Consider the following 144,179-nt stretch of genomic DNA (forward strand, 5'->3'; position numbering starts at 1 on the left):
TAATACTACGCAATTCATTTTTCGAAATTGGTAAAGAAACAGCAACGTCTTTACGATGTGCTTGTCGTGCTGCTTCATCGGCAGCTGTGTTTCCAGGAATGTAGCAATGGCCAGGTATCCACTGGAATTTGATCTCATGTTGCGCCTTCTTTGCTTTGGTGAGCTCCTTAAGCGTTTCGTATGTCATACTATCACTTATTACTGTCCAGTTTGTACTGGACAGTGAGCTCAATGCGGCCTGTGAGTCACTGAAAAGTACCCATTTTCTAGCGTCTGCGACAGAGGTTATAAACTTTAGAGCATACAGAATAGCGAAGAGCTCAGATGTAGTAGATGACGTCATGCGACATAATTTAAACGATTCCTGAATATTGAGCTGTGGTATAATAAATGCCGATGTTGAAGACGTTGTAGTACTTGAGCCATCTGTGCAAATGTGTATGTACCCTGGATACCGCATGTGTATCTGGTAAAGCGCTAGTTGTTGAGCAGCTTGGATGAAAATGGCTCTCTTTCTGATAATGCCATCCACTTAGAATTCAATGCTTGGTATTGCAAGCAGCCATGGAGGATAGTCCATTTCAGAGCTCCAAAATTCAATTCTGGGTAATATATGTACATTACTCGGTACATCGTTATGAGCATTGCTTTTTTCTCTTAGCAAAATCTCCAGTGCCAATGGGTGGTCCTTGTGTTGCGTCTGTAAGCGAAAAAAATGGCGGCATGTTTCAATTGTTCTCATGAGTGAAAAGGGTGGTTGTCGAGTCTCTGCTATGACAAGGCTGCTGGAAGTCGCTCGTGGAACACCTATGCAGACGCGCAGTCCCCTAGCTAATAGTCTTTGAAGTCGCTCCTCTGAAGTGCGGGAAAGGCCGTATAAGACTGCTGCAGCATATGCAACGTTTTGTCGTACTAAAGCATTGTGAACAGTGAGCATGGATGATACAGATCCGCCCCATGATGTCACAGCAATTCTGCGGAGTATATTCACTAGCGTATTCACATCGTTTTCGAGTTTCTTTGTGTGAGGTGTCCATGATAGCTGCCTATCAAGTATTACTCCAAGTAACCGATGCTGTGTTACAATCCTTAGTGGTTCTCCTTCTAAATTGAGATTGAAGTTCTTTCACTTCTTACGGGTGAAGGGCAATACAGCTGTTTTCGCGTGCGATAGAATCATTCCTCTTTCTTTTAAAAAGTTGCTGATAATATTTATTCCGTCTTGCAATGCAATCTGGATTAACCGTATGTCCGTGCCAGATGCCCAAATGCACCCATCATCTGCATATAAGGAGTATTTCAACCTGGAAGGCAGTCTTTTAACTAAATCAGCCATAACACAGTTGAAAAGAAAAGGGCTGAGTACGCTTTCTTGTGGCACTCCCTGTCTGACGTCGTGTTCTGCACTTTTTCCTTCGCTAGTAAGAATGAATATTTTGCGACCTGATAAAAATTTAGATACCTACTGCAAAGACCTGCCGGACAGTCCGAGTCCCAACATACCCAGCAGAACATGAGTGTGACTGACTGTGTCAAATGCCCTTTTGATGTCTAAGAACACTGTGACCATCAAACTACCACAGGCGCGTTCATGCTCCACATATGTTACTAAGTCCAGTATTGCATCTATTGTGCATCTGTGTTTCCCAAAACCTGTCAAGTAGTTGAAGAATACACCAGTTCTGTTGCACCACCATTGAAGTCGCGCCTCAATCATTTTTTTCATTACCTTACATAGACAGCTTGTCAGACAGATTGGATGGAAGGATTCAAGGTTCATGGCGTCTTAGCCGGTTTTAAGATCGGAATAATGCCAGCAGACTTCCAAGACTCGGGTAAAATTTCTTGCATCCATAAATTATTGTAAATATTTAAGAGAATAGTTGTGCCTCTGGGCCCGAGGTTCTTTAGCATATTGTACGTAATGCCGTCCGGTCCAGAGGCCGATTTTTGACGACATGATGCTATAGCGCAATGCAGCTCCCTTAACGTAAATACAGGGTCTAATTGAGGATGCTGGGCCCAAAAGCAAGCATTAATTTTTCGGCTGGCTAACGCGACAGAATTATCAAATAAGGCACATTCTGATGCGGCGGGCCTACTGATAAGTTGACAAAATTCATCTGCTACCACAGCTTCCAGTTGGTCCAAGGCTACAGCAAGATCACGAAATGGGAAGCTCTGTGATACAGGGCCACTAAATGCTCGAATTACAAGCCAAATTATTGGAACAGGTGTGTGGGGAGAGAGCGTGCTACAAAAATCACACCAGCGTCGTTTACCTAAATTTTCTAGTCGTCTGCGCATTACACTGTGGATTTTCTGTGCATTTTTGTATGCTTCTAAACTTTCGCTGCCTCAATATGCCCTTTCTCAACGTCGTCTGATGGCTCTTAGATGTTCATACTCTCCATCGACTGCAGCATATTCTTTTGGAATCAGGACTTTCTTTGTACATTTATTCGCATTATCTTGCAGAAATTCAGTAAAGCTTTCAACTGTCGTGAGTTCACAATTTTGGTTTGTTAGGCGGTACCAAAAAGCTTTTCAGGTCGTCAGTTTGCTGTAGCGTCTGATGTCGTCATTTCGCAAGTAGGGGTGATTTATTAGAATGGGAAAATGGTCACTCCCATGTGTTTCTACATCCATTGTCCATACCACACCATTCACTAGATCTTGGGAACGCATGGTTACATCGATGCAATTCGAGTAATTATGCCCTCGGAGAAAAGTTGGAGAGAGGTCATTTAAAATTGTCGTATTGCATTTGTCTGCGGCACACTCAACAATGTTCCCACGTGCATCACATCGATCACTACTCCAGATTATGTTGTGCGCATTAAAGTCTCCACATATAAACGTATATGAATTAGAAATATTGAAGATATTTGTTAGCTCTTCCACCAAAATGCGGCTTGAAGGTTGTAGGTAAAAATTGATCACTGTTACGCACTGCTCACCAAAGGATACTTTGCAAGCGACAAATTCCGGGAAGTCTGAATCACTTGAGTGAACTTGGTGAAAAGGTAGGTCCTTTCTGACGCACAAACGCACTCTGCCAGGACCACTTCGGCGAGATGACTTATATATCACGTAGTTAGAGAGGCGGAAATCATCATTCATTCCTGCCTCTTGGATGCAAAGTATTGGAAAGTTATACTGCAAAAGAAGTTTACGGAAGTCAGCAAACTTACTTCGAAGACTATTGGCATTCCACTGGTATATGGAGACATCTTTGTAGCGCTTATTCATATGTTACTTGTACCAGGTTTGACCCGGATTGTTGACACAATAGTGCTTCCAGAGGCAGCAGGGCTTTTACTTTTGGCAGGTTGTTTGCTTCCGGTAGAGCAGACAGGATTGCTTTAAGTGCTGCGAAAAGCATTGGTAGAATCAATTGCATGAATGATTGGATAAACTTTTATTTGGTCCTCCAAAACACAGATCACTGTGTTGCGGGCCGCTACCACGTGGGGACTGAGATGCCAAGCTCCTCAGCCGCCTCGCGGGCTTGGTGGACAGCCCAGAGCTGATCTGCCAAGGACGAGCTGCGGATTGGCGTCTCCCATCTGGCAGAGGTGATGTTCGATAAATGAGCGATTTCGGTGCACTGCCGGAGCATGTGTTCTAATGAAGCTATTTCCCCACAATGTGGACAAAGACTACTTGGGTATAGGTCAGGGTACATGATGTGTAACATTTTCAAAGTAGGGTACATTCGCGTTTGCAAAAGCCTTAATGTAAGTGCTTAGGGCCGGTTTAGATTTGTGTGAGGTGGAGGAAAAATCCTTCTAGACAGATAGAAGTGTTTAGTGAGCTCGTTATATGTTGTAAGAATTTCCCGGTTATCCCCTTCACCGGTAGAACGCATCCCCGGGGAGGCGCGGTTGGAGAGTTCTTGCGCTGCCTCGTGTGCTGCTTGATTGAGATTGGGAGGGAAATCATCGATTTGCCCAAGGTGAGCTGGGAACCAACTCAGAAGATGATGCCTTATGTTCTTGCCTTGCAGTATTCTCAGCGTTTGTTCAGAGACCGTCCCCTTGGCGAACGCCCGTAGTGCTGCCATGGAATCACTGTAGACGACTTCAATGTTATCCATTTTGAGAGCTAAGGCGATGGCCACCTGTTACGCAATGATTGGGTCTTTTGTCCTGACCGTCGCTTAGTTGACGACATGGCCAGCCCCATCGACCACCACTGCCACAAACGCTTTCCCATTGGCGTAGGAAGCCGCGTCAACAAATACGACCCCCCGTTCCTCGTTAGAGACTTGACGAAGTATAGTCCTGGCCCTCACTACTCTTCTTCCGACGTTGTGTTCTGGATGCATGTTTCTTGGTATAGGAGACACCTTGATATTCTCCCTGATGTTGTCGGGGATATCATTGTAATTGCGTCTGATTGCCATTGGGTGTTGGCCCAGCTCCTGCAGGATCATTCTCCCCGACCTTGTAGTAGATAACCTTGCAAACTGTGCTCTCTCTTGGGCTTCTGCTATTTCTTCGAGCGTGTTGTGAATGCCAAGCTCAAGCAGACGCTCGGTGCTGGTATGTATGGGTAGGCCCAGGACCTTCTTGATAACTTTCCTGAGGAGCACATTCAGTGTCTCGGACTCTGCTCTTGACCAGTTTTGCATTGCTGCCTCGTACGTGAAGTGGCTTAGAACAAACGCATGCATCAACCTGATGAGGTTGTCTTCCTTGATCCCATTTCTTTTGTTGGCCACTCTGCGTATGAGGTGCACCGCACTGTCTGTTTTCCAAGTTAACTTGGCTATAGATTTGCTGTTGGCGCCGGTAGACTCTATCAGCATGCCCAGGACTTTGATGGAGTCGACCCTCTGGATGGCATCCCCTTGATTTGTACGGAGGCGGATGTCTATCTGGTTTAACGGCTTCAATCCCCTGGGCTTCGGTTCCCGGCGCGCAGTCCGATACAGTAAATGTTCTGGCTTACTCGAGGAGTACTTGAGCCCGGAAGGACGAAGGTACTCTTCTACGGTGTCAATCGCCTCTTGCAGAGCGCTCTCAATCTGCCCCTCGCTTCCACCTGTGCAATGGATGGTAATGTCATCTGCGTAGATGCTGTGCTTCAATCTTTCAATGCTCGATAATTTCTTTGACAGTCGAATCATGGCAATATTGAACAGCATTGGTGAAATCCCTGCCCCTTGCAGCGTGCCCCTTGCTTCTAGTTCGATTTCTGTTGTCTCGATATCTCCAATCTTCATCACGGCTTTCTGATCTGTAAGAAAGCATCATACGTAGTCATAGAAGGTTTTCCCCTGACCAAGCTTGGAAATTGCTTCGAGTATGAATGAGTGGTGGATGTTGTCAAACGCTTTTTCCAGATCTAGGCACAGAATGGCTCTCACGTCTCTGGTTTCATTGTCGATGACCTGGTGTTTGATAAGCTTCAATGCATCTTGTGTGGATAGCCCTGCACTGAATCCAACCATATTGTGTGTATATATGTCGTTATCTTCCAAGTACTTGTTTATCCTGTGCAGTATGACATGTTCTGCAACCTTGCCGATACATGATGTCAAGGATACTGGCCTCATGTTGTCCAAGTTAGGGGGCTTTCCTGGCTTAGGAATAAGGATCGTGCTGGCCAGCTTCCACTGCTCTGGCACCCTGCCTTTTTTCCATGCTGCATTGATCATATCCTTCAGGATTTCAATTCAATCCTCATCAAGGTTACGAAGGGCCTTGTTTGATATACCGTCCGGGCCAGGGGCCGACCTGCCGTTGAGATCATGCAAGGCTCTTCTGATCTTCTCGATGTTAAAGTCGCCCTCAAGACCTGAATTGGGCCTGCCCTGGTACTGTCTACTTGGTGGTACCAATCCTCTTTTGATTCGGAGGTACTTATGCACGAGCCGCTGCACAATTTGCTGTTCTGTAGTGCGCCTTATTTCTTTATGCAAAATTTGAGCGATAACATGCTTTTGATTTGTTTTGGTGGTGTTTTCATTGAGGAAATGCTTTAACATATTCCATGTCTTGCCATTGCGCACCTGACCATAGACAGAGTTGCTGATTTCGTCCCATTGCTGCCTGGATAGTGCGCGACAATGTTCCTCGACTGATCTGTTTACCTCAGCTATATTCTTCCTCAGTCTTCGGCTCAGGCGCTGACCCTTCCAACGGCTCAGTAGTGCTTGCTTTGCCTCAAGAAGATGAGAGAGCCGGCTATTCATTCTTTCAACCGGAAAATCTGTGGTAATGGTGGAGGAGACGGATTTGATGTCATCTTTAATCTGTTTGACCCATTGCTCCAAGCCTTGTCTGTGGCCATCTTGTTCCCTTTCCATCCTTATCTTCCTGAACTTATCCCAGTCTGTGAAGTGGAATTCTCTCTGCTTTTTACGCTCCACGGAGAAGGTAGTGGCAAGAATGCAGTGGTCACTCCCTATTTCTACAACAAGGTTCATCCACTGGGCTTTCTTGATGTTCCTTACAAATGTAAGATCCGGAGTGGAATCCCTGCAGCAAGATGTACCAAGCCTTGTTGGTAGGCTGGGGTCTGCGATTAGGGTGAGATCAAGTTCACTGGCACTTTGCCAAACTCGATTTCCTTTCCCAGTGTTGTACTTGTAACCCCATGTATGATAAGGGCAGTTGAAATCACCTGCTATGACGAGTGGAGATTCCCCGGCGATATTAACAGCTTTTTTAGAACCGTCTTGAACCCTTGCTGTTGTTCCTTTGGACTGCTGTATATATTAAGAATGAAAATGCTCTGACGGTTGCTGGTACCTGGCACGATCTCTTCCATGACGTGTTCCGACCGGCCTGCTTCTATCTTGAGGTCGTGGGTTACGTGCGTTAGTTTGTTGCATACGAAGGTGCAGATTCCCCTCCCTTCAGTAACCCTTTTACAGGCCGGAATCCAAGCAACGTTGCTTGCGGTGAAAGGGTCTCTTGTAATAATATAATATGAGGCTTTTCTTGGCTGCTCCTGATATACTGCTGTAGGGTTGCCTTCTTTTTAATGTAACTTCTACAGTTCCATTGTGAGATACAAAATGCTTTACGTAGCGCTGCCATCATGGTTATTACATGGGCGGCCAGAGCCTGATGCTGCACCTGTCGACAGGTTTGGTACCACTAGTATTGGTGGCCGAAGGGGTGAGTTTGGTGCATGAGGAGGCCTTGATGTGTTGTGCAGATATGCTTCGACCTTTGTAATGCGCAAAGTCATATGCTCTTCCAGTGCCGCCACGCTTGATTGTAGCCTACCCATCTGCGCGCTAAGATTGGCTACTACTTTGCTGAGCGTGTCAAACACCTGTTTCATATCTGGCAAGGTCGTTTGGTTGGCTTCCACGTGTTCTGCCATGACTGCCCTCTTTTTTTGTGGTTCTAGAGTCCCCCACGTTTTCAGCCACAGGGACATCAACTGGCTGAGGCATTGGCTGTGAAGACTGCGCGCTGGTTAGCTTAGTGAGAAGAATGTTTATTTCCTTTAACTCAGCTGATAGCCTCTCATTCGATTTTGTAAGTCTCGCGTTTTCTTGCTGTAGCTGTGCAATTCTATCATGCTCTGGCAGCTTACCTGTCATCACCTTTGCCGCGCCGTTGCGCACTCGCTCAGCCCAGCTACCTTTCGATGTAACTGCAGGCGTCCTCCCCGGTTGTGAAGCCGTGATCTCGAACTGAACGCCAGGCAGCTGGCGTGCCACCCAGGCTGATCCCGACCCTAATGGTGACCTTGAGAACTCGAGCGCCTCCGTGATTGGGAGCAGGCCTTGGGTCTAGAATCTCTTCTGGAACGCAACCTCCCCCTGGTGTGGGGCCGCCTTTCCTGTTCTTGTGTAGTCTGGATGCCCTGGGTCCCGTAGGCTGGAATAAGCTGCTTGTCGTTGATGTCTGGACTCGATGGGATTGATGCGTCTCGGACTTCTGCGGCTGCTCGCGATCTTTCCCAACGTCTGCGTCTGACGACTTATGGCACTAAGAACCTGTTCCTGCACTCCTTGTCTGCCGTGGGTTGGTGACCGTCACACTGCCTGCATCTTGTATTGCACTGGTGCAGGCTATCTGGGTTCTTGATCTCGCAGCCTCTGCAGATGGTTTCAGTTGGGTTCGGACAGAAGTCAGACCGATGTCCCAGCTTTCCAGCGGTAAAGGGAGCACTGCAAAAGTGAAGGTCCATATCTCACGAATCTGGGCACATTGTGTCCTTCGAACGCTATGATGATTGTCCCGGTGTCCTTGATTCTCTTGGCCTGCAGCGCGAGCGGGTTGTTCGTGTTCACAATCTTTCGGGTCAAAATGTCCTGAGTATCGCTTACGGGGAATCACTCCTCTACAAGTATCGTGGGGTGCCGTGGCGTACGCGCTAACCTCGAAAACTTTGCCTCCAATGTCAATTTGCTTGACCTTGAGGTATCTTGAAGCTCTGTCTTGGTCCGGAGTGCTTGCCACCATAGTGTTCTGCTGCAAGTTGGAACACATGATGTCCTGCATGGCCTCCTCTTCTTTGACGCCGGCCGCCAGTGCTATCGCGTCTGCCACGGCTCCAGTGCCAATTCTTGAGATATTTAATCCTCCACGTGGTCGTAGCACAATTTCGCTGAAGTCTTTGGGTAGTGGCGGCATGCGTCCAGCTCGCACGATTGTATGCTTGGTATTATACCTACTACGACTGGCTTGAACGTCTCCCGCAACGCCAGCCTTGGTCGAACCATTGGCAGCAGGAACTCTAACCGCGGCTTGCTTATTCCTTGAGCGTCTCGTTTCGGCTTCCTTCCAACCCATGTCTTCCGTGCAATCCTCTGGAGAGATGTCCTCTTCATCTACTTGGTATTCCATTCTCAGTTGCAGGTCCTGGAACGCGCAGAGCGTTGAGTCACGTTGGCGCCGGGTCGGCGCATCGGCGACAATCACCTCCTTGGTTAGGCTTAAATCCGCCGGTGGCGTTGCCATGTAAAAATGTCCCCAAAACGGTTTAAAAGTCCACTCACCAGCACAAAGGTGGTATCTGCTGATTTCTTGAGAACTTAGGCACACGATGGGACTGAAAACTCGGCGACAAAATCGTGAATACCACAGGAAAGCATTCTTGAAAGCAGGAGCTGATCTTCGGGCGTCCACACTGGTCGGCACCTAGAGCGTCTCCTACCACGGTCTCCATTGAATGGTTCATTTTCTGACGCCTGTCGAGAACGACGTGACGTTTCGATGTTGTAGTTGGGGCGAACACTGGCACTGTCGGTTCTGCTACTTTCCGGCTGAGGTCGCGTGGGCCTTCGCAGCTTTGACGCGTAGGTTGGGTTACTTGAAGGTACTTCTCTTATTCCGTTTGGTTAATCGAAACCCCGCCACAAGGACGCGACCTTCGTGCACGTTAGGGCTCCTTCACTCTCCTCAAATAACACCACAACTAATATGCGAATAAAATAAAACTAGAAAAAGTCAAAGAGGCCTGGGCAAGGTCCGCGGCGCACAATTATCTAGACTTAGAGCTACACGTACCGGGCTTTATGTGTGGCAGCTTGGGCTAGTTGGTATGACATGACGATAGTTATAGCGCGAAAACTTAACGACGTCTCTGTGTCGTCCTTCTGTTCGTCATGGGCTTTATGCCATAGGAATGACTTCTATAGAAACACGTCGACTTCCTGTCGCATGTGCGCTGTAAGAAGAAGCGCTTGCTGACTGCAGGTGGTTATACTTACGAGCTCATTCCGGGATTTATTGCAGAAGCAGTCGAAGACATGCTAATGCGATAATACACACCAAGGTGTCGCATGCACGTGTCGCAAGCCCGCCCGCTTCCGAGAGCTACTTCACCGGACCAGGATGAAAGGTTTATGGCAATCCTCGCGTTTTCGTCACGCACGTCGCCAGCATGCAGCTGGGCTGCAGCCGAACCGACGGGAGGAGTCACCGCGCCGCGCTGGGTCTCGGAACAGGACGGCAAATCCGGTCAAATACGCTTCGAATGCGTGCCATCAAAGCAATACTGCGAGCCGGAGCAAATTCGGCGTGACGGCTGACATGCTTCCCCAAGCTTACGGCACACGTAAATGAAAGTAAATAAAAAACTGCCGCGCACCCACATGTTACCGTGGTTCTACAAAGACATTCAATTTCACATTATCCCATATGATCCCTCGACTAGTGCCATTACGTTTTTCATCATGAGGTGTACCCCTCTTACGTTAGTCAACGAAGGCGTCTGCTCAGCATCGTGTTTAATGTCGATGTGATATCAATGCCTTGGTAAGTCGGAAACGCTAGTCAAATGATCAGATTTTACTAATTTGGACGTCTCTTTTATCTGAGATCTTTTGTTGAATAAAACAGCTGGCTCTTTGTTGCAGGCTCAGTGCCTCTTCTACCAACGCAACTTATTTCGGTATCTTTCTTTTTCTGAACCATTCGACGTTTAGGCACAGCCGCACATTCGCAGTATGTGCAATGCTCACGGGATCAACTCCCAGCCACAGTGACTAAAATTTGAAGGCACAATGATATCTGCCCGTTTTGTTAGGTTTAGGTGAATGTGACATGACTCCACTTTGTCAAACCTACCGGGGCCCTCCCCTATGTCTCCTCTCACAATCATATCGTAGCTTTGGGCCACGAAAGCCGAGCAATAAATATTGAGTTTGCTGTACTGCACACAATCTCTAGACGAACGCCATGGTTTGGTGCTTGGAGTGCTTCCTGAAGTCATCCGTGTCTGCATTTTTTTCTTATAAAAAATTTCATGCGGTGATTCAGCGAGAAATCATTACCTACAGAATTCCGGTAGACATGTCCAAGCGTAATATACTTATTTACTGCATGCATGTCAAAGATAAACTTTGACACCATTTTCTGTGAAACTATAGTCATCAGCTTGGCTGTCACAATACCAAGCTTAGACCTGGAAAGCTGGGTCGTGAATTCGTGAAATCTTGCCGTGGCCACATACTGCCGTTGGCCTAGGCAGCAGCGTTGTCCCCTACACCTAATACATGATTTCCAGGTTTCGAATCATGTAATTTTTTGTCCTTGACCATGGGACAGAAGTCATCGATCCAGCTGAATGCAAGAACGAGAAACACTCTGATAATGCGGTACCACCGAGGGGCCAAATTCATGCCGCAGGCTCATTGTAGCTCATTGCAGATAACTCCTCAGTCCTAGTATGGATATTGAGCATACAATTGAAGACAGCAAATAGAAACAACAGTGCAGAAAAAATTGAACACAAGAGCACACAGATGTGAAAACACACCCACACGCACACAAGCATCAAAGACACCATCGCCACGTAAAACAAGATGTTCGAAAGACAATTCATAATGATTCTCACAATATTTGTAGTCATCACTCATTCGAGTCAGCACAACCTTGCTGTGAACACGTCTGGTTATTAAACGAGATAAATCCGCACTTGTGAACATAACAATAGAGACATAATAGGGTTCAGCATGTACACATAACGTGTGTTTTATTATAGTGTATATAACAAGTAAACAAAATACATAGGTAATTTGAGAATAATTCATTTTTTCTTAAAATCTGAAGTTATCTAGTCATCTAAAAGCAGTGTAATGCTTTTAGAGCATATATCTGTAAAAACTTAGTTGGCGACGGACCCAGAAGTTGCTTGATGCTGAATAATGTGTGATCCAATGCCAGTATTTCCAAATTATTAGGTCGTTTTGGTCTGTAATGATCTTGGCAGTTAACAAGTTGGTGGAATACATGTTCATCTACAAATCCACATTCGCATTCAGGAGTTTCGACTCCGTCAATCATCTTTAAAAAATTGTTTGTGTATTCGGTGCCTAGTCTTCACCGGTGTATAAGCGTTTCTATAGCTGTACCTAAAACAAGCGTCATATTGAATTAAATGACCAGATCAATATGGTATCAATAATAGCTCCTTCAACTTTGGTTAAGCCAGATGTCGGCTTGATATTTTTTATAATATTGCAGGTTTTGTTATATGTAATTTCCCGTTTCATCCCCTTGCTACCATCAAGAGTACGAAAAAGCGTACGAAGTCCCTTCCTACTTTGATATTCATTTTGTTCTTAAGACGTTCGAACGCCAGTTACTCTATTACCGGCGATTTTCACCACCTGAATTGCCATGTTAGTTCAAATATGATAGCCGACTAAAAGAAAAACAAAATGAATTCCTTCAATAAGACGTGAAGGAGTGACTGTTTCTTGTGACCATGCTAAATATTTTTCTTATTCCAATTCTTTCGAATTTGTGCTGCTCAGCGAGATGCAACAGGTTTGCTTTGCCACTAATAGAGCTAGGAAGTACTTCGCAAATATTAGTGCACAAATTTCAAGCTTTATCTCTAAATTCATTTGTAATATTGTCCGACTTTTTGCAGATTTATGGCATCTCATCTCGTTGAAAAGGGGCCCATAAACAAAAATGACACTTCGCGGTTGAGATTTTCCCTCCTTCAATAAGGATTAGAGATACCGATTCCCAAGTGTTTCGGCACAATATTCGGTCTGTAATTATTGGCACCCATTTGAAATCGCAGTCTTTTTTTGTGCTCGCTATCGACCATGTGGTACCATTGACCCTATTTGCTCTAAAATGTGACGTCAGCGAAATGTCAGAGTATGAGAAGTTACAAAGTATCGGCTTTATTTTCTCATAAAGTAATAGTGTTATAACAACCTAGAAAAGCAAAAAAGAAAAAAAAATATAACGGAGCAGTTCTTGCGCTCTGAGTTGCATGCTGTGAAGTTACAGCGAGTGATCAGCGTAGTTTCGTTTCCATGTACATCCGGGCTCCTTGACGTGTGTATCCTTGCCTTCCCACTGGTTGCCTTGGCTCGGTCGGTGCTGCCACTACAGCGTACCAGTTTTTTTTTTCTTGTAGCGTCGGGTCATGTTCTACTGTGTGTTCTGCATTCCTTACACCTCGCCATGGCAAACCTGTGCGTTGTCAGCCAGTGTCGCACAACTTATAAAAGCCCAAATAACGTTTGCCTTCATAAGCTGCCCTGCGATCCACAGCGAAGAGCAGTGTGGCTACAAATTGTTAACCGTGATGGTCCCGATGGTATGGGCAAACAGAGAGGACACTCGCGGTCGGGGATTCCGCAAACGGAGGTTGTATCACGTGGCGTGGATACGAGTGCTTCCAGGGCGCAGGCTTTTTCGCCATCGTCGCCGCTGCCACTGTCTTGCTCTGACGATGGCCGACACCGCACTCGCATGGGTGCGTCGGTGTACGTCTCGAAGCCCAAACCCCCAATACGCTCTAGCAGACGACGCTGTAGCTCGGGAAAGTCGGCCATCCTGCGCTGTGTGTGCGTGTCGTCACGATATTTTATAGTGGTGACGGCACCCTGATATAAACAGTATGATGTCACGAACCATGGTCAACTAAGGCACAAAAACATTGCTGCGTCGCCATGTTTTGTCGACGACAGAGGCTTTTCATTGGCTGTCTTAAAGTAACGTCAGCTGCACAGTGGAGGGGAACGTGAGCTGGGAAACCAAAATTGTGCTTTTTTTAGCTATTCAGTGAGCCCAGACAAATAAACGAGTCCAGGCGTAGTATTAAATGGATGGCCAGGATTGTAAGTACTCACGTAGGTAAATTTTTTTGAAAACTTTTCACCACCCCTTTAACCCTTCCATCTCACGACTGATCGTACGTAAAGACGCCAAGATTAAGCATGACGTCATAAATACGATCAAGGTACATTTCCATAGTTGATCGCCTGCCTGCCATGCCATTAGCTCCTTTCGAAGTTTGGATTAAAGTTGAAGCCGTCCATAGTTGTATCTTAAAATATATATATATCCAAGGACCTCACTTTTACCAATTTCCGCATCCGCTGACTAACACATGATTTAATACGAAGTTCGTAAAGTGCACTCCGAAACAAGACTTCTCCGGAGAAAATTTATTCATTCACGTTCAGCCCCGAAGCAAACACGTCATAACTGTAACATTAGCTAATTGACCGGGAGGAGAAGTTTCGTTAGCCTTTATTGTTTGGCGTAAATAATTTTATGGAACTCCTGTGTGACCTAACAAAATGGGCTCTTTTTATGTTAGGGGGGGGGTGGGGTGTTCAACTACTTTGTTTGTGCTCAATTGTGAGCGCATGGATTAACTATATACACATGCTAAATCGAAAAACTTAAGGGGGGGGTGCGATAACCCCTTAAAAGTAAATAACCTGCAAACCCTACTTTTCCCGCTAAGGGAACACTGGTGAAAGGTGCTCCCACATTGCGATGCAATTACACCCTTATTTTTTCAGCAGCTTTGTTAATAGACCTTGCTCAGGTGTTTCCTGATTTTTTTATGTAAGTGCACGTGTGTTTTTGTAACGCTGATTTGGACATTCTCTGTGATCTTGCTTTGGCCTTAACATTAGGCGAAAACGCAGCCTGGGACGGAAGCCCATTTTATGGAGTATTTTAAGCTACGTGGCGGGTGCTAGACGAAAATGCGTAGCTAGTTCTTTCATAAAGTAGGCGGAGAAGCGGTTTCTTTCATTTTTAGCGTCAAACAGTGTCTATTGTTTGCGTTTCGGAACCTTCGCTTCTTGCCCCGCCGAGGTGGTCTAATGGCTAAGGTAATCGGCTGCTCACCCACCACTCTAGGAATCAAATCCAGGCTACACGGCTGCATTTTCGATTGAAGCGAAAATGCTGTTGGCCCGTGTGATGCAGATTTGGGTGCACGTTAAGGAAGCCCCGGTGGTCTAAACTTCAGGAGCCCTCCGCTAAGGCGTCTTGCGTATGCATATGGTAGTTTTGGGGCGTTAAACGCCACATACCAATCAAATCATCAATCAACCCTCATTTCTTTTGCTCGGTGAGCCCGAGTCGCCATCTGTCGTGAGGTATTTCAGTGTGAGAAGACTGGCTGACAATGAACGTGGGCGACAATCGATGACGTCCTTGAAGACGAGACCATCTCTCACTGCGCACTGGAACTCTGACGTCATTCCATTGAAAAACTGCGCACCGTTGCTGGCCTCACCATGTGACGTCACGTCCTAATGGCGAGCAGATGGCCTATTACTTGTGAGGCCTGTTACTCCTGCAAACTGAAAGAAAGAAACAAAGGGTGAACATTGTATTTTTATATATTTGCTCACAAGCGCGTTTGTTTCATTTTAAAAGGTTGCGGCGATCGGGAAAGCAAAACTTGGATTTACACAGGCTCTACATGGCTGAATACCGCGAGTGAACTTGCTCTGCATTCATTTTCATTCTTATGCTTCTGACGTGCTGGTTTTCACTATGTTTTAAAATAGATGCGTATAAGAGGTGATTTCTTCGGCGCTTCGCACGTTTAAAACAACGTCAAACGCGTTGTTTTAAACGTAGTGCCGTCGTTACTTTGCTTAGCTGCTGTCCCAGAAGTTACGCGTTAGAACCTAGCCGCGGAAGTCGCACTTCGACGTAAAAGAAAAGCTATAATTGGCCTGTGTACTTCGGTTTAAGCGTACGTTAGAGAAACCCGTAGTGTCAAAAAATAAATCAGACGGCTCCATTACTAATCATTATACCTTGGTTGTGGCACGTGGAACTTCAATAATAGTTATGACACCATAATGGTGCGAATTCCTTTATGATTCAGTAAGCCAGCGTTAGCAGCTACATATTTCTTTCATGCACCACATCAAGCTAACAATGTATAACTAAAGCCTGCCCAAATATTAATCTTTCCTGGCGTAAGAATTAGCTAACCGAAGCGGGGTTTCTGCTGGCAACAGCTCATTATCGACATTCCTGCAGTTTTCAGCCAAATATCGATTGCCTACAAAAATGAAGTTGAGTAAAACATCATCTCATGTAATTTATTACTAGCGCCAAAAGTTAATTTTCCTTAAAACATGATCGGATATCTACTTCGGTAAACAAACTTCATTAAATTGACTCAGATAAAGTCACAAAATTTATTTCTCACTCCTGGATCACTCAGACAAGTTCCTCGAAATTAGACTCAACCGAAGAGACAAGGAATTATTCTCACCGTATCTTTACTGAGTCGAGTTTATATATACTGCGACAAAGAATCACCAAAATAATGCTTCGCCTGACTCCCTCAAATCTAATTGAACCTGCAGACTTTGCAGTACCATGGCCGCTGAAAAAAAAAAGTCCAGTGGCTGTGGCAGCTAGTACTAAGTACGTAAAGGGAATTTTACAACCCGAATAATAAAAAAAAATGTTGATGCCTATTGTGTAGGTGTTTTGTCTAACGTGTTGCGCTGCTTGGCTCAAGGTCATGTGTTCGATTCCCCTGCCATATTTGAACGTGCTCGAAATAATTAAAAAACACATCATCAGATATTTATATATATAAACACGGGAATAGACCGCAGGTTCTAAAACTCGTAACATCTGTGGCCGTGGTTATACGAATGCTAGGGTGCTACGCCGCTGACCCTAAAGGCACAACTTTTATCAAGGCCTCGGCGGCCTTACTTTGCTGGAGACGAAATGCTAGAGGAATAGCGGGTATAGCGTAGCAGGAATCCAGGGGGTCATAGTTTATGGAGCCTTTCATTATGGCGCGCATCATAATATTGTGGTTGCGACACGTGACATGTCATGACTTGTTATGTTACGTTATCGTGAAACTTATTTATTCTGGAGGAACCCACTCCGGCATGCTTCATGTTTATCTCGTGGGTTAGGGCCCACAGAATACCGGAATTTTATGATCCCTTCATGCCATATATAGGTCTACAGAACATGCAGATAGACATGAAAAGTTGTAAGCGCTATGCACAAAATTCTTATCATGCAACGAAGGTTATATCAAATGCATGTTAAATTTTTCAAGAAATGCAGCCTAACTAGCTTAACGTCAAAATTGCGAATGTTTCTTGTGAACATTAGTGTCTAAAACGGCCACTTGAACGACTCTCGAGACAGTGAGTTTAGAAAGTTTCCTTGGCCTTTTCATTGGCATACTTCACATGGTTGTGCGTAACTAAAGCTCGGTTGCTTTTCTTCCTGTCCTTTACAGATGTTGAAAGCTATACTAAAGACACGCGATGTATCATAACTTGTTTTAGACTGGTAACCTTTTTTTTTCGTAGTTAAAGAAAGCGCCTATGTGGCCATACGGTAAAGAAAAAGGGCACCGTGTGTTTACAAAAGTCGGTAGCTATTTAGAGTATATAGGTACTCTACTGGGGGAAAGCTGCAAGCCGTACCGTGGCCCTCACACTTAAAGATGACTCCGAAGCAGACAAATCGTGTGTTTAGATAATATGGTTAACAATTTAGAGTACTCGGTACTCTACTATGGGAGAGCTGAAAGCCGTCCCTGCACCCAGTATGGTATGCGTGAGGTAATCCATATTCATTGTTTTGCGTCATCAGCAACGTTTAACTAGTTTTTAACGGCATAATTTGATCGCCTCGGCAACATCTGAGACACAAGGTTATTTGGCAACTTTTTAAAACCTGCTTACCTAATCCTCCAATGTTCGGCAACTACGAAAAATTTTGAGACTCATTTTGATGATGGGCACTGAAACTTATAGCAAACTGAATGAACAAGCGAAGTAATTTTAGGCTAACGTCGAATAGTGCTTACGCGAAAGCTAAACATTTGTGCTTGCATAACTCGGTGAGTAGCAACCAAGGCGGTTTAGCCATGCTCGGCGGCAACATTTCTTGGCGCTGTAGGGAAAGCTACGGGGGCGGATCTTTTCTACGCGTAGCACAACGCGTAGTAGTCCATTTTTTCACGCGTCTCGTAACGCTCTAAAAGGTGACGGGTGTGCACCATCAGCGTTTCATGTAGACCAGCAACGTGGCACTATGCAGATGCAGACGTCGCTTAGTGTTTGAGGTACACGTAAAATGGTGGGGATTTAGGGTGGGCTCAAAAATTGCGAAGTCACTTCGGATAAATTACAAGAAACACGGAAAGTCACCGCCCAAGCACCCCGTAACCAGCGAGCGATATTGGCCACCGTGTTTAAAGGGGTCGTGAAACGCTCGCTCTAAAGCGACAATGCGAAGCCACCGGCGTCCACACGCACAAACTAGGTGACGTCATCATAAGTAATTCTTCGTTTATCGAGGAACGAGGAAACTTTTGGTACTTGCGTGCGTGCAACTGAAAAACTCGACAGCGTCTTTGTCACACGCAATCAGCGCTAACTTTAACTCTGACGTCATATTAAGCAGCGTCCTTGTGGGACGCGGATCGCGTATGGCAGACGCCAATGAGCGCCTCTTGCGCGTGCCCGATATGCCATAGAGTTCTGCGTTTCTCGATAGGCAAAGCTTCTATGCAGGTGCACTCGGGATGATGATACAGTTAGCGCATGTGGCTGCCGATGGTGCCGCATTGTCCTTGTAAAGCGACCGTGTCACGACCTCTTTAACAGTGGGTTAAATCCGACGTCGCACTGAACCGTTTCGCACTTACTGGTAACGATTTCGTGCTTCTTAATGAGAGTAGACGCACTTCTCACTCGGGTTTATCACAGTTTAATTAACATGCCATACATTGTGTCTCTATGATCCTGTTCATAGAGAAATGTAATGAGTTGTTAAATGCGTTTCGCAATGCGTTAATCACGGTGGTTGTAATCGAACCATAGGCGGTCACAGACGTTGCAACTGAAGTCAATGTGCCGCTGGAGACGCTTCCGCCGAAGGCAGCGGTCACCCGGTGAAAACACTCCCGCAATCATAATTGGGAGTTTTAGTGCTGGGTACGCATGCTGGGTACGCACGCAAACGCAAGCCGCACCAAGTTCACACGCGCTCGCAGAGCCATAGCATCTTGTCGCGTAAGTATTATTTAAGTCTTTTTATGATTTAAAATGTTAAAGTAAACATACGAAGTGATCAGCAGACTTTTTTTATTGTGTACAGTAAACTGGTATATGCAAAAAAGTGAAAAATACAAGGTTACTGTAACGACAGTGTCGACATCTTGTGACACCTCGTGCAACCGCAGTCATGAATGAGATAGCTTACGCGTAATGTTTTTCAGGTGAAAATGAATAAAAAGGTTACTCATTTGTAATATTGTCGCTGCACAGTTTTTGCACCAGATGTAGAATGCACAATGTTTCTGCAATAACAAAGTTGTGGTTGTCTGTTTTACTATGGCCGCGCTAGATGGCGCCACCTATTCTGCTGGTCGGCGGCTGGCATATGTCTTTCAGTTTCTATGTTCCAGGCCATTCTAGCTTTGGAAATCTGGCTGAAACCGTGTAATCGCTATAAGTGCTTGCACTTTGGCTTATTTTAACTCGACGGCTAGAGTATCCGCCGTGCGGATGCCGTGAGTTCTTGCGAAGGTGGACCGCGCGGACGCATGGCCCCATCGCCCCAGCGATCTTGAGACGCACCTGTTTGGGGTTTCGCGCATGCGCAATACCGCCACCCCAACGTCCTGCGTACGCAAGCCGCTTGGGTACCCAGCACAAAAACTCCCTAATATTAGACACTTTTAGTTGGGCGTACGTAGAAAGAGAGAAACGAGAAAAAAGGAAGGCAGGAAGGTTAACCAGATGCTAGTATCCGGTATGCTACCCTACATTGGGGTTGGGGAATAGGGGGTTGAAAGAGAAAGGGAGAGTTAAAAAATAAATAAAAAAACACCGACACACACTTCTTATGGGCGTACGTAGCGAGCCTACGTACGTGGCACGGTACGTTGCGTACGCTGCATGCGAAGCGCTCAACGACACTTTTGAGTTCACTGTATTGACCATACCAAGATACATTTGGTTTAACTAGAGGCATGTTCCTGGAAATAAAACAGCTTTTGGGTGCTTTTTAGCACCCTGGTGCGGTAGCAGCGCAACATCGTCCCTTAATGTAAACTATACTCGGTTTGGGCCGGCTCTCTCGCTCTCTGCGTTCGACACCGTCGCTGCCATTTGGTATCTGGTTCCTATATCAATAAAAAAATGGCAGCATATCCACGGTGTGAATGATGGAGAGTGAAGCTAAGCATCCGTTCGTCCATTCGTTCTTGCTTCCGTCCGTTCATGCGTCCGTCTGTGTGACTATTCGTGTGCCCATCCGCCCGTCTGTGCGACCGTCCATGCGTCCATCCGCCCGTCCGTGCGTGCGTCCGTTCCTGCGTTCATCCTGCATCTGCCCCTGCATCCGTTCATGCGTCCATTCATGCATCTGTCTGTGTGTCCGTTCGTCCAACACCAGCTAGACTATTGTCTAGGTGGTGTTGGTTCGTCCATCTATTCAACACTCCAAGTACCACCATCTCGCATCTTTTCATCATATATTCCCCATATAGAAACACCGCCATCCAGCGGACATTCCAAGGACTAAACGAGAGGTGGCACACGCACACTTTTTAACAGCTTGCGCTTCGGGTCTACTTCCCACCTTTAACCACCTCGAGTTCATGGTATATACTAGTTCACTGTATTCATGGCACTGCGGCCCAACACTCGCTAAACCGCTCTAAAACCAAGGAGGTTACGCCCAGCGAGTATAACGTAGCAACCTTTTTCTGGCAGATAGAGCTCAATTTACATGCCAATGGCTGCATAGGAAATGAGAGACAGGAGAATTCGGCTTTTACTTTCTTACAGCTTGCACTTCGTACCTACTTCCCACCTTTAGCTACCTCGAGTTCATTCATGGTATATACTAGTTCTCTCTATTCATGGCACTACGGCTCAACGCTCGCTAAACCTTTCTAAAACTAAGGTGGGTACATCCAGCGGGTATAACGTAGCAACCCTTTCCGTTCAGATAGTGCTCAATGTACATGCAATGGCTGCTAATGGGGATCGCAGCGTGCACTTTAACTAAAAGCCAAAAGCTCCTGTCTCTCATACCCCATTATCAGCTATTGGCATATACATTGAGCACTATTTTTTCTTGTTCAACAACGCACGTGATCTCTCACTGGCACCACCTTGGAGGTCAAAATGTTTGCAGCTCAAAGCGTAAGACTGGGTACATACTACGCGGGACGAACGGGTGCCCCTATAAGGAGCTTCACCGCTAAAAGTCGCCCACACAAAGGGTGCCTACACCGGCCTGCCGAGACCTGGACAGTGCTGCCAGCATCAAGGATGTGGATCCAAGCTTGCCGGCGGCTCAGTCTCTACCTCCACAGGACACGTCTTCGGAAGACGGCTTCAGCCTGGGATTGGATAGTAGCATCGGACTATCTAATCTAGCCTTGCCGATTTGGACGTCGAAATGGGAGATCCACGTGAAACAAAGCGAGGGCACACTTCCAGCTCTTGCTCCGATGAACGCAGTGATGCCCGTGGTAAATGCCAACGGTGCAAAAAACGTCGACCCTCTTCTGGAGGGTCGAACAGTGCGTTGTAATTTGGTTGAGCAAGTGTCCCCTGGACACTTTCCAGGACACCGTCTAGAACTATGCGTCCATGTTAGTCTTTACTTTTTATTATGGCTACTACACTGCATATTATTTCATTGAACGTTCAGGGTTTTCGCAGTCCGGCAAAGCAGGCTGAAGTGATTAGTGTCGCCCGCACTGCAAATTGTGATGTTTTGTGCCTTCAGGAAACAAATTTTTTCTCACTATCCGACGTGCTTGCTTTTAAACAAAAGTTCAACCTTGATTGTTATTTCTCTTTTGCTGCATCTCGTTTTACGGGAGTAGGTATTATTATTTTAATCGAGCTCTATTACGGGATCATCATGCTTTTTACGATGGCGTGGGCAGGGTTTTGGCTTTAGACTGTAGCTACTTTTATTTCAGATTAAGGATACTGTGTGTGTATGGGCCGGCGCAAGCTGGACAGTCTAATGACTTTTTTAGAGACCTGGATGTGTTTTTCTTGACGATCATGATGTCATTCTGATTGGAGACTTCAACTGCGTTCTAAATACGCGAACCGATGTACAAGGTTCTGGCTGGGGCCGGTATGCTTGGAATTCACGCGAGCTGCGTCGCCTTGTCCACCACTTTACATTACTAGACACGCACAATGTAGTGCACGGAAATAGCTTTGTTTGGACATGGCGACGTGGACGATCTTCCAGCAGGCTCGACCGGGCTTATATCCCACGAGCATTAGAGGCGTTTGTCTCCGATTTATGCGTTCTGTCTTTCCCACCTTCTCCTGTGTACGTATCTCATCATCGGCCTATTGTCTTGAAGCTCGAAGTTCCATTTTCTTTTTCGGAAAAGCCGTGGCGTCTTGATGTTCGCGTCCTGCAGGAGGCGCGCTCAAGATCAGATTTGTCACGCGCAATACGTGTGTCGCTCACGGCGTCTGGTCCTGAAGATTGGGATGCGCTTAAAACACAGTGGCGCCTGCGCTGCGCAGTAGAGGGGCGTTCGCTTCGTCGACGCGTTTCTCAAGAGCTTGCTAATACTGCGATGAAGTTACGCATTGCTTTGCGCGCCGAGACGTCTTCTCCTCTGATGCGAGCGTGGCAGCGTAAACTGCGCGAACGCTTTCAACGCTTGACTGCTGCTTCGTCCCTTGTGGCAGCAGCATGGCGCTGTAGACACAACCCATGCGCTCATCCCGAGGTGCTGCGCTACGCGAGACATTCGTTTTTTGGGCAATCACCGCCATCTGTCTCTATGACAGCACAAATACCACCTGCGCAGCGGCTTCCTACGCGTGAGCGATCTGTTTTCTTGGCGCATTTTGAAGCAATGTCTTGTTTGGCCATGCGGACTAACTGTGATGAAACACCGCCAATGCTTAGAAGTTTGCCCCGTATTCTTCAAGAAGCTGCGGATTGCCTGTACATCCATCCGTCGGCTGAAGAGGTAAAAGCGGCACTGAAATCTATCAAACGTGGAAAGGCCCCTGGGCCAGACGCTTTTCCTGTTGAGTTTTACTTGACATTTTGGGATGAGATTGGTGCTACCTTGACCACGGTAATCCGGCGGTGCTATGAGGACGGTGTCTTTGCATCAAGTTTTCGAGATGGACGCATTGTGCTTATTCCAAAGGGTGATGCTTCCTCTGTTAATCCTGAAGATTGGAGACCTAGCACGCTCCTCAACGTTGACTATAAGGTATTCGCGGCGGTAGCCGTTCAACGTTTGAGGCGTCTGTTGAACACCCTCGTAGGTCATCACCAGACTTCATCAGTGCTTGGACGAGAAATACACAGCTTGTCATATACCACACAGGATATCATAGCCTATACTCTGTCGCGATCTGCGCGTGGTATCCTTGTGTCTTTGAACCAGGAAAAAGCGTTTGACCGACTGAAGCACGCGTATATTCTTAATGTGCTAACAGCCTTCGGCTTTTCTCATTCGTTTGTGGAAATGATTGAGAATACGTACACTGGTCTGAAAAGCACACTAGTTCTGGATGGCTGGGAAAGTGCCGCCTTTTCCATAACACGTGGGGTCCGTCAGGGATGTCCATTGTCTCCTGTGCTATTTGTCCTCAGCCTTGAGCCATACTTGCGTGCTCTTGACGCGGATTCACGTGTCCGGGGTCTTGCGCTTCCTGGTAGCGGTGTCGTGAAAGTCACAGCTTTCGCTGATGATATAACCTTGTACCTTTCAGATGAAGATATCCTTTCACGCAGCCTGCGTGTATTTCCCCAGTATGGCGAAATTTCAGATGCAGCGTTGAACGTCTCCAAATCCCGGTATTTCTCCATTGGCTCTCCAAAGTGCAGGCTTGGCGCCGGTTTTCCCATTCAGCCGGCCGCGTCCCTTCGCATTTTAGGTATTTTATACAACCACAACGGCATTTGCGAATCTGTTTGGTTAAACGCTCTCTAAGAAGTAAGACTGAAAATTCAGGATGCACGTGATTTTGACTTCCCGCTTTTTGAGCGGAGGTACCTAGCGCAGACTGCATTTTGCGGCCGCATTTGGTGCCTTTCTCACGTCGTGCAACCATCTTTACGTATCGTGCGATCACTGCAGTCTGCTTTGTGTTCCTTTTTTTGGTCAGGCGGCACTGAGTTGGTCTCTCGCGCGGCACTGGGACAGCAGCGTTCTCAAGGAGGCTTTGCTTTCCCTTCAGTGTCCATATGCTGTCGGCTGCGGGCACTGCGCTTCCTTTTGCGCCTAGTGCAGGGGGAGGAATCTACCGCACGAACGCTTGCATATTACTTTCTGGGCACTCACCTTCGGCATTTGATGCCTAATGTGCAGGGGGCCGCAGTCAAAAGATTGCCCGCAGCTTCCCTCGGGGGAACACTGAGGAGGATGCGGAGCATATAATTGGTTAACGGGGTGTTAAAGTGCGACTTACTTGGGTCGATGGCTAAATTGGTTAACGTGGTTGTGAAATGGGGTGTTAAATTGCGACTTACTTGGGTCGATGGCTAAATTGGTTAACGTGGTTGTAGGAGGGGGTGTTAAATGAGTGAACAGGTACACACGTATGCGAAAGGGCGGCGCTGGTCGAAGGGACGTCGATCATTGTGTTTGTGGATTCATTGGAATTCATTTCACCGCGACCTTGGACGTAGACGCGCCGTACAAACCAACCGACGAGCGGCAACTGAGTGAGCGAGCGCCGACCTTGAGTAAATATACAGCGCGACGGCGCATGCACTGTCAGCTGTTGAATGTTCTCGAAGCGCGACGGCGCATGCGCGTCCACTGGAGAATCAGGAGAATTGTAGAATGTTCTTGAAGGGGAGAAGCGCGCGCGGCACAGATGGTGGGTGACGGTGCATGCGCGCGTCAGCTGCCGATGTTCTCGAAGCGCGACGGCGCATGCGCGCGCGTCAGCTGCCGATGTTCTCGAAGCGTGACGGCGCATGCGCGCTACATTATACAGCTAGCGAATGTTCGTGAAGAGGAGAAGCGCACGCGGTGTGTAGAGGAGGAAGGGTGCACAGATGGTGGAGGAGTGAAGCGCCCGCAGTGTGTAGAGGAGGAAGGGATGCACAGATGGTGGAAGAAGGAGGAGGAAGCTTGCGGACGGCGCCGCACTACAAGCCTCCAGTATTAGATGCTCCGCATCTAATAACACTTCCTGCGTTTTATGCAACAACTGTTGCATTTTTTCGCCATGTCAAGTCGAGCTGTCCTGGCATAGATGTTTTGAACAACCACATAGTTGAGACAACTGCTGCTTTGTTGCTTCCGTTGGTCCCGCCAGCCCGCCGTGCTAGCTCTAGACGGGTGTCTTGGAGCACCTTAACGGCTTCTTTTCTGCCTGGACACCTCCGAATCTTCATGTGGCGCCTGGAATGGGGTGTGCTTCTCACTCTCGACCGCCTCGAAAGGTGGAGAATAGTCCAGTCCGCAACATCTCCAAACTGCTTCCTTCGGGAAACAAATCAGATTTTTCTTAGGCATTGTGTCATTGCTCGCGTTTTTTGGAGAGCCGTACATGCCGAATTTCACTGCCTCAGAGTAAATCGCTTCGTTTCTTCTGGGCGTTGTTCGCGAGGCCACTTCGCTTGTCTTCTCATTGTTGCCGGCTGTTTCTGCCTCTGGCGCAACCGCTGCGAGGCGGTTGCAGCGGGCCGCCGCCGTCGCGTGCTCTACCCGATCCTAGAACGATTGTACTCGGAGCTGCTGTCTGTTTTGTCAGAGGAGCTCTTCTTCCTCGGTGAAGAGGAATTTCTTCGGCACTGGTCTTGCCCTTTCGTGTCGGTCTATGACGGACGAGTGAAACTTGTCTTTCAGCCGGCCTGGTATTGTTAGGCTGATCTGTCGATGCGCCGGCAGAAATGGCATGCCAACATGTAAATATGCAAACTGTACATATTTATTTTTTATTTGTTTCTCTTGTTTACCTTGAAGTATTTTTGTGGTGTTTGTGTGAACCATCGGATGTACATGTTCTTTCAACGTCATCTCATATCCTTGTTTATGTAAATGACGTCTGTTTTGTCATCATCGTTAGAGTATGTCTAAGAAGGAAGTGTTCTGTTGAGTGTTGCTGACGTTTGTGACAATAAATTTTTTCTAAACAAAAAATGGAAGATCTCACGTACAGTCGGAATCAATGATATGCGAAGCGCGAATGAGCATTGTTGATATGTCACTTTAAAATCAGCTCAACGTTACGAGATTGAGGTAAATGATGCCCTACATGACTTCCGTGTCTGGATTATCATGTTTGGGTGTGTCGTTTACCATCGTCACCTATTCACGTCACGTCATACCAAATTTAGTATATGTGAAGCTAACGAAACGGCCGCGAGCACTCTATGAGCATGGTGTGTTTTTATGTGCTTACATGACACGCGTGCCAGAATTATCATGTTTGCACCAGTCATATATTTCGTCATCCATTGACGTTAAGTAACACCAAATTTGGTGTATGTGGAGCTAGCAAAATGGTCGCGAGCGCATCTTGAAGGGCCCAATATACTCCAATGTAGCGTTTGCGCGCGCGCACAAAGGGCACAGCGAAGCAACGTTAGCAAAACGCGAGCACTCTATGGTCTGACGCCAGGCGTGACCATCGTCCGTCAGCGCAGCCCGACGGCAACCGGCGCGATATCCGACATGCCTGATTTCCCGCCAGTGCGTTATCCAGACAACACTGCGTCTCCCTCTTTTCGTGACGGAGGGATGCCGGATGAACTGAAACACGCATGCGTCAAAACAACGCAGCGCGGCGTGCGCCTGCGAGTGTATGGCAAGACCGGTGCCTGGCGTGGCAACGCCGGCGTTTCGCGACGAAATGAACACCGGCGAGCACGCGCACCACGTCACGTCGAAACGTATTAGTGCCTTGACTTTGGTATGTAGTCATGTTCTCACATGACACGCATCTCATGATTATCTTGTTTGCACCCCTCACATCCTTTCGTCATCCATTGGCGTCACGTAATACCAAATTAGGCATTTGTGAAGCTAGGGAAACGGCCGCAAGCACATCATGAGTGTAGCACGTAGTCATGTTGTTACATGACACGCATCTCATGATTATCATGTTTGCACCAGTCACATACCTTTGTCGTTAATTCACGTACCGTAATACCTAATCTGGTATATATGACGCTATAGCGAAACGGCCCTGAGCGCATCATGAGCGTGGCATGTAATCATGTTGTTACATGACACGCGTGTCATGATTTTTATGTTGGTGTCGGTCGTGTTCGCCATGCAATCATGCCATACCATACCAGTTTTGAAACATGCCTTGTCAACGAAACCACCGCAAAAGTTGCAGGACCATGAAATGTAAATCACGACATTCTTGACATACGTGTCATAATTTTCATGTTATGAGTAGTCAGATTCGTTCTTCGTACAGTCATAGTATGCCATACCAAGTTTGGTATTGATACCATTATCGAAACGGCCCGGAGGGCTAGAAGTCGTAGGCGGCTATGTAGATAGATGCATAGATAGATAAACACGCTCAAAGTCGCTGAAGTTCGCTAAGAAATGCTTCGCATTTAAAATTGCGGAGTGAGACTTGACCCTTTAACCTCTAAGGCACGGCACAATGCTAGCCCAACACAGTAACCACAACAACACATTGAAAATGTCATAAGTAGAAAATGAGAAAATATCTTCATGTCATAAGTAATGTTTGTGATCTGTCGTCATTTTCTTGTTTAGAAGTGCAGATTTCAGTGTCTTCGAGCTTTTCAAAACCAGCCGCAGTGTAGCTACCGTGTTTTATGTGTTTGTTTTGTGCTTCGTGAGATGAGAACGTAAGTCTATATCCCACACGGTTTTTTTACAGTAGAAAAAAAGAACATTAGCGCAAGTGAATGAATGAACGGCATTTGCCCCTACTGGCTAAATATTTCTTTTTAACATCTTTTATTCCTCTCACCCCTTTCCCCAGCACAGGGTAGCCAGCCGGTCTAAGAACTGGCTAACCTTCCCGTCTTTCCGCTTAAGCTTTCTTTCTCCTCCTCCCCATTTCTGCATACAAAACATCGCGCTTCTGGAATGTACACTAAACAATTCAGTGTTTTTTCACTCCCTTGGACATATTTTCGGTCATTCTTGTTCCCGTTGTTGTTCATGTTCTACGATAAAGACCACAATACTTCACTGTAGTCGAGCCGTACGCATAATAACGTTAGGCTTACGGCAGCATCTCCACTCATGTGCCATGGTCGTAGCGAAAAACGTGAATATTATTATAGGAAGAATGTCATTGCCATTTGCGTAAAGTTTAGATCGTGGCCGATTTAACAAAATATTATTCGCTTATTTCACTACACAGATCTGAAGCTAAAACCCGGATTTAAGAGTTCCAAGTGCTTTCCGGTGCGCTGACATCCAATGTCGCGGACTGGAAATGCTGTTCTTTTTGTTAATCATCTGTAACACCTCAACGAACAAATTCAGTACGTTTTACTGCATATATCGTGGTTATTAAGTAGTGATAATCACTCGCGGTGTGCCGACGTACACAAATGTAATCCATAGCAGCAGTATAACTGTGTTTTACTCTCTTATGCCCAAGGAGTGCATGGGCATTCCACTCTCTCAAAGAGAGGTGGAGTAGAAAGCAGTTTCCCTCTATCATTTCATACAAAGTGAAAATTATTTCACTTTATCAGATTTTTTGCGAGAGTAGAAGAACAATCTGAATAGTAACTTAGCCTTCTTACTCCTAAGATACCCTCCGAAATTTTTAGTTGTCCGTAGCATTAATTCCTTCGCTGTTCTGGCGAAACAACGCACAATAAACGCTCAACTATCTCTGTGAAGGTGTATTTCACTTCCGTGTTATACCGATTCCTAAAAAAAGAGGGATCAGCCGCATTTCTTTTTATTGGAATGTTGTGTTAGAAATCAAAACGCTGTTAGTGCTAAAAGTTTCCTGCTCTAGTGCTTTGGGCACTCACTGGACATTAAAAATAGAAAACAAAACAAAAAACGCCTAATTGAAGTGTGTTGAGAGCTTTTCCACAATGCCTCATTGTGCTAGGGAAGGACCTCTACCGCTCCAATACTTTTTCGTTTATTTTCTGGGATGAATAGAGAATTTACACACGTTCTCTACATGAATTTTCTGCAGCAGGTACTGTGACCGTGTTACAAAATGTCCTGCGAATGTCTCTTTTTTGTTATTAGATATTTTACACGTGTACCACCTCACTCTGTTTTTTCTTAGTTGTGTGTAAAGGTTAACGTTAGCTTTTCAAGACGGAAGAGAACAAAGAGTCGAGTAAAAGCAAGCGCCTTAAGTATTTCAGTATGATACGAAGTTGCTGCGAAGTATAACCAAACCAAGCTCATAGGGAAAAAAATGATCTCGTACTGGCTGTAGCTTTATTAGAAAGGTCACCTGTTTCAATTATTCACTATTTAAGTTCTTTTTGGGCCCGCACACAATGCGGTCTTCTGCAGAAGAGAACTGTAAAAATGCGACTGAAAGTTGGGCGCACAAATAATGATCGCCTGATTTGCCTTATGAGCTATTTGTGAGCGTGGTGCTGAGGTGGTGCTGTCATTTGCAGCTGAGAGAGAGCTGCAGAAATTGCTGCTGAACGTGCCACTTGCGAATTGGGCCACTGGCAAACATGTACTACTTGCACTGCGTGGCCCTCAACTGGAGCAAGAAAAATTGCTCCAGTACCTAAAGAAGAACATTGGTCCTATAGGAGGAGGAAATGACTTTGTTGCGAGTTGGAGGGGCGGGCCAATGGTCCCGCATAGGGTACGGCTAGGAGTCCTTGAAGTCTGGTGGCTTCCTCGGCCCTCTGAACGGCCTACATCTCATCTCAGAGGGCGGGGCTAAGCAGTGCGGTTTCCCAGCGCACGCGAAGGCTGTCAACAAAGGCCTCGTACTCGTTATGGGCACTAGTCTTCCGGCGTTCCCATAACATATGCATGCTCCATAGCTCTGGAGCCGAAACGCTTGCGTTTGCAGAGAAGTGAAATTTTTACTGATTCTCTGATAAAGTATTTTGCTTTAACGCTTAGGCTTACACTGCAAGCACACACACACACACACACACACACACACACACATACATACGTAAGTACATACATACATACATACGCACGCACGCGCGCACGCTCGCATTGTATCTCTAGAGAAATATGCAGCGCGTTTCACGTTGCAAGAACTAAAGCGCTTTGAGAGCATTTAGCAGTGACCAGCCCTGCACGCAACCATTCACAACTGAATTAAACCAACCATACATAACATCCCATGATGTAACGTTAGTTAATGATTTTTGTACGTTGTGCCTAGCTAGTTAGTTAAATGAATTGAATTACGAACACCTTTATTCTTGACGTTAGGAGTTGATTGTGTATAGGGCGTTCTGGAATGTGTCGGGCGTTCTGGAATGTGTACAGGACGTTGTATAGGGCGTTCTGGAATGACAGATCCGAATTTTCGTGCAAACTTACATGACATGCTCCGTGATTGTTTTCTTTGACGTTTAAAGGAGTAATGAACCACCCGTAGGGCTTTGTGAAATATCAAAACATGGGAACAGCAAACAGGGCCGTGAGCGGTTCTGTCGAATTTTCCGGTTGTGTGCGGGACGTAAAGTTTACAAGCGAACCGCATTTTTGCCACTTTCTCAAGCGCCTTGTCCTAATACCGAGCAACAATTGCTCCTCGCTCGGTTAGGAGCTGCTGGCACCTGCGCTCTGACGTACGCGAACAGAAGGGCGCTATTGGATGAAGGTTCATATAATTCAGGAGCAGCATTCGGATCAGTTGTACTTATCGCCCCTGAGGTTTACCACCTGCAGGCGCAGTATTTTAAAATCTTTTAACACTCACTGTATAGCTCGAACCGCGCTTGAGTGAAATGCACCGAGAGAGTGTCAACAATGTTTGTAAAGTGGGTTCAAGGCCATGACGCACGTGTCTATCTTCATCTGTCTCATTTCTGCGCTCATCTGAACCTGTGAAGAGATAATTTTGATAATATTATTATAATATTATCATAATATATTATAATAGTATCAATCAATGAAATACTCAATTATTTATTTATTTCTCGTGCCTAAAGGCTACCGTAAGCTCGTAGTTCAGGGGTACGCAAAAATAAGCCAATAAAAATAACCAATACTACACCAACAGTCTTCACAAATGAAAAAAGAACTCAAATTAAAAGAGCGATAGTACTAAGACAAAAAGATATCAACGCAAATGAGAAGAATACAATCACAAGACGAGAATCATGTATGAGAGTAAAAAATAATGCTGAATGCACAAAACCGGTCGGAATGCTTCCTGGGAGATAGAAGAGGGAAGAATCTGTACATTGTGAAAAACTATGTTAAGACAGTGCAAAGGTCAGATAAAAACAATCACCATGAACTACGAAAAACATCAAGATTAAGAAGGATAACATCATAGATACTTTGTATTCTGTGAGCGATGGGGTGGTAGAAGAAGCTGATAGGTACGTGAAAAAATCGATTCTTTTTGGTTAACCGACGCCTAATTCAAAAGTTCATTCAACTGAGAAGTAAAGGGCAGGACACCATGCATATTGTAAACCACTATAATTGTGAACAAAAAAAAAAAAAACATGCCAGTGCGATTCAATCGGAAGTGAAATGGTGGTAATGATAATTATCTGGCAGTGTTAAAACTAGATGCAGAGTCATTTCTAGCGAAACGATGGTTGTAAATGCTTATGATTTTTTTTCTGGACTGTCTCAGGGGTGTTACTGTCAGTGTCGTTCTACATCACATATGCATTCTCAAGTTGAGGAATACATGTTGCTGTATACAATTTGTGGAAGGCTGTAGGAGAACTGAACTCACGAGAGATTCTACAAACTCAGCCGATATAACGAAAGTTACGCATGTCAGTACGTTTAGTGTGCGTAGAGAAATTTAGCGTGCTACCAAAAAAAAAGAAACACCCAGACCACTGTACTTATAAACCTTACATTACGACACGGTATTGACAAAACTTGGAAGGGACATGATGTTTTGCGCGATAAATTTATTAAATTGGTCTTCGGGGTATTTAGGGAAAGGTTATTGCTGTTACACAATTCGTAGAAAGAACACAAGCCTGACTGCATCATGCGAAGGTCGTTAACTGAACAAATTTCCTGGATATCTTGATAATATCGGCATACAAAAAAATTGATATAGCGAATAGCAAAATAATCATTGCTAACATAAAGTAAAAATAAACGTGGGCCTAATACCGGCCTTTGCGGGACTGCATTAGTGAATTTGTACCTAGAAGACCTTTGGGCATTTGTGGGGACATAGCACGATCTATTAAGCACGAATGTCATCGTTTTTTAGGCGTACATATATCGGGACGGCTTAGTGCTCTTTCATAGTTGAGTACGAAGTACTCGAAATCGTTAAACATTTTTTCTAAACACATAGTCATGCAGGAGATTCACAACAGACGAGTCAACTCCAAAGTTTGCAGAAATAACCAGAATAGGTGAATAGCTGAGCGCGTCAAAAGCCTTGTTCAGGCCATAGTAGACTAGAACTACTAGTCCTCTGTGAAAAATAGGTGGGGAGACTAGTGTCAGGAAACTAGTAATATACGGGGTAGTTGAGCAACCAGCGAGAAAGACGTGTTGATTAGGAATCAATTATTTTTCACGCTGACATATATTATGCTATGAAGAGCCAGTTCAGAGATACTCGATGTCGCACACACCAGAAAAATCGTGCGATAAGTAAATAAAAAGCATCACGTCTGGAGCCTGAGCTGAAAAAAATTAGCGTCGGCTTTAGGAGTTGAAGGTGATAGCGACATCCTACTATCCTGTCCTAGTGCGTATTCCCACCACTTAGCGCATGGAACCTTTTCAAATTCGTTATGCACCCACTCTACTTGGCCTTAAAGGAATAGGCTCGATAGCGTGTGAGCCTTTTGTAGTGGGCTTCCGGTTTCAACCATGGAGCTAATATGATAATAACATAGTCTAACGCCTTTTGTCAATGGACGCTTGTACCACGAATTACTACTTGAATATTTTATGTTGCCTAGTGAAGCGTGTATACATGACACGTGTGTTTGCGGAGCATGAAAGTTATTTCCACTGCTTTTCAAAGCAGAGCGAGTTCTTTTGCTCTGAGGCATGGCCGTGTGGTAGAACATCCCCTTGCCATTCATTGGACCCGGGCTTGATCCTCACGTGGACCCAAATAACCCTGGTTCGGTCCCCACTCTGCTCCATGGTTTTTAATCATATATTTTGCATTATTTTTGTCGTTCTAAATTTTTCGGTCATGCATGAGATGTTGATTTTTCGCTCGGAAACCAACCAAGCCGACGCCGATACCGGCGTTGCTGCGAAACAAGCTCTTTAACGCTGTCGCGTTAACATTGGGAAATCACGAGCGTTCAGGCAGTTCTTAATAAGTATTCTAGTCAGTACTGGGGTGAATATACTATCATAGGCATTTAGCATGGTGAAAGAATTGCCCTCTGGGCAACACGATAAGGAATGGTTTGAAGTGCCTAATCCATCAGCAGATGAGCTTTTCATCCAACGACAGACCACTAGCCGTGCTAACTACCTTATGCTGTTGTCCGATCTGAATGCCTGGCTATATGAGGCCTTTTAAACGGATCAAAAATGCGTGGCAAAACAGTCGGCGACGGTATGCACTCCAGCCCCACCCGAGTCCATGTAATCTGAAGGACCTTTTGCTGGACCGTTTGCGTACATACTCTAAAAACACAGCTGGCCTGTCAGAAGCGTCTTTTTATAATAATTCAGTATATGAACTGCGGTACCATATAAATAAGCGTCTTGAGAGAGTTCGAAAAAAAAAGTCACCGTTTCGCCGCAAGGGCGATAAAACGAATGAAATAGCAAAAACTTGGATGTTATGCTGAGAACGGCTAGTAGAACGTTTCGCAGCCGCCACTGCACAGTTGTGACCACGTCGATCGGCACATTAAATACCTGCCCCTTTTTACCATACTGGCCGCTGGTGTGAGCCAAATTCCTAATGCTCATGAATGGCAGACGTGGAAGTATCCGACCTTTTTCAATGTGGTGGAGAGCAGGCTGATGATGAGGCATGCGAGGATATCGGAACCCATGCGTAACACTCATCAATGCGTTACACTCATCATGGAAGGAGTCCGCACTAGAGATCTATAGAACTTTTAAGCAGGAAATTGCCAAGGAAAGGATCTATGATAATACTTAGGTAGTTCTCTACTAGTTGTAGGTACTACTAGTAGGTAGTTCTCTACTAGTTGAGGCCAGGACGGGAGTATCGCGAACTAAGACATATCTGGCCAAATACGAAGGGGTAGACACGGTATGCAATGCGTGTGGAGAGGAAGAAGAAACTGCCGAACACTTGATAATGTTCTGTAAAGGGCTTCACCCTATAGTTCAGGATGATGGCGCAGTTTTTCAAAGCACTGGGGTTTAGAGTCAGGGAGAGCAAAATAGACATTAGGCGGGTACAATTGACTAGAAGGAGGTTGTCTGATTGGTGGCTGAAGTCAAGGCACGAGTGAAAATTAGACCCTTCACTGCAATGTACGAATCCTCAACCTCACTATTTATTGAAAAAAATAAATCTAGTGTTTGGTTCACTAATTATCACGGCTTGGTGGCGCTAGCCACCGCCCGATCTAAAGGGTACAGCCGTATCCATCCATCCATCCATCCATGTTACACAAGGCGGCGATGCGCTGCGCAGAGACGGGAATCAATCGCGCGCGTGAGCAACATAAAACATTTAAATATATGTTGTTGCTCGTCCATGGCCTCAAATAGCGACCGAGAAAATATATAATTAGCTAATGGAATAACAGGATGCCTACGCGGGTGCGCAACTGAACTGAAATATCCACAGGGTGCCGAAAGTGAGCGCGTAACGTCCCTGAAAGTTTATTGATGTGAAGTGGCAGAAGAGTGGAAGTATGAATTCAGTTTTGAGCCATTTCTTGCAACACCTGCCACGGCGAACCATGATTTCATCAAGCCCTAATCCGTAAATAAAGCCCCGATCCTTCATAACGTCAAACTCAGAGGCGAGAATCACGAACGGTATGAATGAAAACCTTTTATTTTCTGCGCACAAATCATACAACATATTTCAATCTCTGTTTACAATAATGCATTTTTAATAATTGGTCGCATGTCTTTTTTATGAAGCGTGAAAACTTGGGCAAGTTTGTAGGACATAACTGAATGCAGGAACAGCGAGACCTACAAGAAGTTACTTCGTAACTACGGAAGCGCCAGATTCAAAAAGATCTCGACTTGCCTCTCGTTGTGAAGGTGTGTAGGTTGGTTGATGATTTCATTGTATTTATTGATTGTTTGGATACTGTTTTTGAAGTTTTTCTAGATTTGTTAGAGAAGCACTTGCATCCTCTTAAACTTACTCATGAGCTACCATCTAGAAATTCGATTAGGTTCTTCGACCTAACACTCCGTCCTAGTAGTAATCATTTGTGCTGGCTGTTTTCACCGAAAAGTGGTAAAACCCTTTTACCTTTTCACTCAGCTCATTCGAAATTGGTGAAAAGGGGTATCATTAAAGGTTGCCTGGTGAACGCTCTCAAGAGGTCATGCCCGCACTCGATGCAATGCAGTTTAAAAGAACAGGTAAAGCGCCTCTTAAGCGCTGGTTATTTTAGCACCCTGATTTCTGCTGTTGCGAAAAACGGTTGAAGCAAATTAGAAATCAAGGAGAGCGATCTCAACCTCAAAACGTGTCTGTTCCCATGATATGTGTTGCAGTTCCTTATCTGAATAACGTGTCGCGTCGGCTGAAAAAAAAAATCGGTAAACGCGCTGGTATCACTGTTGTGTTTTCCATCCCAGAAAAGCTAGCAAAGCTTTGTAAGCTGGTGAATAATCCAGCTGCTATTCGAGTAAAATGCACTGTGAGACAACGCACGTGTTTTGTATTTTGTGTTATTGGTGTCGTACATCTCATTCCGCTTTCGTGCGGAATGGTATACATAGGGCAAACCGGAATGTGCCTTAATGACCGTTTAAGAGAGCACAATAACAATGTGCACAGCGTTGTTAAAGGACACCTCGGAATTCAATGCCGAGACTGCGGCTGTGTGCCACTTTTTGAGCGTTGCGAGGTATTAAGCAAGCACAACTCGTAGGCCAGGCATGAGATAATTGAAGCTTATCAAATAAACAAGTTTGACGGTAAAAGTGTAAGTTGCCCATCGGTTGCGTTGTTGCAAAAAGAGATTGCATATCTTTTCTTGGAGGAAGAAGAAGTGGATGGAAGAAGCCCGTAGCTTCATTTCGCTCTGTTAATTCAGTTATTATATTGAGTTCAGGATCTTTTTACAGTGTGTGCGGTAGGTGGACTGTCTCCAGAGTGGCAGCTAAACATCGGTGAGTCGGAGTTTCACTACGCATCGCGATCAGAGTTGCCCCTTAGCGGGCCCGTGCCTCATACCTGGCAAAGCCCGGGTATGGGTGACAACGAGATTCCGCTAGCGCCAAGCGGAGCACCACTTATCCACCCCGCTCGACTTCAAGTTGCTGCAGGCTCAGCAACAATATCGACGTCCCATACAGAGAGCAGCGAGGCCTCGCAATGCAAGAAGAGGCGTACAGAGGAGGAAGAGGTTGACAACGATGACGCTACGTCGACGTACTCCCTTAATGACATAACACAGATGGATACAGAAGCACCCAAGGAAGACGAGGGAGCTTAAACGGTGGTCACCCATCACAAGAACCGAGCTACGGGGATACCGGTGGTATTCAGACCAATCGCTGCCGAGGACTCCTTCTGGAAGGTGAATCCCAATCACATAGCATCTGAGATAATCTCTGTTATCAATGAGAAAGTGACATCATCAAGAATCAACAGAGACGAAAGTTTTTGTGTTGGAGTACGGTCTTTGTACTCGGCAAACAAGTTGCTGCTGATCAAGAGTCTGGCTGGATTGCCTGTACATGTGATGATACCTCAGTCTTACATGAAGACCCTAGCAAAGATAAGAGATGTTCCACTCGAATACAGTGATTATGACCTACTGGATTATCTTAAACATGCTGGAGTAATCTCGGTCACACGACAAAAGAGATGGGTAAGAAATGAAGATGGAAGTGCCACAATGCAGCCCATACGTAATGTAATACTCCAGTTTAGACATGACATGCTATTGCCAAAAAGAGTTGCTCTCGGCTTTACGGTTCACACTGTCGAGGAATACGTTGAGCCGGCGGTAAGGTGTTACAACTGCCAGAGATATGGGCATAAGGCTAAGACTTGCAGGGGAACCAAGAGATGCAAGGTATGTGCGGGCGCACATGATTACAAAGATTGCACCTCGAAGCGTCAACCTAAGTGTGCCAACTGTGCTGGACCACATCCGGCGTCGTTCTCAGGCTGCTCTCGAAACCGCTTGGCATCAGCGGCACAAAGAGAGAGAATTGTAAAAGGGTATCATAAGATACAAAGAGGTCCATCACCCAATGCGGATATAGTCCAAGACGTTCCTGCGGCACAAAGAAGTGCAAAACAGTGGCGCCACGACTCTTACTCGGAAGCATTGAAACGCTCAGCACCAAAACATCGCGTTGGCAAAGAAGTCCGTACCCAGGAACATGCTGAAGTGGAACTTTGTGCCGGGCCAGACACAGCCAAGGAGCGACTGACTACCAAACGTAAGGGTCACAGCAGCTTGCTGAGGAAAACTTCTTCAAGAAATGCGATCTCGGCGGAGACATCCGGAAACGAGCAAGTCATTTTGCCTATAATCTTTGCGGCTCTCAAAGCAATTCTACGATCCCTGCCACAAGCAGGTTCTTTACCAGAAGTGAAATTGCTGCTAGATGTTGAGCATCTTCTCTTGTCGTAATCATGGCTACCGGACTATCTAACTGGTACAAAAGAAGTGCAATATTCCAGTGGAACTGCAACGGTTTGCAGAATAAGAGTGGAGATTTTCGGAAATTCGTCGCTCAGCACGGGTTTCCGATTTTGTGTATTTCCGAAGCAAGAGTATCCACTAACTTTCGCTTGTCCAATTATGTGGTGTACCAAGCAGACCGTCCTACTGCAAAAAGTAGAGTGATGTTGTGTGTGATACGCGATATTCCGTCGACACTTGTGGCTACTTCAAAAACAGATGCGCCGGAATTCGCTAGATGCAAAGTGAAGTTTGGTAACGTTACTGTAACTGTAGTTAGTGTTTACGTGCACCCTCAAGCAAACGTTTCATACGCAGAGCTGGCTGCAGTGTGTAGATCTGACCATAATTTCATAATTATATGTGGTGATTTCAACGCGCACCATGAATTGTGGGGTAGTGAGCGTTGTAGTGTAAGGGGATCTGCTATAGTAAAAATATGTGAAGATTATGGTTACACTATACTAAATGATGGTTCTCCAACATTTCTACGGGGGCATAATTACTGCAGCGTACTATACATTACTATGTGCTCCTCTGAATTAGCGGGACTGGACTGCAGACGCTGACACAAGAGGAAGTGACCACTTGCCAGTATTCATATATCACCCAAAGTTGAAGAAAACGAGAAATAACTGTACAACAAGAATTACAAACTCGGCAATCTTTCGAGAACTACAGAGACAAAGTCTTGAACCCTGTTCTCACGCAGAAACGTATGCATCGAAGATAAAAAAATTTCTAACAAAAGCAACTCGTACAGTACCCATTCCGGATGGGTATTCGGGTGTTGACGCTGAGTATGAGAGGCTTCGGGCAATACGACGCCGATCTGAAAGAAGATATCGCAGGTCGGGTAAATTAAAAGATTTCAAGGTTGCACAGAACGTACACACTGCAATGCGTAACCAACTGCAGAAGCTTTCAACCAAAAGGTGGCAAGAATTATGTGCCTCACTTTCTTCATTTACCTCGGCGCCTCAACTGTGGAACATGATACGCGCCCTCCGACAGCCAGTAGTCCACTGGGGACCACTACAGGCTCTAGCGCTGTCTCGAGGAGTTAGCGAACGTGTGATTGCCGAAGAATTTTGCGATCTTATACTGAGAAATGGAGAGACCGCCCAAACTAGCGAATATAAATCCTCAGCAGAATCAGCTTCGGCTGTTGTAACAAAGTCCTCTGCGATCAGTTCATCAGATCTGGATGACAGCTTCACACTAGAGGAGCTCCAATATGTGTTGTCTTCAGTAAAACGAACAAGTTCACCAGGAACAGATGAAGTTACATACGCTGCTCTTGCTAATTTGGGCAAAAAAGGAAAATTACACCTGTTGGACATCTATAATGAAAGTTGGCAAGAAGAAAAAGTTCCGGAAAGTTTGAAGATATCAAAAGTAGTACCGTTGCTAAAGCCAGGGAAGAGCCCTATGCAGTTGGACTCGTTTAGGCCGGTTAGTTTGACAAGTTGTTTTTCAAAAGTGATGGAAAAAATGATCAATGAACGAATTTTATGGTGGCAAGACATGAAAAAACCACTACCAGAAAGCATAGCTGGCTTCAGAAGAGGTAGATGCACAATGGACTGCATTCCGGATTTGGTCACAGATGTGGAAAACCAACGAACGCAAGGAAACATCACTGTCGCTGTATTCCTTGATGTCCACCGAGCATACGACACAGTGAGTCACGTTCACGTTCTGGAAGGCCTGGCGTTACAGGGATTCAAGGGCAAGATACTGCGTTGGATCGCTGACTTCCTGAAGCACCGGAAAATTTTTGTAGTTACGCAGGAGGGCCCAACGTCAGAACATGTCGTCAACCAAGGAGTGCCACAGGGCAGCGTACTAAGCCCTACTCTCTTTAATGCAGTCATGGCGCAGCTCCCGTATAATCTTCCACCCAACATCAGATGTTCAGTATATGCTGATGATATAAGTATATGGACGTCTGGTCCATCGTTTTTGGATATACAACAAACTCTACAAGAAGGATTGGATAATGTAGACCATTTTCTAAAACAAAGAGGTATGGCACTGAGTCTGGCCAAAACAGCCATACTTTCGTTTACATTAAAAAGACCTGGAAATTTCCAGATTATTCTGCAAAATCAGCCTATTAAAATGGTTAAAACTCATAAATTCTTGGGAGTAATTTTAGACCGGAGACTAACATGGTCGCCTCATGTCCAGTCCCTGGAACAAAAAGTGAATCAGGCCATTCGAATCCTCCGGCATCTCTGCGGGGCCAAATGGGGTGGTACTACAGAGTCGTTATTAGCCCTACATGTTGCCTGGATACGCCCCATCGTAACTTACTCACTGCCCCTGCTGCACGGACTCCCAGCCTCCACCGAAAGGAGACTTCACTTATTATTGGCAAGGAGCTTGAGGGTATGTCTGGGTTTACCACGGTCAACTTCCAGTGATTTAGTGTATGCGGAGGCTTGAGAGCCACCTTTGGTAGTACTGCGAACTAAAGAAACATCTCTAAATTTATTTAGAATTTTCACGCAACATGAAAGTCATTTTTTATCTGGTGCACTAACACAAAGAACGGCAACGAGACTACAGGATACTATATCATCATTTCGAGCAATAGTACCAGAATTTAAACAATGGAAACCTTCAAAACCACCTTGGACGCTGCCACTTCTCAACTTTATCCGTGAAATAAACGGCATAGAGAAGAAAGCAGCCATGGCACCTTTAGTAGCGGCACATTTGGTACTTCATCAGCTCCATGTAATGCATAATGAAAAAACGAAGATGTATACAGATGGATCATGCACAGAAGAAGCGTCAGCCTGTGCGGTCTTTATACCCGAAATTCAGGAAAAGAAGATGTACAAATTATCGCACAAATCTTCATCGAAGACAGCAGAATTGGTGGCTATCTTTGAAGCAGTTAAGCTTATCTGCGAGAATCCAGATCCACGAAAATGGGTGATATGCACTGATAGCAAACCTGCTCCTCAGCTAATCAGAAATGTGAGATCACCTTACAGAAACGGTGAAATACCACAATGTATCGCATAAACTGTGGAATATGCCTCATCGCAGGGTCACAACATCGTATTCCAATGGATACCCAGCCACATTGGAATAAAGGGAAATGAAGATGCTGATAGTCTCGCGAAGAAAGCATTGAAGGAAGGACGGGATTGCACAATCCCTATGTCTGGGACGGATATTCGACATTTTATATCGCAAGGAGCTAACCATTGTTCGATGGAGAAGTGGTTCGAGAGCCCTAAATCAAAGGAAACGGTACTTTATGAAGTTGATCCACACAGAAAATTTTCCATGGCGACAGACCTCCCACGACACCTAGAGACATTGATCTTCCGACTTAGATTGGAAGTAGCATACACAAACAGCTTCCTGCACAAGATACATCTATCCAACTGACCGGAATGCCATTGTGGTCATGCAGAAGAAAATGTTCGGCATATTCTTTTGGAGTGCGTTAATTACGCGAAGGAAAGAAAAAAATTAAAGAACAAATTAGCAAGTTTGGACAGACGGCCTCTCACAATAAAGAAACTATTTGTACCATGGCCTGAGATGCATCTTCAGAAAAAGGCAATAATCTTCGTGACAGACTTTTTAGTGGAGACCGGACTGGACAAGCGCCTATGACTGACAGCCAGAGATGGGTATTATGTAAAATGTGGTCATGTATATACTAGCATTAGAGTAGTAAGGTGCGCGTGTAAGTAGTTTATGACTGTGTGAACTGCGTGAAAAAAACTGTGTATTGGCATGTTATTTGAACTGGTTTCAGTGTGCTATTATTTGTTTTTTCCGTATTGTTAATTTTTTGGTACCGTTCTGTATTATTATTGTATTATTATTTTTACTTATATTATATATTGTTACTGTATTATATTATTACTGTATTATTATTTTTCGCTGCAGAACTTTGTGATATGGAGTAGCCGAGGCAATAGGCACCTCAACCTCTCCACAGCAAAACAGTTAAAACAGAACAGAACAGAACAGATTGCATATCTTGATCTTTTTTAAGCTACATGTGTATTTGTTTTCAGCCCATTCAACAAGGGGCAAGAGTTTTGCTGACATTGGATCGCAGTGGTTGTTCATGCACCCTACTACGCATGCCCAATTTTCTCATTTTTCGCCTATATATGTACACCTCTCCAATATTAAATGTTTGTGGAAAGTCGGCGCTCTTTTTTCTGTCCTTGTTTTTTTTTCGCTTCCGTAGTTACGAAGTAACTACTTCTAGGTTGCGCTGTTCCTGCATTCAGTAGTTTTTGTCCCTAAGAAAAAAAAAGTGCCGTTATTTTGACGAGGTGAATGATGATGAGTGGGCGATGCTCCAGAAGTAAACCTGGTAAACGATGAATCCTTCGTACACTTTGCCCACTCGATTTTATTACAATGCTCCCCCTAGCGTACGTCGCCGCACTAAATCGAACGTTTTCCTTCCACCAATGACACTCGCCATATGTGACATAATTCCTATTTTATACCATCTCGCATCTTTCTCATCACCAACTACAAGTAATTCCGTCTAGTTTATAACACCTTGCATCTGTTCATCATGAGCTACAAGTACTGCCACCTAGTGAGAACTAAAGAACTAACCGAGAAGTGACTACGTACAGGGGACGGCACCACTATATACTGATCACTGCAACAACTAAACGAGAGGTGGTTACATACAGGAGACGCACAGCCGATGCCTTAAGGAGCTTGGCCCCTAAATAGCTTTATACTACACAAGCGCTCCATAGAACATTGGGCTGCAAGCCTTGGTGGCGCGTCTGAGTTTCAGGTACTTCCTTTTTTCACGGGAAGATGCTCGCATTCTTGTGCAGTGCGTTTGTGTAAAAATGGAAATGGGTGAGCAGAAAAAACTTGGTCACTTGATTGGTGAGGCTCGGCCCATGTGCGCAGCCCCCGCGTGACATCTTTTATTTTATTTTTCAAGCAGGAAACAAGCTCTTCCAAGCTATCACTGTGAAGATCATTGTCGCTAAACCACCTTGAAAAAGTGATTTCAAAGGCGTCTACAAATGCAACGAGCTTCTCCGAAACGCCTACCCATAGGCGTCCGCACGAGGGGGGCAAAGGGGGCGGGCACCCGCCCCCCTCACAATAGTCACCTGGGAGGGAGGCGCTAAATCTGCTGTATACATTCAGTAGGCAGCGGGGCACTCTTTTAGTCATCTAAAAGGAAGGCTAAAAATCTGCCTCATGTATACACTGATTTCATAGGGAGGAGGCGCCCTGCAATGAACTTTCGTCCCCCCCTCTCCCTGAACGGCAAGCACGCCTTTGGGCTTACCCCTTTCAATGCGGACAATTTCGCCATTCACAGTGTGCTGGAAATGCCGGGAGATGTACCTCTCGTCGAAGTGCAGCTCGCTCACAGCCGAGTTTTCTTGAAGCAGCTTGTCAGAGCGCGGCATCGCTCTCCGCCACTGCGCAAACAGAGCTTCGTCCTCTGGAACGCCAAACAACGCATGCATCTTTTAGAGGCGAAGCTCCTCAAAGCGGCACCCGTTCATCCCTCGTAGTACGTAACATGTCTTACGCTTTGACTTCTAAGGGGGTGCCGGTGGGAGATTTCTCCTGTGCGTTGTTGAACAATAAAAAAATCGCAGCGTTCGCGTTAACTAAAAGCCAAATTCTTCTGTCTCTCATTCCCCATTAGTAGCCATTGGCATGTACATTGAGCACTATCTGACAAGAAAAGGTTGCTACGTTATACTTGCTGGACGTAACCTCCTTTGTTTCAGAAAGATTTAGCGAGCGTTGGGCCGCAGTGCCATGAACACAGTGAACTAGTATATACCATGAACTCGAAGTGGTTAAAGGTGGAAAGTAGACACGAAGCGCCAGCCGTAAGAAAGTGTGCGTGCGCCACCTCTCCTTTAGTCCTTGGAATGTCTTCTGGATGGCCGTGCTTCTATATGCGAAATATATAATGAAAAGATGCGAGATTGTTGTACTTGGAGTGTTGACTAGATGGACGAATGGACACACAGACAGATGCATGGACGGACGCATGGATGGCTGCACGAACGGATGGACGCATGGGCGGACGCAGGGTGGATGCATGGACGGGCGGATGGACGCATGGGTGGACGCATGGGTGGACGCACGGACGGACGGAAGCAAGAACGAATACACGGACGGATGCTTCGCCCCACTCTCCGTCGTCCACCCCGTGGATATGCTGCCTTTTTTTTTAGCTTACTTGTAGCCTGCAGTGCACCCTGGGATGTTTTCACGCCATGAGAGTGCATACAAAAGCATGGGTGTCAGAATGCCACCGCAACATTAATAAAAAAAAATAAACGAGGACGAATGCGCTCGACCAAACTGTCGGAAACGCGGAAGACCAATTCGACGTTTGTAAACACAGGTAGGCCGATGTCTACATTATGGCTAAAATCATAGCGACGTCCAAACGTAACTTCCGCCATAAGTGCTGAAGGCTACGATGTGCGCCAACAAATAAAACTAAGTTGTGAGACGCGACTCACATCCAACCGCGACGCAGCTCATCGGCACACCGTTCTTTTTTTCCTCGTTGCTTGACTGAGAACACCTAATGCAGCATTGAAAACCCAGCAGAAACTGCGGTAGGCAGAGCGTCTTTTGCCTACCAAGACAGCGATACCGCATTTTCGTGACGCAAGTCCAGCGGAATTTGTCTATAAACGACTGCGCGCGTCCCTACGCGGCTCCTCCACAGAAGCTTCACTGCGCGCCGTAGGCGCCTCATGCCGCTCACCACACTTTCCTATTATAGCCACTCTACCGCGGCAAGGAGAACGCATTGCGGCGCCTTCGTGCAGTAGCACGTACGTACGGTGTTACACAATTGGGTCAAATAGCTGCTTCGCATCTTAAAATGATTAATTTTGAGCATTATTTACTCTACTCCTTGATACACAAATGACTGATATTTATACGGACTCTAAATCCGCTGCTAGGGCCTTCGCTTCTGGTTCCGTGTGCAAGGAAGTTTTGAGAATTCTCGCTCACAAGGAACTCACCCACCACACAATTATTTGGTTCCCTGCTCACCTTGGCTTGAGGGTCGGAGGCCTTCCCAATGTCAACGAGCTAGCCCACTCCAAGGCGCGAGGCTTCACTTACCGCGCCGGGACTTGTGCTTCTCAGACAGAGGAGTCAGCCACCAGCGTTCATTTTAGGGACATTTTGGCTACCTTCAACGAGATCACGAAGCATTATCAATTAGGCCGTAGGTCCTTCCCATTGCCACACGAAAAGTTGTCTAGGCCACAGGCAACCTCTCTTCGCATGCTTCAGACGGGAACATACCCTAGCCTCGTAACCTATAGCCATTACTCCGATATTTCAGAACTTTGTCCGGACTGCCAGAATCGCAGTGATTTTAACCACATGCTCTGGAGGTGCCCCCTTTACAAAAAAAATGAAGAATTTTCTGAGAACTCCTTTCATTTAGTGCTCACGAGTCCGGTTCTCATACAACAGCTCAAGTCTGTCCAGAAGGCCCACGATGCGGCGGTGAGGCTGGGCCTCCCCATCCCAACGTGGAACCGGCCCGCGATCCTACCCCTATAAAACGGGGGTGGAATCCTTCAGGACCCCAATAAAATTTTTTCATCCATCCATCCATTTACTCTACTTTGGGAGAGCGCGAAGCTCTTCCCAATAAGCAATGCGCCATGGGAGTACAGCTCTGTTTATAGAGAAGCTTATTTACACGATGTACAGAAAATAATGACTTCATAACATTCCAGTATTATGGGCACATATACTTCGGCACAGTTATGTATCCCAAAAAACATCACTACGTTGCAATGAAGACATCATATCTCTAATATACATGACAACAGGGAGTTTTAGAATACCGTTTGCAAGCGCTGCGGGCGTTGCGGGCATAGGGGCGCCATACGAGTTTTAGAATAGCGTTTGCGCTGCTGCGAACCGCAACGCACAATCGCAGCGACACCGTAGCCTCGAAACCAGCGCTTGCGGGCCACATGCGGGCCACATGCGGGCCGCATCATTCCACACAATTTCTGATTTTTCGCGTGTGGTCTGCGAACGGCGACTCGCGCTACAACGCATGAGCAGTGGCAGCGACCGCACCGCAAGGGCTCGCAGTGCGCTATTCTATAACTTCCTAATGCTGGCATACATGCACACAAGAGCAAATAACGATACAACAGATGCAATGAAACACAATTGGTTACAAAAGAAATCATTATTAACTACTTGAAGGGCGCTGCTAGAAAACCACGTTGGTCGAAAAATGAGTTGTACTTTCTCGTCTTCAACATTGACGACAGGGCACGACCGATGCCGCATAAAGTCGTGCTCGCCGAGGAATAACCACTCCTCAGTGAGGAACGCGAGAATCTCTAAGCTGATTCGCTTCAGTATCGGCCACAAAGCACGCCGGCGGCAATTAGCAGCCATGGCCTCACATCAGTTTCTCCAATGGCTGAACAGTCCCGCAACTATTAAAAGAGCCGAGAGGCGCCCGCGCGAAAATTGGCTGTTGGAAACGAATGTTCGTACTCCCTGTCTACGAAAACCAACATAGACCGTATGCCAAGAAACAATATAAGACCACGCATTCTATCGTGACATGTCAATTTGTATCCACAATGATGCAGTTGGGGCAAGAGGAACCACCTGCCATCGCTGCAACCAATCTCGAGTGGGGAGCCAGACCCAGCCCAACCACCAGACAAAGTCCAGAAGATGCCCTGGAAACACTGCTGCAGTTACAGGTTTCCAAAGGGCGGTTCATTATATATTGACAATTCTGGGGCACCAAGGCCCCAAAGAGGCGGTCATTGTGTCGAGCCTTTTGGATTCGGCCACCTCTATTTCTGGGTGCGTAGCCTCCAAAAGTCGGTGAAATGCCAGAAGGGCTCGATACAAAGATGGTAATTAAGTTGATTGGGGACCTTAGGCAATTTTGCTGCAACCGACAGCGAAGAAGCGTGCATAGTACGATGGTACCGTTCATCCAGCTCCTCTTGTCATGCCTGCATAGGGGGGGAAGGACTGGAATCACGGTGAGCAATGCGTAGCGAAGCATTTTTTAGCGAACTTCATCGACTTTGAGCGATTCTATCTATCTATCTATCTATCTATCTATCTATCTATCTATCTATCTATCTATCTATCTATCTATCTATCTATCTATCTATCTATCTATCTATCTATCTATCTATCTATCTATCTGTCTATCTGTCTGTCTGTCTGTCTGTCTGTCTGTCTGTCTGTCTGTCCTTCTGTCTGTCTGTCTGTCTGTCTGTCTGTCTATCTATCTATCTATCTATCTATCTATCTATCTATCTATCTATCTATCTATCTATCTATCTATCTATCTATCTATCTATCTATCTATCTATCTATCTATCTATCTATCTATCTATCTATCTATCTATCTATCTATCTATCTATCTATCTATCTATCTATCTATCTATCTATCTATCTATCTATCTATCTATCTACGACTTTTAGCTCTCCTGGCCGTTTTTATAACGATATCGTTACCAAAATTGGTGTGGCATAACATGACTGTAGGACGAATATATTGGACTAGTCATTACATGAAAGTTATGACAAATATGTCATGAATGTCATGATTTACTTTTCATGGTCCTGCTGCTCTTGCAGTGGTTTCGTTCACATGACATGTTGCAAAACTGGTATGGTATGCCATGATTGCATGGCGAACGCAAGCGACAGACCCTAACATGAAAATCATGACTTGCGTGTATTGTAACAACATGACTACATGCCACGCTCATGATGCAATCGCGGCTGTTTCGCTAGCTTCACATGTAATAAATACGGCATTACGTGACGCGAACGGACGACATAGGTAAAAGACTCATCCAAACATAATAATTACGACATTCGTGTAATGTAACAAAATGGCTATATATCACACTCATGATGTGCTCGCGGCTGTTTCGCTAGCTTGACACATGCCACATTAGGTACTGCGTGACGTCGATAGATGATGAAGGTATGTGACTAATGCAAACATGATAATAAGATGCGTGTCATGTGAGAACATGACTACATGCCACAGTCAAGGCGCCAACACATTTCGACGTGACCCGGTGCACGTGCGCGCCAGCGTTCATTCCGTCGCGTCACGCCGGCATTGCCCCACCAGGCGCAGGTCCTGCAGCCATATGCTCGCAGGCGCACGCCACGCTGCGTTGCTTTGACGCATGCGCGTTCCAGCGTGTGGCGTCCCTCCGTCCCGACATGAGGCAGGCGCAGTGCTGTCTGGGTAGAGAGAGAGAGTGAAACAACTTTATTTGAGTGAAAGAAAAGTTCACAGAGGAATGACGATCTGGCCATGCCTAGCCGCCACCTCCTCAGCTCGCTGTATGGCCCGGAGCTGTACTTCTAGGCTCGTATATCGGAGTACTCTTTGCCATACCTCGGACGAGGGAGTGGTCAGGAGATCAGGCGGGGGTGGATACTCGCTGTAGTCCCATAATATATGAGAGAGGGAGGTGACGGAGCCACAGTTTAAGCAATGTGGACTGAAGAGATCGGGGTAAATGTATGCGTACACCCGCGGGCACGGAAACGAGTTCGTTTGGAGGCGGCGCCATGTGATTTCTTGTGGTTTTGTGAGTTTGCTGTCTGGGTAACGCATCGGCGTGAAATGCAGCATTTGCTATCGGGCCGTGCCGACGAATGCTGGTTGCGTCCGACGGGTGGACGCACGAACGGGTGGACGGATGGACGGACGCATGAATGTATGGATGCACAGACGGAGAGACAGAGTGATGGACACGTGGACGGAAGGATGGGCGGGCTAATGGACGCACATACGGACGGATGCGCGGGCAGATGGAAGCAAGGATGAGCGGACGGATGGCAGCGCAGACGGACTGACGGATGTTTCGCCCCACTCACCATGCATTCCATGGATATGCTGTGATTTTTTTTACGGCCACGTGATGCACCGGAGGCACGGGGCTTCCGGGGTTGAGGTTAAGTCCGCAGGGGACTTCTGTCTCTGCAGGGGGCAGTCGAATAACTGCTAGATATTCTGTGGTGTTTGGTGTCATGGCTCTTGAGTGAGGATGGAACAAATGCGTCTGAACTGTCTGGCTGACGTCACTGAGGGTAGTGTCTTCATCGATTTGTAGGGGCATATCCCTCGCGGTGCTGCTCGTCTCTTTCTAGATTGGGACCTCGTCGCCTTTGGATGGAGTCTCGTCGATGACGTGTGGACTTCCGCTTGATTCCGCACCTGTAGTATGAGCGGCAGATGTAGAATCTCTTTTCGCGACGAATTCCTCAAAAGGTTCATGGTCGCCCCGCTGCTGTAGTCTAGTGGCTAAGGTACTCGTATGCTGACCAGCAGGTCGCGGGTTCGAATCCCTGCTGCGGCGACTGCATTTCCGATAGAGGCGATCAATAGATGCGGGGCACTGGACAAATCCACAACACCTGGAGGAACAGCCGGCTTCAGGCTGGCCGAGGAGACAGTAGGCATCTGGTGCAGCGTTGCAGTTTTCACTTCTTGGTTTTGTTTTCGCCATCGACCGGGCGTTGATGAACCCTCGCCCTTGTTCTTGGACAATGTTGCCGGCTGAAGTGGCGGGAAGTCCTTGGATGCCACCTCAGATTACGACTGTGGGATGGTTCCGGCGAAGGTGGCATGTCGGTCACCAGAGTGGTGGCACAGCAGTGAACAGCCCTTCCCGACATGACTATAGACGCCACGCTCTCTACAAGAGAGAACTGTGCAGTTCATACGGAAGTGCCCATTGTCACCATATCGGTGGCACACCTATTGTATTCATTTGCAGTCGCAGGTGACATGGTGGCCTGTGACTTTGAGGTAGTTCGGCACATGTGACGAGGCCTTCATTTCCATACGAACGTATCCCGTTTCAGTGGTCATGGTCAGGTGTGACTAAACCAGTCCTCTGCTGATGTGCACCACCTTCCCGTAAGGGGACAGTGCTTGTGCGAGGACTTCGCTGGGGACGGGGCATGGCAGGAACAGGACGGTCTCTTGGGTAAACCCGCCAAGCTAAAACTCCCGGGGATACGATCGCAACGTACTCTCCTCGGATGATGAGGTGCGATGCGTCCACGGTTTGGGTCAGTGCGGCCTCAGTGTGGACGGTAACTTGGTAGTTCTGGCCTCTAAAGTGCTGTATGCAGTATACTTATTAAATTCCTACTACTGAAGACGCCGCGTCAACGACGTCTTCAAGACTAGCCCACTCAGGGATGACAACGTCGAAGGCCAGAACATTCTTTGGTGGCTGGCTTGCCATTGTGGGCGCCCGCCAGCAAAAGGACGCCCTGATACTCTAGCAAAACTCTTTACCGCCGAAGCTCCGAAGTAAGTCGCGGTGCCTGGGTGTCCATGGAGATCTCAGTACTACACGAAGAAACGCTTGACACATAGGTGTTTAGAAAAATAAGTATCCAATCGTGGGACGCAACAAACTCATGGAACCACTGTCTATACCGCAAGCACAATAGCAAACAAATGACAATGCAAAAGATCCGCGGCACCTTTGAACAAAAATGTCCAAGTCCGTACACTGTAAGCAAAAACTATCTGAGTTTGGGGTTTTTGCGGCTCATGACCTCTGAAAACTCTCTCGCGTTTAAAATTACTAGCTCGTGTAGGAGTAAAAGATGGTACATGACATAGTTTTACCACCATCCCTCAGGCAAGTAGTAAAAGGATGTGAAAATCCAGTTTTACCACTTGGGGAGTTTTCGATCACGTGACTTTTAACCTGCGTTTCAGAGTTTATTACCACGTGATTGCAAGGTGCAGGTGCTTCGGCGGCTTTCGCCCCATACACCCCTTGTGACGCTCTCAGTGAATCTTGAAGGTACGCGAGGACCACAGATGTTTTTTTTTGTTTTTTTGGCATCCCCGTGCCTCGTGACTTACTTCGAGTCGAAGTGACTCTTAAAAGAGAAAAGAAGAGAAAAGTGAGCCCCGTTATTGTCTGCTTCAATGAGCGACACCGCCACAGTAGCTCACGAGGGATGGGGGTGAGGAGTGATAAAAGGGATAGGAGTAAAGATGTAGGAAAGCCGAAGAAGAAGAAGAGAAGAAGAGACATGTGGTGGTAAGCCACAGTGAGCGAGGACAAACTGAGGGGATAGAAGAGATAGGAAAGATAGGAGCACGGTCACTGGAGTCCGAGGACGGGGCGCAATGCGAGAGCTCCTTTCGGCGTCGGTGGATGGCGTAGAACAAGTCCAGTAAGTCAGAGCTGCACTGTCGTCGGAGGTGGAAGGTAGTCGGCGGCAGGAGATGACGTAGGGCGAGCCCAGTCGGCCAGAGCCACGCTGACGCCAGAGGTCGCAAGCGCGCGAGCGCACGACCAGTCGGCCCGAAATCCAGCAAGCGAGTCTCCTACTTCGAGTCAACGCACTTTTACTGGAACTGGGCGCAGCATAAGCACAACAAGCGAGAACAGCATTCTGTGAACGAAAAAAAAAAGACGGGGGGGAGGGGGCTCTCAAAAAAGAAAAAAAGAAAACCTGCTATGGAAAGTTGTCCTGCATATTTTCGCAAATTGTTGGCTTTTGCTCGGCGGTGGCCTTGGAGACAGATGGTGCAAGAAGCTCGGTATCTGTGTGTCTGGTTGGGCTGATGGATTTCACGTGCTTCCTACAACATCGAGTGACCGCGCGCTTCAGAGGGCCTCCGAACCTTCACGTCGCGGATATCTCGCTTCCGAGCTGAATCGCGAAGATCTGCCAGTGGTAACAAAATCAATTTGGCATCATCGTCCGTCATTGCCTACTGGAGAAGCAATAAGTGAAATGCTTCACTCTGTCGTCGGAACCGAACCGCGGCCGCCAGTGAGCAGTGGGAGTGTGTCGGCGGGGCAGGTGAAAGAAGCATCGCGTATATTTTTTTCCACAGTAGGCGATGTCTGCATGAGTAAAGTGCTGCCCTAATTGCCCGCCTCATGCACCAACTGTTCTCAAACTTGTAGCACGAAGCCGATAAGAGGCAGACGAAACCATCAACCGGCTGCCGGTGAGCACGAAGAAAACCCGGACGGTGGTCTTTCGTTGGAAGTATGCATACACCGACCCGTCCCCGTAAGATTGCCGTCAAGTGTTCATTTGTGTCTGAAATGACGACGAAATTCGCACAGGATATGTGTTCTGTGATCGCCAGCTGTGTTTCATCAGATCGCCGTGCTCCTCGAAAAGGCCTAGCACGCCGTCGGTAAGCAGCTTGTATGCTGGCGTGGACCGCTCTTCTACGCCCGTTGTTATGAATACGTGCTGCTACTGTGTTTGTGCACCGTGGCTCAGTGCAAATCATTGAGCTACCGTGGTTTGTGCGTACTTAGGTATATTTTATGGACTTGTGCATCAGCAGTGCTAACACGCGTGGGGCCATGAGCCCAGTGCGCCAAGTAATTATTGGATAATCAAAAAGGTGAGATCGGGTAGATTTATAATAAAAGGTCGGTGTGAAATTTAGTTCCCTGCAGCGCACCTTAAGTTTACGCTTGCACCTTCAACCGTTGTTGTTAATCGATGCAAAAAAGAGTTCTCCTACCGGTACTACACGGCCGGTCAAAAGTCGTGCCTATATATACCGGATTGTCGTAGTATAGTCGAGCAACGCGTGCAGTCTGTTCGAGTGTTGTATTATTGTGCGTTTGTATGTGTGTGCGTTTGTCTGTATGTGAATCTATGTGTCACCAATTCTGCCGTTTAATAAATTCAATCAATTCTGCCAATCAATAAATTTGTCGACTCTGGGCGATTGCACCCGTCAATTTTTATTTTTTTTACCTCCGGAAGTAACTCCCAGGAATCACCTCAAAAACCTTGTGAAGGCAGTGAAAATTTACTCTCTCTATACTCGCTCGAAAACCTCACTGGGGTAAATATTTACTACTCTCCCTACGTTCAAAAACTCAGTTAGCACGAGGGTAAATTTTTATCTCGATAGTAGGTGGTAAAAAAAAAACCCGGGAAAGGTAGTGCGCTAGAGGACAAATGGTTTACCCAGTTTTTGAGGTTATTTCAGGTCATTTTCGTTTAGTGTGTATGGTGTCCCTAATACAGGCTACTAATGACTGACATAGATACACTAATCACAATATGGACAATGCACTCTAAGCGCGTGTGACATGAACAATATACATGGCGCGTGTGATTTGAGAATGCGCAAGGAACAAGAGGCCACGAAAAAAGGCGACGTCTACTGAAGAACACTCTCAAGCGGCACCCCTTGCTGAGCGATGCGAAACCGGCCTGCTGAGCAAGGATTTCTAAAACCAGGAGAGGGCCGGTCAGCGGGCCCTGGCCGTCACCGAGGTCCTTGAAATATGTTTCTCGAATTGTGAATCCCTGGCAGCCTAGTCCCTGGCATAACTGTTGGGCCAATAAAGTTTATTCAACTCAACTCAACAGATCACCATGAGCTTAGACGCACTCATGTATACAAGAAATTCATTGAGTGCATTGTGCGCTCATACAGTGTTAAAAAGACGCACTTGTCATTTCCAAAAAAAATAAAATCAAACACTCGACACAACAAAATGTCATGGCTGAGAAGTGCAACAGTGGCAGCAGAGAAAATATTAAACCAGAAGGAAGAATAACTGCAAAAACAGCGAGAGGCGTGTCCTTAGCGCAAGGCTTATATGAGCCACGTAACTCCACTTTTTTCCAAGGTTCGCCTAAGATGGTGCCACCTATACAGACCAGAAGATCAGCGCGTGAGGCGGATAGCGGCTAGAAAGCATGAACAAGTCCTCCGCCACCTATGTTACAGTGCTGGCAAACCTATATGAGTTCCGTTAATAATGTGAAAACCATGGCGGTCGGGACACGTTTTGGGTGCACACATTTGTCTCTAATATAATGAGTAAAAAATGCGATTACACAATTACGCATTTTTTAGTGGTTTCGCTTGGTTATATCGTATATTAGGTGTGAATGCCAGCGCCAGAACAACAGCCAAGAACTAGCCAAGTAGCCGACGTCATTTTCTCGTTGCCGCGGCTGTTTAAAAGTAGCAAATCTGCCGTAAACGATTTAAATCTGGCAAACAAAAGATTGCATGGTTGAGAAAGTGTTACCAATAATAATTGTGTTCTCAGTTTGTAAGCCGCAAATAAAAGTAGATTTGTGATGCGTTGTCTTTTTTTTTGTTATTGGCTGAATTAAGTACGCCCTACTCCCTGTTTCAGATGAAACTCCCCCTAGTGATCCAACGCCCGATATAGACAATGTGCTGCTGCAAAATAAGAACATATATTGAAAAACTACGCGACAATTGTCACCTTAACATTCAGAAAAAAAAGTTCCGAAAGTTTGACAAAACTTCGTGGCCTTAAATTCACTCGGGGTCTCAGGAGGGTTTGTGAGAGATTCCTTAAGAGATGTTGTGCTGAACCCCTGACGTAAATGCTTTCTGCATGCCATTCTTCCTTGCCTGGCAGTGTTTCCAGGTCGGGCGAGGTGGCGTAGCCAAAAGCCAGAGAAGCTGTAGCCTAAATGTAGCCGAATACAAGAAAGAGCAAAACACACGTAGCCGAAAATGGCCATTTTGATTCGCAGTTTTTGAATATTAAACCGCATACGTTCAAACGTGGAAATAATAATATTAAGGTGTTTTGTTATGAAATCGCGCACCGAACTTCAGTTTAGAAAACAAACGAAAAAGCAAGATTCTGCAAGCTGAGTCTCACCATGCAGTACGTTGCTTTTGAAAGTTACGTTCTGATGGGAGGCGCTCCTACTATCACCAATTCTGCAGTATTATATTACTCATGAAGCAGAACAAGGCAAAAATATTTCGGTCTTTGGCTCGACATCGTTTTTGAACATGGCCATCAACCTTTCCTACCCTCCGTGCAGTTCAGCGCCGCTGAATAAAAAAAAAGAAATGTCCACTTAAAGGCGTACGCGTATAATGTGTAAAGCACTTATTGGTGGGCACCCGACGACAGTGGCGTAGCCAGAAAGCTTTCTCAGGGGAGGGGGGCACCCTTATTATATGGTCAGTTTACCTCGCTATGTCATGACAAGAAATATCGAGGGGGGGAGGCACGGGCCTAATATGCCATCTCTTGGCAACCCCACCGCCAGTATTCACACCGGCACCTTCAGCAAGCAGTTGAGAACCATGAACAGTCTTTCAACGCGGTGGGTAATTCGGCAGGCAAAGTACTAAATTATTTCGTGTAAGCTTGCTTCATACAACAAAGACATCATGCAAAGCGTGATCTTTTTATATATGAATGACCACGGTCAAGTGCATGACTCTTCATTTTTTTTGCAACGTATGCTCTCTAACTTGTGTAGGTGCTAAAGCCGACAACACTACAAGCACGTTCCTGTAATATGCATAAATAGAAGATTCACCACAAGAAGAAAATAGGCAAAATGTCAAATGTGTAGACGAAGGCGCTTTTGTACCTATAATAATACACATCCAACAAATTCGTTTTTACTCTGTCAATTGTGGTTTGAAACTACGCAGTACATACGCTATGCTTCAGGTTGAATCTCACTTCTTAAAGAGCGGTGAGGCGCTGTTATCTGCGGCTGCTATACTCCACGTTACCTACCAGCTTCCATTCAAGCTGCACTCATAACACAACGACATAACAGGTGGTTAGGCATCACTACATGTTAGGCATCACTAAAATGTTGGTTCCTGCATATTTTTGAACAAAACAGCTTCGGCAGTGACGGGCTGGGCACTGTACACAAGTTTGATTTTCTCTTTGCAGTGACTTACTCCCGAACTACGATGTACTGCTACCGGATAGATGGGAAAATATCCCGCTGTTGCCGCGGCAGAGATGGTTATATACCACCAGTGCTTGATTTTCCGCTCACTTTGGCGAGGAAGAGCGTGAATTTCTAGAAAATTTCACCATCTTCGGCCCCCCACAAGGCCAATTGTGAATGCGTCTGAATACTTTTTCTGCTCAATGGGAGTCGTCCCTGGAGCGTTAATTATTATGGCGTGACTTATAGCCCAAACAAAGCCAGGTGGCCAATTTTTAGTAGCCTAAACATAGCCACATTGCCAACTCGCTCAAGAGGATGCCAAAAACTTTTTTCTGTTGCCTAATTTGGCTATTTAAAATCGAACCCGGCAGCACTACGACGCTGAGGCTGAGTGCTTAGGTCCAGTGCCTCCTTCGGGACAAGAAAGTAGAGAATGCAATTGCAGCGTGTGAAATCTTTTTGCTGATCCACTCGTACTGGATGGATTCTGAAAATTTTTGCGGGGTTGAAATAATGACGCAATAAGCTTATTCAGTGAAATCCTTCCATGGCTACTTCAAAAAAGATTGAAGAGTCCCATTGATGCAGTGGCAATGAGATATCTTAAATTAATTCCAAGGCATCACGATACCCATTTTAGGTTTCTAGAAACAAGTATTTTTATTTACAGCAACAACCCGGAAATTTTACAAATTCGTGTCAGTACTCCTTTAATTCGTCTCTGCCTCTCACCGATTTGAAAACCAGCGTGTTACAATGCTGTTACGTCTTCTGCATAACACAGGAAGACATTTGCATTGCTCGAAGGTAAAAAAAAAGGTGACCCGAAATCCCAAAAACTAGCAAATGACATTGAATTTCCAATTTTACGTGCCCTTCCCAGCAGCATCTTTCGCTCGTCCGCAAATGCACTGACTAGCTTCGAAATTTACTTTGTTAGAAGTCATCGATCATGAGCAAGTAAAGATGCTTTCGCATATAGCTACCCAGCTCAAGCATTCTGCCCTGTTTTCGGGAGCCTACTGTCTCCACAGGCTTTTCTGCTCTTTAAAAGAAGTACTGCTTTTACAAGGTAGGGACATGCTTTGAACACGGTAGGAGGTCATTCTTGATTTCTACACAATGCTGGTGCGAAATTGCAAGCCAAGTAATACTTAGCTGCGCACACCACTGAACTTAGACAACTTCGAACAATAGTTGTTTTGCTCCTGCTGTCGTGTCCTCTGGCTTTCAAAAGTCGTGTTTTGTTTTGAGGGGGGGGTCCCCACACTACGTTAACATTGGTACTACATAAGGTGCCCGTAGATTCCAGTGTCCTGACGCATGCTAGCACGAGCCCCAGTTTTTTCTAAGCGCATAGAAAACTAGCATATCTTGGCGCCCTTCAATCTTTATATGAGGGTTTTTGTGTCACGAGCAGACTCTCATTCTAAGCCAGCTTTTTAAGTTTCCCTAGCAGTGTATCAAGTAAAAGAAAAAAAAAGATTGTTCACTATGCAATTCGGAACTTAACGCGTAGCTGTAGATGAGGCGAATCATTTTGTCATTAAAAGAAATAAAAACCGAAGAAATGTGCGTCGTTGTTGTTGTTGTTGTTGTTTTAACTGTTTTGCTGTGGAGAGGTTGAGGAGCCTATTGCCTCGGCTACTCCATATCACAGAGTTCTGCAGCGAAAAATAAAATAATAATACAGAACGGTACCCAAAAATTAACAATACGGAAAAGGAGAAAAAAAAAACATAATAGCACACTGAAACCAGTTCAAATAACCTGTCAATACACAGTTTTTTTCACGCAGTTCACTCAGTCATAAACTACTTTCACGCACACCTTAGTACTCTAATGCCAGTATATACATGACAACACTTTACATAATACTCATTTCTGGCTGTCAGTCATAGGCGCTTGTCCAGTCCGGTCTCCACTAAAAAGTCTGTCAGGAAGATTATTGCCTTTTTCTGAAGATGCATCTCAGGCCATGGTCCAAGTAGTTTCTTTATTGTGAGGGGCCGTCTGTCCAAACTTGCTAATCTGTTCTTTAATTTTTCTCTTTCTTTCGCGTATTTAATGCACTCCAAAAGAATATGGCGAACATTTTCTTCTGCATGACCACAATGGCATTCCGGTGAGTTGGATCGATGTATCTTGTGCAGGAAGCTGTTTGTGTATGCTACTTCCAATCTAAGTCGGTGGATCAATGTCTCTAGGTGTCGTGGAAGGTCTGTCGCTATGGAAAATTTTCTGTGTGGATCAACTTCATAAAGTACCGTTTCCTTTGATTTAGGGCTCTCAAACCACTTCTCCATCGAACAATGGTTAGCCCCTTGCGATATAAAATGTCGAATATCCGTCCCAGATATAGGGATTGTGTAATCCCGTCCTTCCTTCAATGCTTTCTTCGCGAGACTATCAGCATCTTCATTTCCCTTTATTCCAATGTGGCTGGGTATCCATTGGAATACGATGTTGTGACCCTGCGATGAGGCATATTCCACAGTTTCTGCGATACATTGTGGTATTTCACCATTTCTGTAAGGTGATCTCACATTTCTGATTAGCTGAAGCGCAGGTTTGCTATCAGTGCATATCACCCATTTTCGTGGATCTGGATTCTCGCAGATAAGCTTAACTGCTTCAAAGATAGCCACCAATTCTGCTGTCGTCGATGAAGATTTGTGCGATAATTTGTACATCTTCTTTTCCTGAATTTCGGGTATAAAGACCGCACAGGCTGACGCTTCTTCTGTGCATGATCCATCTGTATATATCTTCGTTTTTTCATTATGCATTACATGAAGCTGTTGAAGTACCAACTGTGCCGCTACTAGAGGTGCCATGGCTGCTTTCTTCTCTATGCCGTCTATTTCACGGATAACGTTGAGAAGTGGCAGCGTCCAAGGTGGTTTTGAAGGTTTCCATTGTTTAAATTCTGGTACTACTGCTTGAAATGATGATATAGTATCCTGTAGTCTCGTTGCCGTTCTTTGTGTTAGTGCACCAGATAAAAAATGACTTTCATGTTGCGTGAAAATTCTAAATAAATTTCGAGATGTTTCTTTAGTTCGCAGTACTGCCAAAGGTGGCTCTCGAGCCTCCGCATACACTAAATCACTGGAAGTTGACCGTGGTAAACCCAGACATACCCTCAAGCTCCTTGCCAATAACAAGTGAAGTCTCCTTTCGGTGGAGGCTGGGAGTCCGTGCAGCAGGGGCAGTGAGTAAGTTACGATGGGGCGTATCCAGGCAACATGTAGGGCTAATAACGACTCTGTAGTACCACCCCATTTGGCCCCGCAGAGATGCCGGAGGATTCGAATGGCCTGATTCACTTTTTGTTCCAGGGACTGGACATGAGGCGACCATGTTAGTCTCCGGTCTAAAATTACTCCCAAGAATTTATGAGTTTTAACCATTTTAATAGGCTGATTTTGCAGAATAATCTGGAAATTTCCAGGTCTTTTTAATGTAAACGGAAGTATGGCTGTTTTGGCCAGACTCAGTGCCATACCTCTTTGTTTTAGAAAATGGTCTACATTATCCAATCCTTCTTGTAGAGTTTGTTGTATATCCAAAAACGATGGACCAGACGTCCATATACTTATATCATCAGCATATATTGAACATCTGATGTTGGGTGGAAGATTATATGGGAGCTGCGCCATGACTGCATTAAAGAGAGTAGGGCTTAGTACGCTGCCCTGTGGCACTCCTTGGTTGACGACATGTTCTGACGTTGGGCCCTCCTGCGTAACTACAAAAATTTTCCGGTGCTTCAGGAAGTCAGCGATCCAACGCAGTATCTTGCCCTTGAATCCCTGTAACGCCAGGCCTTCCAGAACGTGAACGTGACTCACTGTGTCGTATGCTCGGTGGACATCAAGAAATACAGCGACAGTGATGTTTCCTTGCGTTCGTTGGTTTTCCACATCTGTGACCAAATCCAGAATGCAGTCCATTGTGCATCTACCTCTTCTGAAGCCGGCTATGCTTTCTGGTAGTAGTTTTTTCATGTCTTGCCACCATAAAATTCGTTCATTGATCATTTTTTCCGTCACTTTTGAAAAACAACTCGTCAAACTAACCGGCCTAAACGAGTCCAACTGCATAGGGCTCTTCCCTGGCTTTAGCAACGGTACTACTTTTGATATCTTCCAACTTTCCGGAACTTTTTCTTCTTGCCAAATTTTATTATAGATGTCCAACAGGTGTAATTTTCCTTTTTTGCACAAATTAGCAAGAGCAGCGTATGTAACTCCATCTGTTCCTGGTGAACTTGTTCGTTTTACTGAAGACAACACATATTGGAGCTCCTCTGGTGTGAAGCTGTCATCCAGATCTGATGAACTGATCGCAGAGGACTTTGTTACAACCGCCGAAGCTGATTCTGCTGAGGATTTATATTCGCTCGTTTGGGCGGTCTCTCCATTTGTCAGTATAAGATCGCAAAATTCTTCGGCAATCACCCGTTCGCTAACTCCTCGAGACAGCGCTAGAGCCTGTAGTGGTCTCGAGTGGCTTACTGGCTGTCGGAGGGCGCGTACCATGTTCCACAGTTGAGTCGCCGAGGTAAATGGGGAAAGTGAGGCACATAAATCTTGCCACCTTTTGGTTGAAAGCTTCTGCAGTTGGTTACGCATTGTAGTGTGTACTTTCTGTGCAACCTTGAAGTCTTCTAAATTACCTGACCTGCGATATCTTCTTTCAGATCGGCGTCGTATTGCCCGAAGCCTCTCATACTCAGCGTCAACACCCGAATACCCATCTGAAATGGGTACTGTACGAGTTGCTTTTGTTAGAAACTTTTTTATCTTAGATGCATACGTTTCTGCGTCAGTACAGGGTTCAAGATTTTGTCTCTGTAGTTCTCGAAAGATTGCCCAGTTTGTAATTCTTGTTGTGCGGTTATTTCTTGTTTTCTTCAACTTTGGGTGATATATGAATACTGGCAAGTGGTCACTTCCTCTTGTGTCAGCGTCTGCAGTACAGTCTGCTCCAGCCGCTAATTCAGAGGAGCACACAGTAATGTCTAGTACGCTGCAGTAGTTATGCCCCCGTAGAAACGTTGGAGAACCATCATTTAGTATAGTGTAACCATAATCTTCGCATATTTTTGCTATAGCAGATCCCCTTACACTACAACGCTCACTACCCCACAATTCATGGTGCGCGTTAAAATCACCACATATAATTATGGGATCATGGTCAGATCTACACACTGCAGCCAACTCTGCGTATGAAACGTTTGCTTGAGGGTGCACGTAAACACTAACTACAGTTACAGTAATGTTACCAAACTTCACTTTGCATCTAACAAATTCCGGCGCATCTGTTTTTGAAGTAGCCACAAGTGTCGACGGAATATCGCGTCTCACACACAACATCACTCTGCTTTTTGCAGCAGGACGGTCTGCTTGGTACACCACATAATTGGACAAGCGAAAGTTAGTGGATACTCTTGTTTCGGAAATACACAAAATCGGAAACCCGTGCTGAGCGACGAATTTCCGAAAATCTCCACTCTTATTCTGCAAACCGTTGCAGTTCCACTGGAATATTGCACTTCTTTTGTACCAGTTAGATAGTCCGGTAGCCATGATTACGACAAGAGAAGATGCTCAACATCTAGCAGCAATTTCACTTCTGGTAAAGAACCTGCTTGTGGCAGGGATCGTAGAATTGCTTTGAGAGCCGCAAAGATTATTGGCAAAATGACTTGCTCGCTTCCGGCTGTCTCCGCCGAGATCGCATTTCTCGAAGAAGTTTTGCTCAGCAAGCTGCTGTGACCCTTCTCTTTGGTAGTCAGTGGCTCCTTGGCTGTGTCTGGCCTGGTAGAAAGTTCCACTTCAGCATGTTCCTGGGCCCGGACTTCTTTTCCAACGCGATGTTTTGGTGCTGAGCGCTTCAATACTTCCGAGTAAGAGTCGTGGCGCCGCTGTTTTGCACTTCTTTGTGCCGCAGGAACATCTTCGACTATATCCGCATTGGGTGCTGGACCTTTTTGTATCTTATGGTACCCTTTTACAATTCTCTCTCTTTGTGCCGCTGATGCCAAACGATTTCGAGAGCAGCCTGAGAACGACGCCGGATGTGGTCCAGCACAGTTTGCACACTTAGGTTGACGCTTCGAGGTGCATTCTTTGTAATCATGTGCGCCCGCACATACCTTGCATCTCTTGGTTCCCCTGCAAGTCTTAGCCTTATGCCCATATCTCTGGCAGTTGTAACACCTTACCGCCGGCTCAATGTATTCCTCGACAGTGTGGACCGTAAAGCCGAGAGCAACTCTTTTTGGCAATGGCTTGTCATGTCTAAACTGGAGTATTACATTACGTATGGGCTGCATTGTGGCACTTCCATCTTCATTTCTTACCCATCTCTTTTGTCGTGTGACCGAGATTACTCCAGCATCTTTAAGATAATCCAGTAGGTCATAATCACTGTATTCGAGTGGAACATCTCTTATCTTTGCTAGGGTCTTCATGTAAGACTGAGGTATCATCACTTGTACAGGCAATCCAGCCAGACTCTTGATCAGCAGTAACTTGTTTGCCGAGTACAACGACCGTACTCCAACACAAAAACTTCCGTCTCTGTTGATTCTTGATGATGTCACTTTCTCATTGATAGCAGAGATTATCTCAGACGCTATGCGATTGGGATTCACCTTCCAGAAAGAGTCCTCGGCAGCGATTGGTCTGAATACCACCGGTATCCCCGTAGCTCTGTTCTTGTGATGGGTGACCACCGTGTAAGCTCCCTCGTCTTCCTTGGGTGCTTCTGTATCCATCTGTGTCATGTCATTGAGAGAGTACGTCGATGTAGCGTCATCGTTGTCAACCTCTTCCTCCTCTGTACGCCTCTTCTTGCACTGCGAGGCCTCGCTGCTCTCTGTATGGGACGTTGATATTGTTGCTGAGCCTGCAGCAACTTGAAGTCGAGCGGGATGGATAAGTGGTGCTCCTCTTGGCGCTAGCGGCACCTCGTTGTCCCCCATACCCGGGCTTCGCCAGGTATGAGGCACGGGCCCGCTAAGGGGCAACTCTGATCGCGATGCGTAGTGAAACTCCGACTCACCGATGTTTAGCTGCCACTCTGGAGACAGTCCACCCACCGCACACACTGTAAAAAGATCCTGAACTCAATATAATAACTGAATTAAGAGAGCGAAATGAAGCTACGGGCTTCTTCCATTCACTTCTTCTTCCTCCTCAATGTGCGTCGTAAACCTTCCTGAACGTATTAGGCCCTTTCTGAAGGTATGACCACGAAAATATTCTTCAGGCGGTATTCCATGCATTTCGTCACATTGCTTCAATTAAAGATGTTGCGTTTCAGTATGTTTTAAGGAAAGGTAAGCACAAATTGGGTGGTACAACATTCCTTTTAAGAAATGTAACTTTAACGATGTGCGGAATTCTACAATAAATACGATTTCCGTACCTCTTTGAAGGCGAAGACTACACCAGGAAAAATACAAGGACAAGAACCGTTATCACGAATTTGTAACTTGATTCTCTCAAACCGATAGCCTCCGTAATTCTGCAGGGGCGAAGCTCCTTAAAGCAGCACCCGTTTGTCACTCGTCGTAGTACGTAACCTGTTTTACGCTTTGACCTGCAAGGTGGTGCCAGCGAAAGATTTCTCCTGTGAGTTGTTGAACAATAAAAAATTCGCAGCGTGCGCGTTAACTAAAAGCCGAATTCTCCTGTCTCTCATTCCGCATTAGCAGCCATTGGCATGTACTTTGAGCACTATCTGACAACAAAGGGTTGCTACGTTATACTCACTGGGCGTAACCGCCTTGGTATTAGAAAGGTTTAGCGAGCGTTGGGCCGCAGTGACATAAATACAGTGAATTAGTATATACCATTAACTCGAAGTGGTTAAAGGTGGGAAGTAGACACGAGCGCAAGCCGTAAGAAAGTGTGCGTGTACCATCTCTCGTTTAGTCTTTGGAATGTGCGCTGGATGGCGGTGCTTCTCTATGTGGAATATATGATGAAAAGATGCGAGATGGTGGTACTTGGAGTGTTGACTAGATGGATGAACGGACACACTGACAGATGCATGGACGGACGCATGGATGGCTGCATGGATGGATGGACGCATGGACAGACGCAGGGGCGGATGCATGGACGAATGCAGGGACGGACGCGCGGATGGACGCGTGGACGCACGAACAAACGTACGGACGGTCAGACAGACGGACGCATGGACGGTCGGAAGCAAGAACGAATGGATGGATGGTTGCTTCGCCTATACTCTCCATCATTCGCCCCGTGGATATGCTGCCATTTTTTTGTTCATTTTACAACCAGTCGCACTGTGGTCATGTACAGACTGAGATAAATTTACAATATTCATTAGGGAAGTTACACTGCTGTCTTGCTCAAAACGTTTATTATACTTACAAACAACTGACACTATTATGTCTTGTCACATTCGCTGACTCAATGATATACGTGCGTTGGATCTAGTTTTGCTGAAAATCAAGGAAATGTTTTGAAACCTTCATGTAGGATCACTCACATATTAGGCACATATGACTGCATTGCCACAATTTTTTCTGGGTGCATCTTTTTGGTGACATTTAAGCACCAGGAAGCAAAAAAAAATTCACACTGAGTGACGTTCGGTCACCAGAGGGGATGCAATAGAATGACGTAGTGTCTAGCAGTAACCGCTGTCCGGATCGTGACATACCAAGGCCACCACCACGCAGGCGAAGCTCACTCTACACTTGGCGCGTGCTTTATAGTTTGGTAGGATATCGCTAGGTGGCCGCGCCCATATATATAGCGCTCACTCAGGCGCGATTCTTTTCTCTTTCGCCGGACATCACTCAGTGCTCGCCAATACCGCTACCAACTATGAACACAGAAGAAACCAAGGTAGCAGCACAGAGGGTTCATAATGCAGCTGCAGCGTGAGCTCGCCTTCAAGACCATTCTCGCACTTTCGACTACATCCAATAGATTAAGAACCTCTGGCTTTGTATTTTACGAATCACAAAGCCATTATACAGAAAGGCAAAATGTCTCTTCGAGCTTGTGCGATTCCGTAAATAAGCTTTTGAACAAAATGTATATACTGCATCGGCATGTAAACATTTGTATATAGTACGTTGATATGTAAATATTAAAAATTCTGTATAAAACGTGTATACACAATCACACCACAACAGCTCTCTTGTCACGTTTTTATATTATGATGTAGGAGAATATGTACAGAGTGGTACACGGCTTTCAGTAATTAACCTTTGAAGCAAGCTCCTTCATCATCACTCCGTGGATGTGCGGAAATTTTCTGGTCTGTCGCAACACGCAGTGTTGATTCTTTGCTCAAAAGCTGTATTTATGACGTTTTTTCTGTAGATTTTAACAGAATACATCAAATAGCCCAACAGTTCGTTTCTGTACACAATTTACGTGCCTAGACAGTGGAAGCAAAAGAACAACGAAAAACAGTGCATGAGATGGGTAGCATATGACCGGAAAATAAATATACATAAGTTATTTCATTATTATTCAGAAATTCCTTGCAGGCTTGAAATGAGGCATTGTTAAAGGAAGGAGGCTGTGCGAAAAGTAAACATCCGTTTCACATCACTTATATGACCTGCGTGAAGAACAATGGTATGCACCACATCACCTAATTGTAAAAACTACAGCAATAAACTGAGTATTTAGTTCATTCAGCATTGGTAAAAAAAACAGCGTTATTAAAGATAAGGCATGTGGTACTGGAGTGATCCCACAAGGTATTTTCTATGGACTTTCGTAACGAAAAAAGCTTAGCGCAGAGGCAGTGTCGGATCCAATGAAGTGCCAACTGAGGAGCGACTCTTAGTAGTTGAAATTTGCGTAATGAAAAAAAAAAATGAGCTGTTATACAATTTTACAATTGAAAGGAACGACATGTGGACGATACGGTGCTACAACGGTAAAGTACAGAATACGTTGCAATGAGATAGCGCAAACACTGTCATGGTACAAAGGAACACTTTATTAGTTATGGAGAGCCTCATTGGTTGATTGACGCGCCTTATCTAAGTTCTGAAGTGCAGATTAGCAGTAATTAACATATACATTTGATCGAAGAACGCATTCCCCATGTATACATGTAGGTGTGAGCAGAATGAAAATCGGTACCGGAATTGTTCGCAATTAAATGGAGAATTTCAATTTTGCTTATTCTCTGATATTTGCCCAGTGGTCTATGTGTGACGGGGACTTTTTGTTTTTAGAATAGAGGCTGTTGCGCATGCAATGAGTTACGCTGAAAAGGCACAAAGACTTCAAGTGAAATATCAGGCAGTAGCAAGCGCTGCAGATGCGAACAGTGCAAGTAGCGCCAGTGGTGGCGCGAAGCGGTACTAACCAGTGTTTTCCAAGTGTGGCCCCTATGGCGGGCAGGAACTACAGGTGCCTCGTGGGAATGACGATGAGAAGAAATTAGAATATTTTACTACCGCGTGTGTTTGCTTAAAATCTCGGGCAATGACTTAAAATAATTCCACATTCACCATAAACGAAAAAAACAAAAACTCCAAAGCAGTCGGAAAGAGATAACAATGTCACACAACACCATGGAAATAGAAAGGAGGCGCGGATGTTCTTATTTACCTCCGACAAAACACGTGGTCCTTTACCTATGAATCTCTAGTGGGCTTTTACTGCCATCTGTGGGGGAAAACTGTAAGAACGAAACATTTGGTTTCTGTACAGTTCAGCGGATCGCGGCACCGGAACGTATAACACAGTCTTGCTTCGTGTTTTCTTCCTATTGTCCCATTATTTAAACTCGAGGCCTTCTGTAGGCGAGAAAAAAATAGCCGAAACAGGATATTTCTGCACGCCCTGTGTGAATTCGGCTTCCTTTGTTTCCGGTGAAAGTGATTGCAGAAGGTTATGACTTTACTTCAAAACAGAATCAGGTCGAAGTAACCGTCTCCCTTTTGTGTAAACGGTTGTTTGCTCTGTTTAATTGGAACAATAGGTATTCATCTTCAGTGTAGAGCATGAAATAGTAGAGGAGGGCAAGGAGGAGGGAAGTGGATAATGCATAACCTAGTAATGTGTTGTATACTATAGCAAAAGGTAGAAAAGAGAAGCGGGGAACTGTAGCGTCAGTAAGATGACGAGGGAAACGAGGATAGGGGCAGCCGTGCATGGTATAGTACACCAATGTGGTGGGTAAGAGAATACAGAAAAAGGAGGAGAGAAAAATAGGGCATGGTAAATCTATAGCATGGCCGTGTATAGTATTGCACGTCAAGGAGGCAAAAAAAGGAAGTAATTGTCAGGAGGAGGGACAGTAGGAGTTGGAGGGTAAGGCTCGAGAGTGAGGATAAGAAAGAGAGAAATTATGTTGGAAAAAAGTGTTACTGCGTCACAAATGTTCGCTTGTTCACCATGGAGGTCGCAATAACTGCCCCTTGGGAACGCCAGAGTAGCTGAAGGAAAGACCAATCACTGATTTGTACAACCCGCAGTTTCCGCTTTGAGTGTCACGGCATATTTTTGTTGACAATGACACAGCTTAAGTAACTCATCTGCAAATCTAAAACAGCGTCGCAAATGGCTTTGAACGACGACCAAATTGAACGAACGTGGTTCATAGGCATATGACTCTGAACAATCCACCTTATGTCAATGAACAAACTTAAGCGACTTCTGCTAAATTACAGACAGCTCCAAACAATACTGAAGTTATCATTCATTACTCACGTTTCAGCTATTTGGTTAGACTACCAGTATGGCTTCGCATTTTTAACAATTTTTTTTCATTTTTAGGGCTGCCAAAAACTTGGAAGCAACCTGGTTTGACATGGTCAACACGATTTAAGCAGCACTAAGGAAACAAACGCGATTGCACGGAAACAGAGCTCACACGGCGAGCGCTGGCTTTCAACAGATTTTTTCGTTGACGACGAACCACCAACTCGTCCAAACACTGACATAAATGGTTTGATAGAAACTTATCTTGCCCTTCAAGTTTAAGACTATAGGCCTTTAGGTCACGAATTATGATGCGCTGTCGGAAACGCGTCGTATTCGCCTGGCATAATTATAAGGCACCCAGTATTACATTCCAAGTAAGAAAATGAAGTAAGACATTATTCCCTGAGACCTATGGTAACTAAAGTAATGAGTGTGTAACTAATTATCTAATTATTATGCCACCAGTCCACTTCACTACTTACATAAAAAGAATCCTCTATTAGGCCCGAAATGCATGCACAGTTTGTTTTTTGGTTACATTTGTTTTGAACGAAGAGAAAAAAAATTTTTCACGTTGCCCTTGGAATTCGTCACGTCGAAGAATCGTTGAACATAGTATCGCATCCAGCAAAAGGATCTTTTGCAGCAATACACACCATATTAGAAGTAAATAATCGCCCGCTGTCCACCTATGAGGCCTGCGTGAATGTACACGATAAGTTTCAAGCCATTTGATGAAACACGTGGTGCGTGACGTGCCATTGAAGTTGGCGTCTCCATTTGTTCACACCATGACTGCAAGGGATAGGATGTTAATTACACTTTTTTATAGCTTGTGCACCTAGGTGAGCTTCCCCTAAGTGTGCCCGCTGATGTGTTAATATTTACTTTTATTTGAAGAGAAATTGAGGGGGAAATGGTATGTAAACATTGGTACAATGATAGGGGCTACTGTGAAGACTGCCTACCTACGTTTCTTTTTATTAGGCAGGAAACGTGCTTTAGCGCATTATCATTCGAAAATTGCCCATGCCGCACTCAAGTGCAATCACACTCACGCACGCAAGAGCGCACACTTCATGAGTGATGTTAAAGTGACTATCCTCGACTGAACGCGAGCGTACGTCCTTGCAAGTCTTCAGTCAAAAATAACCGCGTCCTCTGGTGCTTACACTTAGCCGCTATTGTTGTTTAGGAAGAGGAAAGTGAGAAGGGTTAATTTGTCGTGTTTTCTGAACAGCCTGCTGCGCAATACAGCATGCGCACATGCATGAAGGTCACATTGTAAACGATCCACTGTAAAGCGTGTCTTGCATTGTGCGTTGCCGATTCATTGTAAAGTGGTGCACTGATGGCATAAGGCTAGAACCTGGCTCTACAATGCCTGCACTAAATTGGCTTGTTTTTTTCTGCACTTTCAAGGGACTGGAAAACATTGCTGAATAAGGTCGAGATAATGGAAAATAAATTAATTTTTCCTACTCTACGTATCGTCCCGACGGCATGCGCACACACGCACATGGACACACAGATACGCAGAAATCATGTCCACATAATCGTACGGACTCACAAGCACACCCAAAAACAAAGGCTTTCAACAATACCACGTACCAGGCGTTGGAAATCAGACACTGAGAGTGTTGTTTATACGAAAAATTGATGGCGAGTATGGGTCATTTCAAGGTTAAGTGAGTGATATGTTTGGGGCGCACGACATTGTGAGCGTGGGTGTTGGCCGCGATGGCCAATTGATTTTAAAAGAAATCACGCTTCAAAAATGTTTTTCTATTTTATGATAGGTGAGGTGTGGAAATAAATTTTGCATCTCAAGGTTCGGGAAGTTTCCCTACGCTAACAAATACTTGCGCACTCTGTTAGGTGCGTGGCACGAACCCAGCATTCATTGTGATTGGCCTTTTACTACTGCTGTTCTGTTCGGACGCGCTAAAGAAGGGAGACACAATAACTTGTCTAAACATTTTGTCATTATGACGCATCTGTTATGATTACCCTTTTAAAAAAAGCTGCTTCCGTACTTCTCACTGCGGCATGAGCGTACAAATTCATATACTTGCAATATGGCAGCATTACAAACTTCTTCAGGTGAAAATTTGATCGAATATTTTTCTATTTAGCTTGATGCGTAAGAAATTTCTCTTTTTCTGAAGAAGATAACAAAAGGAAAGCACAATTCAGCAATTCCTGACTGTTTATGAACTCACTTAGAAGAAAAATTGCTTTTTTTGTGAAAACCGCGATCATGCTTTTGATAATTGCCTTTTCCTTATTGAACTACAACTTCGCGCTTATCTAGCACTGAAAGAATAAAGTAATGATTATCTGGTTGGTTTGGAACAATAAGCAATGCTACATCTTTTAAAATCTTTCTTGCTTCGGCAGAGAACATTGGTATGAAATTTGACATACTAAAGGCAGAGTGCGAGCAAAACAATCTCATAAGATACATAGAAATATAAATGTGGCCAAAATAAACATTGAATTAGGTAAAACAGGGAGAAATCAGTTAGCACTTATTATGCCGGTGTGCTCTTCTGCTCTGCAGTGTCAGCAAACATGGGTTTTGTGGTAAATTGTTTTAGAGAGGGAGTGTGTTTTATTTCGCCTACTGTAGCTTATCTCTTGCCCAGAGCGACTTTACATAAGACATTTTGACGTTTCTAGAGCATTTGAAAAATTTATGCTTGGGCCTTCGTTAATAGTGGAGTGCGTACGCATCACTATATATTACCCTTGTGCAAGACACAAGAACCATGAAACAATCCAATTGCGTATTTCATTAATCTTTGTATGTCAATTGTATGTCAAAAAAGGCATACACGTAGGCCTGAGCGCAACCAGGAGGTTACAAAAGGACCACTTGTCCCCTCAAACCTCACCTGCACTTGCTTCTAACCAAACAGAATCAGCGCTCTCCTCCTTTCCTAGCCGCAGGGGCGCAGGCAGAATATTTTTTTCCTGGAGGGGGGATGTGATCACATTGATGGGAAATGGGGGCGATACAGGCAGATGTGGTTTAGTGTCTTAGTATGTCAAGGCAAAAAAAAAAAATGTAGGGAGGGCACGAGCCCGGTGTGCTACCGCCCGGCTACGCAAGTAGCCAACCTCAACGCCACACACGTTCGTTAACCCCCAAAAGAAAATCTTGTAGGCACTCACTAACGCAAACCCATAAAAATAAGTACCAAAATAACTCAAATTAATCCGCAACTTAATGTCTGGTTTCAGGACCGAAGCTCCGTGAGGTGTGGGTCGTTTCTTCGTAGTAGTAGGTTTTAGTACTAGCCAGTTATAATTAGTTTTAAGAATTGCTCACTAGATGACGTTGCGTGTATATGTACTAGCACTAAGGTGTAGGGACAGTGAGGGCTAAATAGACTTTAAGTGGGTAGAATTAACTAGAAGGAGTTTATCTGATTGGTGGCTAAAGTCAAGGCACGAGTGAAAATTAAACGCTTCACTGCAAAGTACGAATCCTCAGCCTAACTATTTAAGGGAAAAAAATAAATCTTGTTTTTGGTTCATTAAGTATTACGACTTAGTGGCGCTAGCCAACGCCCGATCTAAAGGGTACAGCCATATCCATCCATCCATCTATCCTAGAAAATATTATCATGAGATGGCGTTAGAGGTTTTCGTATAGTAGGCAAGAGGCCGATTTCTGGGCCGTGACGATGCTTGCCAACTAACCCAGATAAATACCCGTGTTTAGAAGCACACTACCGAGCAATCACTTGTTCAGATACAGTAGGTACACACGTTTTGCTGTAGTTATTACCAGCTGTCACGCCATATCAACTGCCTGGCGGCTGGGTACATCAAAGTGGCCCACACGTTACAAAAAAGCTCAGCCACAATTGTTCGTCATCGTCACCATCATCTTCATTGTCATCATCATCATAATCGTAATGAACAGTGTGCTGTAAGGGGTGTGCGTAATGAACTGTACACAGTCAGTAACGCGTCCTGCTATGTAGATGCGCACGTGTTGTTGTAATTGCCACCAGGGGTCTCGGCATGTCATTTGCTTGACAGGCAGGTAATATAATGTGACGCACGCAATACAAAAGGCTCAGCCACAGTCATTCCTCCTCATCAACATCAACTCAAACTGCGCTTGTATCAGAGGTGCGTCACCTGTATAGCTACGTAGGCGCACACGTGGCATTGCAGCAGCGGTGTACTGCACAAGCAGTCCCGCCAAGCACATAGCCTGGGGGTGGGTGGTTCTTAGGGGCCCGCCCATTTCCCCCGAAATCCAGATTGAATAGAGTGTTGTACTGAATGAATGAATGAAGGAATAAACTTCATTCAAAGTCCGGAAGTTCTACCAGGTGCGGTGGGGGAAGAGGTGATTAACCCCTGTCCCTGCCCACTCTCCGTCGATTATGATGGTGGTGCCTCAGGTGACCGCTTGAAGTCCTTGCACCCGGGCGGAATCTCCAGCTTGCCGGACAGCCCAAATAAATAATAAATATAGGTGTTTTTCAAGGCTGTCAAAATGTGCACCTCTCCCCGAAAAAATTTCCCCGCTATAGGCCTGAGTCATGCCATATAAACTGCATGTCAGGTGCGTGCTCCACAGCTGCCTACCACTGCGAAAAGCTCAGCCACAATAATTGATCTTAGTCACCACTGCTACTACAACAGGAGTCCTGTATTGCGTGAAAAGACACGTGTGCGTTCTCTTAAGTACGCAGGTTGCGTCGCCATTCCGTAAATATTGTACAACGGGCCACACTATATGAATTGAGTAACGTGTAGGCACATTAACATAATATATTTATGGAGTGGGCATATTGTTGCCTCGGTGGCACTGAACAAACTACCATAGTTTCTGACTGCCACGACGTCACCATGACGTCATTTCAAGTCAACGATACTAGTAGTGTTTAATGCTATATTCAACCGGCTTTAGTCACACAACGTGGCTTCGCGAATCACATCTCCGTGTTTTTAGCGGTGATCAATATACGTAGCAGTCGTCTCCCATTATAGGTACTATCACTCTACATGCTAGCTTGTGATTTTTTTTCCTTGCGTGTATTTCAGCACAGCCTGTTCAACAGTGCCGTTTCTAACCTGTGTTTTTAGCTCAATTTTTTTTAATAAAGCGGCGATTAAGAACATCGACCTTGAGAGGTCGTACTATCAGCCTTAATGTATAGTTGGGCTGCGACGTTAATGTGTGTCTTCCAGGTATTATTATTCGGCCGTTCTGAGCCCAACAATGGGATTCCGCGCAAAGCCAGATAATGGAACGCCAGTATTGCAATATTCTTCATGGACGCTCTAAGGTGGGATGACGTTCTAAATTCTTGAAGTGCACGAGCACGAAATAAATGATATATAACACACGCTTGCACTGCGGGTTTGTTACAGCAACCGCTTCACTTGTATTCTGCAGACACAATCAGCAGTATGCTTTTGCTCCCTTATTTCGCAAAACGTGAGGTGAGCCAGCTTATTCAACACAAGAAAAAGAGAAAAAAAATGTGTTGGAGAGTTCTAGAAAACACAATAGAGTAGCCCTGCCTGCGTACAGGAAACTAGGCTTCCAGGCAGCAGCCAGTTGCAATGCGAAGTTTTAGTATAATAGAACAGCGTGGTTTTTTGACATAGATGCATAGCTGTGTTTTTTAGAAGTGCCCTCTGCAATGGCGAAGGTTGTTAGGGTAATTGAAAACGCACATTGATACTCCACGTTTGGCAACAAAGACCAGACAGCTGCGATTCGGCGATGTTTGTTGCCAAGGTAGAGCGCAACAATGGCCATTGCTGCTGAGTGTTGATGCAATATTATTTCACCGATAATATTCGCCCTTACGTCGCCTATATGTGACGTGTGAAGTTCTATCATCCTCTGAGCGCACATATATTTATGGCTTATTCCTCCAAGCATGATTTTGCATTCATCAAAACGTAGCACCATGGGCTTGTTTAACAGAAAGAAGCCCCGGTGAAAGAATCGTTTCTTTAAGTTAGTCAATGCTTGATTTCTATCTTACACTTTTGAATTTTTTCACAATGCTTGAGTGAGGGCAAAGACTGTTTCAGCACTAACAACATTACTGCAGAGTTTTCCTAATCATTGTTTCAAAAATGCACCGTTTTGTTCCAGGATGACGGTCAGCACGCGCGGGAGATACTACAGGCAGTCCATAGAGGCAGCCTGCTGTCGTGTGGTAAAACAGACCCTTGATATTCCTGTTGAAGTTTTTATTCTTGACAAGAGGAAGGGGACCCTAAAACTTCGCCTCTAAGTGTTGAACGCGATGGCGATATCTTGTTCCTTATGCGTACTTCAAACACTTTGTGCACGAAGCCTTTTCGAACCAGCCTTGTACCAACTACGTGGCCTTATGGAAATAGGTGCAATAGCGTGTGTGAATTTCGTAGTTGGTGGCCGAGTTTGAACTGGGAAGTCATTATGATAATCCCATGTTTTCATGCCCGCTGGCAATGGGCGCTTGTAACACGCATTATTACTGAAATATTTCGTGTTGCATTTTGAAGTGTGTATACAGGACGCGTGTGTTTGTAAAGTATGTATTGTACTTTCATTTCCAAGCAGAGGAAGTTCTTTTTAATGTATTCTCAAGCATACATGTGGCCGTGTGGCGGAACATATAGTTGCCCCACAAATAATTCGGTTTCAATCCCCACTCGGAACCAAACGACCCTGTTTTGTTACCCACTCTGACCCAGAATTTTTCATCATTTATTTCATTTTAGTCATTCTCGATTTTTTAGTCAGCCATACGATGATGACTTTTCGCTCACAACAAACGAGGCGGACACTGAGAGCGTCACCAGAACTTTAGCGAAACGAGCTCTTTAATGTTCTCCCGTTGCCCCGCCGCGGTGGTCTAATGGCTAAGGTACTCAGCTGCTGACCCGCAGGTTGCGGGATCGAATTCCAGCTGCGGCAGCTGCATTGCCGATTGAGGCGGAAATGTTGTAGGCCCGCATGCTAAGATTTGGGTGCACGTTAAATAGCCCCAGGTGGTCGAAATTTTCAGAGCCCTTCACCACGGCGTCTCTCATAATCATATGGTGGTTTCGGGACGTTAAACCTCACATATCAATCGATTAATGTTCTCGCGTTAATAAATTTCAGTAATATGTTAGCACGTCTCATGCCTATCGTGTTTTCATATAGGAAGTGTTAAGCCTAACGCTGGTGGATTATAAAATGGTGGCTGACTCGCACCCCCGCATTTTTAGGTGCAGTTCGAAATGGTCGCTATCGGCGGGTTTGTCGGTAAGCCCACATAGTTACTGAAAACAACGAAGAAACCCGGCGCAGAAGAGATAACAGACAGCGCCAGTCATGTGTATTCTCTCCTGTGTTCTTTTCTGCGCTGTTTAAAATATTATAAATGAATCTTTTGTTTCGAGCCATTCAGGTAAGCTTTCTTCTACCTTGTCGTTGCTAGACATTGTTCTTTAATTTCTGCGCATGAAACATATTCACTATTCTCTTCCGAACGTTCAAGTTTTCAACATAAATTTGAGGGTTTGTTTCTTTGATTGACACAACCTTAGTGAAAACTTGCAGATAATTAAACCAAGGATGATACAGAGGGCGTTCATTTTGCTGTTTCAAGAGTATCGTATAAACGTTGATATCGCAAGATATTGCGAGAAATGAAACCTCAAAATTTCTTGTATTTCATTCATTTATATATAGTGCGGGTCTCGTTGCGGCAGATTCGACGTATTCAAGTTGTGCATGAGAACTTATTGGTCAGTTTTGCTTTCACTGAAAGATCACGCGCTACTTGGCGCCGGTTGATTAAAACAAAGAGTGCTCGACACTCGTCGTCATTACTAGAGGCATTGACGAACACTTCCAGGTTTGCTTGATTTGATTGATTGATTTGTTGGGTTTAACGTCCCATTCCCAGGTTTGCATGCATATGAATACCCGCTGTACGGATGAGGGGACGACCACTGCCATAGCTTGGTTGGTTGAGCGATGAGCGCGTAATCCGAAGGTTGGATATTTGCTCCCGGCCGGCGGCAAGTTGTTAGAGTTGAGCATAGGCGAATCGACAAACATCCCCTTCAAAGTTGTTTACAGCTCACACGTGTTTACAAAAAAGAATTGACAGGGACAAAAAGCGCTGCACAAAAATTGACAATAATAATCATAAGTTAAAGATACCTAGATTATTCGTGATTAAAAAAAGTTCTACAACTTCAATTTTCGGACAATGGTTTTTGTGGGTTATGCTCTGGGAAAAACACCAGAGAAAGCTTCGCTGTTAATATCTTCGACAGTAGAGTAGAATGCGATTTGTTAGCACAGAAATATCTATAATACTTAGTCACTGTGAAGTTATTGTAGAATATAGTGTTAGTAGCGTATTATGTTCTAATGCCACACAAAATAAATAGTAAATGAAAGATAAAATTTCAAAACGATGCCAGTCAGAACGATTCTAACACATCTAGGTACACCACGCGTCTTTCTGTGCGTTATTGTACATTCCGATCAGGCCTTGCAAGTAAGCTTTTGGTATAGATAACTAAGCAGATACTGGCTGTAATGTACAGAAGGTTGCTTCAAAATGCTAACCACTGTATTCCAAAACCGTACAAATAAATTCACTAACCTCTACATGAAAATAACGTGTCGCACACGAACCCTGCGCCTTTTTTCGTCTTCATATCAAATTCAATACAACTCTGTTTGGGCCTAGTTGGCGCACTTTCGTAACAGGATCGTAATCACTTCATTTCACTTTTTTCATCCACTCCGGATATTTTTTGCGACTCGACCAAAGAGGCGCTAGGCTATGGTAAAACTTGTCCGCCCCCCCCCCCCTTCCTTGTGAAAAACACTGCGCCCGCCATGAGTTGCACTTTTCCTAATTATAAAAATATTAGTATTGTATAAAAATATTGCTTTTATACATACAGACAGAAACACCCAGTTGTACTTCTACAACTGAACCTGGCAGCATAAAATTCGCTGTGTCACAAAACATCCACTTAAGCTAAAGTTTAATTTAGTCGAATACACTTATGGCAATCCTCCGGTGCCACAAAAAATTCATATAGCAACCGATAATTGCTATAAACGAGCTGGATCTAACAAGGAAAAGTAGGGGGTGTCAGGGTACTGTGTGAAATATATATTATTGAATGGAATATTCGAACAGACCTCAGTGGCAAGGATGACAAAGCTGCTGATTCTTCGGACATGCTTCACATTTTCTACTTTCAAAGGATCACCTAGAGCCAGCCCTACAGCCATACATGACATGTGAAGTTTCAGGCGCCGAAGCTTTTTCAAGTGTTAAATTTTACTCTGCATGTCCGAAAGTGCGTTCACGGAAGCGATCAACGCTCCCACTCCAATGCGGATTTAAATATTCATCTTCGAAGCAGAGCTAAAATACTATGCGGTGAAACATATTGCGAATTCGAAGGGGCGCTGAGAGAGAATGGTTATGGGTGCGGATTCTGCAAATTGGATTTCCTGTTTTCTGCCTTCTTTTTAAATATTTAGCGTTACTTTGCCTCTGAGCTCACGCAACCAATAGCTAGAATTCATTGTTATAACCACTAATGAGGCTAGAGGGCACTGGTTTAAAAACAAAAGTTGACGGGGCAGCAGCTTCTCAGTGCAATAACCGATTTTTCTTTCAAACTGGTATCGCTTGTAAGTGGGTCAGCTGTAGCAACAAAAATTTTGCACTCACTCACAAAAGAACGCACTCGCTGTAAGAACTTGCAGTGAATGATACTGAAAGATGCGTTCTTTCATGATAAAAATATATGACATGACCAACAACAAGCAACCGCAGGGCTGCATGACATGAATACACATTCCTTTTATTTATTATTGCGATAGATATTATATGAAGCGTTTCGGCTGGTTTTTATTGTTGCCATCACTGCCGCCATTCACGGTATATATACATGCATCTATATATATATATATATATATATATATATATATAGGAAAACTCAAGAAAGAAAAAAAAACATCTGCACGCGGCATCCAGCTCGTCGCAGTGCGCTAGCGGGCCCTTATCTCCCACGCGTACTTTTCCCCACGCAAGGGTCGGGAGAGTAAGGTGCTTGTGCGCTCGCACCCATCCTTCAGTGGGGAGGATATTCTGCCTTAGCCTTTCACCGGAATGATTGCGTTAGTTGCCTCGGCCACAAAGGTCAACTTCGCTTGCTGAGCAGGTCCCGTTTGCGAAAAGAGCGTGTTTTTAAAACACGGCGCTGTAATAACTGGAACAATCGTTAGTTCGCACTCATATCTGTACTTGTGATCACGTTTTGTGCGTCGTTTTTGTTTAAACAATGTGCTACCGTCGAGTTGTAAGCATTGTTAGTTAGCTCTCGTCCTGCCTGTGTTGTTTTCGTGCGTCATTTGTGCGTGCGCAGCACGCTGCACGTTTCATCTGCTAGCCTTTCTCAGCGTCACATTCCAAGTTATTGCTATCGCATTCGTTGCTTCACCCTTGCGGCAAAACTGTGACTTTTATGTCTTTTTATTTATCCCTCTCTCATGAGGAAAAGCCAGTTTTGTCGCAAAGACGGTGTAAAGAATCTTTTGTCAGCAAATTGTGAAGTCCCACGAAAAACGATTAGCTTCTGCAGTATATGGGAGCACATTCCCTAGCAGTAAACGGAATTGAAATGCAATAATAATAATATAAAAATCGCGAAGCCTGCACCAAGGGCGTAAGACTTGAAACAGAAAGGCCTGAAGATTTCAAAGTCCAACTGCTTGCTTCCAGGATGTTGTGTGGATTTGGCTTGGTGATGTTAGGTTTGTTATAGCTAGCTTTTAGGCGATATTAAATTTATTGTGGTGTTAACCTTCATATTTAGATAATCAATGGTCAGTGCAAGATTTACCCTATTTCTGTGGAACACTCCTGTCAATGAATGGTATTTTTTGTACTCCCTTAGTACACACCAAAGTTTTTAAGGTTGGCCTTCACAGCTTCGCTGTTACAAACTTTTATAAGAAGAAAATGGCTGGGGTACCAGGTGTGTGGGGTTTCTGATTCGGGCTTCCACTGGCATCAGCAGCCTCCAAAACTTGGTCCCGGAGCACAACATTGCTGTCCAGCCAAGTGTGCAAGTGCTCCGTTCCGAATTTCTACGCCGGAATGTGTGGTGTATTAGCTTAGACTGAGTTAGGACATGGAGTTGTATTGGCATACTGAGTTTGGCATGGACTTCTCTTGCATAAAGTGAGTTCGCGCTCTTACGTAATACCAGCGAGATTGAGCAAGTTTCACACGTTACACTTTTCAGTGCATAGGAATTTTTCTAACAGTTTGCGTAGGTTGATTTAGCAGTGCTTTCAGATCAAAGAAAAAGAAGCTTAATCCTTATATATATCAAGCGTGCTTAGAACATCTGAAGCTTACTTATTGTCAATACTGATGCGATATAGTTGGTCAGATAATGCCAAATGGGCCCATATGCAACCAACACGCCTACGCCTGAACGTATGTCTTGTCGAATATAGAATAGGCTCCATGGTTTGGGAGCTTATTTTTCTTGAAATTCGCAAGACGTTTTTCGTAGTTTATGTTCCAGGAAAAAATTCCGTGTTTTTCGTTTTGTATTTTGCGCAACTCATCTATTCTCCAAACGACCCTGTGGCACTATAAGTCGGTGCAGTGTGTTCTAATTGCTTTCATTTCCCATGAATATGCTTTGCATCGTTGCTGATAATCCTATTTCTCTATTATTTCATTACTTCTGACTTCTTATTCATTTACCCTGTTTACCAGCGGTGCTTTAAGCTCGCCAAATGAATATTTTTGGGGAGGAGGAGAAGGCGGTGAGCTGGAGCGAGTCAAGGTGCTTCTTGGCCTTTTCTCTCAGCTTGTCTTATCATCTTGGAGAAAAATAAAAGATTTGTTACTGATGTTATTCATAATACTCAGATATATCAGATAAAATAAAAAAACACAAAACATGTCACTAAATTAAGTGCATTTTAAACGCACTAACACATATACACAAAAGCAAAAACACTGGAGTTATTGGTTTATAATACTACTTCAAAGGTTACTATATAGACGCAAGCGTACAGTACGGACAAGGTTGCTGCAGCTGGATGAGGGGCGGTTTTTTCGAGTGATGATACCTAGCTCTGACAATGCGCTTTCGAAGTCATGGTTTATAGGATAAATCTTAATTGTTGAAAATTCTACCGGCCAGTATTAGATTTCCTGGGATACGTCCGAGAAATTATACTAGTCAGTATATAATTTTCTCCAATATATCTGAAAACACGGAGCGATAAATATATGTAGATTTTGTTTTTACAGTAGTTGTTGAAAGTGCTAAAACACACCTTCGAAGAAACTTGCATTTGCTAAACTGAACGCACAATTGGAGCTGTCATCGAGTGGAGAAAAAATGAATTATCGCTCCTAGATGACCGCTATTTGTCTGAAATAGCCAGAGCATTGCATACTCTGCGCTGCAGATGGCGCCACATGTCTTAGCTTGCGTACTTGATGTGCGGTTCTTGTTGTATAGTTTAAATGTGTGCTGCGTTGTTCATTCGCCGCTTAACTGCGTTATTTTTTACGTGTATTGTGAGGTTTCTGCAACGAGGTAGCAGAAGCAGCATTTAAGCAAGAGTTGGCTATCCTTAAGTCCGGAGCACTCGAGGAAGCCGGGCTGTAATATGCTGGTTTATGCTTTGATCATAATCTCTAGTCTTCGGTTGGCATAAGGAAGACAAGACCACATTTACGGTAAAATGACAAGCAAGTACCCCCCCCCCCCTCCTCCTTATCGTGAAGGATAATACGACAGACATGAGGGTGTGCGCTTGCATGGTCGCGGAGCAAAATTCAAGATGGCGACCTGATGGCCATTAAAAATAAAAAAAATGCCCATACATGTTTCTAACACCCAATGCTTTATTTATTTACTGTTTTTATTCCCCCCTCGTCGTTGTCAAACTCATTATACAGCTCCTCAGAGTCGGGCGCAAAAGATAAGTTCGCGCGCCCAGCCTGCGGAGACCAGCGGTCTTCCTTTGGTACATCGCAGACACCAGAGAGCCTGTCATGCAGCGTGCGATCCTCCGAACAATCTATAGTGCCTTAGATATGCCACACCCGGGGAATGGTCGAGTCACCGTGTTTACCAAAGCAGCTTCCCAAGCCTAATATACGAAGCATAGGACATCTTGCCGGGACAGTTTCAGGAGGCTTCGGAGGAGGGGAGGGAGCGCTTGATTGGTCATTCGCGTTTAATACAGATATTACATTTGCGTTCATTCTACCCAAAAAAGGAAGGAAGGGGGAGGTGCTTGCTCGGCATTTTACAGTAGTCTAGCCATCTGAAGCGCGCGCTCGTAACAAAGAGAACGTTTTAGCCTTTCGTTCTTCGAGCACCTCGATTTGAATATTAGTTCGAAGCAATTCAAAGCCCGGCCTAACGCAGAAAAGCTCAAAAGAAAAATAAGAAAGATAGGAGGCGAAAACAAGAGAATCGGAAAGGAAGAAAAATTACGCCAACTTGAACCATGAGTTGCATGCAAAGCAGGTCACGGGTCTACTTAAAGTTTCGTTTATCATGGGCACCTTCCTCAGTGTTAGCACTTCCTTGCGAGGGGAGTACACCATAAATTCACTGTAGTTTCTGTTGTTGTTACTCGTCCCGAACTTTTATTGCGATAGCAATTATATGGACAGTCTCGGCTAGTTTTAGATGTGAAGCAGCTCTTTGATTAGCCTATGTAACGCTGTCCCCCAGTCCGCACCACGCTCCCCTGGCCGCAGGTGTTGGGGTGGTGCCAAGTAGGTTACGCCTTACCTCGCAGTGCAAGCGCTTGGACGGCACTCTTTTCCTAGCCTGTTGCCCCTCGCCGCTTGTCGTATCTCTCACTTCCCCTCTCCATCGCTCGCAAAGTTCGATCGCTCCACCTTTTCCACCGCTCGCAACGCTCAAGTTCACTGATCACGTGGGCATCATCTCACCTGTGCCACCTCTGTCGGCGAGAAGCCGCAGGCCGGCGGGTGTGCGCACCTCGAGAATCTCGCATCGCCGACAATGTGGACAGCACGCCGCTGCTTGCCGCGCGATCGCGCAGATGATCACGCGATCTCGGCATGCTTCCCGCTAGTGTGCGCGTACCTTTTCCGGCTGTCGCCGGCGTTGCGAGGGTTTAAGAAGCCGATCGCGTTCGCGAATGGCGACATCAACACCAATGTGGCGCGGGCCAGGGAAACCGGACGCAAGCATCGGCAGTGGAAGAAGAGCCACACCGACTAGGTGCGAGTCAAGAACACCGATTGCGTTCAGGAATACAGACGGTGCGTGGATAACACCCACGAGACGCAAGCCAAGGAAGCCGAGCGCAACCGTATTCAACGTGTCCCGCCTCCCGCAACCTTTCGTTTCAAACAAACGTTTACTCGAGTAAACGCTACGTTATGTTTCACTCCAAACCATTCTTCCAGCACATGCGTCAACGCCCATTTCCACTGGGTCAACGCCGCGCGCATTTTTGCTGCTTCGCATCTCGTCATAGTTCCTTTCGGGGAGATGGTCAATAGTTCTTATATGCGAAGCATTTCTTGGTGAACTTCGGTGACTTTGAGCGTATCTATCTATCTATCTATCTATCTATCTATCTATCTATCTATCTATCTATCTATCTATCTATCTATCTATCTATCTATCTATCTATCTATCTATCTATCTATCTATCTATCTATCTATCTATCTATCTATCTATCTATCTATCTATCTATCCATCTATCTAGCCGCCTACGACTTTAAGCTCTCCTGGCCGTTTGAATAATTATATCGTTGCCAAACTTAGTATGGCATAACATGACTATAATACGAGCATATTTGACAAGTCGTAACATGAAAATCATGATGTTTATGTCATGAATGTCATGATTTACATTTTATGGGCTTGCTGCTCTTGCGGTGGTTTCGTTCACATGACATGATGCAGAACTGGTATGGTATGACATCATTGCATGGAAAACACAGGCGGCAGACCGTAACAAGAAAATCTTGACATGCGTGTCATGTAACAACATGACTACGTGCCATGCTGATGATGCACTCGCGGCCATTTCTCTAGGTTCGCATATATCAAACCTGGTACAACGGGACATGAATGGATGACCAACGTATGTTACTGATGCAAACAAGATAATCATGAGATGCGTGTCAGGTAAAAACATGACTACATACCACGCTCATGATGCAAACGTGGCCATTTTGTTAGCTTCACATGTGCCTAACTTGGTATCACGGGACGTGAATAGATGAAGAAAGTATGAGACTGGTGCAAACATGATGAACATGAGATGCGTGTCATGTAACAACATGACTACATGCTACGCTCATGATGTGCTCACGGCCGTTCCAACAGCTTCACATATACCAAATTCGGTATTACGTAACGTGAACAGACGACACAGGTAAATGACACATCCAAACATAATAATCATGACATGCATGCCATGTAACAACATGACTACATGCCACACTCATAACGCGCTCGCGGCTGTTTCGCTAGCCTCACTGCCAAATTTGGTATTACGTTACGTCAATGGATGACGAAGGTATGTGACTGTTGCAAACATGATAATCCGTAGATGCGTGTCATGTGAGAACATGACTACATGCCACAGTCAAGGCGCCAATACACTTCGACGTGACCAGGCGCACGTGCTCACCGGCGTTCGTTTCGTCGCGTCACGCTGGCGTTGCCATGCTAGGCACCGGTCCTGCCATACAATCGCTGGCACGGACTGCGTTGCTTTGACGCGTGCGCACTTCAGCACGTCCAGCGTCCCCCCGTCTGGAAAAGAGGCAGACGCAGTGCTATCTAAGTAATGCATTGGCGCCAAATGCCGCATGCCGCATTTCGTGCCGGTTGCCGTCGGGCCGTGTCGATGAACGCGGGTCGTGCCAGCCGTGCTTGGTGTCAGACTATAGAGGGCTCGCGTTTTGCTAACGTAGCGTCGCTGTGTTTAGCGAGCGCGCTTCAATGTTACGTTGCAGTATATTGGGCCCTTAATGATGCACTCGAGACCGTTTCGCTAGCTCCAAATATACCAAATTTGGTGTTACGTGCATGACGTCAATAAATGACGAAGGTATAGGACTGGTGGAAATATGATAATCATGCTACACGTGTCATGTAGGAACATGACACCATGCCACGCTCATAGCGTGCTTGCGGTTGTTTTGCTAGGGTCACAAATAATAAATTTGGTATCACGTGACGTGAATAAATGACGAAGGTAAACAACACATCCAAACATGATAATCATGGCACGAAATTAAGTCATGTGCGGCACCATTTACCTCCACCTCGTGACATTGTGCTGATTTTAAAGTAACATATCAACCTTTCTCTTTCGTGCTTCTTATATCTTCGATTCCCACTGTACGTGGGATCTGTAAATTTTTTATCGATGGCAAAACGCCGTTGGTGCATGTGGAAGGTGCACTGCACCGACGAGCCGTCGCAAGCTAACATGCGTACAAGGCAAAGAACACAACCACATTTGATGCTGCTACAGAGACGCTTTAGGCATGGCCTCTGATATTGCGAGCCGGCGCGTAATCCAGGAAGTCAATTTTTCGGTGTCTTTGACGAATCTCTCCCTATTGGCGCTGGAACTTGTCATGCCGTTTTACTCCTTGTCATCACTCACAAACATCAGCAACAGCCGAATCGCCAACAGAGAGCAGTGTGGGAGAGAATGTGTGAGAAATAGAAGGGCGCTTTTGTACGGCGCTTCACTTCTGGCGTGAAAGCTGAGGTGGTGCAGCACCATTCACTACACGTCGCGGGCCAAGGAGTCGGAGGTTCGTTGCCTGGTGCGGGAAGCTTTCCTTACTATTCTCTTCTTGGTTATTTTGTGGCACACATTATATCAGCGTCATATCCGTGACCAAAATACGTCACTGAGTTCCTGGTGGATTATGGCGTAAAATTCTTTTGTGTTCAAACAATGACTGAAAATCGAAGGGATACTGAAATAGAATTTTTGTATCAACTGTCAAGATTTCAATTCCGACCATGTGCTTTTTCGGCTAACATTCCTTACTTTTCTCTTTTGCAGCGTGTGATTACAAAAACCACTTAGTTGGTCAGCCAATATTTTTCAGTGCAGTTCCAATAATATTCGACAGCATGACTTAAAACTGGGACGACGCGTGATACTCGCCTTCTAGAGTAGACTGTGATGATGTAAGCGGTCCCCACGCACATATCTTTCTCAATTGATAGCCAAGCTTCGGCTGTAGGTGTATGCTACAAACGTAGGATCGAGAAAAATAAAACAAAGACAAAAAGAGTGGCAGTTGATGCTCTTTCTGTCGCTTGTTGTTTTTTTCGATGTTAAGTTTGCGCCATGTCTTTCAGGTAATGATGTAACAATATGGCGTACTGTTAAGCATCAATGTTGCCGCAAGGAAACGAGCATCCAGGGGCAAAACATTGCCCGATATAAACTATCCTTGCCTACTAAGGTACGTAATATCGCGGAGTTCTCACTGCACATAATTTTTCCTTTTGCGATTCAGTGATGGACCCACTATGTATACGCGTCCGTTGGGCAACACGCGAACCTACGCCACTGCTTTCTTTCTGATGCTTTTACTCACGAGGAGGATGTTTCTACCCTTCTGTTACTATATATTACATAACTTATAGACTCCTCGCACTACATGGCATTCATATTAAGCTTATCCTAAGCAGCTTTGATCAGTGTCGTAGATGAGGTAGGACACTGCCTGCCGCGCAGAAGGCCTTAGTTCAAGGCTCAGGTTTCAGCGTGTTGGCTGAAACTTCGAGCTAACGCCACCAGCCATGCAGGCTAGGCCTGGAGTAATTGCTGTGTGTTGTGTGCAGGAATCTTATTGGCCGTATACTTCACGCAGAACATCCCAGAGTTGACGAATTTCAGCTTCGAGGTTGTGCACATTTGCGGTCACAATGAAACGTGAAAAGTGTTTGATGGCTGTCTTGTGGTTTTATTGTACAGTGTACGATGAATAGCGGAATTCAATTTGCCTGATAAGTACGCTTCAAGGCGAACATGATGGAGTAAAGCTCGCCGAAAATGCAAGTACACAGAATAACTTGCAGTCCTTAGTATTTTGCTGCGAAATTTCTTGCTGGTGGGTACCAAAACCTGAAAGAAAAAAGAAAAACACACTCAGGCGTGGCATGCCTTTCCTCTCTCTCTCTCTCTCTCTCTCACACACACACACACACACACACAGACACACAAACACACACACACACACACACACACACACACGCACGCACACACTACATATTGTGCATCACGTACGCTTCATAAAACGTCAGTATTTCTGGATAGGGTGATCCATGGTGCTTTATTGTGACGCTGAAGAACGAGCTCTGAAAAAAGGAAAATACAGGGAAAAGGATCGCATGGCCACCTAACTGAATACGTCAAATGAATTGTAGTTCTAGCATACATTAATGTAAGTCATGGCAAAAATCTAATAGGCAGACAATCTGAAATTGGCATTTTGGTCAAGAATATTTCACCATTTTGCGCCCACAAACGAGTAAATAGGCCGCTTGCTACGATTCACACAACATTAACCCGACCACGCTAGAATATTCATGAAGTGATAATTTCATTTTTTAGGTTGGCTGGGTACAAATAGGGCCATTTTAACGCAATAACTACGAGAAAACGTAAAATATACTTTTTGGCATAGAGATATCGCTTCTACTTGGTATTGTTTGTGTCGGAAATTACATTTTGCTACATAAGTCATGCATGGCTTAAAATGTCTCCATGCTTGCAAACTTTGCATATAAAAGCCTGTAAAAAGGTATGAACACCATTAAAACATCATCGGTCTTCAATAGTTCTGAGAAGTTACGCAGAACTCTTCTCGTATACTCGCTTGACATGCTAATAAAACGACTATCAAGTAGTTCAGACTTATCTTATTAGCTAATTTTGTCACGGCTGTCTCTTTGGAAATGCTAGAAATGACTATTTTTTTGAGAGGGGGGGATATCATTATTCTTGTCGTTAGCCGAGTTGTGAACTGAAATGACATACTTACGAAGTGGTGCCACCAGCTGAAGCACTCGAGGTGGGAAAGCTGGAGCTACCACCATAGCTAACACCGTAGCTACCGCCGTAGCCCCCACCGTAGCCACTCCCGTAGCCACTTCTGTAGCCACTCCCGTAGCCACTCCCGTAGCCACTCCCGTAGCCACCCCCGTAGCCATAGGGGTAGTAGTAGTCATAGCCGGGGTATACAGAGCCAAAGCCCTGATCATATCCGCCGTATCCGCTGTATTCACCATATCCACTGTATCCGCCATATGGATTTCCCCAGTTAGGATAACCTACGCCGAAGAAGAAGAAATTAGTTCAACATGCAACATAGGGCCATAAGGTGCTTCCTAATATTTTCGAAAACTGACTTTCATTCAACTGATTGTTTAAAATTTGAAAATCTTGGTTTCGTTTAGTGTTCGCCACTGAAAAAAATTGCTTAGCGAGTTTTATTTTTTGAGGTCACAAAAAATACATAACATCGTAGCCATGTTTACTTCTTACCAACTGCCGAGAGTATCTTGCACATGTTCAGTTCAGATACTTTTCCAGATATTGGCTGTTTGGCTCGAATGCAATGATTTTTTTTCTGGTCGCTACTTTACGAGCGTGCGTTCAGTGCTAAGGTAGATTCTTTGGACTTGTCATTGTGTCTAGGTTTTTTTACTTATATGGTAATAACTGCTTCCTAAAGAGCACACATTGCGACGGTACTTTTGAGTCTGCTCCTTTATTATTTTCTTCATTTTGTTTGCGATTGCGGATGTTTACTTGTGAAACAACAATGAAAACGATGACAGCAACAAGGACAACAGCAATAATAATAATAATAATAATAATATTAATAATAATATATCATACAAGTAGATAATAAAGAAAGAACAGCCCAGACGTGAGTTATCGTGTGGGTCCTAGAGTTTATCTTGCCTGCAACACAGATCAATAGACCCGCAGAGTGACTTGTTGGACGAGTTGGTTCATTTAATTGCGATCGTGCTTTTCCTTATCTGGTGTTTCTTTGCGCCATAAGCTAGTTAACGATTGGCCCAGTGTGTTGTGGTTATGACAAGTTGTCTTGTAAAGCCGATATCAACGAATGAACTAAAGAAGCCTGCAGTTCGTCAAAGATTTGTAGGGATTTCTCTAGTATCAAGAGAATATATAGCTACAGCAACTATTCACTAGCAAATAATAATCACAGGAGGGAAGTAGTTATGGAAGGTAACTGAAGGCTTTTGCCTAGAGAGGTTACAGTAAAAGGAGTAATTTCTTGCATTGCGAACATGGCACAACAAATCATACAAGAAAAGGCACAAGAGATGTTTATATGTCAGACTAGGTAGCACTATCATATGTTGTTTATGAATTACGTTACCTAACGTGGTGGTTGCCTGATTTCTGTAAATAAAAAAGAATAGATTGCCTCCCCCTCCCCAAAAAGCAATAAAAGAGACCCAGCAAAACAAAAGCAGTGTAAATTGAACAACCATTGTTATACAAAGCACAATGTTAGCGTAGGAGTAGATTTTTGAGCACCATACATAAAAAAGACCACGCCGTACTGACGTCTAAAAGATAGAATTGTTTTGGGGTCTCATGACTAAATAACTCTTGCTACCAAGCTCGGCAATATTATTTGAACTCTTAATACCTCTGTATTTCTACACTTATTTCGCTAAAACAAGTGAATAAACTTATTTTGTAATAAATTATTAATCGAAGTATTGGTGACACTTGAATTTGGTGGCATTTTGCAAATAGGCACACGCTTTTTACGGTTATCTACCTGTTTTAACGTCACAACGTCTTTGCAGCTTCCATGAAGTGTCTCCCAAGTTTTTTCTTACCAGCATCAGTGACTGCCCGGAAGACGATATCTTGTCGTATGCGTTCTCATCGCGGGCAGACCCACTGATTTATTCTGTAAAGAGGGGTTGGAGGTGCGGCTCTCGACATCACCTTTCCTTAGTACCTATTAAAAACTCCTGCCACTTCTTTATTAAAAACTCCTGCCACGTCATCGAGTGTAATTTTTGTGCAATGAGCTGCATAGTATGCGCGATCCTGAAAATGTAATTACTCGCATGACAGTGAAACACTCGCTGAAGCTTCACTGGCAAAAAATTTGTTGCGTCTGTGAATGCATTCAAGAAATGACGAGACCTGAACGTAAGAGGTATTTATACCGTTCTACACTATTTTGTTTTACGACAAGAAATAAGAAAAAAGAAACGTTTACGGGTAGAGTATGAAAGCAGAAGGAGGAAGCGAGTTATTTTATTAAAATTGCCATTCTTGGCGTCTCCGATCAAAAAGACAACAGCGCTGCATAGCTATTATGTGATGCCTAGCATTTGTCTTTCGCTGCACGCAGCGTGTTTATAAGGCTTAATGACTTTCCCATATAAATGATGATACGCGTGTAACAAGCGCGTGTGTCAGTGAACCCGGATCCTCATATTTGTAGGGTGAATGCATTATATAGTCAGCAATGTTAACTCACTCTGCGAAAACATATCCTATTTGAGTATTACCATAGCCGTATCTGGTTACACCCACGCCGGCACCTCCACCCAGGTGTGCACCTAGTTCGCCTCCGACTGAGGCGGTGAACCCTGGAAATCCACGTGGACCCACTCTTTCGACGCCGGCATACAGGCGACCGGCTATTCTGCCATTTGCTTCGACGTCACTTCCGAGACGACCACCTCTTGCCGCAGCCGTCAGTGCAGCTGTGAGTAGAACACATACAGTTAATCAGAAAACTATACAGGGTAATTGAGAAAACTAAATATTATGCCTTAATAAGCTATGAAAAGGTCATGCACGATGGAAAAACAAAGGCGTAGAACTAAAGCAGCGCAGCAGAGACACACGATGTTACAGAGCTGACAAAAGAATCTAATCATTGTGAACCTACGCAGCTGCTCACTTTGTTTGTGCTTTTGCTGATGACACTTGCTCCCCGAGTGTGCTCGTGATTGTGTGTACCTTCTTATTTCTCTACAACCTCTTTTCTCCCCTTTATCCCTTCCCCAGTGCAGGGTAGCAAACCGGATGTGCGTCTGGTTAACCTCCCTGCCTTTCCTTGCATCTTTATCTCTCTCTCTTTCTCTTGCTGATGATTTTTAAGTATGTCTAAGTTCATTTTATTGTGTGGGTTTTTAAAACATCCACTCGTTGTTCTGTTCACATATTTTGACATCTGACGGGATTTCCCGCTTCTGCCACGCAATATATGATACGTTAATGAGACACCCACTACATGACATTCCCGTAGTGTTTTTTCTAAAGCAGTTTCAACAGTGTTGCTCCGTGGTAGAGCACCTGCTTTCTAAGCAGACGGCCTTCAATCCTCACTCGTACTCGGAAATTTTCATTATTTATTTTACTTGCATCTCTCTGAAGTTTTCGGTCACGAACAATATGGTGATTTTTCGCTTACAACCAACGATGCTTGCGGCAGAATTTTGGCGAAACAAGATCTTTAACGCTATCTCGTTGATACTTAGCAACTTTCACAAAGAAGCCGCAAAAAAGCGCAAGTTTGCAAATTTTCTCGCACATAAAAAAATGTAATTAAAAAAAAGACACTCGAATGCGAAAAGGAAGTGAATAAGTTGCTTTAACAGTTTTGTACAGCCTATTTAAGATAATACAAACGAAAGCACATATTTACATTGTAACATTAAATTATGAATGATCTTCACTAAGTTGAAAGCACGTGTTCTACTTTCTTTAGGCAACCTCCGTTTTTTATATTCCTCCAGTTTATATTTGACTGGAACACTCAACTACGCGAACTTACTAACAAACACGCAATCAATGAATAATAAACGAGTTATAGAGAGCATGATTAGCCCTAAATACTCACAGAAAGAGAATAACCATAAAGTCGTGCCCAGTGACGGAAAAAAAATCTACAAGCTACTCCATGATGTTTTTAAAAAGAAGCCTGATTCTGCCTATTATCAGCTAAACTGGTAACTTCGTAGCGCAGCTCAAGATGACGCCGATACATTATGAAAAAGAAATGTCGGCAAAAGTACAGAAATGTGTCTATTGGGTTAGACCACGACGTGAAGCGGAGACTACACCAGCTACTCTGAGAAATGAATTATTTGCCTTAATGTCGTTCGCGAAATATGTGCAGAACATCGTTGGCGCAAACTTAAATGACGAAAAAAGAGACTCGGAAAAGTGCGCTTTTCCGAGTCTCTTCTTTCGTCTTTTAAGTGTGCGCCAACGATGTTCTGCACAGTTACACACCAACTAGCCCAACAGCATACGTTACGTCGCGATATATATTTCACAGTGAACACGATTGAGTGTAAGAGAGAACAACGAAAAGAAAAACAACCTTAATCGGTTTGTTTCGTATTTGCATCTTGACCAAAGTTCTTTTTAAAGTAATCTTTCAAATTCATAATACGCGTGTTGGTGAAACAATACAGAATAATGGAAGTGCTCCTAATAATGTACCAACAAAAAAAATTGCCCACAGCTTCCCTCGGGGGAACACTGAGGAGGATGCGGAGCATATAATTGGTTAACGGGGTGTTAAAGTGCGACTTACTTGGGTCGATGGCTAAATTGGTTAACGTGGTTGTGAAATGGGGTGTTAAATTGCGACTTACTTGGGTCGATGGCTAAATTGGTTAACGTGGTTGTAGGAGGGGGTGTTAAATGAGTGAACACGTACACACGTATGCGAAAGGGCGGCGCTGGTCGAAGGGACGTCGATCATTGTGTTTGTGGATTCGTTGGCATTCATTTCACGGCGACTTCGGACGTCGACGCGCCGTACAAACCAACGGACGAGCGGCAATTGAGCGAGCGAGCGCCGACCTTGAGTATACATACAGCGCGACGGCGCATGCGCTGTCAGCTGTCGAATGTTCTCGAAGGAGAAGCGCGCGCGTGGCACAGATGGCGACGGCGCGACGGCGCATGCGCTGTCAGCTGTCGAATGTTCTCGAAGGAGAAGCGCGCGCGGCACAGATGGTGGGCGACGGCGCGACGGCGCATGCGCGCGCGTCAGCTGTCGAATGTTCGAGAAGCGGTGCGGACGGCGCAGACGGCGCACTACAAGGCGCGAGTATAAGATGCTTCCGCATCTAATAAATAGTGCGCTTACCTCGGTAACTGTGCATGCTCCTTGTTTTCACAGATTTATAGATTTTCTGGTGCAGTCCAAAGCTTTCTAATAGCCAATTTGAACTTCGGAAAATTTCATTATGCCACGGCTTTAACAACTGTTTGGACTGCTGCTAGATGTTGCGGCAGTATGCTGATAAGGCTCTACATAAATAAACTAACACAAGGATAGACCACAGGAAATGTTAAGAAACAACAATTGATTCACCCAATAAACATTAATAAAGTGTGTAAATAAATTAACAGGCGAGTCATCTGGCTGTCTATAAACTAGACAAAACATCTCACCGGTTGAAAGAAGGCAAAGAACGACGAAAACTTTCATTTTGCGGCGGTGTTCGGGGAGCTCTTTGAAATGGTTGATCTCCGATCGCAGTTTATTGAGTTTCGAACTTCCTGCTTGCCTTTATTGCAATGAAATGACGACAAACAACTATTCTGATATACTTCATTAAGTCATTGTTCAGTTTTATTGTTACCGAACCACAGCTGGTTATGAAACGTTTCGAAGCTGACAAAGCAAGAACAATGTGGAGCATTATATTGTATGATAAGCGAAAAAAAGACAATTTTTATTAAAAAATTTTGGCAGATCTCACGTACCTGGGAATCGAAGTTATGCGAAGCATTCGGAGGGAAGGTGACCTTGTTGCAATTTTTTATCGAGCGACAGTTTTTTATTTTGTTCCTGATGCTAAATATACGTGCAATTGTTGCACACAGAGAAATACGTTGAAGAGTTGCAGAAATTTATATGAGTGAGGAGAAGCATCCGTCCGTTCATTCATTCTTGCTTCCTTCTGTCCATCCATGCGTGCGTCTGTGTGGTCGTCCATGCGTCAATCCGCCTGTCCGTGCGTGCGTCTGTTCGTGCGTCCACACGTCCATCTATGCGTCCGTCCCTGCGTTCGTCCATGCATTCGCTCTTGCGTCTGTTCATGCGTCCATCCATCCATGCAGCCAACCGTGCGTCCGTCTATGCCTCTGTCTGTGTGTCCGTTCGTTAACCTATTCAACACTCTAAGTACCACCATCTCATTTCTTTTCATCGTATATTCCCCATATAGAAGCACCGCCATCCAGCGGACATTCCAAGGACTGAACGAGAGGAGGCACGCGCACACTTTCTTACGGCTTGCGCTTCGTGTCTATTTCCCCCCTTTAACCACCTCGAGTTCATGGTATATACCAGTTCACTGTATTTAAGGCACTGCGGCCAACGATCGCTAAACCTTTCTAAAACCACGGAGGTTACGCCCAGCGAGTATAACGTAGCAACCCTTTCTTGTCAGATAGTGCTCAATGTACATGCCATTGGCTGCTAAGGGGCAATGAGAGACAGGGGAATTCGGCTTTTAGTTAACGCGTACGCTGCGAATTTTTAGTGCCGGAGCTTCTTAAAGCGGCACCCGTTCATCCCTCGTAGCAGTGCGTAACATGCCAGTTCAGTTAGGTTCAGTTTATTTCCTTAAAGGCCCCGTTTATAGGGGTGTTACATGAGGGGTGGGGACAACACGTAATGGGTAAATCCAAATAAAAATAAAAACCAATAGAACTTTGGAAAAAGAGGAGAAAGTAAAAGAAAGAAATGTTGATACATTGTGGAAACGAGAACACGCGCTAAGTAATTGAGTTGGTAACATTAGAAGAAACAACATGATGTGGCAATATAACGAAATAATCATTGAAAAGTTTGCACAAAAATAACACTGTACAAATAAATACAACAATAACAAATAATTAACACTGTAGAAATAAAGACTCGCGTTAAGTACAATCTATGGCAACTAATTTGGTAAAACAGAAGACACAGTTGCATAGAACATGTGACGGTTATTTGTAGATACAACATGATGCGGAAGGGCATTCCACTATGACGCTGTACGAGAAAAAAGTAAGTAGAAAAGGTAGTAGTGTCTTACGCTTTGACCTGCAAGGTGGTGCCGGTGGGAAATTTCTCTTGTGTGTTGTTGAACAATAAAAAAGTTCGCTGCGTGCGCGTTAACTAAAAGCCGAATTTTCATGTCTCTCATTTCCTATTAGCAGCCATTGGCATGTACATTAAGCACTATCAGACAAGAAAGGGTTGCTACGTTATACTCTATGGACGTAACCTCCTTGGTTTTAGAAAGGTTTAGCGAGCGTTTGGCCGCAGTGCCATGAATACAGTGAACTAGTATATACCGTGAACTCGAGGATGTTAAATGTGGGAAGTAGACACGAAACGCAAGCCGTAAGAAAGTGTGCGTCTGCCACCTCTCCTTTAGTCATTGGAATGTCCGCTGAATGGCGCTGCTTCTACAGGCGGATATATGATGAAGAGATGCGAGATGGTGGTACTAGATGGACGAACGGACACACTGACAGTTTGCATTGACGAACGCACAGATGGCTGCACGGACGGATGGACGCATGGATGGATGCACGTGCTGATGCATGGACGAACGCAGGGGCGAACGCACGGATGGACGTGCGGACTCAAGAACAGACGCACGCACAGACGGGCGGATGGACGCACGGATGGTCACACAGACGGACGCATGGACGGATGGAAGCAAGAGCGAGTGGACGGTCGGATGCTTCACCCCACTCTTCATCATTCACCCCATGGATATGCTGCCATTTTTTTATTGTTCAACAACGCACAGAAGAAATCTCCCACCAGCACCACCTTGGTGGTCAAAATGTAAGACTGGTTACACACTACGACTATTACTACTACTACGAGGGACAAACGGGTGCCGCTTTAAGGAGCTTCGCCCGCAAAAGGTAATTATTCCCAACGCTTCGTTACGACGACATGGTGGTGGCACCTGCCCATCGCTTTGCGTTCTACACTTTATCACCTCCGATACTGGCACGCATGTTTCTCGGTGGGCGCGCATGCTTTCGTTTTTGAAGATAACTGCCAGATGGCGCTCGTGTCTAACGTGCTTCGATGCGCTAGTTCGCCTCTGCTACTTGCTCGCAAAATACCGGGTACTCAACTCGCAAAAACGAGGACAAGCAGTTGTCTCCAAGCAATCTCGCTTCACTTGTGTAATCTAGCGTTTCCGTCGACTAGATCAGGTCGGGAAGTGGGACAGTCTCCAGATGGTTTTGCATTGCGGTGCACAGCACCTTGGTATTCGCACTCCTAAGTTCTCGTGGGTGCGCTTAGTGTCAGAATGTTGTCGTAGTGGAAGCGAGGTCTACGGAGTAGTCCAACGCTGCTCATACCGCAGCTTGCACACGCCCGCCAACATGCAGCTGATGCAGTGTGGTGGAGCAGGAACACCTGGCCGTAGGTGTTATGTGGTCTGGCCGCAAGAGTTAACATGGCGCTTGTTGCCAAGGGAACTTGGACTGGCAACATTGTGTTTTAGCGGGTGGCGGTAAATGATGGGTGAAAGACTTACACCACCCTAAAACACAGAGACGCGTGCACGTTAAGGCTTCCTACATGGGAGCTGGAAACGGCGAGACATCGCCTCGGTAGATTTTCTGCAATTCCTGCGGACATCCACCCTGGTACCCCTCAAACTTGGGTTTATCGTCACCGCCAAGTTCTCCGTATCGCCTAGACAACACCTTCGTCCAGGTGGGTCCAGTTTTTACAACTTGAGGGACATCCTTCACTCCCGGCTACAACGCCGCCTCGCTAAGGGCTCTCAGCCCGGCGATGGCGGCCGCCAACGTGGTTACGGGCTATGATCCTACCTCAAGCCAAGTACTGTCCATGGAGATTTTATCCTCCGTAAACACTATGCCATCAGAAGACGAATACCTCGACGACATGGTGAGACTGGCAACGCAAGCAAGCCAAATCGAAGTCTGCATCTCAACAACAACGAGACGCCACAGCTGGCCGCCATTCCCCAGCCTTGCAAGGAACGCCGGCGCGCCATTCCTAGGGTGGTGTGCCTACCTCTGCTCCGTCCTCGCAGCCAGCGAAGCAACGCAAGTGGCGTCCGCGTCAGACTCGTCGCCTCTCTCGCGACGACTACATCGTAGTAGTGAAACCTCGCGTTCCCTGCGAGCTACGCACATTTGTCCCGGCCGATCGCGCGGGCGACGCCATCCGCAGCTACCTCGGTGACCGGACTACCACGCAAATTCAAGTGGGGCCAATCTGGGAACAAAACATCTTGGTCTGTAGCACCACCATTTTGCCTATGGCACAGTGACTCCTCGGGGACTTCCAGCTGCAAGTGGGTGATCAGCAGCTGCCCGTTCGAGGCCACGCCAAGGCACCAGGGGATACATGCAAGGGCATCATCAACGTAAACCCTGCTGAAAGCCCGGAGAAGATAAAGTCTGAACTGTATTGGCCTCGAGGTACTATCCTTGCGGTCCGCGAACTCGGAGATTCCGCGGCGGCGGTGGTGACTTTCGAGGGCACGAAGTTACCCCGCTTCCTCTTCTAAAAACTGCGTGGCGACGTATATCCGCGCCTACAAGAAAACGGTCCCTGTTTGCACCAAGTGCGGTACCATCGGCCATCGGCCACCTCAGTGTCCTCACCCCGCTCCAACGCAGTGTGCAAAATGTGGAACCCCCGCACCTGCAGGTCTCAATACCCATGACTGCCAACCCAAGTGCCTCCTCTGCCACGGCGCCCATGAGACTCGGACCAGAGGCTGCACGGCAAATTATCGGAAACGCAAGCAGCCCTCAACATCTCCTCGAGGAACCACCTCATATTCGTCACAGCCAGACAGCGGCACCAACCTGCATCAGTCAGCTCAACCACTCCACGCCGACACTCAGGCATTACAACCGTTCGAAGCACCAGCGGCGGTACCTCAGGTGAGCAGTTGGGCAGGGAATGCTGCTTCTAAGCCTCTCTCACCCCCTTCTGTCGATGCTCCTTCTTCCGAACTTGCGGCCCTTCGCCAGCAAGTTGCGGCACTTCAAAAGCAAAATTCTCTTTTGACTAAACAACTCGAACTCTTAAATAAGCGACTTCAACCCCAACAACAGTGTACTGCAAGGCCATCCGGTATTGCCTCCGCTGTCCAGGCGGCTACGCCAGCTACGTCCAAGCTTAGTCATTGCGCTAAGTCCACTTCCATTAAACCACCGGTTCAAGCAGTCATGTGTTCTCCAGCACTCGGAACCGGTGCCGCATCTACTCCAGAAGCTCTTGAGGCTCCTGGGGCACCTCAGGTTCTCATGCCCGCTAACCGAACTCTCCCTAGCGAGGAGCGCGCCCCGCGCATAGAGGAACGTCTTACGCGCGTCGAAGCTTCGATTAATCACCTCCTCACTAGCTTCTCTGTCCAACGCATAGTAATAGAGGTTACCCAGGCTATTCAAGCCTGGGCAGTCACCCAGTTTCAACCCAAGGCATCGCGTTCCCGCTCCTGCTCGGTGAGCAGTGAAAGTGCAGCTCCACGGCGGCGTCGTAAGGTGGCTACCACCAGCCCGCCGTCGGGACAATCCGGCCTCTGTGCTCCTCCCTGCCTCTGAGGACTCCGAGCGAGACATGGAGGGCCAAATATAAAACCGAAGACAATCACGATGGCTACCAATCGTACGTCCCGTTCAAACATTGCGTCTAAATTCGAGATCATACAGTGTAACCCTGGAGGCTTCGGGAACAGGCGAAAGCGTTCACATCTTTCCCTTTTCCTCAGCTCACTTGGCTCTCAGCCGGCCGTCTTGGCGCTCCAAGAATCTGGCCCTGCTCCATCCCTTTCTGGATACTGCTCCTATGTAGGCGGCACCACCACATGCCTCCTCGTGCATAAAGCTTACACGGCGATACAGATTGACCTCGATCTGGATTTTCCTTACGACTACTGCATGATGTCAGTGCTGTCTCAGCGGAGGGGCCAGCCATCAATACATATCTTAAACGTGTACTGTCCCCCTCGCCTTGCGAAGGCTTCGTTTGCGCATCTCTTCCATCGGGCGGTGCGTACAGCGGCCCGACAACCAGTGGTGATTGTCGGGGACTTTAATGCCCCCAGCCCTCACTGGGGTTACCACTACGAGAAGGCCCGGGGCAGAGAGCTCAAGGAGCTCATTTCTTCGCTGAGCCTCACGCTTCTTACCGATCCGGCACAACCCACACGTTCCGGCAACTCGGTCACGCGAGACACATGCCCCGACCTCTCCCTCACCCGTCACATCCGCGATGCTACATGGGAAAATTTAGGCGAAACCCTAGGCAGCGATCACTTTTTACGCCGCATTTCGTTGACACCGTGGCAGAAAATGCGCCAACACTGGGGCCAAGCCCGTCTCACCGATTGGACTCAGTTCAGAATGCAACCATTTCCCGCCGTCCTCTCCTCGACCGAATATGCGTGGGCATCATACGCCCTCCATTTGAAACAAGCGAACACTCGCACCCTTGCAACCTCTAATTTGACTCCTGCAATCGATGGGCCACACCTCCTACATCTTTGGCACGCTCGCCGCGGGCTCGTAAAGCGCTGGAAACGCAACAAACTTAATCGGAAACTTCGCGCTCGCATTGAGGCGCTCACTGCAGAGGCGGCCGCATACTCTGCACAACTTTCCGATGCTAACTGGGCAAACACCTGTTCGAAGGCTGCAAACCAGATGAGCTCTAAGAGTGCGTGGCGACTCTTTAGAAGCCTTCTCGATCACTCCACCACCAGGGGAGAAACGCGACGCCAGCTCCACCGTGCTCTGCATGCCTTTCAGGGCACTACGGATCAACTCCTGCGAGAACTTTGTGACCGCTACATCTGCCGCACAATTGATCACGCGGGCCCAGCATATACGTATTCCGGCGCCCCTAACAACGACCTCGACGCCCCATACACGCTTTCAGATTTACGATTTGCACTCACGAAAATGCGATGGGGCACGGTCCCTGGACGCGACGGAATCACAGTATCGCTCCTGGCAAATCTTCCCGACCAAGCACACCTCTCACTACTCCACCTTATAAATTCGATACGGGACGGCTCTCTGCTGCCAACGCAATGGACCACATCGGTCGTGACATTCACACCCAAATCGGCAAAGTCCATTAGTATCGAGGCACTGAGACCCATCTCACTTACGTCCTGCGCAGGCAAACTCATGGAAACCATGGTTTGCGAACGCCTTTCCGCCTACTTGGAGGCCAGGAGGACCTTTGCCGACACGATGTTTGGCTTTCGCCCGCATCTGTCGGCGCAGGACGTCCTGCTCCAGCTTCAACACTATATGATAGAGCCGACTACTATGCGCCATAACGATAAAGCCGTGCTGGCTCTCGATCTCCGTGGGGCGTTCGACAACGTCAAACACAGCACTATACTCACTAACCTGTCTACCACAAACTGCGGGCAAAAGACTTTCATCCACATTCTCGCCTTTCTACCACATCGCACCACCTTCATTCGCCTTAATTCTACCGAACATGGCCCGTACTTATTAGGCACGCGGGGTACACCTCAAGGGGCAGTCCTGTCTCCTCTGCTTTTTAACCTGGCGATGATGAACCTCCCCTCTCTTCTAAGCGAGGTCGAGGGAATACAACACGCACTATATGTGGACGATATCACAATCTGGACCAACACCGGCTCCTTAGCGCAAATCGAAGAACGCCTGCAAAATGCTGCCCTTCTGGTGGACACCTACGCTGGTTCATGCGGCCTGGAGTGCTCTCCAGCTAAATCGGCTCTTCTTTCAGTCTCTCCGCTACCGCCGCCTAAAATTTTTCTTCCGTCCGGGCCCGTCTCGTCAGTGCAAAATATTCGGGTTCTTGGCTTTCACCTCACATCGTCCTTGGATCGAAAGGGCACAATAGCAGGCCTCAGACGCACCAGCGAGCAGGTGAGCCGCATGATACGGCGAGTGTCTAACAAGCGCGGCGGCCTCCGCAGGTCTCAGTCCCTCCGATTGGCCCACGCGTTTGTGACCAGTCGCATCCTCTACGCCTTGCCTTACCTTCGCCTGCGTCGTCGACACGAGCTCCAGCTGGACGTCCTTCTTCGTTCAGTATACAAACGCGCTCTGGACCTACCTATTGCAACTTCCAACAGCCAATTCGCGGCTCTGGGGGTACACAACACCTTTGCAGAGATGCGCGAAGCTCATCGCTTTATTCAAATCAATCGACTGTCGCAGACGCCTTCAGGGCGGCGTCTTCTACACAGACTTGGACTTAACCCGAAATCTCACCAAGATCCTATGCAGCCGGTACAAGAGCTCTGGCATCAAAAGCTATGGGTGGAACCTCTACCCCGTAATATGAACCCCGACCTCCATCCTGGACTAGCATGCGCCGCGGCCCTTCATACGCGACACTCCGATCGTCCTGGTGTTTTCTACGTGGACGTCTCGGGTCTCTCCCACTCGGGTCACTTCACGGCTGCCGTGATTACAGAGGGCAAACACGTCGATGGCCTCTCCTTTCGAGCAGACACAGTAACGCACGCTGAAGAGGTTGCCATAGCTTTGGCCGCCTCTCACCCTGCCTCATGCACCATCCTGACGGACTCGCACTTGGCCTGTTCTCAGTACGTTCAGGGTTTCATTGCCCCGCTGGCTGCTAGCCTACTACAGGCAGCCTCTTGGCGCTTTAACCCTCATCCCATTCGTATAGTCCGGACCCCAGGCCACTCGGGCCTGCCCGGCAACGAGGCGGCAAATGCCGCCCCGCCGCGGTGGTCTAGTGGCTAAGGTACTCGGCTGCTGACCCGCAGGTCGCGGGTTCGATTCCCGGCTGCGGCGGCTGCATTTCCGATGGAGGCGGAAATGCTGTAGGCCCGTGTACTCAGATTTGGGTGCACGTTAAAGAACCCCAGGTGGTCAAAATTTCCGGAGCCCTCCACTACGGCGTCTCTCATAATCAGAAGTGGTTTTGGGACGTTAAACCCCACAAATCAATCAATCAGGCGGCAAATACCGCTGCCCGCGCTTCTCCTGTCCGGGCCGTGGCCCCTCCATGTCCCGAGACGGAATCTGACAATACCAACCTGACGCGCTTTCGCGAAATTTCGGCTTATTACCGGGCTCCGCGCCGCCTCTACCCGGACCCCGCACGCGGTTTGGAGATAGCGGACGAACGACTGCTACGCCGCCTGCAGACTAACACCTTTATCAGTCCGACGGTCACCAGACACTTTTTGCCGGAAATCAATGGCACGTGCTCGACCTTGCATGTCCTCGCTGACACATATCACGTCGTAGCATCGTGCCCAGTTAATCCCGTCCCTTTCTCATCCCCTTTTCCTATCCCAACTAAAGAGGCTTGGCAGGAGCACCTGCTCGGCTGCTCTACCTTGGCTGCGCAACGCTCCTTGGTGGAGCACGCACGGGCAGCTTCCAGCTCCACTGGCGTCCCGGAATAGGGTCTGGCCACTCTAGCACGCCGATGGGCCACGTCGACACTCTCTAGTAGACTTTTTCTGAAATAAATGTTTTTTACCACCACCACCATCAAACGGCGACGCCTTCGGTGGACCTCGGTTATCGATTGGGCAACCCTTAGAAACGCAATGAGAATCCGTTCTCTGCTTCGACATGTCGTGAGCTACATGGCACGGGTTATCTAAGTACAGACTCCACCGCGGTACTTGCGTGAGAATGCAGCCAATCGCATCGGCACACGTGCAGTAGAGCAGTTTGTTAGAACCGGAAATGCAATAATCCGGCCTGCAAGAGACGCTTATCGGCTTCGATCTTTTGCGCAGGCCACAAGAGCGCGGTACGCGTACCTCAAGAACACTTGTTGAGAAGCACGCGCACAGACAGGAGGAATAAAAAGCTCGTCTCGTGTGTGCTAGGATTTCCTTCTAGCCGTCGCTGGCCCTCTCGTCTATATCAATTGGGCAAAAATATTTTGACCAAAAATGGGCCGTCCAGCAAGTCCGCGATACAGTCGTTAGACTATAGGACTCTCAATCCCAACTTGGGAGCCCTGAGCTCGCTCGCATGCTCCCTGAAAGACATTTATAAATGTTATTCCATTCATCCACCGGTGAATGAGAGAAAAGCGATGACATTATGCTTCCCATTTATGGTTTTCGTTTTAAGGCGCACTTCAAAGCGCACGCATAGGATAAAAATGAGACTGAAAAAATTGGCAGATTCCATGTACAGTGGGAATCGATGATACGCGAAGCACGGATGCGAATGATATGTCACTTCTAAAGTCAGAACAACGTTACGAGGTGGAATTAAATTATCCCGTACATGACTTCCATGTCTTGATTGTCATGCTTGAACATGTCATTTACATGCGTCGCCTATGACGTCACGTGATACGAACTTCGGTATATGTGGAGCTAGCGAAAGGGCCTCGAGCGCATCATGAAAAGCCCAATATACTCTAATGTAGCGTTGACGCGCACGCAGGCTGGGCACAGCGATGCTACGTTATCAAAACGCGAGCACTGTGTAGTGTGACGCCAGGCGTGACCAGCGTCCGTCGGCGCAGCCCGACGGCAACCAGCGCGAAATGCAACGTGCGATACATGACCCAGACAACACTGCGTCTCCCTTTTTTCGTGATGGAGGGACGCCAGACACGCTGAAACGCACATACGTCAGTGTGGCGTGCGCCCGCGAGTATATGGCAGGACCGGCGCCTGGCGTGCCAAAGCCGGCGTGACGTGACGAAATGAACACCAGCGAGCACGCGCACCACTTCACGTCGAAGTGTATTGGAGTCTTGGCGTCTTGATTGTGGCTTGTAGTCATGTTCTCACATGACACGCATCTCATGATTATCATGTTTGCACCGGTCACATATCTTTGTCATCCATTGGCGTCACGTAATACCAGATTTTGCACATGTGACGCTAGCGAAACGGTCGCGAGTGCATCATCAGACATGCCCCGCCGTGGTGTTCTCGTGGCTAAGGTACTCAGCTGCTGACGCGCAGGTCACGGGATCCAATCCCGGCTGTGGCGGCTGCATTTCCGGTGGAGGCGGAATTGTTGTAGGCCCGTGTGCTCAGATTTGGATGCACGTTAAAGAACCCCAAATGGTCGAAATTTCCGGAGCCCTCCACTACGATCTCTCATAATCATATGGTGGTTATGGGACGTTATACCCCACATAAAATCAATCAATTACTTGACACACGTCGTGATTATCATGTTTGGATGTGACATTTAACTATGTCGTCTGTTCGCGTTGTGTAATACCGAGTTTGGTACATGTAAAGCTAGCGAAACGGCCGCGAGCGTATCATGAGCGTAGCATGCAGTTATGTTGCAACATGACTCGCACCTCATGTTTATCGAGTTCGCACCAGTATCATACCTTTGTCATTCATTCACGTCCCTTAATACCAAATTTGGTATAAGTGAAGCTAGCGAAAGGGTTGCCAGTGCATTATGAACGTATCATGTAGTCATGTTGGTGCATGACACGCATCTCACGATTATTATGTTTGCACCAGTCACATAACTTGGTCATCCATTCACGTAACGCAATATAAGTTTGATATATGTGACTCAAGCGAAACGTCCGCGAGCGCATCATGAGCATGGCATGTAGTCATGTTGTTACATGACACGCATGTCATGTTTTTCATGTTAGGGTCAGTCGCTTGCGTTCGGCATGCAGTCATGTCATACCATACCAGCTATGCAACATGCCATGTGAACAAAACCACCGCGAGAGCTCCAGAACCATGATATGTAAATCATGACATTCATGACATACAGGTCATAATTTTCATTTTATGACTAGTCAGATAAGTTCTTCATACCGTCTTGTTATGCCATACCAAGTTTGGTATTGATACCATTATGGAAACAACCAGGAGAGCTAGAAGTAGATAGATAGATAGATAGATAAATAGATAGATAGATTAGATAGATAGATAGATAGATACGCTCAAAGCCACCGAAGTTCACTTAGAAATGCTTCCTATTTAATAACATGGTACCAGATGTAACACAATACACGAAACGAAACAAAAGCAGCATATTTACTTTTTTATGTTTTGTTCGGCTGACACTATTCCTTAGAATAGACCGTGTCTATGCCTTCCGGAAGCCTTGGTCAGTCTTAAATATAAATACATACACTCGTGGCCAAGATTGATGGTTTCTTCAGAAATGTGGACACAACACTTCCTTGGCACCGCAGCCACTCGCAATCTGGGCGCTCACCAACGAACACGAGCTCAACCACAAGCAGCACGCACCACAACTGCGAATAGCCTGATGGCCCACAAGAACGATGCGACATTCGTTGTTTCTCGGCGAAGTGCAGTAATGCTGCAGGGACTGCAACGCTGATGCGAACGCGCCACCGAATGCCGGCGTCGGTTGCGTTGTGTGCCACCACAGCGCACAAAGCGACCAGCGTCGTCCGCCCGTTGATATATGCAGTAGAGCTTCTAGGCCTTGACGAAGTTTCTTCAGGTGGCGGTGGCTCAACGCGCCAAACTCACACACAATTTAACGCACACGCACTGATTGACTACCGCAATGCCCGCGCTATCCAGGAAAGACGCCATCGGCGCGCGCTCGCCTTGCGCACATGACATGAAAAGGCGCAGTGGCGCGGCGAGAAATCCTAGTGGCCATCCGGGTCGTTTGGGACCACCGAGACTGCAGCCACGGCCTGCCAGTCGCGCCACTAGATCATATTTTAGTTCACTATAGAAGAAAGGCATGGAGAGTACCACGCGGGGGTCTGTTGGTGGTTTACGGGCCCTTTATAATGACATATCAACCTTCCTTTTCCGTGCTTCGCTTATCGTCAATTCCCACTGTAAGTGGGATCTGCCAATTTTTAGGGGCGAAGCTCCTTATAGCGGCACCCGTTCATCCCTCGTAGTCGTAGTAGTAGTGTGTAAGCAATCTTACATTTTGACCTCCAAGGTGGTGCCGGTGGGAGATTTCTTCTGTGCGTTGTTGAACAATAAAAAAAATGGCAGCATATCCAAGGAGTGAGTGATAGAGATTGGGGCGAAGCATTTGTCCGTCCATTCATTCTTGCTTCCATCTGTCCATATGTCCATCTGCGTGACCGTCCATGCGTCCATCCGCCCATCCGCACGTGCGTATGTTCTTGCGTCCGTTCCTGCGTTCGTCCTTGTATTCGCCCCTTCGCCCGTTCATGCGTCCATCCATGCATCTGTGTGTGTGTCCGTTCGTCCATCTATTCAACACTCCAAGTATCACCATCTCGCGTTTTTTCATACTATATTCCCCATATAGAAGCACCATCATCCAGCGAGCATTCCAAGGTGGCACACACACACTTTCTTACGGCTTGCGCTTCGAGTCTACTTCCCACCTTTAACCACCTCGAGTTCATGGTTCATTGCATTCATGGCACTGCGGCCCAACGCTCGCTAAACCTTTCTAAAACCAAAGAGGTTACACCCAGCGAGTATTCCGTAGCAACTTTTTCCTGTCAGATAGTGCTCAATGTACATGCCAATGGCTGCTAATGAGAAATGAGAGACAGGAAAATTTGGCTTTTACTTTCTTACGGCTTGCGCTTCGTATCTCCTTCCCACCTTTAACCACCTCGAGTTAATGGTATATACTAGTTCATTGTATTCATAGCACTGCGGCTCAACACTAGCTAAACTTCCTAAATCTAAGGAGGTTACACCCAGATAGTATAACGTAGCAACCCTTTCTTGTCAGATAGTGCTCAATGTACATGCCAATGGCTGCTAATGGGGATAGCAGCGTGTGCGTTGACTAAAAGCCGAATGCTCCTGTCTCTCATTCCCCCTTAGCAGCCATTGGCACGTACATGAGCATTATTTTCTATTGTTCAACAACGCACAGAAATCTCTCACCGGAACCACCCTGGAGGTAAAAAATGTCATACTTGTTACACACTACAACGGCTACGAGGGATGAACGGGTGGTGGTATAAAAAGCTTCGCCCCTAAAATTCGCAGCGTGCGCGTTAACTAAGAGCCGAATTCTCCTGTCTTTCATTCCTCCTTAGCAGTCAGTGGGCACATTGAGCAATACCTGACAAGAAAGGGTTGCTACCGTATACTCGCTGGGCGTAACCTCCTTGGTTTTACAAAGGTTTAGCGAGTGTTAGGCCACAGTGTCATGAGTACAGTGAACTAGTATATACCAAGAACCCGAGGTGGTTAAAGGTGGGAAGTAGCACGAGGCGCCAGCTGTAAGAAAGTGTGCGTGTGCCTCCTCTCGTTCAGTCCTTGGAATGTCCGCTGGATGGCAGTGCTTCAATATAAGGAATATATGATGAAAAGATGTGAGATGGTGGTACTTGGAGTGTTGAATAGGCGGACGAACGGACACAGAGACAGTTGCATGGAAGGACGCACGGATGGCTGCATGGACGGATGGACGCATGGACGGACGCAGGGACGAATGTACAGATGGACGTGCGGACGCACAAACAGATGCACGCACGGACGGGTGAATGGACGCACAGGCGGCCACACAGACGCACGCATGAACAGATGGAAGCAAGAACGAATAGACGGACGAATGCTTCGCCCCACTCTCCATCATTCACTCCGTGGATATGCTGCCATTTTTTTTCTTGAGTCTTTTGTGTGGCTCATTGTATACATCGTGCTAGCACGTGCTACTTTCTGGATTGGCAATTAAAAGTACGTCGTCTATTATCGGGAGGGCGTGAGGATCGGAGAGCGCGCGTAGTTTCATTGTGGCCTGTGGAAACATTTTCAACCCTACAAAATACACTCTGAAAAAGACACACATACAGATAATGTAGTGGTTGAATATTATACAGTGTGAAATAATTGGAAAATGTATTTTGGAGCACCATGACAATATACGCATAAAAGTACTAACAACAAATTTTTAAAGACATTTTTAGCGCGCCCTTCAAAGCTCCGTATGCTTGTTGAGCTCAATACAGACAAAGGTTACTGCTTTACAGTAAAAAATAAAGTACGCGTGCACGTGACGATAAGATTTTGGAACTTAAAATACACCTTGATTTCTTGATCAGACATTGCTAGTTTATCTTTGAACAAGATAAGATTTAGTATCAATATTAGGATGACATTTTGAAAACAAAAATTAATTCAAGCCTACCGAGTTTCTGGCTTTGGGCCAGCGTAAGCACTCCAAGCAACTGAGGCATTCTCCACATAGCACAGAGTCATGTCGAGAATGCCGCGATCAACCAGTCCTGATAAAGTCCTGAGGAATATAAGTTACCAGGGGGGGGGGCATATGTGACACCCTAGCTGCCGCTATAGGGGACGCACGAGTCGGGACAACAGGGTCGCGTTCCGCCAGTTCTTGAGCCTTCTGGACTATCTTTAGCCGGTGGTGGGACTCGGGTATCCTGAGTGCCTCTTCCCAGTTGGACTCTCCGTTGAGAGGTCCCTGAGGAAACGCGTAGCATTGCCAGAGCATGCGAGAAAGTGGACAGTAGACTTCTGTGCAGTGTGGGCATGGTGGATTTATGTGGGAGTTGTAACAAATGGCTGAGTCGGCCACGTGATAGGTATGATCTCGCTTGTAGCATGCGAAAGGCTATCTCTAACACTTTCGGGCTTAGTATGTGGTAAGGGGTATTGCCTTCTACTACTACTCCTACTACTACTACTACTACTACTACTACTACTACTACTACTACTACTAGGATCCAGAGCTTAAGGAGCTTCGCCCTTAAAATGCGAATGCATTGCATAACGTCCATTATGGTGTTTCGCACGTGAAACTGCAGCGCTAGAAGAAAAATGTTTTCTTTTTTTCTTACATTATACAGCAAATAGCGCCATTCACTGCAAGTGGCGTAGGTGTTTCGTGAGAAACGTGGTATGCGTTTTCGTCTATAGTAGGTAGCGTGCATGGTCAAAAAAAATTGGCAGATCCCACGTACAGTGGGAATCGATCATAAGCGAAGCACGAATGAAAAGAGTTGATAAGTCACTTTGAAGTCAGCACAACGCTACGAGGTGGAGGTAAGTGATGCCGTACATACCTTCCATGTCATGATTATCATGTTTGGATGTGACGTTTAGCTCCATCTGCTCAGGTCACCTGATACTGAGCCCCGCCGCGGTGGTCTAGTGGTTAAATACTCGGCTGCTGACCCGCAGGTTGCGGGATCGAATCCCGGCTACGGCGGCTGCATTTCCGATGGAGGCGGAAATGTTGTAGACCCGTGTGCTCAGATTTGGGCGCACGTTAAAGAACCCCAGGTGGTCTAAATTTCCGGAGCCCTCCACTACGGCGTCTCTCATAATCATATGGTGGTTCTGGGACGTTAAACGCCAAATATGAATGAATGAACCTGATACTGAATTTAGTTTATGTGGAGCTAGCAAAACTGCCCTGAGCACGCTATGAGCATAGTATGTTGTGATGTTCTTACATGACACGCGTTTCAGGATTATCAAGTTTGCATCAGTCATATATTCCTTCATCCATTGACGTCACGTAACATCAAATTCGGTATATGTAGAGCTAGCAAAACGGCCACGAGCGCATCATGAAGGGCCCAGTATACCCTAAGGTTGCATCGACGCGCGCGCACGCTGGGCGCAATGACGCTACGTTAGCAAAACGCGAGCCCTATATATATAGTCTGACGCCAGGCGCGACCAGCGTCCGACGGCGTGGCCCGATGGCAACCGGCGCGAAATGCGACATGCTGCATTTCGCGCCGATGCGTTATCAAGACAAGACTGCGTCTCCCTTTTTTCGTGACCGAGAGACGCCAGACGCACTGAAATGCGCATGCATCAACACAACGCAGCGCGGCACGCGCCTGCGAGTATATTGCAGGACCGGCACCTGGCATGGCAACGCCTACGGGACGCTACAAAATGAACGCCAGCGAGCACGCGCTCCGTGTCACGTCAAAGTGTATTGGCGCCTTGACTGTGGCGTGTAGTCATTTTTTCACATGGCACGCATCCCCTGATTATCATGTTTGCAGCAGTCACATGCCTTTGTCATCCATTGGAGTCGCGTACGTAATACCAACTTTCGCATATGAGAACCTTGCCAAACGGCCGCGAGCACTTCATCAATGTGGCATGTAGTCAGGTTGTTACATGACACGTATGTCGTGATTATCATGTTTTGATGTGTCATTTACGTATGTAGTTCATTCGCGTCGCGTAATACCGAGTTTGGTACATTGGAAGCTAGCAAAACGGCCGCGATCGCATCATGAGCGTAGCATGTAGCCATGTTGCTACATGACACGCATCTCATGTTTATCATGTTTTCACCAGTATCCTACCTTCGTCATCCATTCGCGTCCCGTAAAACCAAATTTGGTATATGTCACGCTAGCGAAATGGCCGCGAGCGCATCATGAGCGTGGCACATAGTCATGTTGTTACATGACACGCATGTTATAATTTTCATGTTATGGTCTGTCGCTTGCGTTCGCCATACAATCATTCCATACCATACCAGTTTTGCAACATGACATGTAAAGAAACCACTCAAGACCCGCAGGGCCATGAAATGTAAGTCATGACATTAATGACATGCATTTCATGACTTTCATGTCATGACGAGTCAAATATGTTATTCATACAGTCATGTTATGCCATACCAAGTTTGGTATCGATACCATTATCGAAACGGCCAGGAGAGCTAAAAGCCGTAGGTGGCTAGATAGATAGATTCGCTCAAAGTCGCCAAAGTTCGCTAAGAAATACTGTGAAGTGAACAAAACATACACTGTTTGTTCTCGGCTCGGCGTTGGCGTATCACAGCGGCGGCACACATTTCCGGATGTTCTGTAGAGGCGTCCAGCCATCGAGAGGGCGAGAGTGAGGCCAACGCCGACTAAATTTCAAGGCCGAAAGGCTGCCGCAGTGACGTAAGAGGGTGGAGGCCGCAGAGACGTCAGAGGGTGACGTCAGAGGGTGGGGATTACGCCGCGAACGCGGCGGAAAGCCTGTGTTTCGTTCACGTTTTAGGAGAACCAACGATCTCACAGCTGCTGCGGCTAGATTGGGCCGAATAAAAGATGTGAAAAAAAAAAAAAACTCCCAAGCATTTCCCTGAGGGTGAACATGGTTAAGTGTGAATGCACGGGGTGATGCTATGAGGGGTATTTATTAATTCGCACTATTATATTTATTATTCACACTATGGTGCCTTTATGGTGTAATGGTTTCTGGGAATCGCAATTTGATCACACGGGGGAGTTTACGTTAACTCACTGGCGATTGCCAACGGATTTTAACTTTACTCCCGAGCGAAGGGGGAGGGGGACGCGCGCAGCGGCGTTAAAGATATAAGGCGTGTTACTGACACCGATATCAGCGTCGCGTCCGTGGCTTATTCAGTAGAGCGTCGCGCTGCGGCCCGCCAAGTCCTCTTTCTTTTAAAGATAGAGAGAAGACTGCGGACGCCGCCGACGGCGGTGGATGGTTTGGGGTCGCTTATAAAGTGTATTCACACTTAAAAAAAGTCTTACTGAGCATGCTCAGTTGGGAAACTGGGCCCCCAACCTCAGACGTCACTGCGACAGCCTTTCGGCCTTGAAATTTAGTCGGCGTTACGCGCGAACGGACGAGAAAGGGCGCAATAGGAGAGACCGAACGGCGAGGGACGGCGAAGCACTGATTTTACCGTCTCCTACACTCTCTCGCATTACATGCTCTGGTTGCTAGGGGAGAGGATAACCATTTGCCCGCAGCTGTTGCTATGAGAGAGGGAGTGAGAGGGAAGTGCGAGAGTGGCGCCGTAAACAACGGCAGAAGCGTGACATAACGCGACTGAAAAATGCATTCGCATTTAAAGGGACTCTGAAATTCTTTTTCAAGCAACCATGGAATGAATTCAATAAAAAAATGCCTCCACTTCTCTGAAGAAAATCGTGAGGATATACGAATGCATTGCGTGGTGTCCATAACGGTTTTTCCACGTGAGAACCTCTCGCTCGGTGGATTGCGTGTCGAACGGTTGTGCCCCCGCGATCTCCGACTACAGCGCAGTTCTGGCTGACCAACTCACCCTCCGCCACCTCCTGATGCCGTGATGATCTCGCTGAGTGGTACCCCATCTTCGGTCATTTTCGACCGTGTCCCCATCCTTCTCTGCCTTATTTTTGCTGCCGAGATTCGACTGGACATTGAAGGCGATGCGAAAATTACCGTAACCTTCGTCGAGTTGGTACAGAATCGATGCAGCACAACCACCTGGAGAACAGATGCGCACCCACTGGACACGTAGCGTCTCGCAAGTGTCTCTCATTGTTTGATTTTTTATTGTTTGCTCACTGATTACCAGCACAAACAAGACGCTGGAAACTGTCGTTGGCTAAATGACACCTCTAGGGAGCCTACATGAACGGCCGTTCATGTAGGCTCCCTAGACACCTCTCGCTTACAGCGCTGCTGTAAGGGATCGAGTTTAGTGGCTCACACGTACGGCTGGCCCGTAGCGAGGCGTAAAACTCGGTCGGTGTTGGATGTAACTTCCTTTCCACCGTCACGGTACCAGTGCACTGCAGCCGAAGATGTCATAAGAAATGCAATCGCATTTAAAATTATTAACGATCAGCTCGGCATCCCAGTCCCCACGTGGGAGCTGCCCGCAATAGAGTGATCTGTGCTTTGGAGGACCAAATAAAAGTTTATCCAATCCAATCCCCGAAGGGAACGCTGATGGAATGCGAAGCAGCAGCGATGCGCACAGCATTGACTCAGTTCAAATGGTCGTCAACGCGTGTGCTGGAAGAACGGTTTGAAGCAAAACTTGGTGTTTGTTTGAAACGCGAACATGGGAGGTGGGTAGGGTTTCCTGTAACTTTCTTCTCGGAAAGACTGTTCACTCGATGTGCGCTCGAACGTTGCGAGTGGTGGAGAGAGTAAAGTGAGAGAGATGACACACGGCGAGTGGCGACAGGCTAGGTATAGTGATGTCAAGGAACGTGCATGCGCACTGCAAAGGAAGACGTGAGCTCCCCCCCCCCCCCTAACACGTGTGGCCAGGGGAGCGTAGTTCGGATAAAGGGACAGCGTTACACAGGCTAGTCAAAGAGCTACTTCGCATATAAAAAAATTAGTGGCTCACGAATTAAACGCCACAATAATTTCAAGAATTTCGCCAGTACTAGCGAAGTTACGAAGAATTGTCGCACGCTGCAAACGCAATCTCTCTTCTTTCGTCCCGACGACAGCTCTGGAAGCTAAGCAGGGAGAAATACCATGGGCAAAAAAATTACGTCACACGCACCTCGGGACCATGAGCACTGCTTTGTTTTTTTTTCTGCGAATAAGTGGCTTTTTTAGTTTGATCGCCTGCCCACGCGTGGACAAGTCGCGGCCTTCCGCGGTGACTACTGTTACGACCAAGGGCGCCATGTTCTAATCACCCAAAGTATAATATATGCCTTCTACGTGTGACGTTTGAGTGTCTTCCCTCATTTGTCGTGAGAAAAAGAGCAATTTTTAGCTGACTTTGATAATTCATTGTGAATCTCAGAGCCTGTGCTGCGCTATAACATCTTGAACGCGTGTTCTCGGGAGCCCCTACTACCTACCGGCAGCTTTTTCTGACCATGCCTTGCTCAAAACGTGCGGCAGGGCACCTTTAAAAGGAAACACTTAAAGGAAGCACTTCGCAATGCAATGAGAAATAAAGAATAAAGAAAAAAGAAAAAGAAAGGATAGACCAGAAAAGAAAGAAATTGAGAAAGGGGGAGCGGAATAAAGAAATAAAAAGGCGGAAATAAAGAAAAGTTGGAGGTCTTGCACGCACACGCCAAGCTCCTCTTTTGCCCATTCTCCGGATAGGGCAAGAACTTTTAATGGTTTTTTAGGGCAACGAGAACCCAGTGTAATAGTACATTAACATTGTATATTGCATGCGCATTTACGTACGTGTGAATATCAAACATAAATCCAAATTATCTCTTGGTGCACCCCTGAACATCTTTATTCAATATATTTGCATTCTTTTAGGAATACCACTTTATACCCATACAATGCAGGCATGTCCATGCTGTGCAAAATATCAGTAGAAGGCTTAACAATATAAACTTCATGGGGTTTGTTTCCTAGTTTTAATGAACTAACGCAGTTTTCTTCATGTCATCGCTTCCTATAGAGCTAATGTGGTTGTGAACAAATTGGTGTTCATCTTGCTCATTTGGGTAACCATCGCCACCTTCGAAAATGGCTAGAAAGTGGGGGCACTTTTCTCAGACTTGAATCGAGTAGACAGCCGAAATATAATTCCTACGCAGATGCGCCACCACTTGTAGAACTGGCACTGGTGTAACCGGAGCTACCACCATTGCTGGCACCGGAGCCTTGGGGACGGGTTGAGTAGCCACTGGGTTGGCCGTATACACCGTAGTAGCCATAGCCGGGGTAACCAGAGCCATATCCCCCATCATATCCTCCGTATCCTCCATATCCGCCGTATCCTCCATATCCGCCGTATCCTCCATATCCGCCATATCCACCGTATCCACCGTATCCGCCATATCCACCATACCCGCCATATCCACCGTATCCGCCATATGGATAGCCAAATGGTTCGTAACCTTCGTTAAGGAAGAAACAGAGAAAAAAAAAGTCACAGCTTTGCAGCAAAGGCGAACCAATGAGCATGACAGCAACAAATTCGAAGGTCACGTGAGGAAATACGAGCAGATTAAAACCTTCCCCACGTTTCTCATGCACAAATAACGCACGAAACATACTCACAGGTACATATAAACGCGAATAAGCGTTCTCGTTGCTTATTCGCTCTGTTAGAAAAGCGTGCCCTTTTTTTGCAAACGCAGACTGTATACATCTGGTGCAGTGACTTTGTGAGCCTGGTAACTACAACCATAAAGTTTTCTAATATATACTAGAGGAAACTCTGGCGCTACTGTCTATGGGACACAGATTTATCTAATTCTCATACTTTTGAACTGCTTCTGGATCCAGTCTGCAGTTCATGCATCATAATATACGGATTGATAAGAAAATGCGTAGTGCAATTTTTTTAAAATTATTTTTTTCAAAATTGAGATGGCCATAGTACGTAGCACTTATATATGCAGGTATGTGGTGGAAGCTAGTAATGTGTAAATATGCCCTTGCGTAACGGAACCGAAAGCGCTGCGTCAAGAATGTGTTACAATTTGTGCCTAGTGTTAGTGTCAAGCGGCACGTAAGATATACAGGGGTAGAAAGTCTCACAAGTAAGCCTCACAATATGGTACATCAATAGAGTCAAAGTGCTAGAGGCCCATGGGCAGTGCGCTGTCCACGCTCGTAAAAAAAAAAAAAACAGATGGTCAAAATCATCCGGAACTCTCAACTACAAGTTCACCCGGATTACTATATTATGGTGTGGCTTGTAATACTATCGTTGTTATGGTACGTAATACACCAGAGTTTATCACACTGTTTTTAGCCATAACAAAAACATACAACAAAGGTCATCATCATTATCCCGACCACGCACACTCCAGGGCGAAAGCCTTCCGCCAGTCAACTCTGTCCTGTGCTTGCTGCAACGACTTTATACCCTCAAACTTCCTAATCTCATCTGCCCACATAACTTTCTGTCTCCCCTCCGACCCCTTGCTTTCTCTTGGAATCCAGTTAGTTACCCTTAATGACCAGTGGTTATCTTGCCTTCATGCTTCGTGTCTTGCCCATGACCATTTTTCCTATTTATTTCGATTATGCATGACGCCCTTAACACCCGTTTGTTCCCTGATACATTCTGCTCAGTGCTTGTTGTTTAGGGTCACACCTATTATTTTATTTCCGATGCTCGCTGTGTCGTCCTCAACCTAAGTTGAACCCTCCTTGTAATACTGGTTTCTGCTTCGTAGGTAAGCACCGGTAAGATGCAGCAGTTATATACGTTTTTATGGAGGGACAGTGGCAAACTACCAGTCATGATGTGAGAATGCTTTCCGAATGCGCTCCACTCCACGGCGGTGGTCAATGGTCTCCCCGGTGACCTCTGCTGGTAAAGCACTACCTCACCCGAGAAGGATTGGCAATCCTGGCACAGTATCTGGCGACTAGTTCCCCCATGAATGCACATTAAAGTTGTCTGTCCGTAAACAAGGGTCATTAAATTGCGAAAACGAGTGAAAAGCTAGTCTTACCATAGCCGTAGTTGCTTACTCCTAGACCGGCACGGCCACCGAGGTGTGCTCCTAGGTTCCCTCCGATCGAAAAGGTCCCTCCTGGGAATCCACTAGGACCAACTCTATCGACGCCGGCATACACGTTAGCGCTTATTCCGCCAGTTGCACCCACGTCACTTCCCAGACGACGAGTTCTTGCGGCACTCGTCAGTGCGGCTGTTGACAAAACACAAATGGAACAACAAATTTGAAAATACAGTACAATGAAGAAAACTGGGTGTTATCATGTTAGATACGAAATAATAAATGCACAGGGTGTAAAAAACAAAAACTTCCGTCGTTTTTTTTTATTACGAGGTTATTGGAACGTAAGACATCACAAACTGGATGCTCACCTAGTAATCTTTTACTACATTGTCGAGAGAGTAAGCTATTGCCAGAATAGTTGACCGGTAATATAGGCCATCGCAGGGAACTTTGGGATACAACAGCTTCCGCTTCGACGCACTACGCGGGCTAGCAGCGGCACGCGCGCATTTTTGTACAGCTCCTTAAAAAAAAAAAAACACCTTTCCGTGCAATGTCCGTGCTTTAGTAGTTGGTTTTTTATTTTTGATATCTGTGACTGTGACGATGACAAGCTACGAAAGCCCTGAACCACAAGGAAATTTTTTCATCGCATTAAAATGGTCTGCAATGCTTTTATGCTGCTCAAGGGTGCTGTCAGTTCAGCTAGCAGATCAGTCGATGCAGAAAACAGTTTTCATTTTATGATACGTTACTGCTGATAAAAAATAACCATTTTAAAGATCTCAGCGGATAGGGATGACTGTAGCAGTGTGCTCACAGTTCATTTCGGGATCGCTGCTTCGGCCGACTTCGTCAGTCGGTCGGCATGAAGCGCCAAACTTATTGAGGGCATTGAGATATATTTTTTTCTAGCCTTCAGCGCGCTATAAGAAGTATTTCTTAGTCGAAGTCAGATGCTCATTTAAACGGTATTTTGATCAAGCGGCGCGGCACGGCGGCACAGAAACAATACAGTCAGACGTAGACGGCGCTGAATAATCGAAATCCTGCGCTTTTTTTAACGCACTTGTTCGTTTGGGTGCCATCCTGGCACACAGTTTGACCGAGATAACGCAAATGCACTCGTCCAGTGCTTCGTGTAAATTTACTCTTGAGTGAAGCTTTTGCTATTTTGTCATGTATACGAGTACAATGGCCGGCACCCATCTCGTATGACAAGTCGATTTCACCCGCGCCTTCCCATATTGTATTCGCTATGCATTGGCCCGAAAATTTATTTCTTAATATAATATTCGCAGCAAATTCATGCGTAAGCTTTTTTTTAGTGCAGAATACACACGTATATGTGATAAATTGGTTTTCAAACACTGTGGCTTCAACTTTCCGTATTCAAAGGCTACGTGTCACTGTGGCTCTCCGCGGCCTACGTCATTTTTTTTCTTCGTTCTATTGGAATCGTTACACGCCGTTTGTCTTTCACACTCGAGTTGACGCAGCCAACGGCTGAACAACCGACCATGGTTTATCGTGAAGCAGATAAACGGGTGACGACGCTCGCGTATCCCGAATAATCTGAGGCTTGCGGCTTGCGGCGATTCGCCGTCGCTTACTCTTCTCGAACCGGAAGCCGGTAGCAGACGGCACTTCCCGCAATTCCTCGCTCTTTTACTGGTCACCTATTCAGTCAATGCGCAGTTTAGTACCGCAATAAGGAATGCAGAAACGTGTTTGATGAGTGAGGCTTGGCATATCAATAATAGCGGTAGCGCACGCGTCAGCCAACGGTATATTACCTTGCTTAAAAACAAAATTCGCAAGTAAAAAGGCAGCAACTGCAAGCAAATAGGTAGTAAATGCAACGCTCGCCATCTTTCTTGGACTGTTAGAAATCTTATGAATTCTGTTTACCACCTACGTTAATAAACAGCTACTAAACCAGCCACCATTACTAACTATTTTCTACCTGTTTACTGCCTACGTTAGTAAACAGTAAGTAACTGGAATGAAACAAGTTGTAACTGAAGCCTTTACTTACTTTCTTGCACGGTTACTGCCATTTTGCTACCCGGCCGTGAACTATCTAATCTAAAATATTAAGTGATACTTATTCTAATGATCTACGTGAGAAATCATCTTGCCGTATCAACTTAAACGAAATAATTACGCGTTAGATATTTATGGATATAACAACAATAATTTTAAATTACGCAACCAGATTATGTAAGCGTCATTATTCCATTATGAAAACGGAGAAGTGAGTTAATGGACCATGAGCAAGGGCTGCATGCGTTGTAATAGGCAATTACAACAAACGTATTAAATTAGAGGAAACTGACCTAACAGGTGGACCAGAAATAACGAGACGGTCAATATTAATCCGGAGTCCTTATCTCGTGTCTCATAATAATATTGTGATTTTGGCACATAAAACCACAGAAACTATTATTACCCTCTAACCATTCATTTATTTGCGCAGCGAAATCTTCAGCACTGAGATTATGTCAATGCATTCGGAACCTTGTTTCAACCACTATGGATAATGCTTCCTTGCGGCACTATTATAATCCGTTGATGCGAACCATCATTTTTGTAAGTATGGTTTATTAAAAGTCTTTTCCTTCATCTTTAAACGTGCATAATCAGGTACTTTGCTATAGTGCCATAGGCTCTAGTTTTTTGTAACTCATCCTGAAACACAAGTGCTACTTGTGCCAGACATGTACTTAAAGTAGAGGCTATATATATAGTGCGAGTCATTGGCTAAGTACCGTATGTAGTGTACATCTCACGGCGAAAGGGAAAATTAGTGGGTCTGTGATATCGATTTAAGTTAGGGACGGCTTTGTGCTCTCTTATAGTAGAGTACTAAGTACTCAAAATTATTAACCACTTTTTTCTAAACACATGTACTACTGTAAGGCCCACGGGACGGCTTTAAGCTCTCCCATAGTAGAGTGCGGAATACTCTAAATCATTAACCACTTTTTTTAAACACACTGTTCGTTCGCGTTTACGGCATACCATGCAAAATTACACAAAATAGTTTACTAAACATTAATTAACCATTATTAACAATGGCGAAATTATGTGGCAAAAGGAGTACGGTAGTAGTACTCTTCTTTTTAAAACCCTCCAAAGTTACTACTTATCACTAGTAACGACAAAGGTGGTAACCGTTGACACCCTCGCCGTTACTAACTGCACTTACTACCAGGGTTCCAACATACGTGACAAACTACTGCTACTCCAAAGTTAGCCATTACTACTACCTATAATTTAAGAGCGTACGTTAAAAGAAATTGGCAGATGCCACGTACATAGGAAATCGATGATATGCGAGGCACGAATGAAAAGTGTTGATATGTTACTTTAAAATCAGCACAACGTTACGAGGTGGAGGTAAGTGATGCCGTACATGACTTCCGTGTCATGATTATTATGTTTGGATGTGTAGTTTACCTTCGTCATCTATTGACGTCGCGTGATACCAAATTAAGTATTTGTGAAGCTAGCGAAACGGCCGCGAGCACACTATGAGCGTGGTATGTTGTTATGTTCTTACATGAAACGCGTGGCAGGATTATCATGTTTGCACCAGTCATGTATTTCGTAACCATTGACATCACGCAACACTATATTTTGTATATGTGGAGCTAGCAAAACGGCCGCGAGCGCATCATTAAGAAAGCAATATACTCCAATGTAGCGTTGACGTGGGCGCACGCAGGGCATAGCGACGCTACGTTAGCAAAACGTGAGCACTCTATAGTCTGATGCCAGGCGCGACCACAATCCGACAGCGCGGCCCGACGGCAACCAGCGCGAAATGCGACATGCAGCATTTCACGCCAATGCGTTACCCAGACAACACTGCGTCTCCCTCTTTCCATGATGGAGGGACACCGGACACGCTAAAACGCGCATGCGTCAAAGCAACGCAGCTTGGTGTGCGCCGGCACCTGGCGTGGCAACGCTGGCGTGACGCGACGAAACGAACGCCGATGAGCACTCGCACCACTTCAAGACGAAATGAATTGGCGCCTTGACTGTGGCATGAAGTAATGTTCTCACATGACACGCTTCTCATGATTATCACCTTTGCACTAATCGGATACTTTCACCATCCATCGGCGTCACGTAATACCAAACTTGGCATATGTGAAGCTAGTAAAACGGCCGTGAGCGTATCATATTTGTGGCGTGTAGTGATGTTGTTAGATGACACGCATGTGATTATCATGTTTCGATGTGTCATTTACCTATGTCGTCCATTCGCGTCACGTAATACCGACTTTAATACATGTGAAGCTAGCGAAACGTCCATGAGCGCATCATGTAGTCATGTTGTTACATGACACACATCTCATGTTTATCATGTTTCCACCAGTATCATACTTTCGTCATCTATTCATGTCCCATAATACGAAATTAGGTAAAAGGTAAGCTAGCAAAGCGCATCATGAGCGTGGCATGTAGACTTGTTGTTACATGGCACGCAACTAATGATTATCATGTTTGCACCAGTCACATACTTTCGTCATCCATACACATATCGTAATACGAAAATTGGTATATGTGACACCGGTGTAACGGCCGCGGGCACATCATGAGTGTGGCATGTAGTTATGTTGTTTCATGACACGCATGTCATGATTTTCACGTCAGGGTCTGTCGCTTGTGTTCGCCATGCAATCATGTCATACCATACAAGTTCTGCAGCATGCCATGTTAACAAAACCACCGCAAGAGCTGCAGGATAATGTATTGTAAATAATGACATTCATGACATATATTTCATAACTTTCATGTAATAAATAGTCAAATATGCCCCGCCGCGGTGGTCTAGTGAATAAGGCACTCGGCTACTGACCCGCAGGTCACGGGTTTGAATCCTGGCTGCGGCGGCTGCATTTCCGATGGAGGCGGAAATGTTGTAGGCCCGTGTGCTCAGATTTGGGCGCACGTTAAAGAACCCCAGGTGGTCGAAATTTCCGGAGCCCTCCACTACGGCGTCTCTCATAATCATATAGTGGTTTTGGGACGTTAAACCCCACATATCAATCAATCAAATAGTCAAATATGTTCTTCATACAGTCATGTTATGGCATACCGAATTTGGCATTGATACCATTATCAAAACGGCCAGGAGAGCTAAAAGTCGTAGGTGGCAAGATAGATAGATAGATAGATAGATAGATAGATAGAGAGATAGATAGATAGATGGATGAATAGATGAATAGATGGATAGATACGCTCAAAGTCACCGAAGTTCGCTAAGAAATGCTTGTCGTTTAAAAAGAAAAGCGACACAAATTCGATGAAACGAAGACAACGACACCTAGGTGTCGTTTCGGCTACTAGCTCGTCGGAGAGAGCGACATTAATGGCCAACTTATACGACGGGTCACGCATGCGCACCACAGTAGGCGTCCCGTCGCTGGATAGAGCGTTGATGTTTCGGCCACGCGATCCCGTGGTCTGCACACCTATGCTCACGGTGTTTACGTGACTCGTGAATCGTCGTTTTTCGTTTAGGTTTGCCAACATTAGTTCGGCCTTTTTCTGGACAGGATACGTGCTAACAAATTAGCCTTCATTTCATGTAAGCGAATAGTCATGGATTTATTATCCATTATAGTAGAATTGGCCAAAGGACATGTGCTCCATGCCGAAGGAGACTAAATGTGGCGAAAATGAGTGAATTCAGCAGGCTACAAAGAAACAGTGAATCTACATAGTCTATTTCTTGTGAAATCTCTAGGCACGAAAAACAATTTTTACAAAAATATTATAAATTATAGAAGACAAAGAATTTATATGAATGTCGGTGTAGCGTAATGAAACTATGTAACTGACATTGCCTTCATGTCGGCCAGTGAACTTAAAAGACATTTCAGTGCACGTAGACAATGGTCTTGTACACTCTGATGTAGAGCTGCTTAAGAAACAGTTTTCTCGTAAGCAATATTGCCAACTCTCTTTTCTTTAAATCATCGTTGGCTTCTACTTTTTCTTATTGGTCTTATTCTGTATGGCTATAGTTGCGCTTGTGTTGCTGGAACTATTTGTCGAAAAACAAGTGACATTTCAATGGCAGAGCTCACGCAGGTTGCTGTTCGTTGGCACTCAGTGCAATTTCAGACAGAATTCGCTAATGATAAGTGCAGCATCAAGTCTGGCTAAAAACTACTAAATAACTTTCGTATAGGTTGTTTTTGCGAATGTTGACCTGTAGTAAAAAAAAAGTTGATTCACCGGCATTGTAAATAGGCGTTACATGAGAGTCGCTTAACGCAAAAGCTTCATTTTTATTTTGGCAAATATGCAATTGAAAGGCGATAAAGAAGGATGTTTCACTCTCAGAGCAAGTGGTGGAAAACTGTGTGTAAGGATGGTAGTAGAGACCTGCAGGCTGTACTATGTGCAGGAGAGACGGCGGATGCTATATTTCTTGTAATTTTATATGACTTAAGAAAATAGTGTTTGCTGAACTATTTAGCAAGCAATAAATATTGAAAAAGACGTTCTTGAACCTCACTTCGCTTCATTATTTACATATTGATCATGATTGTTTTAGACTCATGCAGTGGAGGAATAAAATAGTGCAATGCAGATACTACTAGTAACTGCACCTCCAAACTTACCGGTAATAAGCGACGCATTGAGTAACTTTCAAGCTAATCTTATGCCGATCGAATGTCACGTTTAACCTGGCAGCTTCCTCTGGTTCTCTCTTTTTTCACAAGACTGATGCAGTTACCGATATACTCCTCAGATTTCAGAAACAATGAATTAACTTTGGAAGTTTCTTGCTATGACCACATTTACTGTCAGAATGAGGGCAGCTTGACCTTGTTGTGGGAGTAGTCATAGATGCCACGAGATGAATTAACACACTTGGAAAGATTAAATGAAGTGTTAGAGGAATAATAACCGGCGTTTTGCTTAACAAACATTCCTGAGGCGTGTAAATGAAATGAAAAGAGGTCATTGGGAGTGGTTTGTTAGTCTAGTGAGACAGTACGGCTGCACAACTCACCAGTTGAAAGAAGGCAAACAACAATGAAAGCTTTCATTTTGTGGCTTCCTTCAGTGTGCGGTCTTCTAGAAACAGATGATCTCCGACCAAGGGTGACCGAATTCAGAGCATTGCGCTCGCTTTTATCGCAGAGTCGACGACAGCAAATTTCTTCGATGCAATGCGGTAACGTACGTGGTTCGTTTTTCTGTTGGCGAACAGCAGGTGCTTGTCAAGACGCAAGAACAATAGCGAGAACAATTCTGTTCAGAGTGGCCTGATAAGGCAGTGACGTAAAGAAAAAGAGATCAAGAAGCTGAAATAACAGCCTCTGTTTTGTCACATTGACCCCACTCTCCCCTCCCCCCCCGGAAAAAATTACAGCAAATCTGCCGCATTCTGGGAGTGTAGCTTTTTCCAAGCAATCAAAAAATAGCTGCCTATGTTGTCTTGATTTTTAATTTTTTGTTTTAAACCAAGCTTTACGAGCATAATTTATGTCATTGTGGAAGTCAAGTAGTTGATTGAATTGTGGGCTGACCGGATGCGTCGACGACACTAGAGCCAGAAGGGTAGTTCGTGGTACAACGTGACGTAAACGCTCACCATAGTGCTCTAACAACAGGGTTATTGCGATGAAGTGCGTGTCATAAATAGCTGTCATTGGCGCAGTTATCCAGGATGGAGCAATGCTATAGCTTGCTTTAATTTTTAAATGTATATCAGGAGAGGTTGTTGCTAATACTGGATACACATATGGCTACTCCTCTAGCTGGCGTCAGTGGCGCCGGGTACTCCTCTTTTGCGCAATAGTTGTCGCAATGTAGAAACCAAATGCAAGGCTATAAAGAGATTCACAGTACAACACTTGCGCACTATGTCCTAGTTTTTCAATAAGGAAATCCGTTCATGCATCACGAAAAGGGACAAAACACAATGTATGCACGCAATTGAAATATCCACACATAACACAATGGTTTGCTAGAATGTTGTGATAACTGATAAAACGTTTCTTGGAAATTCACTTGTCAGTGCGTGACTGCTACAGCAACACTTATGTTTTCACAAAGAATGCTCGACAAAAAAATTCATCAATCACGAACCGAATTATACCAGCAAACAATACCACGAGCAAAGTTTTTTCATTATTATTACACTTGTGAACTTTTTTATTCCTCTCAAAATTGCACTACGGAGGTTTATTGATCGTAACAGTACATATGTATCATAATGTTGTATATACTAATGTTTATTAGATTGTTATGAAAAACTGATAACCAGCACTGGAACGACAATTCACGCTACCTCAGAATCACGCCGGTATAGGTTCTTTTTTTGAAACAAGAGTTAAGCACTGGTGGCACTCTGTGCTAAAGTACTTCATCACCACACTTGATACCGACTTGAATAGCCATTTCTTTAAATTCTTCCAAGTAGGGATTTTCAATGACCGAACGCGTCAACGATGCCGGTACCAGCTTTCCATGACACCGGCCCCTTTCCTAATTTTATATCGTGGCAAGATTTCCAGTCTATTTTCGCTGTTACTGGCATTAAAAGATGTGTAGGACATACCTGTATTCCATGTGCATGGTATCCTGTGTGGCACACGTGACTGAGAGAAATCGCTTCATAAATCACAGAGAACTGATTGTGGCAAAATAAACTGAGAGAGCGGTAGGAACTATAGAGAAAAATATTTGACGACGTTTCTGTGTATTTATTTTGTGTATTATGATTTTGTTATGAACCAATTTTGAAATTACACAATTTTATATTCATCTCTTGTTTTGAGGGAGGAAGAGTGTTTTAAACAAAATATAAAACAATAATTGCTTTTATTGACCTAATTTCACTTTTTATTGGGCACCTGGTGCCTTGCTTTTCGCAGCCTTTCTAACTTGTTCACAGTCACACTGAGCGTAAAAAGCTGTGTTATTACCGATTGTACATTTTTAACAGTGGTGATCTGTAAGTTTTTGGTAACGGCAAAAAGTGTGAACAGGAATGTTTATCATCATAAACCAATACGCGCTCGTTTTGTCCTCTTCAACTTATGCTATGCTCCCGAACACCTGCGCCTATTTGTTCAGTGTGTTATGCAATAACTGTAGTGGCCCAGCTGTTTACTTGAGTAAAGACCACGTAACATAACAATAATAATCCCAGCTTTGCCGCAAAGGCGAAACAATGACCACAATAGCAACAAATTGGAAGGTCACGCGCAGAATGGAAAGCAGATAGGAACGTGCTCCGCGTTTTTCACGCACAAGTTAAGCATGAAACGTACTTACAGGTACAGATGCACACGAATAAGCGTCTCAGTTGCTACTTAGCTGTGTCTGAAAAGCGGGCACTTTTCGCAAACGGAGACTGTAATGATTGCAGTGACCATTGTGCGCCCGGTAACTACAACAGAGTAATTCCAGGTAAAGCTCGAAGCCCGCCAAGACATACGAGCCTCCCTCCTCCCCACGGCGAGATAACTGCGCGCGAGGGAGCGTCGCTGAACTCCTCTAAGCGGGTCAAAGTTCGCGTGAGAGTACGCCACGCGTCGCGACATCGCGCGGCGACGCGCACTCTTTGCGCGATCTTGTTGGTAATGCTGAAAACACGATAGTTGCTTCCGGAATGCCCGCCGGCAGCGGTAAGTGATAGATATAAATAGCTTGTTGTTTGAAAGTTGAAAGAAGTGCTCCTTGGTGGATCAGTGGTTAACACCTCACACTCACTATCGAGAAGACCCAAGTTCGACCGTGCAATGGAGTCTTTTTTTGGGTTTTTCTCTTTCTTGCATTTTTATATATGTAGATACGTTTACATACAAGGTAAGTGAGGTTGACGCCGACACCGGCGGCAAAATACAGCCGAGAGTGCCCATATAATATTTATCGCAATAATAATTATTGACGATTAATGTCGCAGAACAACGTAGGAAGTACGCCATAGTGGAGGGCTCAGGAAACATCGATTATCTGGGGTTTCTTAACGCGCACCTGACTGTAAATACAATCATGGTCAAAAAATCGGGGACCCTTAAGCTTCATCTTTAGGAGTTGAACGCGATAGTGAAATCCGGCCTCTTGTGCGCCCTTCAACCGCTATGTGCATACCTATTATAATGTTTTGTTGCACACACACACACACACACACACACACACACACACACACACACACACACACACACACACACACACACACACACACACACACACACACACACACACACACACACACACACACACACACACACACACACACACACACACACACACACACACACACACACACACACACACACACACACACACACACACACACACACACACACACACACACACACACACACACACACACACACACACAGTAGATTGTACCAGCGCACGCGCACGAATGGTACGCACAGATTTTTGATTTAAAGCAAAAGTCGCAGGGCTTCAAGATACAAGCCATGCGCTCACAATCTCGGAGGCAATGTAGAGTCTCACAATGCCTCACAGATGGCAGTACATTAGCTAGCGTTTGTTGTTTGCTTGGTCAACGCCTCTGGAGAGGCATGATATATTTTGCACTAGATGGACATATTTATTTAGACATATTTTTACGAAGGCTCATCGCATGCTGCTATAGCATTCTCTCTTCTCTTGTGCCGACTAAAGCGGTAGAAGGGAAGCAGGAAGGGTTGGCAGCGCAAAAAAACTACGTCACCCGCGCCTAGTGACCTTGAGCACCATTTTAAATGAGCGCCCTTTTCAGTGTGATTACGTGCGCACGCATGGCAAGTGGCGGCCTCCCACGGCGATACCTGTAACAAGTTTTTTTCGTTCATGGTCAATTTTTCGCTCACAACCAACGGGCCGACGCCGATGGCAGAATTTCTATGACACGAATTCTTTAACGCTATCGCGGTAAAACTTTGAAGACCATGGACTTGTGCAGCAATACCAGTCAGCCTACTTGTTTGCAGCTTTCAACATTAGCTCCCTTCTACGGTGCGTGCATCAGAAGACACAAAAAAAAGCTAGGTGCCACTTCTGCAGTTGCCGTGTAAGCGCTGATTAAGTGTTTATATTGTTTGGTTCAGCTTTCAAAATTCGAAGTATTTGATAATACTACCTGTCAGCTTTAGCCAAGATTAATATATTAAGCCTATGTTAATCGTGCAATAGCTGAGCCCAATAGTAATGCAGTGAGAAACATACTTGACCCTAATTAGGGCAAGCTCAATGCTTAATATATCTAGTGAGGTCGAGGTTTACAAATCTTGCCAAGCCACACCAAAGAACAGGCTAATTAGTAATAATTTAAGCTAACCACAAACTGTTTTCATTAACTTATTAGGCCCAGGATAGGCTTGGACATGCGAGTTATGCTAGCTTATTTAAGCTAATTAACCTTGTTAGCCTTACAATAAAATGAGCCATTGGAATGGTGTTGATTCGATGCTGCTCTGTGATGAGTAATCGATACCCGATCAATAACGTTCGGTAAGCTTGCTGACGAAGCTTGGTGTACGAAAGAGATAGTGTGAACGTTCCGAGCAGCAGTGTCAGGATGCACGTATCCACTGACCTAAGAAAACATAAAAAAGCTTATTGAAGCCAAGACTATAGCTAGGTGCCCACCAGCTCTGCAGAGACCCCTTGCCACTTAATGCAAGATGCGCCATTTTTTTTTCAATAATGCAAATTGCAAGGTGCTTCCATAAGGTCAGTGGGAGTGGCACCTTCCGTTTTCTCTGGCGTTTCAGTGCGGGTGAACGGGAAGCTAGCCGGCGATATGCTGCAGGAACACAAGGACGCACATGCCTTGTGCGCGCTGCCAAGCTTCACAGGAAGCCGTCAAAAGAGTTCTTAAGAACTTTCAAGTGTGGTCGAATTATATCGGTCGCGTAAGTTGTAACGAAAAATGGTCGAAAAGCTATTGCCACAGACTTTGATGATTGATTGATTGATTGATATATATGCGGGGTTTAACATCCCACAACCACAATCTGATTACAAAAGACGCCTTAGTGGAGTGCTCCGGATATTTTGACCGCCTGGAGTTCCTAAACACAGACTACGACACCAACCGTACGATTGAAGCGCTACTATAGGTGAGGAGGGTAATAATAAAGAAATCTGGAAACTCAAGATTTTTTTTGCAATTATGGTTTTATATTGTTAGGGGTATGAGAAAATGAATGAAATAAATATATTTACAAAATATACGGGGAGAGTCAGAGGCAGCTGCAGCCAAGATGGAAGAACAGCACCAGCAACAACAACACGAGCACGGTCGCTTTCATCATCTTCGTCGTCTATGATGCTCTTTCGTTGTCGATGTCTTGTAACATATAACCCCCCGTTGCTGGCAGCGCCGTCTCGGCGCCTAAAGGAGAGTAGGGTCATATGCGGATATGTACGGTTTGAGAAGGGTCACGTGGACGACGTCAGTAGCGGATGCGGACGACGATGACTGACTGTCCAACGGAGCAATCTCGTATGTGACATCGGTAAGCTGGCGCAAAACCTTGTAAGGCCCTGAGTAGCGAGAGAGGAGCTTCGAAGAGAGGCCAACGTGGCGGCATGGTGTCCAGAGGAGGACCAATGAACCTGGAGAGTAGGAAACTACTCTGTGATGGCTATCGTAGCGGGCCTTCTGAGAGAGCTGCGAGCCAAGAAGACGTTCCCGTACGATTTGGCGGGCCACTTGAGCCCGAGCAGTGGCATCCCGGGCGTACTCTGTAACCGTTTGCGTCGCTGATGGGAGAAGAGTCTCGAAGGGTAGCGCTGGATGGTGGCCGAACAATAAATAGAAGGAGGAGAAGCCAGCGGTGTCGTGGCGTGACGAATTGTTTGCGAATGTCACATAAGGCAAAGTACTATCCCAATCAAGGTGATCTTTGGAAACGTACATGGAGAGCATCATTGTCAATGTTCGATTTAGGCGCTCGGTAAGACCATTTGTTTGTGGGTGATAGGCCGTAGTGAGCTTGTGACGCGTCGAACACGCGCGAAGGATGTCACTTACTACTTTTGAAAGAAGTGAGCGACCACAATCAGTCAGCAGCTGTGGAGGAGCGCCATGGTGAATAATTACGTCATGAAGCAAGAAGTCCGCGACGTCAGTGGCACAGCTTGTCGATAGCGCTCGTGTGATAGCGTATCTTGTGGCGTAATCAGTGGCTACGGCTATCCACTTGGTTCCACTTGGAGAGAAGTTGGAAATGGTCCAACGAGATCAAGACCAATGCGGTAGAAGGGAACGGTGGGTATGTCTATTGGTTAGAGCGGACCAGCTGGTGACAAGGTGTAGTGTTTGGAGCGCTGGCAGGACAAACATGCAGCAACGTATCGGTGCACAGAACGGTAAAGGCCTGGCCAGAAGAATCTACGCCACACGTGATCATACGTGCGCGTTATCCCGAGATGTCCCGTGCTTGGGGCGTCGTGAAGCTGTTCAAGTACAGCGGAACGGAGTGTCGCAGGAACTACGAGTAGTAGCCCTGGTCCTTCGGCGCTGGTGTTGCGTCGGTAAAGAATGTCATCGCGTAGAACGAATAAGTGTTGCAACGGGTCTACGTGGGGCAAGCGTAGACTCTGCATGATAGACCGCAAGTGGACATCACTGTTGTTGTAGTCGCCTCGGCGGGAGCCGGTCCCTGGTTTGCCATGGTGAAAAAATCCAAGCGTCGGCCACTGCGGAGCTCCATTGTATCGTGTTGTACCCCGCACCACCACCAAACGTTACGGGGGTGAGAAAATGAATGAAATGCATATATTTACAAAATATACGGGGAGAGTCAGAGGCAGCTGCAGCCGAGATGGAAGAACAGCAGCAACAACACGAGCATGGTCGCTTTCATCATCTTCGTCGTCTATGATGCTCTTTCGTTGCCGATGTCGTGTAACAGTATATTCAATGTAAACTAGAAATTTACGTTAAGGTCTATCTGGTACTTTGCTAAATGGCTGATTGTTTTACTTTTTGATCGATTAACATAAGTGGGGGCGTATGCAGGCAGTTTTTAACCTCGGTTTGTGTTTAGTTTGGCGCATTGCTGGGTGAAAGAAGCATCGCTCACTTTTGGGTGGGACTCGTGCATGCCTTTGGTAGTTAATTTGCTTTTGTGTTGTTTACTTGCGTGACATTTCTCAGCAAAAAGAACTCACAGAATGTGTAGATACTCGCTCCTGTGATTGCTGACTGCCTTCGCTGCCACACGGCCGGCTAGCCGACGCCTTTGTTGACGATGAATGCGAAAGGCTAAGCCAAATTAAATAATTAAACAAATAAAAATAAACATGAATAACAAATAAAAAATGACTCCGTGGTTTGTGGTTTCTAAACTGGTTTTCTTAAGGCTCGTCTCTCCCTGCAGTGTTTTTGTACGATTGGGCATTGCGAGTTTTTGAAGTATTGGTCTTGTGATATCACAATTGATTCATCTGCAAAGTTTTGGTGTATGTTGCAAGTACACAATTTGTCTAAGAAAACAATTTTGGTGCCCCAAACTTTCTTGTTGGTCCTTCTCTCCTCTCGCGCACGTAATGGTTGAGCTACAAAGGCGCAACACAACCTCCTATTTATCAAAATGCATATAAAAGTCAGCAATTAAAAATGATTTCCCGACTTTTTGGGCAAGAGCACAATGTCACTACCGGATGTGAGAGGATATTTTACTTTTTATGTTTCGTTTGCTGTTAGCTGTCTTCTTCTTGCGTAGATGATGATAGTGAGAAGAGCCGCCAGCTACTACATACAGGGGTTTCTATGGTAGTTACGCCACCAGCTGACACATACATTGCTTTCGAGTGTGCCGTGTGCTCAGATTTGGGTGCACGTTAAAGAACCCCAGGTGGTCGAAATTTCCGGAGCGTCCACTACAGCGTCTCTCATAATCATATAGTGGTTTTGGGACGTTAAACCCCACATATCAATCAATCAATCAAGCCTTCGAGTGCGAACTAAAACATGGACAAAAGGGGAGAGAATGACACTATTGATATCAACTGCAAGCTTTATTAGGCAAGATAAAACATACATACCTGGGCCATGTCACCTGGTGCACTTGCATGTGCACTGTCCTAGGAGAAATATTCAGCCCTATCGTGTATACCGTATACCTAGTGCTAGCCCACTTTCTTTAGGCAGCACACTGTGCTGGAAAGCGTTAAGGACGGTTGACAGCCGCGAAACGATCCCCTTTGCAAGCCGAGGCGCTGCAAACCCGCAGAAACAGCCAAGACCACCCCTTCCCTCCTACTCGATAACTAGATGTCACTAGTGGCGCCATTGCATATCCTTACAGTGCACTTCGTCGAGTACTTCCATATTGTATAGCTCAAATTGAGTGCGATAATGCATGGTCAAAAACCTATTGCTGTAGAAAATGTTCCTGAGTGAAATTGGTTGAGAAGCACGCGGAGCTGATAGGACTGGGTGCCATAGCACCGACATCTGCACAGGACTTGTTAGACTGTCTGTTTACTTAAGCAGAGGTCACATGTAGACGTGGGCGCCATTACGAACTGAGAGGACCAACTTCAAAAGGGCATGCTGCATGCGAGCTCTGAAGAGCATGCTGAGCAAATGAGTGCATTACAATAATGGTGAATTGCATATATATACATTATTTGGATCCGTGTTAAAACTGAATGTGCGTGACAGAAATTTACGTGCTCAAGCGTAATACAGCGTATCTTATTTGACTCGTGATAAAAACGTTTTGCTGACTTTATCTGCTAGGATGTAGGATTGATGGATGTAGAAAAGACTGAGCGCACAATTTTTGTGTGTTTAGAAAAAAAATGGCTAACGATTTGGAGTACCTTTACGTTTTCAAGTGCTCAAAGTGATTGCCTTGCGGGTTAGTGACTACTGATACGTCCATGACAGGTGATACATAGGAACGTAATATCAGGGCTGCCAGCTTTGGGTACTTGTGCAGGTATGGCTACTTTTTCAGGTCCGTGTCGGCAGAAGGAATACCTTGGCTACTTTCTTCTGACACATTGAGCGAAATATTCACTATCTAGCGACGTCGCTGTCACTAGCGTTCGAGTAGGTGGTGCCAAAATATGGCAGTCAAAGAGTGTTTCTAGCAATCAAAACTTCATTTGACACTTTGATTACACGGGCAATGAAGTAAAGAAGAGTATTCAGTGGTCGAAGTAAGAATAGGGATGAGTGGTTGAGATCTTAAAATAAGTAAAAAAAGTAAAAAAGTACTACACGTACATAACCTGCCACTCAAGCAGGCCTCACGCACAAAACTGAGAAAAGATAGATTTAAATATGTGAATGTGACTGGAACCGAGACGTTGTGTTGGACCTCAATTTTTAAATCACGCATTGAAATGACGCATTGAAGTTTAAAGACAAAAAGGAAATAAATCGCAAGTGCTTCACGTTCAAGGTGCCGCGCGTTCACCAACCTAGAAAAACAGGGTATACGACGAACTTCTCGGGAATAATAAATGCTCAGAATTCTACTCCTCGCAAAAAATGATTGTGATAGTGACTAACATTTATGGTTATATCCCAAAAAACATTGCTTTCCAGCACAGTCGCATCTTACGCTCATTTTATTCGCCATAAGTCTTATACTAGTGTCACACTGGCACTCTTATTCGCGATCAGGGCGATCCGGATTGGTTTTATTGATCGCGATCAGTTTTACGACCACTGCTACATGGCCCAAGCTCATCTGGTCCGAGCTTGGGTCAAAAGAAATGCACCAGGAGGAACTTGCGTGCCGTAAAACTTGTCATTGACAAAACTCGGCGTATTATATTTATCGGGAGCCCTTTATCAATGTTAATCGTGCAATAACCACTCGAACGTCAAAAACTTTGAAGTAATTTCATTATTCCATCATCCGATAAAGTTTGACTTGCACTTACCTGTATTGCTGTGTGAAATTCTTAATCTTCAATATTATTTTTGCTGGTCCCTGCCCATATCTGTTCAGTCGCTGCAAAGCGTCAATCTCGTTGTACGCACCAGAGTTTCACTTCTGGTGCCTCAAGCCTTCCAGTCACTCCTGCCAGCGATCAAGTCGACCACGAAGTGCGCGTAAGTTGCGACGTAGTCGAAAGGCTTGCGACACTCACACTCAGTTTGCTTCGAGGTTCTCCATCTCCGACAGCTACGACAGTGTGAAGGTTGAAGTAAGCGCGGAAGGTAACGGTCGACTGCTTGTCGTCTGCTTCTTCCACAACTACATGCGGCCGATGCGAATCCTAAACTATGTAATACTTTAGAGATTGTCTCAAATTAAACAGTTTAAAATTAGCTTTCTATGAATTTGTAGGTGTCCTAAAGTGTTTTTATTCAACTATGCTTGATTTTCTTGTTTATTTTGCTTTCAACAAGCTAGGCACGGGGGTGCAGACGAACGAAATCGCGATCTTTCAGCCAGATCATGATGCGCGTATCTCGATTGTCTTGATCCCGCTCGTGCCTGATCGCGATTAAGAGTGACCGTGCAGCAGCACGTAATCCAGATCAAGGTTAATCCAGATCGACACTGATCGCGATGTAAATTGCCCGTGTGACACTGGTATTAGGCGTTTTCAAATGAGTTATGCAAGATGCGTGAAGCGAGTAGCAGCTTTGCAACAATGCAACGTGCTTATTATCCTGGATGAAATGATTTCTAAAGGTAATAAATTCTGTTTCAATGTGAATAATCCTGACTTGCTGTGAATGGTCACTTTTTCTTCCAAGCCTCTTGCCTTCAAGCATTTCAATAAAAACGCCAATGTTCTTTTTTCTCGCCTGACCACCTCTGGCTGCTTTTACTGATATTTGTTCTAGTTTGATACTTTATGGCTAGTTTTCCAATTTTCAGCCAAAATTTTCTATTCTGCCTGGCAACATTTAGTGGAGCTTCATCACCAAGTAGGTAATCATGCTCGTCAAAGGTAATCTTGTCGAGAAAAGTAGAACAGCTCAGCATGAGAGGTTGAGGCAGAATGTTACCGACAAAGAGCTTTCTCCCCTGGGGGCCTTCAAAGCCAAAAAGTCTTTTCGTAGTACATCTTCAGGCCTGAAAATGTCTTCTGATGTATAGGTTATACTAGCACGTAAAACTGACGGCTGGAGTGAGTGTTCGAAATATATTATTGCAAACAATACAGCATCAGAATGAAGGATGTTTTCCGCAGTTTTTTGTGTATTTACTTCTTCAATATTGCTGTTTTGAAACTAATTTTCAACCCTCGCAAGTAAATTTGATTGTATCGGGAATGGCGATTGTTCACTCTTCCTCGGGCTCAACGAAATCAAGCCTAATGGGCCCAGAACTTGTTTTGCAGCAACTAAATCGCAATCTGTGTGTCCTTCAGTAGCGATTACGACTCTCTGAACTTGCCATAGGTATTCTTGCTTCTTCTTCACAAAATTTTGATGAAATAAACTTGACACAATTTAGAGCTTTTTGAGATCCATTTATGAACTCGAGAAACAGTCAGCATTACAGATTTTTCTGCTGTCCTGAGCGAAGCCTTGTCTTGTTTCACGAACGTGCTGACAAACTATTAGATAAATATTAGACGGAATGAGAGACTGATCAGAATATTTAGGATATAAAAAACTACTTTTTTTAGGAAACATTTGTGAAGCATATATTTGTGAAGCAGAAGCGCATTTGTGAAGCAGAAGCGTTGTGACACAAGGACAATAAAACTAGGGCGGTTCATGCCAACAGTCGAAATAATTTGATGAACGATGAGTAATTGAAGAAAAATAATTATTGCGTTTTACGTCGAAAAAGCCTGACACGATCATGAACGAGAAAAGCTTCAATTTTGTGTCGCTGTTCATGATTCGATTCTACATAACTGGTTAATTCCCGACAAAGGGTTATTGCGTTCGGAGCTTCGCGCCAGCTTTAACCGCAAGGAGATGACGATAGCGAACTATTCTCTATCCTTCGTTCGGACTATTGTTTGGTGCGAGCGAAGAACAGGTGGTAGCCATACGGTTGAAAATTGACGTTGTTAGAAACAAGTGCAACGTTATTTTACGTAGAAGGGCTTTCGAGGGTCATCAGGTAAAAAATATAGAAAAACGGTAACATTGATGTCTCTTTTCCCACTTGGAAAGTTCCAAGAGACTCCGGGAAGTTTTTTCAGACATTTCAGGATTAAACTTGTGCACTCACGTAAAAATGAAGTTCAGTTTCCTGAAAGCCCAGATAGAAGTTCATGTTATTTTTTATTTACCAATCAGACGTGTTATGTGGTTTTTCTTAGAAAAATAGTATATTCCACAACTGCATGGCACGCGCACGTTGCTCTTGTTCCATAGACGCAGCCTTTGGCACTGACAACTCATAATAACCATTATTTTGTTCATACCATAAGGTATAGCAGTTAATGTCCGAGCCTATGTAAAAAACAGCTTGTCTTTTTGGCAAAAAATTTCATCAGTGGTACCCTGCACGCAATTTGTACGTTATTGGGATCCCTATGGCTAGAACAGGGAGTGATAAAGTAAGCCTAAGGTATAATTACAACAACCTTAAAACTTATTACCAACATTGAACTCAGAAATTTCGCAAGAGGGAGCGTGTTGACAAGACTTGTCTCTTGCACGGTAACTGCTCGGTACTTGCAAGATGTGGCTGCTGAATGTCGGCAAAACTGATGCGTTCAAAGAGGCATCGCCTAGCAGAGTTTATGCGAGATTTCGTGTAACGATCTACGTGTCTATAGCTCAAGCAGAGATTGTTGTTTTGTACAAAACAAATAACAGTCACGTAAACGTTGTTACATGTTTCTTATGCAGTGTTTTACAATTCTTGCAGTTTATTTTGCCTGATAAGTGTAATTTAAGGCAATAACAAAATTTAAAACACGTTTGAGTGAACCTCAATGAAAGGACTGATTTCTAAGTATGGTACTAATACTTGTGAGGCACAAATGCTTGAACGTTTGCAGCATAATCTGGAACAGAAAAACAAACAATTCAGTTATTGCGGAACAGTGTCATACCAAAGATAATACTCTATCTACCAACTACATGAAGCATAGTGCATCATAATATTTGAAGTAGCCACAAGGCAGACTCTATATAACTAACAAATTATGTGCGCATCAATAAAACGTAATAAGTACTAAATAACTTACACAAGTGAAAGTGTAAATAATTACAGAAGAAATAAATGAAAAGAAAGTAAATAAATAATTAGGTGAGTTCCCTTTCTCTGCGCAAAATCACGAAAGGACAACCGAAAGCAATATCAAGGCTACCACACATTGTCAGGGTTACTTGTAGTTTTCATTCAAAATGTAATCATTGTCAGATAACTGGAAATGATAGTGCAAAAAAAAAAACAGTTTGCCACCGGTAATCAGCAAGCCTCGAACCTTTGCACGACGCCTCCGACACGCTACTGGTAGCAAACATTGCCTCGGCTTTGAGTATTTACGTACAGCAAGAAGTTCGAGTGCTAGCCAGCAACACTCGTTTTCAAAGCATGGAACATGAAAACTTTTTTTTGCACATCCCCGTCAGGTAGCGCGGAAATTTTGTGAGACAGTGCATTACCAAAATATCATTGCAGGCTATCTGAAGGTATGAAAGCTACGGGGGTCCGGACTCTGGTTCTAAAATTAACTAATATAGGGAAATTGACCGATTGAGGGTCCCAGTGTTAGACACAACCACAGGAAGAAACCGATACTCTATTCCCACATGTGGCAGATTTTTTTTGTCATTTCACGTTTTCCATCCATTCTAATGTTATCACCTTTCAGCTGAATGCTACGGATAGGGAACCGTATGCTTTAACGAGAGCTTATAAGTTTATTTATTAGAGTTGCGTATCACACTGCGTGTACAATGCAAAGACGTATAGTGTCAAGTCAATTTGCGACTTCCTTTTTATTTGTAGGTATATCACAAATATTTACTGCTATTGAAGACCTGTTAATAATGTTCATCTCGAAAAAACTTTATGCCACAAAACATTAAAAACAAGAAACAACTAGCAATATGCGAGGAAATGTGCACGGGCACGCAGGTGCTATAGTGTTTTTATACCGTTGTCCGCTTAGCTAGCGCAGTAGAAAATTTTTCGAAATTAATTCTTACCAAAATAAAAAAAAATTGCCGTTTTTCAAAAGAAATGATTCACAGTTATGACGCCATGTATGCTTTTAACGATTTCAATAAATGATGACATCCTATGGCTATTGTAATGCCCTTCGCACCCCGGTGTATTGGTAGCTACAATGCGCGGCTGCTGAACCCTAAATTGTGAGTTCATCCTTGGCAGCGGCGGTCGCATTTCGATGGAAACGAAATGCTACTGTGTGATGCTACTGTGCGGTGTCAGCGCACGACAGAGAACTGCAGAGTTTCGACATTTCTGGACGCCTACTGCGTCTCATAATCATGTTATGGTTTGAGAAAGTAAAAGCCCGGAAATTATTTTTATTATTATTATTATTATTTTTAATATTGTTGTTGTTGTTGTTGTTGTTGTTGTTGTGGCCAACTAAATTGATTATGGCGCTGACACCACCACAGACATAATATAAAATATGGCTTTCAAAAAAAATATTCAAAGAATTACAGATGGGTTTGACGATGCTTACATGATTAAGAACCTCTAGTGACCTTGACATGGTATTGGTGAGGAAATTTAAATGACCTTGAAGGGGTAACACTGTGAGGAGATTTAAAAAGAAAAATAGGAAATGTCAGCCCTATTCTTCTTGTTATGAAGGCTACATTTGTATTTTGTTTCATTTCTTTGAGTGATATCGAGAAGCCCTTGTGCAGGTATTTCGCCGGAATAGCTATAAAGTCAGAGACTCCAAAGAGAACTCTATGAAGTTTCAGCTTTTGGTCTGATATTGTGCTTCCTTAATAGGGAGTTTTAGAACGGGCACCCTAAATTTTTGGGGCCCCGAAGCCTTTTGCGTATGCGCGCTTTGGGTCAAACATGAGTGAAGAGTTTTCGAATACGGTCTGTGGTGTTTTAAATGCTCCGCCCCCCCACACACACTCCCTCTACCCCCCCCCCCTCTACCCCCCTCTTATTATCGGTTGTGGCAGAGAGCCGTTACTTCAGTGGGTTTCGTCAAGTTTGTCTCCCGAAAAGCCATTGGGGCAGACATTGGGGCTACCATTCAATTCGAGAAATAGCTTTGCCAACGCAAACCTTACAGCCTGTTTGGGTTTCTTCTTGACGCTATCTCTTCGGGGCCTTACAGCAATTGGGGCCCCTTTTTGGAAACACCTTATCATGAAACCATCCAATTAGACTCAGTGTAGCCTTCGGCAATAGTGTAATAAAAAGTTAGTTGCAGTACCAGCTATTATGACTGCTTTGTTGTTGGCATCCTAGAAGGCTTCCACTAGTGCATTTTACCGTAATGCAAGAGAATCAAGCAATGGTGAATGATTACATCTCCACAAAAGCACAATTCAGGGGTTAATAACTTCATATAATTATCAGGCTTCCTTGGTCATACTTTATATCGTAGCAGACTGCTTGGTCAGGAGCATGTACTGAATTTGTAATAACTCGTTGAGAATAAGTGCTCCACATTAGAAGACTAGGGCATGACCAAACATGGTTCAGAATATTGACCATAACATCCATAATTGTATTCTGTAGACCCTAGTGTAGAGCTTCTCGTGAGCCTCGTACTAATAATTTATGAGACGAGAATTTACAAAGTTTTCGACTGGCTGCAAAACTTGCCCGCCCTTTCGCGTCACGTCAAAAAAAAAAACTCAGCCTCCAAGCACAGCTGGCACGACACACTGGTGGTCCCTGGTGAAGGTACGCTTAATAATAACAATGTGCTCTGACAGCCTTACATGGTTTTTTTTTATGCTGGTTGGTTAGGTTATTTGACCTTTGCATTCCAACATATCCTAGGAATAATAGGTAAGGAACATAATTAAATATGGCAATCGTTAGGTTAACATTACCCAGCTAAACAAGCTTTTGTACCTTGCGTGCCTAATGCCTACGAAGGCATCGATTTTCAGGGGGTTCTCATGCTTTGCTTACATTCATGTTTTCGATAAAACGAGGACACTAGGTGGAAAGTAATTTCAACAGTCGAACAGGGCGTAAAACTGTAAGACACAGAGTGTACAGCGCTCTTTACACTCTGTCTGTGTTTATTTCCAGTTTTACGCACTGCTAAATGCTTTGAAATAAACCACCTGAACCAGAAAGCAAGCACCTTTAAAAGTATAGGTTTCGTCCCTACGCCAGGATTAAGAGCTGGACAGGTGCAGGCAGCGTTGCAGCCACCACACGGCAAAAGGGAGTAGAAGCAATGTTTTATGGCGCTGCGACTCTGTAGAGGCAGTGCTATCTCTTGTAGAAAGTGGCAATTTGTGATGTATATAGCACGTTTTCCTTCCCGCCTATGCGCCGCCACTCACCTTTTTACTCGTATACAGAGCACGTGCGGTGCTTTGTTGTCACCTCACAATGTACCTCACAATGTCACTCGCACATGTACCTCACAATGTCACCTCACCTGCAGCGTGGCTTCACGAAGATATCTGAGCTGGACAAGAACTTTCGAGAAAAGAATCTAACGAAAGAAATAAAGCTTGTTAATCACGCTTATAATGAGCAACACACAATAAAAGACGACGAGGTCCAGAGCCACTGCGAAATGCATTTATAAGGTCCGTGACAATACAATATGGGACGTATGCCTCAAGGTAAGGCTCACTCAGTCGATATGAAGCCACTTACTCTATAAATGTGCTGCGTGGACGTTTATGAAAATCGTATAATTCTTATTTTCATGTGGTATCTAGAGGTAGCAGCCGTACTGTCATGTGCAAACTTTGCTACGTGATGAAAATAAATAAAATTGGCAGATCTCACGTACAGTAGGAATCGATGATATGTGAAGCACGATTGAGAAATGTTGAAATGTCACTTTGAAATCAGCACAACGTTACGAGGTGGAGGTAAATGACGCCGTACATGACTTCCGTGTCATGATTATCATGTTTAGATGTGTCGTTTGCCTTCGTCATGTATTCACGTCTCGTGACCAACTTTAGTATATAAGGAGCTAGCGAAACGGCCGTGAGCACGCTATGAGCGTGATATGTTGTCATGTTCTTACATGTAACGTGTTTCAGGATTATCATGTTTGCACCACTCATATATTTCGTCATCCATTGATGTCACGGAACACCGAATTTGGTATATGTGGAGCTAGCAAAACGGCCGCGAGTGCATCATGAAGGGCCCAATATACTCCAATGTAGCGTTGACGCGTGCGCACGCTGGGCACAGTGACGCTACGTTAGCAAAACTCGAGCACTCTATAGTCCGACGCCAGGCGCGAAATGTGACATGCTGCATTTTGCGCCGATGCGTTACCCAGACAACACTGCGTCTCCCTTTTTTCGTAATGAATGGACGCTGGACGCACTAAAACGCGCATGCGTCATAGCAATGCAGCGCGGCGCGCACCTGCGAGTATATGACAGGACCAGCACATGGCATGGCAACGCCGACGTCACGTGACAAAATGAACGCTGCTGAGCACTGGCACCGCGTCACGTCGAAATGTATTTGCACCTTGACTGGGGCATGTTGTCAAGTTCTCACATGACACGCATCTCATGATTATCATGTTTGCATCAGTCCCATGCCTTCATCCATTGGCGTCACGTAAAACCAAATTTTTGCATATATGAAGCTAGCGAAACGGCTGCGAGCGCATCATGCGTGTGGCATGTAGTCATTTTGTTAATGACACCCAGGTCGTGACTATCATGTTTGGATGTGTCCTTTACCTATGTCGTCCGTTCACGTCGCGTAATACCGAGTTTGGTACATGTGAAGCTAGAGAAACAGCCACGAGCGCATTATGAGCGTAGCATGTAGGTATGTTGTTACATGACATGCATCTCACGTTTATCATGTTTGCATCAGTATCACACCTTCGTCATCCATTCACGTCCCGTAGTACCAAATTTGGTATGTGACGCTAGCAAAACAGCCGCCAGTGCATCATGAGCGTCACATGTAGTCATGTAGTAACATGACACGCATGTCATGATTTTCATGTTAGGGTCTGTCGCTTGTGTTCGCCATGCAATCATGTCATACCGTACGCGTTTTGCAACATGCCATAAGAACGAAACCACCGCAAGAACAACAGGACCAAGAAATGTAAATCATGACATTCATGACATACGTGTCATGATTTTGACTAGTCAGATGTGTTCTTCATACAATCATGTTATGCCATACCAAGTTGGGTATTGATACCCATATTGAAACGGCCACGAGAGTTAAAAGTCGTAGGCGGATAGATAGATAGATAGATAGATAGATAGATAGATAGATAGATAGATACGCTCAATGTCACCGAAGTTCACTGGGAAATGCTTCGCATTTAAAACAACAGCACGCACACTACAGGTGTGTGCTCTTCTGATATTACATCACTATGTTGGCAGTGAGAGTGCGGCATTTTGTTCGATAGAAAAGACACGCAATTTCGCAATGCAAAAGTTTAGGGGGTAAGCTCCTTAATGTGTGGTCTGTTCATCCTCCGTTGGTGTATGTAGCCACCAGTGGCACATACCCGTCCAGAGTGGGTATGGGCCACAGTGGATGCGAGATGGGAGACGGCGGTACTTGAAGTGTTCACTGAATGGACGCACGGACGAACTCTAGGACGGGCGGATGGACAGACAAACTAGCAGACGAACGGACTGATGGATGAACGCGCGGAGCGGATATGTGCCACAGGGGATGCGAGATGCGAGATGGCGGTACTTCACTAGATGGACGCACGAACGGATGGATAGACAGACTAGTAGAAGGCGGATGGACAGATGGACGAACGCGCGTACGGATGGACGCATGAACCGATGACATATGGATGAACGGACTCACGGACGGACACACAGACAGATGGACAGACGCATGGACGGACAGATGGAGGCATGAATGGAGGCACGGATGGTGGCGCGGATGAAGTGAAGCAAGAACGAACGGACGGACGTACGCACGAACGGTATGACGGACGCATCGCTCCACTCATCATCATTCACTCCGTGGATATGCTGTGATTTTTTGTTTTTACTTCAAAGAAATAAAATGTTTAGATAACTTCACGTTGGGGATTTGGTAATGCGTGTGTGTTACAGCCCACAAAAGTGTTGCGTAGAGCATATAAAGAAACCTTATGCCGAGCATGGGGTGTTGCAGTTTTGCATAATTTTATCGTCATTCAAAATTGCATGACGCCAATAATTAAATTAATATGTAAGAGGAGAGGGGTAGCCGGAGCACGACACATACCTCTTATTAGACACATTTAATAATGAAAACAGCAATCTACCAAGGGATATCAGCACAAAAAAATCTGGCAGCCTCTCTACCAGATGCTTCGGTGAACTTCTCTACCTTCCTAACATTTTTTTTCTTCTTCTCAACAAATCTGAAAATGCATCTGACATATCCGTTGAACGATAACACCTGAAGTTGAATGCATTGTGCATGAGCGAACAAAAACCACTGAAGAGGTTACTGAACTCTGTTGCTACGCTTAGGTGCATTTATTGAAGCACCGCTAATACAACCACCGCTAATACAAGCTATAGCATCTCACACATGATATGTGCGCTGCAACCACGAGAGTAACCAAAAACTGAAGTTCTTTCTTGAATAATGCCAGGGGTCTTCATTATTAAATGTACCTGTCAATTTCCAAATAATTCTTGCTTCCTTTAATTCTTGCTGACAGAGTATGGTTGCGGCATATGACGGTGCACTTAATAAGTTTGGGGTGGCACGGATTCCTTTCACAGGGAGTGTGGGATGGCCGCAGGATCTCATCCTCTCAGTTTAGCAGGCTTAGCTAGGTGGCAGCTGAGGTAACAAATATTCTTTTCTGTATAAGCACAACCACAAGAAAACGAAATATTGAATCAACACCCATTTGAGACAGACAGAAAGGCAGGCAGAATACAGTGAAGAATTCATGGAAAGGTCAAGGTCTCCCGAGACACAGTGTTTTCTGAGCTTCTTAAGCTGATGGTACGTAATATAAAGGGAAGATTGTAGCTCCATGAAAGATTTTCAGAAAGTTCGTGAAATTATTTTAGCTGGAATGGTACCGCCAATTCAGAACTGGCAGGGCTTTTGAAGCTGATTATTAAGTGTGAGGTATCCCATGTAAGAAAGTATAACATGGAAGGAATCGAACATGCTCTAAAAAACGGAGGAAGCGTCAAAGCGGTGAAGAAGAAACTTAGGATAGGAAGAAACCAGACGTGTGCACTAAAGGGTAAGCAAGGCAAACCAACTACTGGTATGGCCAGGATAGTCGAAGTAGCAGAGTAGTTTTACGGAGATCTGTAAAACTCCTCCACAAGGGCCGGAGCAATCACGACCACTATGTAAGAAGTAGCAGTACCCCAGATGACATCCAACCAGCAATGACAGAAGAAGTCAGCAAACCCTTGAAGGGAATGCAAAGAGACAAAGCTACTGGTGAGGGTCAGTTAACATCATAACTGCCGAGAGATGGACGACACATTGTGTCAATAAAACTAGTCACCGTGTTTACGATGTGTTTCCGGGTGGGGAGGGTACCAGAGTTTTGGAAGAATGCTAACATAATCTTAATTCATGAGAAAGGGGACGACAAGACCTTGAAGATTTACAGGCCGTTGAGCTTGCTCTCTGTCGTATACCAGCTATTTACAAAGAAAATTGCTAATAAATATATAACGTCACCGTTCAATCAACCAAATAATTAAGCAGGATTCTGAACAGGCTATATATATCAACAATCGACCACGTACATACTATAAATCATGGGGTAGAGAATAGCTCAGAATACACCACACCACTCTACATAGCCTTCATAGTTTACGAAAAGGCATTTGATTCAGTGCATATATCAGCAGTCATGCAAACACTGCGGAATCAGGGTATCAACAAGGCATATATAATCATTCTGGAAAAAAAAGTCTACAGAGGATCAACTGCCACTCCATAAGGAAAGCGGCAGAATACTAATAAACAAGGGTGTGAGGTAAGGGGACACGTTCTACCTAATCTTCTGTAAGCACGTGCTTACAGAAGATTTCAGAGGACAAATTAGGGAAAGATAAATATATGAGTTAATGGAGAGTACCTTAGTCACCTGCGCTTCGCCGATGACATTGCATCGCTGAGTAACTCAGGGGGTGAAATGCAATTCGTAATAGCTGAATTAGACAAGGAGAGCAGAAAGGTATCTTAAATTAATAAGCAGAAAACGAAAGTAATGTACAACATCGGAACAGAACAGCGCTTAGTGACGGGCAGCAGTGCACTCGAAGTGTAAGAGAGGGAGAGATAAATAGAGAGGAAATGCAGGTAGGTTGACCAAGCTTGGCTCGGTTGGCTACCCTACACTTGGGGGGGAGGGGGAATAATAGAAAAGAAAAAGATAGAAAAGATGATAAAGAATCAGAAGGATAAATGTTCAGCTCGAGACCACACAGTGCGGTCTCACACTGTTCTTTCACAGGCGGTCTTGAACTCTAGTATTTCTTAAGAAGTACAAGAGGGCTTTCGTGGCTTTGCGCTTAAGGGAAACGATCGGCCAAGGTCCCAAGATCTTCTCTTCTGTAAGCGGCCGTGAATCCAGCTGACAGAGCTTGGCGTCCATAATGCGTCGTTCAGACTGGTATGCTGGGCAATGGCATAGAATGTGCTCGAGTGTTTTCTCGCAGGCGCAGGTGTTGCATGCCGAAGTGCTCGCCATTCCAAGGAGACGAAAGCGCGCATTCGTAAATGCCACCCCCGACCTCATGCAACACAGTTAAGTTTCAGCGCATCGTGGGAGCCCGAATGGCAAACGAAGTGGCAAGTTTGGGTCGATCGAATACAGGTGCATGTTGGAGAAACCCGGCGTATTCCACTGTAGGAGAGTTATACGGCGAGCAAGGGATTGTAGTTGCCTTGCAGCGTCCGTTCTCAAGAGTGGTATGGGCGTACACAGCTCTTGATCAAGAGCCGATAGAGTAGCTTCATCGACGCGGTTGGAAGTGTAAAAGAGTACATCCATTTAGGACAGATAGTAGCCGTGGAGCCGAGCCTCGATTTTGAAGTAACTAGAAGAATACGAATGGTATGGAGCACATTCAGCACGCATTTTCCGATCATGAATGATAGATTGCCACTATCCCTTAAAGAGAAAATGTATAACAGCTGCATTTTACTGGTATTTACATACGGAGCAAAAATCTAGAGGATTAAAAAGAAGGTTTAAAATAAGTTGAGGACCACGTAGCCAGCGTTGTTAAGGAAAGTGGTAGGTTTAACCTTAAGGAACGCGAAGAAAGCAGAGTGTAGCAGGAAACAAACGGATGTTAAGGACATCAAAGTTGAAATGAAAAAGAAGAAATAGTCTTAGGCAAGGCACTTAGCGGAAAGGAAAGATGACCGCTGGTCAATAAAGATCACAGATTGGATTCGAGGAGAAGACAAGCGGATGAAGGGACGACAGAAAGTTCGGTGGATGTGATAAGGAAGTTCATGGGTATAAAGTGGCAGCAGAAAGCACAGAACCGAGTTGTCATGTGGAACATAGGAGAGGCCTTTGTCCTGCAGTGAGCGTAGTAAGGCTGATGATGATGATGAGGATGATGATCATCATGATGAGTATCGCCAATCACAAAATGAA

General features: G+C 45.4%; 2 protein-coding genes, 1 long non-coding RNA gene and 1 pseudogene across 4 annotated transcripts; 1 reads left to right on the plus strand and 3 right to left on the minus strand.

The window, feature by feature from the left end:
• Positions 1-12,603: 12,603 nt before the first annotated feature.
• Positions 12,604-66,049, minus strand: LOC142793023 (uncharacterized). Its single transcript, XR_012891384.1, has 3 exons — positions 65,857-66,049; positions 30,617-30,741; positions 12,604-15,052 (listed from the first exon to the last, which is right to left on the minus strand). It is a non-coding gene; the product is annotated as an uncharacterized LOC142793023 (long non-coding RNA).
• On the plus strand, positions 65,267-65,341 carry LOC142793026 (U4 spliceosomal RNA; annotated as a pseudogene).
• Positions 66,050-85,217: 19,168 nt separating the features above from the next.
• LOC142793025 (uncharacterized) lies at positions 85,218-91,889 on the minus strand. 2 transcript variants are annotated; one of them, XM_075885727.1, is made up of 6 exons: positions 91,763-91,889; positions 88,852-89,049; positions 86,454-86,607; positions 86,319-86,405; positions 85,562-85,632; positions 85,218-85,399 (listed from the first exon to the last, which is right to left on the minus strand). In XM_075885727.1, the coding sequence occupies exons 1-5, from the start codon at positions 91,797-91,799 to the stop codon at positions 85,608-85,610; spliced, it is 501 nt and encodes a 166-aa protein (XP_075741842.1). In that variant the 5' UTR covers positions 91,800-91,889; the 3' UTR covers positions 85,218-85,399; positions 85,562-85,607. The 2 variants fall into 2 exon arrangements, with proteins under 2 accessions (XP_075741842.1, XP_075741841.1); XM_075885726.1 differs by having other exon boundaries at positions 86,319-86,607.
• Positions 91,890-112,247: 20,358 nt separating this feature from the next.
• On the minus strand, positions 112,248-121,670 carry LOC119174341 (uncharacterized). The gene is made up of 3 exons (XM_037425205.2): positions 121,513-121,670; positions 114,462-114,659; positions 112,248-112,889 (listed from the first exon to the last, which is right to left on the minus strand). Exons 1-3 carry the CDS (start codon positions 121,547-121,549, stop codon positions 112,579-112,581), a joined length of 546 nt encoding a protein of 181 aa, XP_037281102.2. The 5' UTR covers positions 121,550-121,670; the 3' UTR covers positions 112,248-112,578.
• Positions 121,671-144,179: the final 22,509 nt, after the last annotated feature.

This window comes from Rhipicephalus microplus, unplaced genomic scaffold, assembly GCF_043290135.1.
Source record: "Rhipicephalus microplus isolate Deutch F79 unplaced genomic scaffold, USDA_Rmic scaffold_269, whole genome shotgun sequence".
Lineage (NCBI taxonomy): Eukaryota > Metazoa > Arthropoda > Arachnida > Ixodida > Ixodidae > Rhipicephalus > Rhipicephalus microplus.

What these genes read in the sequence shown, in the direction of transcription:
- LOC142793025 (XM_075885726.1), bottom strand. Translation starts at nt 91,799, where the DNA reads ATGAAAGTTTTCGTCGTTCTTTGCCTTCTTTCAACCG. An exon ending in TCTTTGCCTTCTTTCAACCG is followed by an intron (nt 89,050 to 91,762) that starts GTGAGATGTTTT and finishes TTCTACTCACAG; the next exon opens with CTGCACTGACGGCTGCGGCA. An exon ending in TGTAACCAGATACGGCTATG is followed by an intron (nt 86,608 to 88,851) that starts GTAATACTCAAA and finishes TCTTCGGCGTAG; the next exon opens with GTTATCCTAACTGGGGAAAT.
- LOC119174341 (XM_037425205.2), bottom strand. Translation starts at nt 121,549, where the DNA reads ATGAAAGCTTTCATTGTTGTTTGCCTTCTTTCAACTG. An exon ending in TGTTTGCCTTCTTTCAACTG is followed by an intron (nt 114,660 to 121,512) that starts GTGAGTTGTGCA and finishes TTTTGTCAACAG; the next exon opens with CCGCACTGACGAGTGCCGCA. An exon ending in AGTAAGCAACTACGGCTATG is followed by an intron (nt 112,890 to 114,461) that starts GTAAGACTAGCT and finishes TCCTTAACGAAG; the next exon opens with GTTACGAACCATTTGGCTAT.